Source organism: Onychostruthus taczanowskii, unplaced genomic scaffold, assembly GCF_017590055.1.
Source record: "Onychostruthus taczanowskii isolate IOZ18803 unplaced genomic scaffold, ASM1759005v1 scaffold27, whole genome shotgun sequence".
Taxonomy (NCBI): domain Eukaryota; kingdom Metazoa; phylum Chordata; class Aves; order Passeriformes; family Passeridae; genus Onychostruthus; species Onychostruthus taczanowskii.
This window is the reverse complement of record NW_024500017.1, coordinates 3,877,114-4,021,292: the sequence shown is the minus strand read 5'-3', so window position 1 is coordinate 4,021,292 and position 144,179 is coordinate 3,877,114. Positions and strand designations below refer to the sequence as shown.

General features: G+C 39.2%; 4 protein-coding genes across 7 annotated transcripts in view; 3 read left to right on the top strand and 1 right to left on the bottom strand.

Annotated features, from left to right (window-relative positions):
* The window catches only part of DEPTOR (DEP domain containing MTOR interacting protein), a 75,666-nt gene extending 18,147 nt beyond the window's left edge, over positions 1 to 57,519 (bottom strand). The window contains exons 1-9 of the mRNA XM_041407500.1: positions 57,359 to 57,519; positions 57,109 to 57,204; positions 31,811 to 31,989; positions 29,658 to 29,781; positions 23,885 to 24,063; positions 9,030 to 9,215; positions 8,266 to 8,400; positions 5,117 to 5,187; positions 4,389 to 4,493 (exon numbers count right to left, since the gene is read on the bottom strand). Of these exons, the coding sequence (XP_041263434.1) occupies positions 4,389 to 4,493; positions 5,117 to 5,187; positions 8,266 to 8,400; positions 9,030 to 9,215; positions 23,885 to 24,063; positions 29,658 to 29,781; positions 31,811 to 31,989; positions 57,109 to 57,194 (1,065 nt within the window). The 5' untranslated portion in view covers positions 57,195 to 57,204; positions 57,359 to 57,519. The remainder of the gene's footprint in view (positions 1 to 4,388; positions 4,494 to 5,116; positions 5,188 to 8,265; positions 8,401 to 9,029; positions 9,216 to 23,884; positions 24,064 to 29,657; positions 29,782 to 31,810; positions 31,990 to 57,108; positions 57,205 to 57,358) is intronic.
* On the top strand, positions 57,450 to 60,463 carry LOC121337413 (translation initiation factor IF-2-like). Its single transcript, XM_041407501.1, has 2 exons — positions 57,450 to 57,791; positions 59,184 to 60,463. The coding sequence occupies exons 1-2, from the start codon at positions 57,450 to 57,452 to the stop codon at positions 59,295 to 59,297; spliced, it is 456 nt and encodes a 151-aa protein (XP_041263435.1). The 3' UTR covers positions 59,298 to 60,463.
* A 10,081-nt stretch (positions 60,464 to 70,544) lies between these two features.
* On the top strand, positions 70,545 to 83,472 carry DSCC1 (DNA replication and sister chromatid cohesion 1). Of its 2 annotated transcripts, none has more exons than XM_041407587.1 (9): positions 70,545 to 70,767; positions 72,315 to 72,483; positions 74,908 to 75,042; positions 77,893 to 77,983; positions 78,918 to 79,056; positions 79,742 to 79,794; positions 80,832 to 80,986; positions 81,548 to 81,696; positions 82,497 to 83,472. In XM_041407587.1, exons 1-9 carry the CDS (start codon positions 70,556 to 70,558, stop codon positions 82,603 to 82,605), a joined length of 1,212 nt encoding a protein of 403 aa, XP_041263521.1. In that variant the 5' UTR covers positions 70,545 to 70,555; the 3' UTR covers positions 82,606 to 83,472. The 2 variants fall into 2 exon arrangements, with proteins under 2 accessions (XP_041263521.1, XP_041263519.1); XM_041407585.1 differs by having other exon boundaries at positions 80,829 to 80,986.
* A 1,724-nt stretch (positions 83,473 to 85,196) lies between these two features.
* TAF2 (TATA-box binding protein associated factor 2) lies at positions 85,197 to 143,834 on the top strand. Of its 3 annotated transcripts, none has more exons than XM_041407552.1 (26): positions 85,197 to 85,323; positions 86,751 to 86,805; positions 87,582 to 87,742; positions 96,574 to 96,689; positions 98,016 to 98,157; positions 98,552 to 98,783; positions 99,148 to 99,332; positions 99,901 to 100,014; positions 101,285 to 101,384; positions 103,012 to 103,097; positions 106,740 to 106,875; positions 107,910 to 108,064; positions 110,269 to 110,383; positions 110,484 to 110,593; positions 111,268 to 111,333; positions 113,257 to 113,509; positions 116,940 to 117,080; positions 118,446 to 118,556; positions 119,825 to 120,018; positions 120,582 to 120,721; positions 125,424 to 125,493; positions 127,000 to 127,109; positions 129,357 to 129,586; positions 132,177 to 132,329; positions 132,742 to 132,847; positions 142,806 to 143,834. In XM_041407552.1, exons 1-26 carry the CDS (start codon positions 85,271 to 85,273, stop codon positions 143,069 to 143,071), a joined length of 3,600 nt encoding a protein of 1,199 aa, XP_041263486.1. In that variant the 5' UTR covers positions 85,197 to 85,270; the 3' UTR covers positions 143,072 to 143,834. The 3 variants fall into 3 exon arrangements, with proteins under 3 accessions (XP_041263486.1, XP_041263485.1, XP_041263487.1); XM_041407551.1 differs by having other exon boundaries at positions 96,571 to 96,689; XM_041407553.1 differs by lacking the exon at positions 132,177 to 132,329 and having other exon boundaries at positions 96,571 to 96,689.
* The last annotated feature ends 345 nt before the right edge of the window (positions 143,835 to 144,179 follow it).

Below are 144,179 nucleotides of genomic sequence, written 5' to 3'. Positions count from 1 at the left end.
CAATTTCAATGCTTCTCTACCTTTCCCACTATCCTGTAAAAGACTGGAAATTGGACTTGGGATACTTTTTTCTGGGGGAAGGGGTTTTTTTTAAGGATTTTTTAGACTGATTTATCTTGCTTGACAAACAGTTATGCAATCCACATGTTTGAGGTCAGGTTGGCAAGGACCATCAAATAGGTTTTGTGTTTCTCTGTAGCTTGAGGTACATTCAACTTCAAGAGAATCTCACTGTTCAAATTTCTTCCAGTTGCAGGAATATAAGGCATTGGCAATTCCTCTGACATCACATGATTTTGGGTTGGTTTTTACCCTGCTGGACACTTAAAATGTGTGCCTTCTAGTCTTCCATGTTACAAGTCTGTAATATGTTGTGATTGTGGCAGTACTTGAATCCTTTGGAGTAATCAGATAGTACAGATGTTCCTTTGACTGCATGAAATGGGCTTGATGACCTTGATGAAGTGACATCCATTGGCGTCTTGACACAGTGGCATCTCAATTACACTTGAGAGTTGGCTCTTATTCTGCTAGTGAAATCATTTGAGAAACTGGACCTGAAATAATCATTTGTGAATGCAGAAGACAAACGCACAGGCAGAAAATTTACAAGGCTGATCTTTTCCAGCTTTTAGAGATCAGGAGAGCAGAACCATGCTGAAAGGGTCCTGGCTGCAATTACAGCTCCCAAGCTGAGCTCCAAACAGAAGGTGCTGGTACCAGTGACAACACGTGGTCCTTCAAACTCCCTGCTACTGACTCCCTGCTGCTGAAATGAAGAAGAACTAGGTTTGAAAAGCTTAAACAGCCACTGGCAATTTGTATGATTTGAGGACCTAAGGTGTAGCAACTATAAATACTAATTTGCTGAGAAGCAGTTTAAGGAATCAGATAGCTTTCTTTTAGCAGTTTGAGTAGGGCACAGATTTCTTCAGCCAGTGGGAAGAACAGATGATCAGGAAAATGAGTGATTAATTTGTCTCTCTCACAAGCCTCATACTTAGCCAGGTCTTCTTGTTCCATCACACTCTGTCGCAGTTATGTCACATTAAATAACAATGTGATGCATAATTTAAATCACTAGTTTGGAGTCAAGTTGTGACTTCTCAAAAAATACTTGCACCTTAAAAGCAGAAATGAACTTACAGAATAAATCACTGAAAAAGGAGAAAAATAGTTTTACTGACAACAGCTGGCAATATTTAGCAGTGCCATCTGTAGAGAACCAGATTTTTCAGCCAGTCAATAATGAATATTAAAGCAACCAGGGAACTTCGAAATCCTGCTGTTGCTGCCTGCACTGCTGATGGCAGCAGACAGCTAAACAGGGCTGCAAATAACTTAGAAGAAGGAATCACAACACTGACTCCTTTCACAGCCTCGTGTCGCCCCCAGCTCCCACTTGTTAATGCACTTGCAGCAACCACTCTTCTCACAACACTGTCACAGGCAAATACCCTTCAGCAAACCAGGTCCAAAAATATTTAATAAAGCTAATTGACTAGATATTTATTGAATTATTTTCTCAGCTTCATACCTGAAACTTCAGACTGTGAGTGGTAATCCTATTTACCAGCCCCAGAAGAGGTATCAAATCCTAAAGCTTATAGCCTCTCACACATCTCCAGCAGATCCTGCTAGTAGGGATTTTGTCAGAAATAAATTGTCTGGAAATTCCCCCAGAAGAGGATGTCACACATAAGGAGATGGCAAGTGCTGCCACGCTGAGGTGCACATGTGTGGCAGAGCCCATGTGTCCCAGCCGCTCGCCGTGCCCGGGCACAGCCACTGCAGATGGCCAGAGCTCTGTCCCCAGCTCATTGAGTTTTCCACTCAGACTCCCAACTCACAGCACTTCAGAGCAGGCCAAGAGCCCAGGCAAGCTCATACTGAAAGCAAGCCACCACTAAGTCCAGCAGGTAGGTTGAGCCTGGAAGGTTTACTGGTTTCTGTGATACGTGGTAGAATTTTAACTGCACAAACCAAGGTCCTACAATGACATTGTAGGCAGCAGTCCTCTCTCAACAGTATATCCAGCATAATGCAAAGAGAGGAAAATAGTGCTCTCCAAAGCAGGCAAGTGCAAAATCACAAGCTTTACAAATAAAGACATTCTAAAAACAATTACAGTGGATGCATCTCCTTAGGAGGAAAATCCCTGCTGCTACTGCCAAGAACTTTTCTACAAACTGCAAAGCCAAGGCTTGGCTCTTCTTCAAATTCTTGCCCTTTTCATCATAGCCAACTTTCCTTGTTAGCGCTTCTTTGGTGTAGCACTTTTTTGCAGACAAAAGCCTCTTGCACCAGCCCACCAGAAGTTACCATGCCCAGCCTGTTTTCAAAGTGCCCTTCCTGCAGCTTCCACATAGGGGAATGTTTCATTTCAAGGAGCTGTCATCTAAAGCCTGTCATTTGATTTCTTTAAATTTGACAGATTGAGGAGTTCTGTAAACAGATGGATTAAGTGACATAGATTTTTTCAAAATTTCAGATACTGCACTATGATTTACATACTTATTGCCATGGGAACACCTAACAAAAGCCCTTATTTTCAAAGAAAAACACCATCTCTTCACTAGGCCAAAGGTATTCAGAATTTCCAAAAATGGGGCAACAATTTTTGTATCTAAAGAGGAGCTCATCTCATATACAGCTATAAATTTTTATGTGCAATTCTGCTCTGAAAAACCATTTCACGTAAAGATAACAGCTTTGAAAATAATCAGATCTGTCCTTGTGTAAAATCAAGGCAATATATACCAGTTTTACAACACTGCTTGCTGGTCTCAGGACAGTGAACTATTTTGCATTCTTCAGTCTTGAATGGTTCAGACAGACCTCTGCAACCCCACGGGATTACACATATGACACCACAGTGTTGTTTTTACAAGTCAGGTTTCAGAATTGCTCCACTGTACTGCTAGCTTCTATATTCAGAGAATAAAAGCTACTGTAAAATACTAAACTCCCAAGTTCAGGATCTAGAACAAACACATGAATTAATAAATTATTTTAAAATTTAGGCCCTTTACATTTTAGGCAGAATCATTATTTGAAAATTACACTCTTCATATAATAATTGTAACTGTATTTTATATTTAGGTGTTGTATAAAACATATTAAAAAACTACCAGCTCCCTCAGAACTCAAGCTTCTTTGCCAGCAGGATGTGTCTGGGTGCTGCATGCACCAACAAGCTCTGCAGCTGCCATTCCCTGTCCCCAGGGTTTTGCCTACCTGTTCTAAAAAAAAACTTTCAAAGACAGTATGTTCTTGAAAGTTCCATTAAGAAAAGAATCAGCAGCCAGAGAGCAGAAACCCCTGTCCTGCACTTGCTAAGGAGGGTCCCATGGCAGGCCTGGCACTGTGCAGCGGGCAGGATGTGCATCCCTGGAGCCGCCAGCTTGGTGCGTGTGAATAGACAGGTGAGAGGCAACTGGGGTGAGTGTGATGGGAATGAGAGATTAATCAGAAGGCTGGACAAAATTCATGGCAAACTGGGGTACAGGTGGAACACACCCGAAACCTTCACCTGTGTTGCTGCTATAAAATAAAGCATGGCATAAATGGGTAGTTTAATCTTTCTGGCCATTGGAGCAGGTGTAGTAGCTAACTTAATTTTCTTGCTTTTATCTGTACTTAACATATTACTTTGTCTTTATTTTTCTCTTTGTACAAGGCAGAGATTAATTCACAGATATATGCAGGCTGTGTTCCAAGCCCACAGGTAAGTCAATGGGCTCTGCATTGCAGTGCAAAAGCTAAAAGTGGAATGTATTTATTGATTCTTAAATCACTTATGAAGCTATTTCAGCTCTTTATGAAAGTATCATCTGTTGATCTTTCCAAATTATCTTGAATCTTAACTGCTTTACACTGAACAATGGGCTATGGTAGCTTCACTCTCACTAGGTATGTCTGACTTGCCCTGTTCCCATAAAGGCAAAGTCCAGAGGGTGCATACCAGCAATCACATAAATTGGAAGGTAAAGAGGGATGCTAAAATTGTGCAGAGTTGGAAAAAACCAATTCAATTAAAACAAAAAATCCATCAAAAATTAAGAACACCACCACCACCACCAAAACCAGCCAACGATGTGAATAAAAACCCACCCTTCAAAAAGAGAAAAAAGGTCAAGAGAGCAACTTGGAAAGCATAATCGAATCTCATGTGAAAAAGAGACTTCAAAAATCTCAAGGACAGAAGAAAAGAAACAGGAGGGGGTTTAAAGACAACAGAACTCACCATGCACAAATGCCTGAAACTGAGACAAAGGCACTCAACACTGGAAACAAAAGCACCTCTCCCTCCCCAAAAACAGGCAGCCCAAGACGTTCACTGAGCAGCACAAATTTCCCTGGGAAACCATCCCATTTTGAGACCCCACCTTCATTCCAGCCGCGGCCGCTGGCCCACTGGGGTCCACAGCCTGGATGTGGCAGGGTTTGCTGCCCCGCACCACAAAGCCCCAGCCCACAGCATCACCAACAATCTGGAAAGAAGAAAGGATATGATCACTTTCAATCAGCCTCATGAAATTCAAGGGGGCAACTTCTAAATGGTCCAAGACATAATTTCAACATCTCTGTACTTCCAACACATAGTAGAGTACAGTCTGCTACGTCACTCATAGAAAAGGCTCTATCCAAGTGATTCCTCTTGCTTTTAATTAAGTTTCTTTGTTGAACTAGGAGGTTGTAAAAGCAATGCTTCCAATGACTAGGTTCAGGAATATTTTTAAAGAAAGGCTCTAATAATGTACGTGAGTCAAATTTTCTGTCCCATCATGTAGAAAGGCCTGCTAGAAAACTTCAGTTTGGTGATCCACTCCTGCAAAACAGGAGCACCAAATCCGGATAAGTTTGTATAATGCAAACGTTATTGGCTTTATGTAATTTTACACCCCTTTTAAGTATCACACTGGCATAAAGACAGAGTAAACAAGTGCTGAATCAGACCTGAAATTTGTGGAAGTACTGATAATGGAGTTTGGGATTTTGAAGTACAAACCTCAGCAAATACAAATAAGCTCTAATTATCCCACCAGAAAATGTCTATTTAGGTTGCCCTACGCATATAACATGCAGAAAATAAAGAAAAACACTGGAGACATACCGTAAAAGTTTTTCTAACATATGGGGCTCCAGGCATCAAGAGCTCATCAGCAGTCACAGGTCTCTTTAATACTGTGGAGGTACAGAAGTGAATATTCAATAAAAACATTCCTCTGGAGTTTCTCCTAATAAATAAGATTCAGTGTTGGGATACATCTTTTTGGCCCCACTTCCCATGCATGCTTTCAATTCTTGCAGGCTTGCTTAAAAGCAGTAAGAGAACCAAGGAAAAGCCTGCAGAATAACACTGCGTATAAATGCTGAGATCTTTGGAAAACTGGGTCATTTAGCCAACAGACTTTGTTGTCTGCAATCAAAATCCCCTAAACACTATCACAAAACTCAGAAGTGGCTTTTCCTGTGTCCAGTGTTGAAAGAAGTGACCAACCTTCCTGGCACAGTGCAGCTTTCCTTCACAGCTCACTGTATGCTCTCTGCTATTTCATCTGAGTTGGGTTTCAATCACAGAACTGAATAGCAAGAAAATCCTGCTTGGGTGAGGAATTATCTCAAGAGACTTCTGCAACTGTAGACACAGACCTACAACTCCCATCTTATCCAGGGACAGATGAGGCAACCTACAGGTGTCTGGGATTTTAAATGAAAAGAAATACCACTAAGTTTCTGCAGGTCCCCACTGCCTTCCCACGTAATGGCATAATTTTCCTCCAAACAAATTAAATTTGAAGTTCTGCCAGATCAAATCAATACCATCCTGTGTACAACTTTTTATCTGTCCATAAATTTTTCAAACACAAAGGACAGCATAAAGATATATGCTGTTCACCCCATTTGCCTGCTTCACTCTTAATATTATGGCTGCTTTCTTTTAGTGATAAATAATTTTGACGGTGTCTGTCTTTTCAGTCACAAGTGGGAGACAAAATTTCTCACAGATGGTATTTGAAGATGTTCTTGAGTTCCTTAATGACATTCATGGGAGCAGGGAGAACTCTAGCAGACAAACCAATTCCTTTTTTTTTAACTTTCCCATGCATTTTGATGAACTGTCATTTAGCCAGTGTTGTACTTTGCAGAGCATGTCTGGTCAATGTGAAAAAACTGAATGATTGTGCTCATTTGACAAGTCAGAATCAGATAAATCATCCACACAGGGCTCTCTTATTATACCTCCAGAATTTTTTTTTGTTTGGTGATTGATTTTTCTACATGATTGGTCAAGTCATAACCTGGGTGTTTTTTAAGCGCTTGCCTGCAAGCAAGCTTGTCTGACAACAAATACACCTCTGCCTTGTGTTTATCAGCACGTAGTTCAACACACTCTGGATCTGGATAGCAGGAAGCTATTTGTGAACAAAGTCTCCTTATAGTGAGCAGATTAAGAATTCCTTTAACACTTACATCTGACAGCCTTATGTTAACTTATGCAAGCTGACGTGTGGATCTGTACTTGTGCTCTGGGAGAAATAACCCTACATTGCCAGTAATTGTATAATTCTTAAAAATCAGTCTGTTTATAAGACCACTGCTGTCTTCTTTCAAATATAAGTCTGTTAAAGCTATTCACAGTTTGAAAACTAGTCCTAAGGGAAAGTTTCTTCTAAAAAATGTATGCAAGAGCAATGTCAGCCTATTTTTTTTCTTCCACTATTGTGTAATCAGCTGCATTAAAATAAACTTGTTCTCACTACTCATGGGCTGACACTTCATATAAAATCAGAACCATAAATGAACAGAATAGTTGGCATACTTTAGATAACACACACATTTATGGATAGCACATGAATGCTGTTTTATCTGTCCCAGAAAATTTTCCAGGATCTAATTAATGTACTGGGGACAAAGAGCTCCCCATACAAAAGCTATCAGAGCATTTCTGGAAAGTACACCTGAGAGATATTCTGCCAAACCATGACACTGTAGCACCCTTATCTAGTGGCAAGCCCCTTGCATGAGGGGGTGAGCACAGTGGAAGGTGGTGCTGAGCACCCAACAGTAACACACTCCAAGGATGCAGTGGCCACTAGAACTGACAGCATTCCCTCTGCTGGGCAGCAGGTCTGCTGGAGGGGTTATGGCTTCTGAGCATGTAATCCTACTGAGTCCTTCTAATTATTTGAGTTCAGAGCTTCATACTGAATTCCCAGCAGAGCTTAAGCAGAGGGAAGGAAATGTGCTAAAAGGAGAGAGAAGGAAAATATCCTTCCCTTTCTGATGGCCACTCTGCACAGCAGGAATGAAACGCACTTTAGTTCACTCATCTCCAGAGTAAATGGTCAATGTTTTGAACAGCATTCACCTAGTGCTTGAGGCACTCTCCTGTAATCACTTCAAATGCCAGCATCCCTCTGAAAGCAAAGATTACACATATCCACTGAAGCCTTACCCCGTTGTACAGTACTCCCCACACCACTGGCAGGGACTTGGTGAATTTGAAATAATGAGGAACTCAAAGGGCAGCAGGGGCCCTGTTTGATATTCAGGGCTATTTCTGAGGGAAACAGAGAGGCTGAAACAATATCTATCTTGGTCTGTTTTCCCCTTCCCAGATGTACAGTAAGAAACAATTTTAAGTGAACTGTGGAAGAATGGGTGTGTTTAACCTTCCGGCGTGGGATAGGAAATCCTTTCAAAAGGAAAATAAGTTTCAATACTACTTCCACCTTCTGAAACAGACCAGTGTAAGACTTAAAACAAATTAAAATGTTCAAATGGTCTCTGACAGACTGAAACAATGCTGCCTCCGTTTTTTTTAGAGCCTGCTGTTTTCTGAGGGGCGTTATTCCATAGCAGCTCAAGCAGCCACTGGATAGTTAAACTCTCCTCTGACTTGCAGCAAAGGAATGTCTCTAGGAGGAGATTTGAATTGGTTTAGAGTTTGGCAGTGAAAAGGCAAATCTAGGCCTCTGACTGCACGTAGTCCTAAGAGATAAACTGCAGCTCAAACCACAATTATGGACTTGACGCAGAGATTACTGGAGGCAGACGTCTGGCTTGTCTTCAACAGGACTTCAGGCTAGAAGATGATAATAGTTCCCTCTGGCCTACAAAACCTGTGACACTGTGAATTTTTAATGTATTCTTGGAAACAGAGGCTTAGGCGTGATAATAGGCATTCTTCACGTCGCCTTCTCCCATAGAGATGTCTGCACCCTGCTGCTGTGCATCGTAAGCCATGCTGGTGCTCACCAGATTTGGGGTTGCAGAGCACGGGGGGACTGCTGCTGAGAGTGGGGCTACTGCTGAAGTACCCACTGCTGCCACAGCTGCTCATGCTGCTCCTCCGCACTGCCGACACGATCTTTATCTCCTTGGTGGGACTCACTGCAAGCAGAGAGAAAACACAGAGAGAAAGGGAGATGGTACCAGTTATTAGGCCATTTCCCTGTTTCTTTAAAAAAAACCAAAACAGCAACAAGCCACGCTTTCACTAACAACACTGGGAATGGGTTAGTGTGTCCTACATTGTTAGAAGAGTCACTGCATGAGAGTAACACTGCAATTAACAGTATGGCTGAACTGTTCCCATCGCAGTGTCTTCTAAGAGGCATTCCAATACAGGGAACTACATTTTTTCAGTTCTCCTTTCCTTTCCTTCATTTCTTACTAAATATTACTGTTCACAAATGCTGCAGGGCCCCTTCCCCTCACTTTTAATCTTCATGAAAACTCCCCATAGAATGTATGACAAATTACTTTGAGTTTGGGGGACTTTAACCAGTTCAGTTTGAACACGGACACCAAATTTTGATCAGCATCTGAAATGCTGTTGATAAGATACACCCCAGGGAGCTGCAGCTTTGGTGAAATGAGGGAATGGACAATCCCTATGAACAGGGACATATAATACTCAGCCCTGCATTTTTTTCTAACACTGAAACCCTTTGTCCAAAACCAATTTTTTAATACTCCATGGAGTCACTCTACAGGCAGCAGTATAATTAATGAGTCACCTGAGAGAAAACTGGTGTGCTTCCTGTTGTCATGGTTCTGCTTGCGCAGGCAAAACGGGCTGTCATGGCTTTCTGGCACCAAGCGAGACTTCTCAGTGAGGAGCTCCATTAATCGCCGCCGCCGGCGGAAATTCATTCTGCACTGGTAGAGCAAGTTGCTGTCCATAAAATGGTGCTTGTTGGACACTAGGAAAAGAGATGGATACAAAATCTATGCCTGGTAGGCATAGAAAGAAATCCAAGCCTACCCATGTGCAACTTGTGCACTACAGACCTTGCTGTAAGGATGCAATGCTCAGAGCTCTTGTCTTCCTTGAGAAGCCTCAAAAGGAGGAGGAAGGTGGCCAGCTTCACACAGGTAGCTTCAATATACACCCTTTATAGCAGAAATAGCAAACCAGGAATTGTAGTGGCAAATGCTGAGAAGAATCTTTTACATTACTTTGATTAATGATATGCACTTTTTATTGCCCAGTGGAAATAGAAGTACTTTACCTCTCTGTGACAGGTTGCACAATGGCCCATCTCTGTGCACGATTCCTCTGTAAGCCTTGCTGCTGCTGGCCCCATGGACCAGACTTAGCTCCTTACGACAAGTTTTGTGTAAATTTATCAGTAAATTTATTTACGTCAAGTTTTGTGTAAATTCATCAGTCTAGGGCAGCCCCTGGAGCTCTGTCCAACTACCTTGTCCAGAGCTACAGGGCAGCAAAGAATCAAGACCTGTGTATTTCCTCTGTCTTGTTCACCACAGACACTGTGTCCCAGACATTTCCTGCAGGCCACTTCCCCGCTTTGCACAGATACACAAGGTTTGGGAACAGGCACCTGGCCAAAAATCATTTCTTACATAATGAGGAAAAATCTTAATTGCAACCTGTATTGACACTGAGAGCAAACCCCAGGCTGCTGGAGCACCAAGCCTACCCCCAGAGTGCATCATCACTATAACATCTACGTTCTTCACTGCCACCAACGCTGTGATGAAAAATGCAGTAGTTGGATGGAGCTCTGTGCCAGGTCCTGAAAGTGCTTTGACTCCTGCAGGTCTTGATTGCAGGAAATCTCTCTGGAGTACTCTGCGTGTAAAATAGCTGCAGTAGGTGTTTGGCAGCATTTTTCACCATTTTTACCCAGCTTCTGTGATCACATTCTGCAAAAATAATTTCCCACAGTTGACCTTTTCAATGAAGAATCCAGATTCTGGATTTTCCTAGTTTAGAAATTGTATTTCTTGCAATTCTGAATTGTAAGAACTGGTAGGCTACAGATACTTATGGTAAAGTGTAAAGAACAACACAGGTATGCACTGAGATCAGTCAAGTCTAAGGTTACATGTCTCAGTCACTTGGACTCCTACTGCAGACACAGAAGTTTTGCCTTGCTCTTTGCTCTGCCCAATAAACGGCATCCAAAAACCAGCAGAGTCCAAGGAGCCTGGAGCCCTACTGTCTGCTTTCCTTTCATTCTCATCCCTAACACAGTCTTCCTTGCTCTCATCCCTTCTGAAAACTCCCTGTGTCTCAGGTTACTTTCACAGAACTACACCACACATGACAACCTTGCAAAATAGGCTGTATTTACACATAAACTGCCAGTAAGTCATTTGATGTTTGTGAGCTGAAGAAATAACCTCAAAGAGGAAAGAGTCCAGTCCAGTCACCTCCAGGGATGTCAAGTCACCCAGACATTAAGGAAGATGTCAGTCCTAGATATGATCCTCAAGGCACCGTCTTCCATGAGGATGCAGAAACTGCCTTATGAGGTCAGACCATCTTGCAAAGAAGCATGCCCCTTGCCTGCCTGGATCACTGTCAGAGAGACCACTGCTTGTACAAATGGACTTCTACCTTTGGGAGACAAGAAATAATCAGCACACAAGAACTTTCTGAACTGCACATTCTGGTGCCCAAGCTGCCACACAGGCCATCTGCCCCAGTCGCATGGCGTAGGCTGTAAGGCATCCCTTAGATTGCCTGGCTCTGTCAAAGATCTTTGTAAGAGCCAGTGCCACTTGGCTTTTGTCTGCTTCCTTTTGATGCTGAATCTGCTGGGTCCTCAGGATGCAAAATGGATTTGTTAAGTCAAATTTAGCATCACAAGTACCTCACAAGTTACTGTGTTCTGACACATTAATTATTGCAGGCGCACACTGCTGCTGCGCTCCCCATTTTGGATACATATCATATACAATACTATTAAACAACTCTTACTAACAATCACTATTTTTGAAGAACGGAAGTAGAGGAGGAGAGATTTGGCAATCTGCCTACATCCCCCAAAGGATTTGCTATCAGAGGCAGAGTTAGTGTGTAGGTGTTTGCAGCTACCAGTTTCATTTCAAGATCACTGACATAATAAGTAAAAGTAGCAATATCTACCAACATCTTACCACATAATTTAAAAACAAAAAAAAATTTTTGAGACCATCTCAATCTTAAAAAGGCAAGCTCTATTTATTCAGCACTATTGCAATTCATAATCTTAAATGAAAGAGGATTCCACAAATGCTTCCTTGGAAATAGAGCTGCTGTGGCCAACCATTCACAATGCAAGAAATATCAGTGGGATTTCTGAGTCAAGTTAAATATTATGACGCCACCGTTTTTAACAAAAATTATTCTGTTGTTTGTGTCATTAACTGAAGTGCTCTGACAGTACTCAGAAATTATGATAATCAGACATAAACACACACTCGTGCTGCAGACATTGTAAGCACTCTGAAAGTCAAGAAGTACTGACCATGAAACTAGATAATGTAAACATTTTTATGCCATGATACTGAACACATTTTTGAATAACAATACTTGTTTTGAATTAAATATTGTAATATTTATACATTTAAACTAGCAAGGCTTAGGTTTCCACTGAAGTAATTAGTCTCTGCTGTAATTATTTCAGTCCATAGAAGAGTAAATTTTTATACAATAGATGAGTGCAAGTGGAAAAGCTAAGTCCAATGACTGTGTGTTGGAGAATATTTGTATATGATTTACACAACAAAGGATTTGCAGCCAAAATGCTTAGGACATGTACCATCAGTACAGAATTTGGCATGCTCCTTGACTTTCATATTTTGACCTCCTAATTTCTAAAGACAGTTCACATATCATGTGCTTGTAACATAATGCAATTTTTTACATATTTAAAAATAAGCTAAGCATTTAAATAGGAGCAATATAGCTCAGACTGTCTCCTTGTACATGCATAATAAAATAAAGTCTCTTACCAAAATTACTACTGTGACTTTTTTTTTTTTTTTTTTTGTTAAATCATCTGAGTTATTCATTATTTGTGATTAAATGTCCAGGCTGCAGGCTGTGACTCTGCCTAAGGATGAGTGTATCTGAAAAGGTGTGGAAAAAGGAATTTGCACACCACGGATCAGAAGGAAGAAGCTGAGGAGAGGGAGGCAGATGTGTGTGCTGGCTGCCTCTGAAAGCACTCCCCAGGTGCAGTGGCTAGCTTTAAGCAAGAGCCAGAAGTGACACATGCCCCTGTCCTTGGTAAATCACAGTTCTGGGAATGCTGGATGCAGAGCACACACACAGAAGGGTGGGTTTGTTACACTGGCAGCTGCTGGGTGAGAGGTACAGGTGCAGTCGTGGGTGCTCTGCCCAGCCACTGAGCAGCCCACACTTTGATGCCAGCAGCAGAGAAAAGTAGGAGTGAAAAGCTTTTCCAAACCAATGGCAGAATGCTGAGAGGGTTGCACAAACTTGCCCAGGAGCAGTTTCTTTAAGGGTAATTTAGAGGCTGTTACCTCTGGGTGTTGACTCAGAGGCAGTAGCAGATAAACTTGTGGCAGCTGACAAGGCTCTTTCTCCAGGTACCTCTCATGAAAGTTGCTGTTCTAGAAAGGGATTAAATTACTATTCCTGAATTAGTTCACTGTCCTTCATAGTGCAGCACATAAAAGCAAACTGGCACCCATTCCAGTTTGTCTTTAACAGCCAGGCCATGGCTGATGAGTGTCAGGACCTGCATTTTTACATTATGAGGGTGATGCAAAGAGCAAGGTGGGGTGGCTTCATGTTTCTTGCACCAATGTAATTCAGGGCTGTTCAGGTGGCAACATGTTCATGTTACAATGTGCACTTTATGCAACAGAAAGAAATGCAGCAAAGAGAGTAAAGTACAAATATAGCAACTGGAAACCTCATAAACCATCAAAGTATACAAGAGCATTTATTGTCCTGGAAGGAAAGTCACCAACACTAACATATACTCACCAATGTCAAACTTTGGAGGTAGAGTCATAACCCACCAATCTAATCTCCCACATACACAGGCCACAAAATTTCTCCCAGAAAGAGAATTTAACAATTATCTTTTAATCTTACAAAAAAATTTAGTTTACTCATACTTTAAAGCATTTATTGACCACTTTATTCTTCCTTTTACAAGCTATTCAAGCCTTCAGTCACTTGCCCTGACAGAAAATAAAGATTCAACTCAAAGCTAAGTTTGCTTAACTTTATCTACTTTATCCAACACCCTGGATTTTGTCACACCTTCATTAGAAAGTTACACACGATCTGGTCAAAAATCTTTGCAAAGAAATTTGTGAAGAGATGAAGCAACTCTCAAATGCATCTTTTATCAACTGAATAAATACCACTCCCTAAATTCTGACCTTTTTTAGCCCTCCTGGAGTCCTCTTCAGAACTTCTTTCCTAAAAATCCACTTATCAGAACTGCATGCCCACAATTACAGCCTCGCTCCCCTTTTCTTACTGGTTGTTGTCCTTTTTGTACATCCCAGATCCACCATTATTGCTGCACTGTACTGCACAAATAGCATAAAATGGGAATAATTTGTGCCCTGCACATCCTCCTTTCCCTGCACAGCACAGCTCCACACCAAGGAGTGGAGCCTGTATTCTCATTTCCTAGATGCATTGCTTTGTGTTTATACCATTAGCTATACAAAAAACCCACACTTCTTTTGGGGTAATAACCATTTAATTGAGTTCAATTATTTGTTCACTCTCTCATCTATCCCTAGAGTTTGCAAATTTCATTGGCAAGGGTTTTAGCTGTTCATTCACCATTTATGTTACTGTTAAGATGAGAAAAATCAGAACATTTATTTTGGATTTTCTCTGTTTGGGAGCACTTAATGTTTCAGCTTTGGTGCTTCTTGTTCCTGGCTGCTTCACAGTTTCTGTTCAGATACATAAAATATAAATAGTAACATCCATGCAAATCTTCTTTCAGCTTCTGATTCTGACATAAAATCCCAGGATCTGCATGGAGCTCACAACCTTTTCTTTTCCACTTTTTCAAGGAGGCTGATGCACAGCAGAGATAGAAATATTAGCTTTACACTGATTACATGGGACCAAGGAAGCTTTAGAAAGTACAAAAGCCTATTTTAATAAATGGTATGACTCATGCCTGAGAAATCAGGCCATTTTCATAACTGGCTTTTCCCCCAAATCCCTCCCACCACTTCAATTCCCCATGATTTTTAGCGCTGATAATCTGTGTGCATCTCCACCGTGGTGATTAATGCTTTCTCCCAGCTGAAAGCTGCAGTCCCCAGCAGGACACAACCAGTGAGGCACTCCAGCTGCTCTGCACATCCCCACAAACAACACTGTCACCAGGCAAGCTCCTGGCTGGAGCCAGGGAACGGCTGCTCCATGTTGAGGGAGCAGTGGGAAGGAGATCAAAGTTACAAGGAGCCAGATGAGCAGCTTTTCTCAAGAGAGCAGAGGACACATTGAAGTGTGTGCTTGTTTGTGTGAGAGTGCGCCTGTGCTAGGGTTAAGAGGAAGAGGCTACAAACATGAGCAGAGTGTATGGATTTTTCAGTGTGGATATGTCATATCTTTCTCCACTTAAACACAAAAGCAGCACCGATCTCTTTCCAGCAATGCACAACACATTTCCAAGTCTTTGCACAAGGCAGCAGCCCCAGTATATTCACGAGTACACTTTATCTTTTTAATGAGGTAGTTTCCTCTATTAAAATGATGTGAAATGCAGTTTGAAGTTGCAGGAGATCATTCTAGACCTTCACTATTACTGGTTGCAATAGTCTGTGCCTTCATACAGGCAGTCACAGATGACCATATCAGTTTTGACCTCTAGAGTGGCAGGATATTACCCCGAAAGAGCAACATCATGCCAAGAACAAATGCAGGATGATGAGACATACACTGACAGGCTGCAGGGGCCAGCTGGGGCTCGGGGCTTATCTGAAAGAGAGCACAGCTGGAGCAGCTTCCACCTGCACCCAAAGTGTGCCCAGGGAGGGTCTGGCCCTCACTCCATGTCATTTTGCTTTCTCCCTCCCCTCTCCAAAGCAGAACCAGTGTTTAAAAGGGAAGGAAACAAATCACATAAAATACGAGTTCCTTAAAAAAATGTCTCTCTCTATGGATAGCACACAGCTTGCTGAGCCAGCCTCCTCTGTGCCTCAGGCCTTTAGCCAGCACTATTTTGGTACCTTGCCAGAGAAACAGTGGAAGTGTGTGTCCACTTTGGCTTTCACAAAGCAGTGGTGAGTCCGTGGGCTTGGCAAACACTGAGGCTGCTGAGAGCTGCAGGGCGGCTGCGCAGCGTTCAGCCAGCCCCCAGCCCACAGTGCCACCTCAGCCCACAGTTCAGCCAGCCCCCAGCCCACCGTGCCCACCCCAGCCCACAGTTCAGCCAGCCCCCAGCCCACCGTGCCCACCTCTGCCACAGCACCCAGCCACTCCCATGCTGCCCCTCTCCCACTGCCCTGCACTGACACACGTGGGGCTGGAGGAGAGTAACTGGCACTTTATTCAGCATTGGACAATGCTTTTCCCACTCCTCTTAAAGCCTTCCTGTTTTTCTGCTAATCTGGCACTGCAAATGCATTTGAATAATGGCACCTATTCAGATTAGTTTCCTTTTACACATTGATGAATTCCACCTGCTTGGATCTCCCACAAATCCAGGGAGAGAGACTACAGATGTTCAGTGAGCACAGGGCCCTGGATCTTGGATTCTCTGCACTGCGTAAACACAACACTTGCATTTCCACATTTTATGAATGTTTATATGCTACACAGACCATAGATAAGCCCACCTGTGCATGTATTCAACCATCACGTTAAACTCTTGGCAGTGCAGCTGTACTAAATTGTATTTTTTTCTTATTTGGATTACAAGGAATTCACTTTGAACAGACAATGGAGCTAAGCTTGAACTGCTCTTGTTTCCACTGATCCTCTTGTATAAAACTGCAAGGCAGATTCTGGCACTGCAATACAAAATCCAGAGAGCTGTTCCAGCTCATCCTACTAAGGGTGAAGTCAGTAAGCATGTCCAGTAATAAATAGGTCCTGGAACTACAAGTAGGTCCAGAAAAAAAAAGCTGTGCTATAACTGCAGCTCTCTGAGCTATAACTAGGGAGGGTTTTCAATGAACTGTAGTAGATTCATGTAATCCAAAAAAAGTCTAGACAACTTTTATACTGTCTTTAAAACATCAGGATTACAGTAAACTGCCAAAAAGTTCATTGGGAACTGAAATTTAGAGTATCCTGTTCTTATTAACGTGGTATGTTCTGATCAGTGCATTAACATGTTATTTCTGTTGCTTTAAATTAGGTATGCAGATACGTGTTTCTAAATACATTTTGTCTTTCCAGCCAGTTTGCCATCTATTTGCAGTATATTTTCAAATACACATTACTTACTCTAGCATGAAAAGCCAGTGTTGAATCACACACATTTCAGCAGTCTTTTTGGTTTGTATATGAGGATTTATCATCTTTAATTTAGTAAGTTTACAGAACATAGCCAACTGCTTTTCTTTGCTTCCAAATAAAGTATGGAAAGTACAGTCTGTGGCAAGGGAAGCAAAAGATGAAAAGGCCCATCTGGGTATCTCTTTTTTTTTTTTTTTTTTTTGTTGCAGCTGTTAAAAACTGAAACCCATTCTCTGTCAGAAAAATAAAATTCAATAGTTAATATGAAAAGAATTTTTCATATGTTATTTACATAAAGCATGTGGCTCTTTCAAAAACCAAATCCATTCCTGCTGTAGATAAAGACAACTGCAAGAAGAGCACAATGAGAAGCTGACATACTAAGGAGCTGGGGGTTTATACAATTACATAAAAAGTTCTTATTCTTTGACTTGTTAGAGGGGCAAAATCATGAAAAATATGCAAAGTGGTCTCCAGATTTAGCATAAGCAGCTAAATTACTATGGATGAGGTTACTGTCCCTACACATGGGAACGGCCACACAAACAAGTGAGTGCTTCTCCCTGGCATCAGCATGGGGGCAACAGGACTTAAAAAACCAAAGTTGTGTTGCAGGACATCATAGACTAACTGAAGGCTTGTGTTTTAATGAGATAAATCAAGGCATCATCTGTAAAAATGTGATGTTTTATAATATTTAGCATAATGAAAGCTTGGATATATCCAAGGGCTGATGTGAATCAGGTTTTAGATCAACTAGAAAATTTGTTTTAAAAAATATATGTGTTGATTTTGGAGAAGAAAGCCTGTGATAAATTAAGTCAAGGATTTATGGTATGCTTCAATGATACTTGTAAACTCCTATCTGCAGCTGATATTTCCAAGAAAGGGGTTACAAAGAGAAATCTTGAATTAAGGAAGAGTACATTTCACATACATGGCAAGTTTTCACTCTGCAAGTGAATCATAATCAGCTAATCATAAGCAGTTGGACATCTAAATATAGCAGCACATACTTCATTATTCACAGCAATTTTAGAAGAGAAGGAAAGCTTTTCAACAAAAGCAAGAGAAATAATACTTTGTCAGATATTTAATCCACTTCCACAATTATAACAAACTTTCAGTTGCATCATGTGTCTTGATGCTTAAAACTAAATGCACTGATCAACTTCAAAAAGGAAACTCTGCTGTATAAAGGTACAGAGTCCTTGCAAAGAATAGGGACAATTAAATATAGATGTAAGACTTTGCTGCAGAGACAGGGACATAGCACATTTCAACATTTACTGTTCTCACTAAGTCACTACAAAGTGTTGGTTTTCATCTCAGAAAGTAATTTGCACAGTGGAGTTTGCAGATAAAAGATTAACTCTTGAAAGGAGATAAGCACCTGCTTCTGTGCTAAGCCAGCAGAACACATCTACCTTGAACACACAAGGTCTGATCTACTGCAATTATCTCAATAAAACTTTTTAAAATTGAAAGATATTTTAAAGGAGGGTGGAGGCCGAAGCTACTGATATCATGTCTAAGACATCTTACCACATATTTCTTACCATCTAAAAATCCTAGCACTGACAAAATCATATAATTATTTAGGTTGAAAAAGACCTCTAAGATCATAAAGCTCAACCATTAACCTGACACTGCCAAATTCACCACTAACCCATGTCCTTAAGTGTCACATCTACACATCTTTAAATTCCTGTAGGGGTGGTGACTCCATCCCTTCCCTGGGCAGTTCCAATTCAAGACAACTCTTTCAGAGAAGAAATTTTTCCTAATACCCACCCTAAACTTGCCCTGGCGCAACCTGAGGTCTTTTCCTCTCATCTTGTCACTGTTATCTGGGAGAAGAGACCGACCTCCACCTGGCTGCAGCCTCCTCTCAGGGAGCTGTAGAGAGGGACAAGGCTCCCCTGAGCCTCCTTTTCTCCAGGCTAAGCACCCCCAGCTCCCTCAGCTGCTCCTCATCAGACTCGTGCTCCAGACCCTTCCCCAGCTCTGCTGCCCTTCCCTGGACACACTGCAGCCCCTCAATGTCCTTCTTGTAGTGAGGGGCCCAGAACTGGACACAGCTCTTGAGGTGTGGCCTCACCAGGGCTGAGTACAGGGGGACAATCCCTGCCCTGGTCCTGCTGGCCACACTGTGTCTGATCCAGGCCAGGATGCCACTGGTCTTCCTGGCCACCTGGGCTCAGCTTCTTTTCCAGTGGGCACTTTTCCAGCCACTCATCTCCAAGCCTGGAGTGTTGGATGGGGCTCCTTGCATGGAGTTGTTGTGATCCAAGTGCAGGACCCAGCACTTGGCCTTGTTGAACCTCACACCACTGGCTTTAGGCCATCACTCCAGACTGTCCAGATCCCTCTGTAGAGCTCTCCTACCTTCCAGAAGATTAATACTCCCAACCAACTTGTTGTCACACACAAAGTCACATTTGCTCCCCTTGATCCCTTGATAAAGGTCTTCTTAATAAAGATAATTAACAGGGCTGGCCCCAGTAATGAGTCCTGGCCCCAGTACTGAGCCCTGGGGAATACCCCAGGCCTGGTCATCGAGCCAGTGTTTTGCCCTGTGAAGAGTGCACCCATCCACACCATGGGAATAGTTTCTACTGAACATGACAGGAAACAGTAACAAAGGCTTTACTGAAGTCCAGGCAGACCATCTGTTCCAAAGACAGCTGCTAGGCTGTCATCTCCAAAGGCACTCTTACACCCCTCAATCATTCAGCAGAGCAAAGCCTCACCAGACCTATTGTGCTGCTGGTCTGAGTCTGGGAATCTGTATCCCAACCCCCTGGAGCAGAGTGGACAGCCATTGCAAAATGCTTCATGCTGAACCGTGCTGTGGTCACTGCTCAGGGAAGATGCTGGGGGCATGTCAGGGAAGAAATCACACCAAGCACATGAACTTGAAGGTCAGTAGCAGCTTGAGAAACCATAACTACAAAAGACACAGGATGTGATGTGGCATGAGAAGATGACTTCAGCTGCTCAGGCCCCCATTTCTCGCAGGCTCAACTGGCAGCACACACAGTGCCATCTGTGGTACAAGGCAATCCCTGTGTGTTTACATCCCACAATATATTGAAAAGTATTCATAAGTAAGCTATGGTTTGGTTGCTGCCATGGAAGAATTGCAAATATTCATCTTGCAAGTTGTAGGTGCTATCCTAAGAAAAGAAAAGCATTGGTTTCTCTTAACAGTATTAACCAGCTTTAAATTGAACTTATTTATCACTGGAGATTCTTAAAACTTTAAAAGTTTCTGCAAGGCAGGCAGATGTTTCTCCATCCCTCAAGCTTTCATACCTAATGAGTCCTTGGAGGAGGACAGGAAGACTCTGCCTGTCATGTCAGCAGTGCTCTGCTGTTGTGGCTGCAGGTGCAGGGTAAGTTCTTCAGAAAGGGCTATAAGCAAGTATGAACCAAAAATTGCTCCATAAAGAGCTCTGTGTATATCCTCTTTTGGCCTTGGACATCTCAGTATCTCAGTTTGTCAGACTGAGAAAGGGCTGTGACTATGTGTGGATGCTGCCCCCAGACCATCTTTGCTTTGGCCTGATCTACCTGGGAGCTGGCATCTGGCAGAGAACTTCTTCTCCTGCTGGCCACAGTAGCTAATCTGTCCCACCATGCCCATATGAAGAATAACCAAGAAAGACCCAGCCTCCTGGAGGAAAGTTTTATCTATTAACGTTATCAAGCTCTACACACCTCACCGGACGGGCTTTTCTACAGCTGAGAAATGTGTTCTGTACACCTTTTGTCTCTGCCTTTATTTTATGTGCATCACCAAACTTATAACTCTTCCCACAGTCTTTATTTCTATATTCTGGATGAAGGCCATCAGTGTTCACAAATGCCAAGTAAGTACCGCAACTACAATCTCCACCAGCCTTCAAGAAATGCAAAATGCACAATTCCCTTCTACTTATGGGGGCTTTATTCCATATTACATAGGGTGCCAATACACAGCAAAGGAAATCTGGGTCCTATTTGTAGTAATGGTGTTTTGTGGTTATGATTTCACAGAATCACAGAATATTCTGAGTTGGAAGAGACCCACAAGAATCATTGAGTCCAACTCTTAAGTGAATGGCCCGTATGGGGATCAAACCCACAACTTTGCATTATTAGCACCACGCTCCAACCAATGGAACAAATCTTGGTGATATGTCTGGGCCAGTGAGATTTTGGCAGGAAGCAATTCAGCACTTAAGTACATTTCATCATTTTCATGCATGGCAGGGGAAATATGTATAGTTACATATGTCCAAAGAGATCAGGAAGATTATTTTAAAACTGAGAATTTGATGCTTTTGCAGCATTTATACAATTCCTCTTAAACCACTCTTTTCCTTTTTAAAATTAGCATGGGTGTTTGTTTCCTGTGTGAAACCTGGTTGGTGTCTGACCAATTAAAGTGAAGAAAAATGTGTCAGGAAGCCATTTTGAACACAGTGCCTCAGCTGCAGAATACAGCTTCTCTGAGTAATTGAAATGAAAGTCAGTATTAGCAGAAAGACATTGCGTAACTCAGTTGTGGCTGGAAAATTACTACTGAGATTGGCAACTTGATCCAACTATTTCTATTACTTTAGGTGGGGTAAGAAGTACTTCATAATAATAATACAGCAAGTTTTATTTTATTCCATATTGTGGATATCAAACAATACTGCTAGAAAAAGATTGCCTTTAGAACAGGAAATGTTTTATTCTCCACTGCTGTTCAGTCAAGAGTCTCTGCTGGTTCTGCCAACAAGGATGCCAATTAGTGTCCAGTAACATTTTGGTGTTGCTCATGAGAGACAAAACAAAGGAAGCACAGAATGGTGAAATGAATTTATAGTACTAAGACACAGAAAAATAGCTTTCTTTTGTTTTTTAATTGGTTCTTACCACTCTGTAAGATGGGTGGGAGGGTGTTGGGGAGAGAATACCTTTCCTGCTATTTTACAGTTTATATCCCTAAATCTGTACTGGAAGTTCTCATATTTCAAGCTCCCTTCTCAGAGGAAGCCAGCATTACAAGAACCTTCAATTTGCACAGATCATATCCTTCCTGCTAAGATGAACCCCAAACCAGCTCCATGTTAATTCTGCCAGTACTTTCATCAACATTCCTAACACTATCCGGACAAATTGTTGCAGTAAAATGAATGAAATCTTTCACAAAGGAGAAAGTGTTCACAAAGCATGTTCACTCATAGAAGACAAATCTCAAGGACACCACTCAGTTTAACTTTACTCCCAGCATCCCCATCGAGTCCTTGCGAAATCCCCACTCAGTTATGTTTGTTTTATTAAAAACTGGGTGAGGAAGATGACAGTACCTTGCAGCAATGACCTGGTGTGGACAAGTGAGAAGACCACTCCCTCAGCAATCAACTAATTCCCAGAACCCTGTCTTTACTTCATGAGTTTCAAATCTCTTTCTAAGGGGGTGCTTTGCACATGCTCTTGACTACAAGAAAACGATGGGCAGGGGATAAACCTGCAGAATGGCTAGGGCTATCCCTAGAGAAGCAGGGCCAGTGCCACTCAGGAATGACCCCTGAAACCTGGCTTGACAGGGGCAAAATTACTTCCCTGCAAATGTGCCCTGCTGAGCATTTGCCTTAGTTAATGAAACAATGGTTGATCTGCAAGAAAAGCCACATCCTGACTTTCTCAGCTCTGCAAAGATCTGAGCATCTAAGAAAACCAGCTTTGCACCAAATGTTAAGTCCTGACTTTATTTTCTCCGCAAAAAACCTCTGTATCATGGTTTTGTTTGTTTGTTTGTTTTGTTTTTTGGGTTTTTTTTCGTTTTAAATGTCCTGGTTTGGGACCCCAGGACAGTAAGGAAAGTTTACCACATATGTAATACACAGAAAATGTTCAGGTAAAAATAGGAATGAAATCATTGCTGCTGTAAAGAGGAGGGGTGGCATACCTTTCCTGTCCATCAAGCTCTGAGCAGTTGGCACCCTATAAATCATAGGAAGCACAGGAGTAATTATAGAACTGGAAGCTGATCACTGTAAACATTGAGAAGTAGCTCCCAGTAACTGCCAGTTAATGTGAACATGATTAGAAGCATGACAGAACTGTGCAGGCCACTTACATGCCCATTTTTCTCTATTCAGTAAAACTAGGTTTTCTCGTGAAGTAACAAGCAACCCAGTCAATCTAACACCTTGTGTACTAACAGCCTGCTGATATCATCTGTTTGCTCTCTGTCAGAATTAGGTTTGATGCAACAACATTTGGACCACCAGGCTATGATTATTTTCCCAATGTGCACTAAGTCATGTAGATAACAGCTTCTGCCATTCTGTTGTCATCTCCTGGTATCCCTTCATTGCCCCAGAGCTACTGCCACTTCTACGGTGGGAAAAGCCTGGTCACAGAAGGGCAACATGCACTGAGAACAGATAATGACAACATGTAAATGGGGCCAGGGGTGTTAATTTCTTTACCCTCATGGCAGTAGAGAGAGAAAACTCTCTCCTCTACCCTTAACAGAAAGAGCTTCTTGGTGAGGTGTATTTGCCAGACACATTATGGACCATGAAGAAATATTTGTTTCCTGCCTCAAAGAAGTTATACCATCAGGACAAATACAATAACACTTCAACCAAAAGTGACATCCTCCTTCCTACCCAAACATACTAGAACAACTCTGCTACACGCCCAAGAGAGAAAGCTGCTTTTCTTGCATCAGACTATGCTCTGCTCTGTCTACAAGTAGGGAGATACACAGACCCTGAAATTTTTATCCTGCATACAGAATTTAGCTTATTTATGGTTCTAATCCCTATTTGATCCTTACAAATCTATTTACCTCAGTAATATACATTGCAGATAGCAAGTTCCACAAGTTAATTACTACAAGTGTAGGAGTACTGATTTTCATCCACATCCTTAAGTTGTTATTACACAGTTTCAAATTCCAGCCATATTCTGCCTTTGAGGAAGCATTTTCAGAACTAATAAAATGCACTTTTGGAAAAGCCACCCTTTTACTAAATAGAGTTACTTAGACTTGTATCTGAAATTATTTAGAACCTAAACATATCATGATCAGAAAGACAAGGGCCACTCCACGTGATCTGAGCTGAAGAAAGTGCTACAGTAGGTGTGGCTTGTACTGCTTGGCAGTAGGTTTCTCACCGTGCTGGATGATGCCGTGCTCCAAAAGCCTGCGGCCGAGCTGCTCCGCTTCGCTCCGCGTCGCGGCCTCTCCCTCCTGGACCAGCCACTCAACGAACTCCGACGCTACAAAGGTCCGCTCGTACTTCACGCCTTCCTCTTCCCTGGCTTGCAGAAGGCTGTTCTCAGAACTCATCAGCCTGGTGTGGTGGGGGGGAAAATTGGTAGGGAAAATGGTTCTTCAGAAAAGCGGTTCCAGATCTATTCTGGCAAATCTCATTTATATCAAGCAAATGTATATGAAGCTTTCACTGACTTACTAAATCTTTCCTCAGGCTATCAATCTACTTAGGAAATGAATGAAAACGGCTTAGTAAAGAAATTTAGGCTTTATATCCCTGTATGAAATTAATGCTTTCTTGGTTTTTTCCCTAAAAGAAAATCAGATTTTTCGGTTTTGCATTTCCCCTATTTAGTGTTTAACATTCTCTAAAAGTTACTGTACAATCAGCTTTGAAAAAAAAATTAGCCTAGAAGCACCAGAATGTGACTAATGTGTTCAAAGATTCCTAATTAATATTAACAGTTAACAGGACTATGCCCCAAAGTCATTTAGATGACTTTGAAAATTCTCTCCATAAGCTCTAAAACAGCTGCAGAAAAATTCAAGAGAAGGAAAAAAGGTTGTTCTGTGGTTTGGGGGCGGATAAATATTGTGCATCCAACATTTGATGATGCAGCTGCAGTCAGCGAGTTGCACATGAACCTGAGCACATTTTGACATCTGAGGCTCACATTTTCTGTGCCTCAGCTGGCTCTCTATAACACCAGTCAGAGGAACATCATGAGATGTCCCAAAATCTCCTAGCAACTGACATGTGAGTAGCTGAAGGATACTAATAAAACTCTTCGCTATTCAAGATACCTATGCAAATGACACAGTCTTAAAAAAAAAAAAAAAAAAAAAAAAAAAAAAGCCTCAATATTTTGTTAATGCAAAAGACAGTTTTAAAAAAAAATGAGAATAATTTATTTCTAATACAGAATTCCACTTTTTGGGGGGAGACTGAGCCTCATAGCATCCTTACTAACTTAATTTTTTAAATAACTATATTATCTATTATGGGCTAATAATAGGACTAGCATAAGACTTTCAGAGTAATAGTTCAAGAACAGTTTTTTCCATGTAAGAGTAATAGGTCGCCTCCCTCCACCAACAATTTTGAAATAAGGGCACATCTGAACTACAACAGACATATTCTGTAAGTATTGAATCTTTGCCCTTCTGATAAAGGAATTGAAATTCAAGTAAATCCATACATGAGCCATCTGCTTCTTAAACTGACAGCATGTCCAGAGATTACAGAATATAACTTCATCTCCTTTGGGAAGCATCAGAAAAATCTGTTCCGTAGGAACACAGAGAGAAGTTTCATTTGAAGTTACAGTGAAGAGGTTTGACATGGTCCAACCTCTGTTATTTCATCTAAAAGACTCTTCTCTTGACTTTAATGAGCACTAACCTGAGGCCTGAACCTACAGGATCTGACACCAGGTAGCAGATCATGAAACCAGGCCAAGGCTGCTCAGCCACAGCTGTGTGACAGTGGTAGCACAGTGAGCTTTTAGATGGTGTGTCATTGCCAGCACCTCTGAGCTGAGAAAGCCAAATTAACTGAAGACAATGTATTGACTGCAGAATTCTTGCAGAATTCATCATGTTTTAGTATTTTCACTTGCAAGCATCTTGTCCCACATCATTTTGTCCCACACCCACCACCCCTAATACAGACCTACTATGCTCCAAGGGGCTATCTTTAAATGTGTCTCATTCACAAGACTTTTTCCCCCCAGAAAAAATATGCAAACCCAAAGCTTGTGTCTTTTCGTACCATCTGGTGCATGGCTACCCAGAACTGGTTACCCAGGCTCTGCAGGCACCAAATAAAAAATCCTTAGGATTACGTTAATTGTTCTTTGATCAGTCTATAATTAGTTGACCTCCTCATTGAAATCGCAGATAGGAAGGTCCTTGAAAAGGCAGTGCTAATGGTTAGATTTTTACAGAGACACAAAAGAAATCTGGAAAAATATCAAGTGGAAAAACACTCAGTTTGACATTTCACACCCTTCTGCATAAGCCCAGAATAGCACTGCAAAGGATTTGGACTTGTGAACAAACAGACACGACAAATTGCCAGTTTAAGAAGCCCAGACACAGCAATCCATGGACTTACGTCACTCACTGAAGTAAATCACTGTAATTCCACGGCTGTCAACAAAACTGTACCAATTTACATCAATCAAAAACCTGGCCTTTCATTAGGCAGAACTGGAAACTTCCTTTTACTCATCCATTTTTTCCTTGTTCCAAAAATGCATGAGGCTGTTAATGCTGAAATGTATTATTTGCTACGACTGGTGTTGTCCTGCATTAAAGGAATGTATTTATCCAAACACTGAAATTCAAACTCCTTTTCAAAAGAAATCTTTAACCTTGTTTTTATCAAAATAACTGCACCAGAGGATAAAAGCAACTCAACCACTGATGAGTTAAACTGAAAGTGATTCCAAGAATGCAGTCTCAAAATTATCTGAAAGATTTCCTGAAATTAAAACCATAAATCTGCACTTCTTTCACTGTGAAATCTGGTTCAAAAATCTCAGTTGATGTCAGCATCATGAAATGACTTATAGCTTCTATACATGACTGCACGAGAAACAACAGTCTTGTGTGTCTGACCAAACACTACTGAGAATTGCAAACATCATAAAAACAAGATGCCTGCAACAACTTGATTTTTTTTTTAAAGCTACAAAAGGTCTGTGCTGGATTTATAAAAGATTTGCAGGGAGAGTTTTGTTGAACAGGAAACATGTTTATCTCATTCAACCTATCTGGACAGTCCTGTAGAGCTTGAAAGCTGATACCAACCTTAGATTTTATAAACAATTCAACAATTTCAGACAAGACTGTAGGAAATCCAGTAGTTTTCATCTCTAGTTATAAACCTGAACCTCAAAGCATATTCACAGACAGGATTACCAAAGTCTGCAATGATGTGCAGGGAATCTGAACTGGTTCATGATTTTCAGTGCAAATGAAGGGAGAATACAATCAGAGACTGATTTTAAATCTCCTAATCCCACAGGTAAGGTACAGGCACTGAAGATGTCCACAGTGGGTGAAGGGGGTAATGTACAAGAAAGGAGAGTTCGGGTTATGAGGAGCTTTGTGGTCATGCAGAGGAGAGATGAGAAAGGGAGCTCCTCAGCAGAGGGACAGTCCTGATGTTCCCATGTCCCAGGGCAGAGAAGAAGGCATTTACCCAAAACAGCTGTCTGAATGTAAGGAACCTGCCTAAGACATCCATGCAACAACCTCTGGATCCTCCTAAAGCATTTTGTTCATTTTACCCACTGAGGGTACAAATTTGCTTGGACTGGTGTTGGGTAACATCTGCAACTTTGGCAAGCACAAACTACCTTGGCTTCTCAACCTAGTAGTACTCCAGCCCCAATCAGAGAGTGGAAAAGAGCAGGAAATAATTATAATGTCTATCTTAAATTAGCAAAGCCCAGTGAAGATCAGCAAATTCTACAAAATTAGACACAGATTTTCAAAATGTGTTGGATTTGGATAGATTTCCTTTGGCATAGCTGCATTTCTCTTGCAATCAGGCCCATAGCCATTTTGATAAACAAGTTGAATATGCTGGTAAATGACTTAATGTTTGTGCACAAATACTTTTCTCTGGTTGCTGCCATTTAGTAATTATTTTAATAGGACTGAATTAATATTTTCTTTCTCAAGACTATCAGCAGACTGATACAACAGATATATTACATAACCAGACATTTCATTGCAGAGCTCTTCCTGACTTTCAGCATTAGATTTTGAGTTTAAAGTGTATCCAATGAAATTGTGAAGGTGTTGCTAATAAAGGTGCACAGGAAAGGGAACTAACAAAATCTAAAATCTCTCCACAGGGGATTTGCTAAAATAAACAAAGTCAAGCCCAGGTATGCCTTTTTATCTCCCATGAATATAAAATACTTCCGATGATCCATGGAGAATTTTGACTACCTTTGGCTGTCACGTACTGGTTTTGAAATGACAGTTATTTTTAATTTATACTATATTTAGCACTCAAGGCTGTTTTTAAAAATTTCTGAACCCTTCAAATACGTTGCCTAGGAGCAAGCACCTCTCAAGGATGCAGTTATATTCAGATACAGGTGCTGCTTTTGGCATTAACTCCTTTGCCAATACAGGAATACTCTCTACAGCTATGAATGTTTTTCTGCTACTACAGAGTTAGACAAATTGGATCACAGACATTGGTTTGGGGATATTTCTCCATTCAGAGAAATGGTGATGGAAGCAGACACTATTAGAACAGAGTTCTTTCTACTGTGGCTCCTTTCATGCAGGCACTGACATCAGCCTTGCCAACAAAATTTTATTTTTCTTATGCATAATTGAAATAGAAATATAGACTTACAAATCACTGTAGACACTCTAATCTGCTTTTCTGAGTATGGGTCAGGCTTGTAGACACTGCATGTTTACTGAGTCTAAAGAGCAAATGCTGTGCTTAGTAAGGCACAGAAGAGTTTGAAGGTAACTGATTCATTTCACCTGCCCCAGTGCATAGAATGGAGGATTTTCTCCAGTGATGCATTTTCTTATGCCTTATAAAATTTATTATAATAAATAGTCACAGTCACTTTGTCTTGGGGAATTTTATATAATGGGTGTAACAAAAGGCGTGGCATTTACAAGGATTTGTTTATATTTTGGGTTCACTGCTCTTTCACCAAACTGATCTCCAGAGCTAGCTAACCTTGATAATAATATTTATTATCAGCTTTTAAATTTGTCAGTTTCCTGAGTGCCTTCTCAGAAGGAAACAAATTTCCTTCATGGAGTAAACACAGCATCTCTCCTGGCTGCTGCACGCTTCTGCTCCAAACAAGCAGGAGAGTGGGTGGTATTCAGTCTAGAGCAATACTTCAAGCTTTTTGGTAAATAACACATCACAACCTTTGCATTAATTTGTAGCATATGCCAATATGCATTTTCCTCTCTCTGCTTGAAAGTACCAAGTCAAAATCTCTACATCCTGAATAAAAATGTCTTTAATTTAATATTAGGAAGTATCATTAAGATACCTAGTTACTTGATGGAAGTAATCCAGTGGGATATTTAGTATCTCAGTATAATAATCTGTTTAAATTAGATAATCAGATACTCTTGGTTGAGTAGGTGGTTTTTTTGAAGTTGTTTTTAACATAACTTTTCTGATGTTGAAACTTTGCAGACTGGAACACTGAAGATTCATCTCACCTATGATTTAAAATTGTACCTCCCTGTGAAGCTCTTGATATGGAATCTCCACAGACATGTAGCTGCTTGTTAATAATGTTTTAGGAATTATAATTATGCTTTTACATATAAAATAATTCTGTAATTATTTGAATTATTTTGACAAATAATTCTGTAATTATTTTTACAGAATAGATTTCAAGGGCTTCAATTCACATTGAATTCTCATATAGGATGTATTTACAATCTGGGGCATCAGATTTTAAAGAAAATGCCTCAAGTGAATATGGTAGAAAAGCAAAAGAAAAATAGAAGAGGGAAGGACTCCCAGCTGAAGTAATGGAATTGCCCAGACCCATTCCTGCATAAATTGAAAGCCTCTGATGATTCAAAAATAGATTAACAGGTATCATTTTCCCCACACAGCACTATTACCAACATATTAGAATACTGAATGCAACATACTTTTCATACAGTCTTTGTCCTCTCATGAACACTTTCACCTCATTGTCCAGTGGAAATGTCCCGTCATCTTTTCTGAAGCGGTAGAACAGTTTGACATCCTTGAATTCTTTATGCTCATCACAGACTGAAACAAAAAATAATTAAACAAACAAAAAAAAAATCTTCACATACATGCTAAGTAGCTGAGGACCCATTTAGCAGGTACCAGTGTTGAGCTTCAAAGCAAGCACATATAGAGTCTAACCCTGTGCACTTCTCAGCAAACAGCTTTACTCCATTCTAATGAAGGGCTGGAGAAAACATTGAGAGGTAACCAAATTTCTTGGTGTGGAGAAGTGTCCATCAGTTTTGTGAGTATTACTGCAAACATAAAGACCAAAAAAGCATCCATTCACTACATACCCAGAAAACTTTTTGATGAAAAGCCTATTGGCTTGTTTGTTTAAAAGGACACCAGAGTAGAACGCCCAATAATTTAAGGTTTGCCATACTTCCTACAGTTATTAATATCAGTTAGCAGTGTTGTAGGAAACCTGAGAGTTCCTAAAGAAACAGTTAAAACCAAAGCCTTCTGCCTTCTTAAAACTGTCTCAATTGCTCTGCCATGCCAGCAAGTGCTAGCAAATGGTAGGTACAAAATAAGCACACCAAGAAATGGCAGATTAGGTTTGTAGAACAGCAGCTGATCATGGGCTCTTGTAAATGCAGAGCAGAGCCCCATCAACGGCATAAACTGATGGGAAAGCTATCCCAAGCAAGCTGCTCCTAGCACAGCTGTCAACCCATGTACATGGGGGATCTTCTGCACCACAGAAGCAGGAACTGGTGCTCCTTTCACTTGACGTGGCACTTGAAAGCATGTTCTAAGCATCCTGCAGAACCTGACAGGAGGACCTCTCTGAATTTACCTGCCCTAGCTCACTTCACAAAGTATTTTATTAGAGTGCAATACATTAATATTTTCAAGAAATACCTGTTCAATTTCTAATATCTACACACATATACATAAAATTTCTTCTACAGTTTTCAACTGGATGGTAGGGTAGAAAATGCTTGAAGGCTCTTAGAGCTTCAACAAGCATTCAGCAATAAAATATCTATTGCTCAATTAAATTAAGTCACTCAGGCATCCACACAACTCTTCACTGACATTTTCTCAATAGAGGATTAAGTAGACAGATTTGAATACCCTATAATTACTTTATTCTTTAACTATCTACCGTGAGTCCCAGTTTCCATAACAACCCAGAATTTTCATTTAATAGCCAAGCAGAAGCTGTAGAAGTGGCACTCATTCAATATGTGCATTTCTGACTTTAATTAAGGTGTTGTTAATGTACTGCAGACAGCAGCAGCATTGCTGCACATACAATGACCTCTGCATAAAGTCAACATTCGACTGTTCAGAGTCACTCAGTTTTCTCTTTAAAAAGAAACAAATAGCACATTTGCCGTTTTGAAATGGGTAATAGTAAAGGCTTGAAATTGAGGCCTAGGATCTTCTTTGCTAATGTGCTTCCCAGCCTCTTTGTGCCCCAAAAGGCAACTAAATGTTACCAGCGAATTGGCAGTCTTTTCATCAGCATGAATTGTTATTCAAGAAGCTGAAAGGAACAGATCTCAAATAGACAACAAGTTTAGGAGAAAATTAATCAGGGCACAGCCAGACCACTAACTTTCTTGCAGCTGTACCAGCACTAATGTTTGTGCAGCTGCTGTGAGGGCCAGGGCCAGGGAGCTAATCCACGTTAGAAAAATGATTTTTTTTTTTTTTTTTTTTGCTGGCTGATTTTTCAGATGGGTTTTTCAGCTGGAGAACTGTGCTCTTAGGAGCAGGGAAATGAGGGCAGCAGGGAGAGGGGGCACATGATCCAGCTGGGGCTGCTCTGGAGACAGGGACGCAGCATCACAGTCTCCAGAAAGTTTCCCCCCTGCCATGGGGAACATCACTCCACACCTCTACAGGCTCTCATCTCCTTCAGGACACAGGTGACCTTGCACAGCAGCACAGCTCAAGAGATGCTCCATGTCTGCCAGGGAAAGGATCCTACCTGTCCTATACTTGGCTGAAGAGCAGGAGTGGGATTTCCCTCTGTCTCACAGCAGTCAATAAATTTAGCTTAGAACTTTTTAGCAGGTGACACTGCACTTACCATGGTGGATAATGCTGTGATCCAGTAATTTCTGCACCAGTTTAATGGCTGTCTCCCTGTCAGAGGCCTCTTTGTGGTCGATCAGCCAGTCAATCAGCTCTTTGGCAACGAAGCAGTTCGGGTACGTTTTGAGGTGGTGTCGCCGATCCTTAATGACCTTTTCTTCGTGCAGTCGGAGCCTGGGGGTCAAAGCACCGTGTAAGCATCATTTGCAAAGAGCCTCTGTGACGGCAAATTGGGATGAGAGTGGAGCAGTGGCACCCACGCCCTGCTCACAGGAGGGGCTTTGCAGGTGTTGGGCAGAAAGTCACACATCCAGAGCTGGCATCTCACAACCAAGGAACCCACAGCAACCATTTGTTACAACTTTAAATCCCATAATTGGAAAAATTTGTTTTCTGCTGAGTGGAAAAGTTTAAAAAACTGAAGAACAGCACAGCATATAAAGTCCATTAAAATACTTCCCGTAGGACAATTAAACTGTCAATAATTCGGAATTAATTTTCCCACATTACCACTAACGCGTTCCATATTATTTTATAGTATTGCTGCTGTAGATTTTTTTTAATCTCATTAGTTTTTGCAGCTGTAGTTTCTCTCTTGGTTGCGCAACTGCGTTTTGCCTCCAACTGCACAACAAGGATAGCACTTATGATTTAAAATTCAGGTGTGAAGCTGCTCCAACACAGTGTAATCTATCATTAAAAAGTTGCCTCCTACTCCAAATAAAGGAAACTGATTTCTCACTTAGGCATCTGTTGACAAATTCTCTCTGCAAAATCTCCCTCATCATCCTGAAAACAAGTTGGTTGAGATGTTTGGGTCAGAATGCAAGATCCTGATTAAAGTAATACCTTGAGGTTCTAAGGTTCTGCATCGTTATGTTCAGTCACTTTTTTCCAAATAAACAAAATAAGCAACATTAGCAATAAATTAGCAGATAGAGGTTTTAAAGTTGTTTAAAGTTTTATGCTCTCTTGTTCCATTTTAATTAATCATATCAGAAAAGCTGGCTTTGTAATGTCTATACGACAGTTCTGAGGAAAGTGCAGAAAAAACAATGCTTGGGCTCCTATCAAAAACAGAAACATTGCTGCTCATTTCAAGTGGCCAGGGTCCTACCTTGTAAACACTCTCACTGACTGCACAGAGCCCTGAGTAATGCTACAATAATTGTGGTACAAGGGTAATAGCACAGAAGTGTGTTAACATGAGCCTCAAGAAGTACAGAGAATGAGTATGAGAAATTTTCCTCTCAATGAAATTCCAGTATGAAACAATAATTTCTCTTTAAAATGATAAAAAGGGAAAATATTTGGCTGGAATCAATGAAGGAAGTTTATCAGGGCATAAGACAAGACTTATGTAGGCTTCCACCTAAAAATACTAGCAAAGCAATGCTTTGTTCTGCAGCATTTAGCCTTGAAGTACACTGGAATTGCCAATCTGGGATGTGAATTCAAAGCCAGATTTGCAGACATCATAAAAAACGAGCAAGACTTTTATATAAAAAATACTGATAAATCAGATTAGTATTCTGGAAAGAAATGCTGATAAATATCCCACAGATTGTGAAATTCTCTGAGCTAAAATACTTTTGCTTAAAGCATATTTCCAGATGTGCTCTAACAGCTGTGGCTATGCTTAGAGAGAAAAGCATTCACAGTTTTAATCATAAAGCATGCAATTATCTGTATGTCTGATGGCGCTTTACAAATTAAAATACATTCCAGGTTCTGTTAATGTTCATCTGGTCTTATGTCACACAATAACCTGCAAGAACAAAACCAGAAAAAGAGCATATCATACAAAGGCAGACAGCTCAATCCAGCTTTCAGTCAGCGGTGTAAGTCTAAATGGATGGAGTTCATCTGACACAAGAGGAAAAAACCTTTCTACAAAATTCTTTGTCCACACGTTGCATGGGAGCATACCAGGACTGGTCTGACATTTCACAAACAAGCCAGTAGTCAAGAGCCCCTGAAATGAGCATTTATGCTCATTCTGACTTAAATTCCAACTGCAGGCTTTCCTGCAGTTGGTGGGCTTATAAGTATTTCAATTCCTCTGACATGTCAAAAGACACAGGTTCCAACTACAATCTTTTGCCTTACTCAGAAAAAGGGTCCCTCTGTACATCTTTCTGTCTACATTTATAAAACTCATAGGTATTTCATTATCTGAATTATTTGCACTCACTTGCTAAAGTGGATCCAAATTTGCTAAGAGGATACAAAATCATTAAGTCAAAGAAAACATGACCACATAACCCTTAACAAACCTGAATTTCCACATGAATGTGTGAATTTCTTCTGCAGTCTATGCCAATTATGTCCATACTGAATTATGTCCAGGCTTATTTATTTGGAATAACACAAAAGGAATTCAGATTTTCTCTTTGGTGCTGTATGCTGTTCTCTTTGTCAAGGCTCCCTCAGCTCTACAAATCTGCTAAAAATCAAACTCTATGGAGGAGAAGTAGCTCAATAAATTGACACTGTACATAGGTTACATTACAATTATAGAAGCCTCAGGTAAAGTTATTGAGTATATATTGCAGTGTGCTAATCAAAGGTCCAGGCAGGAATTCAAAAATGTTTCTGTGCTCAGAAGTATTTATCAGAAGCCAAGTCAAATGGAATAAAAAGGAATAAAATGTACCAGTGAATACAATTATACACTGGAACCAATTCTCAAGTGGTAAATTCTTTATCCCTTGGCACTGAGAAGCAGGCTTCTCACCCAAAGTCCTTGATGTTTTCCCTTTAAGTAATGTTAATCACTTCATGTCAGCTAATCTTCATGATGACTGGAAAACACCTAACTTAGCATCAAACACATTTTTCTCACTAGAAGAAGTTTTTCTCAAGAGCTGTTCAAGAGAATTAGCTGACTGACAAACCCTGACCAGTTTGAGAGGAGAAGGAGAAGACAGGCAAACAACAAGGGGTCATAGGGGGACACCTTGATTCAACAAGCCTTTGAAATACTGACCCACTTTCTGCAACTTAATAGCTTAACACCAGAAAACAATTTTGTGTGTACCACTATCTCACCCATATATAATTCCATGTATTATTCAAGATCACCTGCCAGATTTTGCATGTGAGGCCACAGTCTTCCCTACCTGAGGAAAACATTGTGAGTGAGATCCACAGCATCTGAGCAATTGCCTGTGAAGGTTAACAGGCATATGCAAGCCTTTAATATTTACAAATTTATATCCATGGCCCTTACTCATGCTGACAACAAATAAAGGCTGTATTTGCAAGCATGCATGCTAGAATAGTTTTCTTGGGGGTTTGTCTAAACAGGAGTTGCTCCTAATTGACAATATATAGGGACTCTTGCTCCAAACAGAAATGTCTTCCTCCTACAGAGCATGGAACAAGATAACTTGAAACACACTGCTCCTGCTTTGCAGTAAATGTGTTCAGACCTTTCTGGAATAATGTTATTTGCTGAGATGCCATTAGGCACTTTTATGATAATGGAAACATCTAATTTTTTGCCCAGAAGTGAAGAAAGAGGCACTAACTTGGGATGAAATTGCTCTTGCAGCTATATGAAACTTGCATTCTGGTTTTCACGAATGGGGGCATTTTTATTTCCACCAGGAACATTATGCATTCTGAAGTTCCTTGCCTCTTTTCTGAACCAGTGGGTAAGGATTTATGAGACAGTGCCTGCACAATAGCTTTCCTTTCCAACCCCAGAAAAGGCCAGCATGCTGGATGAATACATGCCATTAACTGAACCACAGTCCACATATCTCACCCAGCTACATTCCTCTATTAAGTCTAGTAGTTTATGCTTGGCTAACATAGATCTTACAAAGCATTATCCAATCTCGAGTTCTATGAATGAAAAAAAAAACACCACCTCATGCTCTTCCTGGTAATTTTCTGAATAATTTATCTGCCAATTCCTACATCCTATACAGTCCCTATGCTTATCCTAGCAAGGCTCAAAAAAATGGGCAAGGAACAGGTTGGTGCCTGACATTCTAAATAAACAACATGGCATGAAGACTTTTATAATGTGTTCCACCTTTTCACCTCTTTTAGCCTTCCTGAGACAATCACACATGAAATGTACATATAATAGAACCATAGAATCACAGACACACAAACAAAAGGACCCTTCAAGGTCATTTAGTCCAACATGAGCAGGGACATCTTCCATTATATCAAATTGCTCAGAGCCCCTCCACGCTGACCTTGAATGTTTTCAGGGATGGGGCATCTACCACCTCTCTGGGCAACCTGTTCCAGTATTTCACCACCCTCACTATGAAAAATGCCTTCCTTATATCTAGTCTGAATTTACCTCTTCTAATTTAAACCCTGTCCTATTGCAACAGGCCTTACTAAAAAGTGGTCCCCATCATTCTTCTAAGCCCCTTTTAAGTATTGAAAGGCCACAATGAGGTCTCTTCCCCAGGTTACACAGCCCCGACACTTAGTCTGTGGTTCTGTTTTCACAATGGGTGTTCTATCTCTCTAATCATCTTCAGGGTTCTTCTCTGGACCTGCTCCAATAGGTCCATGTCCTTCCTCTGCTGAGGAGTCCACAGCTGGACACAGCACTGCAGGTGGGGTCCCACCAGAGTGGAGTAGAGGGGCAGAACCCAATCCCTCAAACTGCTGTCCACAATGCTTTGGATGAAACAATGTGGTTTTCAATGGAAGAACAAAACACCAGTGAGATCACTTAAAATAGAAATCCCTATCAGAATTTACTAATTATTGAACAATACACACTGATGTAATTAGTCACAGCACAATACACATCCTGCCTCAGCATGCTCAACTGCTGCTGAGGAGTTCTGGCATGCTCATGGGTTACTGCTCATGTGTTACACCTTGCATAACACTTTTGGTTGCACTGACTATGCCAGACTGAGCACTGCCAGGTAGCATTCATTAAACTACTACAATTCTATCAAATTTGGGTAAACTGAACAAAACTGTATTAGATCCCTTGAAAATTAGTAGCTATATGCAGAGAGGCAAAGTCCTGCAGGTGGTTTCTGCCGTCTTAAAATTCTTTCACAAGTTTCACTTATTTACAGAACATCTATAGGAAAAGGATTTACTTATTTCCAAGGAAAACTAATAATGATGTCCTTTGTGAGAAATATACATGGACAAAAAAAGCATCTTGCCAAAGATAAGGACAATTCATGGTGGCCAAAGAGCACAGATTTTTCACACCTCTTCTCAAGGGACATCCTACGTCCTCCACTGGTAGGTAGAATTACCCCTTTCTGTTTGAAATAGAACATTTTTATATCCTCCCAGAGGTCACAAAGTTTGGTGTTTCTAACATAAACATATGACCTGTCTACAGGATGGTAGATGGGTATCTTACTAAAAGATCACATTTTCCAAAGTGTCTCAGTGACTTAGAAGCAGAAGTCCCACTGAAATTTAAAACTTACAAGTCAGGTACACACCTGATTCATTACAAAATAAATGAGTATAAGGTGGTATTTGTGTATATATACATACCCAGGATAAAACTTCTTAAAATGTCCTTTATCCTAAACTTTTGCCTTTGCACTGTCAGCAAAAAAAATAAAATAGGTCAGTGAGGATATGAACTTTGTACACAGAAGCAATCGCGAAGGTACTCTGTGAATGCAGTGTGTGTTGCTGGGACAAGCATTTCCAGCTGGGCTTGCCAAGTCTCAGCTGAAGTGTCAGCGTTTCTCTGCTGCCTGTTCCTCTTTCTATTTATGTTTCAGCTCCGCAATCACTTACTTCTGTTACTTGATATTCACAGGAGCTAAATTACCCTTTAAAACATGGGGTCGTGCTGGAAATAGGATGAAGATATTTTTGTTTTGGTAGCTGTAGCAGAGCAGGAATTCTGCCATTTTAAATACATTTAGAAAGAGTGTTTTCAAAGCAGCTCCTAATAGCAGTTCTCATCACTGTGACAATCTCCCCATTTTTGCCCACAGCCATGTATGTAGTCAAAGTGAGGAGATGCCAGAACACAGAGCCATCAACCATCTCTTGATGCACTGCAGAGGAAATCCTAAAGCTTCCAAAGAAATAACAGCTCACCAGTGTCCCTGTGGCTTTAAATAAAATATTGTGGCTGCCTCTTTATGAAGTCTTTTTTAATACATTCAGGAAGTACTAAGGCCACTAAGCTTGCAACCAAAGGTGCACAAGGACATCCCCAATGCTCATAATATCTTACTAACACTGTCAGGGATTAAAGCAAACTCTGGGGAACAGACAAAGGCATTGCTCAGGGTCTGGGATGAAATCAACAAGGTGTCTCTTAGAAACTCTCTTTCAGCCCACAAATTCAGGCCAGAAATTCAGAGCCACAGCCTCCAGAGTGCCCCAGACTGCAGAAGAAATTAAATCTGTGTGTTTGTATTGATCTGTCATAAAACTAGAGATCCCTTGTAAAACCTACAGAAGCTGTGAAGTGACTAATCTCCCTGCCTGCCAAGCCATTTCACTTCCATTTCACTTTAAAGTAAAATGTGTTCAAACACGAATAATATATCGAACTGCCTATGCACTTGCACCCTGAGAGATTCTGTCTTGCTGGAAAGCATAAAACTGGGGTTTATAAATAGGAAAACACAGAATACAGGCAAGTTTTTATTTCACTTGACCCTAGTCTTATAAGGAAAGCAGAAGACTGCCTGTCTCAGTCAGGCTGCTCACTTTTGGGGCTGAAGCTGTCAGAACTCAGCAAATCACAGCCCTCCCTCTCTAAATGGAAGTCAGACATAATTGTGCTTCTCACTCAGTTATGGATGAGCTGGGGTGTACCACAGCACAAATGGATGCAGGTAAAAGTCTATGGGATACTACTGTGTGGATCCCCAAAAGAACTGATGTACTTCTCACTCAAAAACAAGCCATCTTTGCTAATATCAACCAACTAGGTTTTGTATCCACATTGATTTTCTGTGTCTCCATTTCAGGGATATTCTTAGGCTTATTAAATCAATGTGTACTGTGAGGATTAATTTTTGCAAGGATATTTTCCCAAATCTAAACTGAAGACCACCAAAATTTTGAAGTACAGATCAGAAACCATAGCAGAACTGTTATTTCAGACATCCTATGACTGGATTAACATGGTAATAAGCTCACCAGCTCTTGTTGACTTATGCAAAAGTACCTGTCAAAAATTAATTATTTTATGGATAGTAAACTCAGGAAGATGCAGTGAGGTCTCAAGGGAGGCCAGTGAAAATCAATGAAATTTGTGCCAGGGAATGCAGGCCTGTTATCTCAGTAACATGGCTGGAATGTTCCTTTGAAATGCTAAATGGGCTAAACAGGGAAAATACCCGTCAGAGAGCCCAAATCCTATTGCTACATATATTCCTTCTAGCACTGCCATTCAGGAACCTGGTGAGACAGAGCAGCAGCTGGGAAAGAGGATGCTCAGCTACAGGCCCGCATCACTGGAGTCAAGAAGAGGGACTGCACCAAGGACACAAACAGCTGTGGGTACCAGAAAGCCCTGCTGTGCGAGAACTCCTCTCCTGGATGCACCTGGCATGCCATGGGGGCAGGGGAACCAAAAAAGTTACAGGCTGAGGTCCCTTATGCAGCAAGGCTGACACCTCTTTTACCCAGAGGGCAAAGCTGACTTTAGCCTTGGTACTTGCACTGTGTGCAGCAAGTTTCAGACCACCTTAGAAACAAGAACCACCCATCCCTCAGCATTTGGGGAAGAGCAAATCTGTAACGCCCAGAATGCAGCACAGTACTGAACCAGCCTGGAGTGCAAACAGTAAAAGGGGTTGCTATGGGCCGGAAATAACCCAAGAAATCCATGGGAAAACTGACATCAGTCAAGTGCCTAATCTTGAGTGCGGTTTGGTATTTCTCCCACCCTGTCAATAAGTGACAAATAGTTTTGCTGGGACATTATATGGGTAACTCTGAGCTCAAAGTCCTTCCAGGAATGGCTGCTCTCAGCCTGAGAACCACAGATCTGCAGGAGATTTTCTCCCTGATATTCCGCACTTCTCAGAGAAGCACCAACTGTTTGGACTTCTTTCAGTGGTTCTTGGCAACCCTGCTGAACACACGAATAAAAAACCTGCCTTCATCATTAATAAAGCATCATACTGCGGTAATATCTCAATGGCTTTCCGCAGTTGTTTTCCATCTCCACACAAAACTCTTACCCAAAGACTGTGCTGAATCATGACTGTCATTAAGCATAAATATCCAGTAATTAACAGGTAAGATAGTGAGTAATAAAATGCTTTGTGTTACCTACAATAGTTAACACTTGATTTTGTACTGGGGCTATGACTCAAAAATTTTTATGCACTTCCAACAAATACTTAGGTCCATCTTAAAAATGAATAGAGATGCAATATTATTTCAATATACAATATGTTGCATTAAAACCATCAAACTTTGTTTATCTGTTCACATTCTAGATGAATAGCTTCCTTTCTTTCATGTTTATTTTAACTGCATTTCTTTATTTTTATTTTGAAGGAAGCTGTGATAGCAGGAAGTGCAACAGTACTCACTAGAAAAGGCAATTTGCATTGAATTTCTTTAAATTAAAAAAAATATCTGCCATGTTTTCACACTGATACATGCTTTTTTACCCCCTCCAGCTCACAACACCCCAATATGCAGGATGCTACACTGATCAAAGACATGATTCAAGGGGAGTTCTTCCCCTGTCTTCCAGAAGTCTATTGAAATTCAGTGGTTGAGCACTAAACTGTAAAACAAAGCTGGAAAACTGATGCAGATTTTTAAACAGTGAAGGTAACGATCCATTTGACTGATTGCCTAGAGGCAATTAAATTGTTAGAGGATGACCTTCACAGTTCATAAACAGACATGGAGGAACAGGTAAAACTATAAAATGTAAGGCTGTGCACTAACAACAAAATGCTCTGCTGAAAACTGGACTCTCAGAAGCTAAGAGCAACAGAGTAAGAAATGGCTGAATATGTGGTAGTGATTTTACTGGGTACAGGCTGAGACCATGCAAAAACCAAGGGCAACCTCACATGCTACTAATAGAGATGTCATCAGAAATTATGGGGAATCCAGTTGCCTATGTCATTGTGTCTGTTACCACAGAACATCTCATTCAAGAATGATCAGCTCAAAGATATGCAATGTAGCTCTACTCAGTATGAGAAATGATGAGCCAGTCTCACGAGCAGAGAGAAAAAGATACTGGATTGGGAGTCTGGCCTTACCTAGACAAAAAGTGAGAAGAACAGAATTGCTGTCTATAATCTTTCAGGTGGGTTGAAAGCAGAGAGCAAGAAAAGCTATTTAAGTAATGCTAAGGGATCCTAACGTAAGAATTAGACAAAGTTTTGGAGAAAATATTTCAATTCTTACTTAAGGCAATAATAATAATAATAATAAATATATGAAAGGATTATGTATCATAATACTCTTCAGATGATCTTCCAGTCCTGTGGTTTATAATTGCATGATTTACACTGCTATCTCCAAACAACCTTGGGAATAGTGTAAGGTGGAAGAATATCAGAGGCTGACCTTAGAATGCACTATAACAGGATTCAGCCTTTTTTAAATTATGGTTCATGTCAGCAGCAAAAAAGGAAAGTTCAAATGCTGCCTATATTCAGACACTTGCTGGTTACATCAAAGCTTTTATTACAAGTGTATATGCAGATATACAGACATTCTTTGTGTGTCTGCCAAAGCTTAGGAGCTGTAAGTATCAGAGATGTCCCCATTTTGTGAACATGCTTCCTTGTTTTTGCCACAGAGTGTTCCCTGGTTTTCATTTTTACTGTGCAAGCATCCAATAGTCCTTACCTGGCTGATTGGAAGGGCGGGGATTTAACTGGCCAGCCAACATCAAATTAGTGGCATGTATTCCTCCAGCATCTGAAGGAAAACGTGCAACCTTTGTGTTGCATCCAGCTGTGTCAGGACAGAGCTGGGGATCTGCTGTGAGGAAACCCATCAGCTGGGTAGCTGCATTCACTCATCCTCTTGAGATCCAGAGCACCAGGTTTGCAGGGACCTCCAGCCTCCAACCTGGGATCTTGTAAAGTTACTGCAAAGGGCACATCTATATAGTCATAGTCAGCTTGGTCTAATCAGTTTTGTCTTCTTTGCCTGGAATTTGTCTAATTTTATATAGTGGTACATATTTATTTTATTTATTGAAATAATATAGAGTATGTAATTATTAAAGAGAATAAATCAAAATAGGTTAGAAGTCTAAATCAAATGGTGTTACAGCCTTTTAGAGTTCCCTTAAGTTGTCTTGTCTTTGAGAGTAAAATATAAGCCAGTATGACCTTTCCAGTCAGCTGGAGGCAACAAAGCAGCATAATCCTAATTAACATTCTGCTCATTTATACATTTTCTTCTTACCGAAAATCCTGTAACATTCAATAACATCTCACTGCCAAAAGAAAAAGAAAAAATAAACCACCATGTGCAGATGAAAAAATGAAAAATGTCTCAGAAATCTACTGACTGCCCCAGACTACACTGAGTTCCAAATGAATGCATGCCAATGGTAACAATGACTTTACCCAACAATTTTGCAACATAACACTACTGCATTTATTTTTTAAACACAGAAAGGATTGCTCTCTGACACAAATGTTTTAATGGCAAAAAACCATCCTATCTGCTTTAAATCTCTATCTAGGTCATGCAAACACGTAACAGCAAGAATTATGGTATGTGAATTTAAGGGGATTATTTAATGGGATGAAGTTGCTCACTGCCTAAATTCTGGTAGGCTAATGAAAAACTTCATCATTAGGGAAAATCTATTATTAAAAATCATAGTTACATACTGAATCTATCTATTTTCCTTTTGCAAAAATATAGCCTGGGGATTGTTTTGTTTGATTAGCTCAGCATTTTTCTACCTCTCATACACCATGATATGAACAGATACACAGCTGTGGCACAACCACTCTTTATGAATAGTTCCTTCTGTCAGGATGCTATCAAGGATCTTGTCTTGTTTGATTAGGCCTTGTCAAAAGCTCACAAGTATATAAGCTTTGAAAAGATTAATATTACAGAGGCATTCTTCCTCTACTCTTAAGATTAAATGGAAGTTTTCCTTCAAAGTAATAAATAAATCCCTAAGGAGTCCAGAGAAGTTCTGCTGCTCTACTGAACAGATTGCTTCCACTGCTGGGCCATGTGTTTGCCATTTCTCCTTGTAAGCAATATTCTCTCTCCACACATGCAGAAAGCTCAGTGAACAGGTATTTATGTGATCTGACAATAAATTCAAAATCGACTTCTTACTGCTTTAATAACTCAGACCATGCATCCTGACCCTTATTCACCAAGTAACAGCATCAGCTTTACACACTCATCAGCCCCCGTAGAATACTGCTGGATTTAGATTATAACAACATGGTTATGTTTACAGCATACGCCAAACTTAGTCTTGGACCTCAACTAGAATCCAAAACACATGTTTCACAGATGGTTAGAGATAGACTTTAGATGGGCAACAGGACAAGAGGAGCTGAGTGGTTCAGGCCGGCACACTGCCTTTACACAAACTCAGATATTCACCTATCATCGGTCTAAATGGCCCAACACTGTGTGTTAATCCAATTCATCACCTCGAGACCAGCCCTGACATCACCTGTCTGAAGAAAGGAAGATCTGTTGGAGCTTGGCTATGGTTGCTCCTCAGATGGTTTGAACAAGCACATTTGGGCAGACAGACCACAGGCACTTCTTGTTGCAGCTACCCAGGCACGTGGAGCATGGCTAGAGCACGTGCCAGGGCTTAGTCCCTTATTCCTGCTGGCTATCAAAGCACACTACAGCGTTCATTAGGTCTTAATTTGAATGTAACCAAAACCAGTTGAATGAGAAACTCACAGAATCATAGAAATGTTTATGCTGGAAAATACTTTTAAGATCATCAAGTCCAACCCTTAAGCCTGGCAAGTCCACCACTAAACCAGGTCCCTAAGTGCCATATCTTTTAAATTCCTCCAGGGATGATGACTCCAGCAATTCCCTGGGCAGGCTGTTAGAGTGCTTGACAATCCCTTCAGTGAAGAAATTTTGCATAATGTTCATTCTAAACCTCCTCTGGTTCAACCTGAGGCCATTACTTGTCTAATTGCTTGTTACCTGGGAGAAGAGACCAACCCACCTCAGCTACAGCCTTCTTTCAGGGAGTTGTAAGGATTGATAAGATCTCCCCAGAGCCTCCTTTTCTCCAGGCTAAACACCCCCAGCTCCCTCAGCTGCTCCTCATCAGACACACACAGCTGGCTCATGTTCAGCAGCTGTTGACCAGCACCCCCAGGTCCTTTTCCAAGGGGCTCCTTTCCAGCCACTCAACTCCAGCTGGAGCATTGTGTGGGGTTATGAACAGAATGCAGGACCTGACAATTGGCCTTGATGTATCTCATTAAATTGGCCTCAGCCCACTGATCCATCCAGACCAAACACCTCTGTAAAGCCCTCCTGCCCTCCAGCAGATCAACACTCCCACACAACTTGGTATCATCTGCAAAGCTGCTGAGGGTGCCCGTGATACCCTCATCCAGATTGTGAAGATATACAACATTTCAGTCCATATGTAAGTAGGCTGTGCAGATATGAACTGCTGAAATTGCAAAAGGTTTGTGGCCACTGAAGACATTAAACCATTGATCAAGTGGCCAACACCTTTCTGTGCCTTTTCCTATAGGTTTTTCTTTTTCTTAGAGGGAATACTGATATTCACGTAAAAAGATGTGCTGTGTAATTTTCAGTCTGCAAGCAAAATTTCACAATTTCCACTCCACTGGAACTTTTCCTTAGCCACTATATGTTTAAATAAATTCTTCTTTCCATTTTTATTGTGCTTGTCCTGAACAGTTTATGCAATCCTTGCTTTCTTCCTCCTTTGGCCCTAAAATATCTTTCCCAAGAGTACTGTTGTTACTGGCCCCATCTAAACTCAGATGTTCCATATTTATCAGAAAAGCAAGCAACACAGGGTACAAACATATTTTGTGTGAAATTATGTAGGAAACACTGTTTCAGCTGGTGTTGATTTACAGATTCAACAAAAAAAGTAATATGAAGTTATTAATACATTAGTTTGGAGCAGTTCTAGTCCCTCTGTAGCCCAACAAAGTGAATGCAAGCAATTATCTTTGAACCACTGGTGTTTGATTCATTACAGTAGGCCCAAAACATAGCACCTGGAAAAACCACCACTTCATAGAAAACTAAGGAGATTGGATTTTCCCCCATGAGGAAATATTTTTAAAGGACCCAGGCCTTGCAACATTGTGATAAAGCACAATGGCATATAGAAAAAGCAAAAATCTCATTGTTTTGTGTGTGTTGAAAGAAATACTGTTATTTTTAAATAGGTGGGATAATGGTAGGACACATGCTTGATATAAGCATGTCTTTGATTGCAGGACAGACTACCAGATGAGATGTGCCCCTACAAGGGAAGAAAATTTTAATAGTTCAAATACCTTCCCACCTCAATATGTGAATGAAAATCCTCTTTCTACAAGCAAAGTTGGAGCTGCAGGACTATGCTCAGGAACCTGTGCACACAGCGGGCACACAAATGAACTCCCAAACTGGTCCCTCCTTTGTGCACAGCGTGAGGGGATCTGAGAGCGTCACGCAGGCAGCGAGAAAGAGGAGCAGGTGGCTGGTCCTGAGATTACTGCTCCTCCTGCAATGCCAACATGGCACAGCCAGCAGCATTTCTGGCACCGTGACCTACTGGCCTTACAGCACATATTACTCTCTACACTGTCTCCAGTCTTTTCCCTATTCTCACACTTCAAGGATTGCTATAAAACCAGCATGTCCCAAATATGTGTGTTTTGGTTTCTGTGCCCCAAGTTCTTGAGACATGAATCTACAGATCACAAACATCTTGGAAAGAAATCTTGGTGGTAGGAAGAGTTGTGATGTTGGCATTTGGTGAATCTCATGTGATCTGAGGTAAAATCCTAGCCTAACTTAAGGCATTGAGGTCAAGGGAGTCAGACTCTCACCTTCACATTTTCCTAAAAATCCTAGTTGAAACACAGAGATTTCAAAAGTTCTTGGGATTCATTTGGAAATTGATACATTTCTCAAATTTGCTTGAAAAGCTGGACAATGAGAGAGCAGTGGTACAAACTACCACGGCTGATTTTGCACTGGAGTAGGTTAGGAGGCATTCTTAGAAGCCTTCCCACCAGTGTCACTGAGTGGATAATTATCTCTGGTTACCAGCTAATAACAAAAAGCTGATAATATCAGCCACCACATCTTAAAGAAGACAACACACTATGCCTTCATAAAATATTCAGTTGGAAGGGATCTCTGGAGGTCATCTGGTCCAGCCTATACTGAAAGCATAACCAGTTATTACCAGTTGCTCAGGGTCATGTCCAGGCAAGATTTTAATATTTCAGAGCTTCTCTGGACTCCTATTCCAGTTTTTTACTTAGCCTCACAGACAATAATTCTTTCTAAATATCTGATTAGAAAGTCCCTTGCAAATTTTGACTACTGTCTCTTGTACCATCCGTGTGCACTTTGGAAAATTCTCTTCACCTTTCCCTACATTGTCCCATTTTAGTAGTTGCAACCAGAAGAATCCCCCACGCCTTTTCTTCTCTAAGCTGAGCAGACACAGCCCTCAGCACCTCCTTGTATATCACATGCACTGGCCCAACCCCAACCTGAGAACCAGCCCTCCTTGGGGCTTGAGTCTTGTAGAAAGACAACATTTTGCAGTCTATTTTACAGTTGCGTAATTTTGCATAAATTAAAGATAAATAAATAAATCTTATTAAAATAAAATAAAGCTTTTAATAAACTTTGTTTTATTTCTTCTGTCCAATGTGTTTTTAAGAGACCATTTTCATCCTTTGTCTAATTAGACATGTAGTAACATGATACCAATGGCTCCTATTATGGACTCATTTTTCTTGTCACAGAGATCTACTTATTAACTCATCTAATCTCACCTATTTCTATCATTTCCCAAAAGACTTGAAAGGTGTGAGTTTGTCTAACATGCTAAGAGTTTTGAAAATAACTGTCCAAGGCAAGTCTTTAAGCTTCTAGACATTCTCAAAATGGCATTTGTACAATCTTTTTTGGGATTTTTACATGATAACGCTACTTTGAGCTTCTTCCTGTGACAATCTCCCTCTATTTGCACTGAACAACCAGCAAAATAGCAGTTTAAGCTAAGAGTTACTTTTTCTACATCTTAGTAAAAAAAATTCATTTCAACTAGAGGAAAGTGTAAGTTAATTATATCCTGAGCATCAGGAAACAATTAACAGCTTTCTATTATATTGCCCTAATTTCTAAGCTATACAATTATATGCTGCTGCAGAAAAGGATGTATGATTATCAAGACAAGGATCTTTTCAGAAAAAAAATCAAAGGAAATTGTTCCACTGCTGACAATCAGTGCTATAAATAATGCCTAGCTAATATCTTTTCAGAAGTAATTTCCATTATTTGCAATCCTAACTTTGAGTGATGTGTTGGCTGTGTGTTGTCAGATTCTCCTTCCAGAGAGGATGAGCATAAATGTTGGACTGATTCCTCAGATAAACCTTCAAAAATTCAGCTTCCTGTGAATATTTTGCAATACTCATTGGAATTAAATCACAAATCATTGTTTTTACTAACCATATTGTAATTATTTCTTGCATTCGTTTTGCCTCTTAATCAGGGCCAAGTCTGGCTTGTACAAACACAAAAGGACAGGCAGGCCTGCTTTAAGCAGCCACAATGCCTTGAAGACACAAGTCACAACGCAAAGAGCAACAGACACGACATACAAACACTCCTTTTTAAGTGCAAATAAACGCATTTGGCCCAATATGTGGGTAAGGGGTGCAGACACAGAGCCAGTGGGTTGTACAGCTGTTCAGCTGGACACGAACAGAAACACTACAGAAAAAGGCTCCAAGAACTTAATGTGAGAAGCAAGGAAGCAAACCCACACAAACCTCTGTAACACAAAGTCAAAGGCTACTGTGCTGGATGGCCACTGTACTGCTGGTTGTGGGAGAATCTTCCCAAACCAGGTACAGCATATCAGATTCATACAGGATAAATGTCATAGTGCTGCACCAGCAGAACTTTGGTCTCTGCAGATTCCTTGCACAGATTCCTTGTGACCCTTTCAGGACAGCTACACCACTCCCCCGAGAAAGTTTAAGCTCTGTTTCAAGCTCTCCTTCCCTATTATTGTCCACCTCAAGTCTTCTGTGCACTGTCCTCCACAAACATCATCTTGTTTGAAATTATCTAGCATTACAGCTTGGAAGTATAGCTGCCACAGATCTTGAGAAGAATAACAGTGTCCATCTCCCAGATTCCTTCCACTGCCTTCTCCTCTTCTGTCACACCAAACAGTATTGCCATACTTGGCTTTCAAGCTCCCATCTTTGCTATCACCATCTCTTAGGTGTGTTGGCTTTTGCTCTGATCAGCATTTAGTAACAGTTTGTCATTTGATTTTTTACCTTCAAGTGAACATCTCTGTGCTTGCTGCCTTAATACAGAATCAACCCCATCCAAACAGCTACAAACCCATTAGGATGGAGTCACCCAAATCTTGTCTAGCATTGCTATGATCTCTGCCAAAAACCTGACATGTAAACAAGGGCTGAGCAGGTCAAGAACGGGGGTGAGAAGGGGCTCCTGGACTGGCAGGACTGTACTTTTAACTTCAAGAACTGATTCCCTGAGAAAACAATCTCACTGTAGGGTCCCCATCCCCTGACCTCAGGCCAGCTGATCTTACCCCTTACACCGTCATTGGCACTAGTTTGACACGATGACACCCTGACTGAGCCCCCCAGACTGTTCACCATGGGCTCAGACCCACCAATGCAGTGCACCAGCCATGCAGCAGAAGCCCCAGTCCAAGGGAATTGGGCTGCTCCTTTCTGCAGCAGTAGCCAGACACATTGAACCAACAGTTCTGTAAAACCCACAGCATGACCTTGCCCTTGTTCCTCACAGAAACCAGAAAACTCTCATCTGCCTGCAAATCCCTGTGACACTGCTATGGTAGCCCATGACCCAACCACACAATTGCAAGGAAATGGAGAATTACAGCCTTGTGATGTGAAAACATGCTTCTATATTCACTCTGAATTAGCAAGTGCAATCAGAAACAATTTTAATTATTCGCAACTGCACCTTCGAGGTCTGAATGCATTTACTGGATTGAGGCACTGCTAAGATGAAAACTATGAAAACTGTAAAAGGCTGATAATTAAGGTCAAGGTTGCCTTCTGAAGTAGTGCTGTCACACTGGTGATAAGCTGGTCATACAAATTGCACAATACAAATTCCAAAACACATGAAATGTCAGTATTTGAATGTCCATTCACACACAATACTGACAAGAGCGCAAAAGTAAAGGTAAAAGCCTTGAAAGAAAAAAAACATTGTCAAACTTAGTCTATGTTTCTGTCCAATAACAGCATCTACACTGGGCATTTTAAACTCAACACCATTTTTACAATGTCTTCTACCATAGTCTGAATTTTTTTTAATGGGAATCCAGCAAATTAAATCCTGAGGGGGTGGTCAAGCAAACCCAGCAGTGGCTGCTGCCACCATTCCCTCTCCCTGTACTTGACCATGTGTTTCCACTGTCTCCTCCACTCCAGTGTTGGCACTGGTCTGACTTCATGCTGAACCTGTTTAGAAAGTTAAATTTTTCTTATTTGGCTTCAGCTGCTTCAGTTCCCCGAACTTCTGATCCCGCACAAACAGCAGTACGAAGTGCAAGGGAAGTGATAAGAGTGGGGCAGTAGCAGCCTGCAGCTGGATCCGCTCTATCAGTAAACCACAGCCTCAAACCGTGCGTATTCCAGTGACATGGGGGAAGCCAGCACCCATTTCTCCCCCTGAACTTCTTCAGAGAAAGCTTTTTTGTGGTCGTGTGGTAAACTGGTTTGTAAAACTGACCCAACTGAAATACCAACCTTCCAAAAGCTCTGCTGATCACTCCCCCAGTGCAGGTCACCATATGGTGATGGTCCAGAGGTGCTAAAGCCAGTCCAAAAGAGGGGAAACACAGAGCAGTGAACCAGAAGGCAAGAACACCCATTTAATATCAGCAGTTTATGTATTAAAATTGTTTAAAATATATGGTTACATGTTCTGATCTCGTTTAAGAATAAAACCAACAATCCATTATAAACACAAGAAATGCATCCTTCCCTCAACAAATGCCAGCAGTTCTGCTGAGACTTCAAGCTTTACACTTTCTGTCTTTATTAACCTTCAGAGCCTCAACACAGTTCTTCTTCAAAGACCAGATACACAAACCAAACCTGATTAGCTCTTGCTTCTTCCTCAGCCTTTGATCCGCTTTGCCACCTCTTTATCAGTTTAACCTCTTCCCACTTAAATTTATTCTGAGGAGATGACTGGCCTTGAACACAGGAAAAAAGTATCTTTGAGTAAGCAAAAGGATTTAGACAAGTCTGCTCTGCCAGGATGGTAGAAGCAAGAGAATTAACAGAATAACAATACCAGGGTTATGAAAATAAAAAGCAGAATAAATAGCATGAGAGTTAGAAGGGCCCTGAGCCTCGGAAGGTGATGTCTGTTTCTGAGAGCAGACCCCAAGCCCAGAACTACTACCAAGCTGGCACACAGTGCATGGACACAATGACAGGGACAAAGAAGTCTATGTCAGAAACTGAGCTGGACTGCAAAGAGGCTGATATATTCTGCTGTGACACTATCCTTCACTTTCTTAAGCTCTACATCATAAAAAGCACTGAAATTCTGTGAGTTTTACACTTCAAAAAGTACTGGAGTTTACAGATACCTCAATTAAAACGAGATGCACTGATTTCCAATAGTAAAAGCTGGCTAACCTCCCTCCTGGCTCCAGTCTGGTCTCTACTGGTGTGACTCTAGGGGGTGAAAAGAGCAGATCCTTTCCTGAAGAGAGTACCCAGAGACCCCTACCTATTTCGGTATACACTGTCTGCATCTCCACACTTGGGAGTTATTTTTCTCTGTGCTTTCAGGATGCCACTCTTGGGCTCAAGGTCTGACCTCCCAAACCAGAAATCCCAGTCCTGAAACAATCCCACCTTGGTGGCTTCACACAGACCATCCCACACTGCCCAGAACCACCACTGCTGCAAGACACTACAACCAACCACAGCCAAGATTTGAGTTGCAAGGGCTTTATTTTTCTTCAGGGCATACAGCAGCTACCCCTGTTGGGACCTGATAAACAGCTCAAATTCCTAAGCACTACCACTACACAAATAGTAAATTATAATGACAAGTGATAGGAGGACTTCTCTGTCATGGTGCCAACCTATGGCCACTGCTCCCACAGAAGCAGGGTTCATGTAATAAATGCAAACCTAGATTGATTTTGGCACATTCATTCTGCCTTCCCTGCATGACCATCAACATTGAAAGAAATTTCTTTCACTTCTTCATAGGCAGCTCCTCTAACATAAAATAAATAAAAAATATTCTTGCACATGCTATACACATCAAGTCGCCTGCCAATCTCTGCTAACCTGAGACAAAAGTTAATGATTCACTCCACCTGGAATGGAATACATAAAATATACAGCACAAACCACTCATACAACATTTGCCTTCTTATGTACACAGTGAAAGAACGATCACTATTTGCACATGCATTGTTAACTACTTGATCTCTGGAGCTGCACTTGAGGAAAGCTACTGAGGGCAACAACTGAATTGCTAAAAGGCATAGCTAAAAGGAAAGAAATAAGGAAACAAAGCCTTACATCTTCATTTCTAGAAATGTTGAATAGCCCAGATTTTACTGAAGGACATGAGTAATTGAAATTCCTGGCCCAGGAATCCCATACATACATACATATATATATATATATATATATATTTATATATATATATACAGATGGAGTTTGTCATTAGAATTAGTACCAACAGGCAAGACTGAAACACATTAAACGATGAAGAATAAAAGACTCTAGGAAAAATGAACATATAAATGTGAGAATCACTTTTTTTAAAAAAATTTTAAATAATTTATAGTAAAACAAAATATGTAATTTCAATTGTTGTGATAGAGTAGAGTTAGTGGGAAACCTGATTTCAGAACACTTCATTTTGCAGCTTTACCAACCTTCACTTTGACATCTTTTCTTTCAATGTATCACTCTAGTGAAACCTCACAGAGAAAAATGATAATTTTTTGGTTGCTTGATTCTGGAAAACAAATTGATGGAAGTGAAATTATTTGTACAGAGAGTTCTGGAGGAGTCTGTTCCACAGAGATCTCATGATATAATCTCTCTGTTCTATCCACACTGAGGAAGTAAGCATCTCAAGTGAGACAACTGAAAACTACTTTTTTCAAGATTAGTTTTGAACCCAATCAGCACTTGGGAAATGCAACCACTGGTTAAAAACTAAGGAAGTTGCAAGAAAAGTGTTCAAAGGGTAGAAAAGCAATCATTCCCTGAAGAGGAATTAAAAAATTGGATTGTTTTAGGCAGATTGCAAAATCTCATTTTAGGAAAATCTGTCAGTTCTTCAAATGGCACACACGTTAGTTTAACATGTAGGGATGTGACTTGAGAACAACTGACCTCTAGACAATTATGTATCTCAAATCCTTTTAGAGTCTTACACCAGAGTCTTAACACACTTTCAAACACAGCAATAGCATTTAATCAATTCTGTAACTCTACAGTTTATATAATCCTGTATCACAGCAATACATTAACACTAAGGGTCTTTTGACACCATTGCTCTAGAAACTATCACTGTTTTGTGCCATAGGCTTTCTGCACCTTAGAGTGCCTAATGAATTTTTCAGTCCTACAACCATGAAAAAAATGTTGACTGTTTATTGCTTAGAATAAGAAAACAGTTACGGACCTGTAGGTGCTGCCATCCTTCACAAGTTAATGACTCTGAAAGTTATGCACTCAAATGTGGCTTCTGAAAGTGATAAGGCTCCTGAAGTAAAACTTTTGGAAGATGAGTGAAACTGTTTTTGTCTTACAGCTTCAAAATGTACAGCTGTTTATCATGTAAAACCTTTAACTCTGTGAATCAAAATTCATACACCAACTCTGACAAAAAGGGAAATAAATTTCTATTGAAACTTTTGTCTCTTCCAAAAGAAAGAAAAATCTCTAACAAACATGCTTCATATTTCTCTAAGTAGAAAGAAAGACAATGCTGATTATAAAAACTCTTCTATCAAAATCACTTCCTCATCTAGAGAAGTGTGTATAAATAAAACATATTTATTTACCCAACTATTTAACAGAAATGTGGATAGGGAAAGATGTAGTTTCTTGTGAAAGCTGGTGATAAAGAGGGATCCAAAATCTGCAGAGACATTAAATGTCATTGAAGTTACACCTACTACAGAGAACTGCACACCATATACAATGGCAATAATAGGTGTTTAAATATTGCTGCTCAGTCAACTGAAGTCTGAGGATTCCTGAATTATTAGGCACATTTTCTGCAAGAAATGAGGGACTCTTGGGAGATACACAATATTTTGGTGACAATCTGACATCAAGAAACAATTAGCAGATGAGGAGATTTCAGACACCCTTACCTTGGAAGACAGGCAACCAGAATGTATATCAAAACATGCCCACTGAAAATGGTTGCCAGAGGGCAAGATCAGCTCTATCCAAGTCAGTGCTCAAACCCAGACATAATACTTTAATCCTTCTGCCAAATAGTGCTGAAATGGGCACAACCTGTTGCCTTCAACCGTGAGAGAAATGAGCTTGGAATTGCTCTGCTTCCGAAAAAAATTCTTAACAACTTCAGTAGTGCTGTTATTAAGCTTCCATCAATGACTATGGATGTGACACCTTCCTTCAGGCACTCCCAGCAAGGCCAAGGAGGCTCAGGGACATTCACTTCCCCAGGGCTGTACCAGGCATGGATTTGCAGGCAGAGATGTAGTAGGGTGGAGGCTCCAAGGGCTCTCCCAGTCCTGAGGAATCTGAAGGCCCCATGATCCTCTCAAATATTTTAAGGGCAGTGCTGTTGCAACCTCCTGAGAAGAGAGAGCTCACCACTGAACAGCTGTAGGATGTCAAAGGGAAGAGCTGAGATTTTGGTTGGCTGGAGCTGTCAGGCAGCCAGAGCCTGCAGTTTGTCCCTGCAGGACCATCGGTGCCAAAGCTCACAGCCGGGTCATGCCCAGCCCAGCTTCTCTCTTGTGAATCTCTTGCATGGCAACAGAAGCTGCCAAAGGGTCTGTGCTGGTGTGTCACACTGCTGAAATCTTCAGCTTTCCTTCACACCTGTCAGCTTAATAATTTAAAGGTTTGCCAAGACCCAAACTTCAAAGTCCTCACTTTAAAAGATATGTTTCTATTAACCAAAAGTAAGAGTTAGGCATTTGCTCAGACAGCTAATGGGTATAGAGGCAAAGGACACTACTGGATGTAAAAATTTACCATGTTGTCTAACATACAGCTCAACATACAGCTGTCATTTCTTTTTCCATAAATCACCCCACCCATGGGCCAGGATTTACATCACAGCCTGTGCCAGCAGCCAAGTTCCTGGGTGCCAGCTGACATTGCACACATCAGGGCAGAGGCTCCTGACCTTGCAAAGGCAAAACACATATCACAGGCAACCAAGAGACAGGAACAAGAAGGAAATAACTCTTTGTCCTACTCCTTTCCCTCCCCCAGCCACTGTGCACTTGTCTAGGGAGTGGAAGAGGGCACAGGGCTTCCATTCCCACCACAGGCACTGCCAGTGTGCAAAGCCAGGCTTGCCAAGGTGCTGCTCAGACAACTTTGACCCTCACTGCATCAGATCCCTGCCAGAGAAGGACGGACATGCAACAGCCGATGGGAATGAGAGCTGTGAGGCAATGCATGAGGCAGAGTGAGACAGGCACTAGGAACTTTGCAAGGAATTTAAATCAAGCAGCTCTGGTAAGTATTTGAGTTTAAACACACGTGCTGTTTGGTCTAGTACAAGAGTGCTTTAAATACCTCCACTTGGTTGGGTTTGTGTAAGTAACACCATGCTCACAGTTTCATTTTACACTTTTACTCCCCAGTTATGTGCTCATCTTGCATGCACTTTCACCCAAATACACACATAATCACCTGTCTGGCTACATCAATCCCACTGGGGAATCTTGCAGTTGTAAGCATCACTAAGAATAGAGTACAGTATGCTGCCTTGAGTGCACGTGTGTGCTGGTTTTCTATCATCTGTTTGCCTGCCCCAAAGGCTGCTGATATAAACTGTCTTTGATCCTGAAAACACTCCACATTTTCATTTCACATTAACAATTATATGCTTATCTTGGACAGGAAAAGGGAAACTTTAAATGCAGGGTTGGCTACAACTTGTCTGCCAGCCAGTCTTCTATCACTTATTTGTGGCTTTCACTGCCTGGAAAACTGAAGAATACAAATCCTTTGCACAGAATATCCTAACACAGAAACAGAACTAAGTTAAGAAAAAATTGGGGGGAAGCAGACAATTTTCACAATACAGTTCCAGCTGACCCAATAGCTCACCACTATCCAAATGGAAGTCAGCAGGTCAGAAAATCAACCTACACACCAAATCACCACACTAGATGTGTTTTCAAGAAGTCCAAGAAGTTACCTGAGCAGGCACAAAGAGGAGGTGGGACTACACTGCTGGGTAGTAGGAAAAGGGCCAGAAGAAGAGTGGATCTCCCTGCTCAGCAGCAGCCAGACATTATGCACACTGACTTGTTCATGAACTCCCAGTCCAAGCAGATCTAAGCCACTTCTTATAGATTCATGAAGGAATGACCACAGGTAACTTCACACGATGGACAATAATTATTTTGTATCTGCAAATCATCTTGCCCAAAAAAGATGACTGTATTTCAATACCTTAATAAATAAAATGACAAATGTAATTCTTGATAACAACACAGATGAGCTGATTCTAGGAGCCTGATTTGATAACATTTCCTCAGTTTCTCCTTTGGGAAAGATTGCAAAACTTTTGCTTTTATATTTAACTATGAGGTATACAGAAAGATTAATGTGATCTTTATAGAAATTTTGTATTAGCCTGAAATCTTCAACTTCTAGTAAAATAAGTTAGGAACAACAGAATTCTTATCTGACACTTGGGTGCTCAATTCTGCACCAAATCCACTATGCAGGACCTATGCCAGTGTACTCTGTCACCCTAAAGGCTACTGTGAAGCAAAATCTCAACTTGGAGGAGGCACTCGTGTGTACTGCAGCCAGACCACCAAAATAACATTTACTTCACAAACAGGAGTATCACTGCTGTGCATCACAAAGTGGCACTTCTCCTTACTTCGTGGAGGCAAACAGTAACAGTGTCTGTACTAGCAGCAATGATGGTATCTGCCAAAGCAGGGAACATTTCTAACACTTTTCAGTGTTGTCTGACATCTGAGAAAAAAGTTTTTAAAAATTCAAGAAAAACTACTGGTAAAATATTTTTACTATCCCCTTCTAGTTACTTATGTAACACATTATAGCGAGATTTTTCTTCCTGAATCACAAGATGGTCCACCACCAAACCGACATTATTAAAATTACTTTTTCTCCTCTGTACTGCATAGGTAGAGCTGGCACACATAGCCAGCATACACCACAGAATTAAAAATTAACTGAGTCAAGCATTTTTGTTCAAGGCTCCTGGGCTGCTCACAACTCCAGTCACACAGCACTGTTAATTGCTGCTGGCACTGACAGTAGGGATCCCCTTCCATCTGCTGGGACCAGCTGATGCAAAATAAAAACAGTCCCTTGGAGCGAGGCGCAGCTCTGCGGGGTCAGTGCCCGGCGCCGCTGCCAGTGCCGGCCGGGCTGCGGGGAGCGCTGCCCTGCGCTCGCCTTGGCTCTCCGTGGGGTGCTCAGACACTTTATCTCTGGTTTCTTTGGGGTTTTTATCTTTAAAGACGCCGCTCTCCTGCAGCGTTTGATGCCTTTAGTGACGCAGCAGCCTCTCCGCAGCCGCCTCGCGTTGCCCGCAGGGCAGCAGAGGTGCCCGCGGCACAAGCCCCCGTGCGGGGCTTCACCTCCCCGGGCTCGCAGCGCGCCGCGGCCCCTCGTCCTCGTCGCTGCTGAAAGCGGGGCCGGAGCCCGGGGCCGCGATGGAAGCAGGGCAGGTGCTCCGGTGCAAAGAAAGTCCGCGGGGACAGACCCTCGCCCTCCGCCTCCCAAACCTCCCCCTCCCGCCGTCAGCGGGGCTGCTGCTGACCGCGGGTACGCGTCCCCGGCAAAGCGGGAGGAAGGCACCGCTTACCGGAGCTGCTCGCCGGTGAGCAGGACCTCGGCCATGTGCTCCAGCTCCGCCGCTTTCTGCTGCATGCTGCTCATGCCCTCCTCCATCGCCGCCGGCCTGCGGGCACAGCACCTCCGGGTGAGGGGGGACCGGGACTCGCCGCCCCCCGGCCGCGCTGCCCCCGCCGGCAGCTCCGGGGCGGCCCCCGAGCTCCGGAGCTCTGCGCGGGGGAGGCGGGCAGCGACAGCCACCTCCTGCCGCTCCGGCTCACCTGAGCGCCTCAGGTCACTTTTCCCCTCGGCAGGCTCGGATCCCTCCCGCCGCTTCCCGTGTTATTGTGTCACTGGCAGGCGGAGAAACACATGGCTGCAGCCGCCGCGCCGCAGCCGGGCTCGCCGAGGCAGCAGCGGCCCCCCCCGGCTGTCACACGGCAGGATCGGCGCTGCCCCCGCGGGAAGGGGCCGCTCCCCGGCGGGGGCTGCGAGCCGAGCGGCTGCTGCGCTGCCCTCCCCGCCTGCCCCGGCCCGGGAGGCGGAAAGCGGCGGCGCACGGGGGAGCGCAGCGCTCCCCGCCCGTGGCTCCTTCCCGCGGGTGCAAAGTCCCGCGTCCGTCCGCCCTTCAGCGCGGGGCTGCCGGGAGGAGCGGTGAGCTCGGGAGAAGGCGATCCGACTGCGCGGGAGGAGATGCGACTGCTGCCCGCTCAGGTAGTGCGGGCTGCGCCTTGGCAGCGATCCTTGGAGATGCAGCGCGGGGCAGGTAGCAGAAAGGAAGCTGGTGATCTGGGGTTTCAACCTCAAAAACTGTTACTGCCCTCCTGCTGTCCACATTTCCGCTTATCTGCCACCCAGGGGTTATTTTCAAACCCTGGTCCCCTGCTTACATCAACTCTTTGTCTCCAGGCGACAGAGGATGCAGAATTCTTGAGGGCAGAGGAATATTTTGTCTTGGAGACGGGAAATAAATTGCAAGGTCATGAACACTGTCAACATTTTTATGGGGGAAAAAATCGCCCTTTTCTTTAAAAAAAGTCCAGGAGGAGGCATCTTCTGCAGAGGTCCAACCATGGTTTTCATTTGCAAACACATGCAATACCTTGATTGCCTACTCATTGCCTTTATATCTGTCTGCACATACTCTGCGTGCATGGAAATTGTGTCTGCTAAAGTACTTGCAATACTGTCATTGATCCAGTACCAAAATTATAGAATCACAAGAAAAACTAAGAAGGAATCAAGTGAACCTAGTAGTAACGAGACTGCAGACAATGGGAAGAAGGTGTTGTTTGCATTGTCCATAGTAGAATTGTGGCATTTTTTACCAAAGGTGGCTCTGGATGTAAAAGAATGGACTTGGAACTAAGGAGAAAAACACTTGGAAAAGAAATCTACATGGGGTTACTAAGCAGACAGAAGTCACATCCAGCTCAGGAAATTCTCTGTTCTAAAAATAATGGTCTCAAAAGGCAAGCACTTGTGTGACATTTCATATGTGCTTTCACTGCTGCTCCCTATGCATCTGTTTATAGCCCCTGAGATGAACACAGGACTAGATGGACCTTTGGTTCAACCCATTAGAGTCCTTTTAATGAGCACCTTTGTGGGTCTCAAAGAGCACTAGAAGTCCGTGAATGGCAAAGGGAGAAAAACCACAATCTGCCTTTGTTTCATTTGGGCCAGAGAGAGGGACACCTTAAGACTATAAGCACTACCGTTTGAGATTATTTTCTGTAAATTTGGAAGACACACATTTAATCTTAATACTTGCAAACAGCCTCTAATTCCACTCATACTGAAAACATACAAAGTACAGATTCACAGAGGTGGAAACAAAAAGAGAATTGAAACAACCATCTCATCTGACCTTATCTTTAAGACAAAGAACGTACACAGCAATTTTTATCAAGCGCTTTATCACATGACTGAAGGAAAGACAATTTCAAGAGAATGTACATTGCAGATCATTTCTGGGTAAATCCTTGGCTCTACCACCTGGGTTTTGGTGATTTCATCCATTCACTGCTGCTAAAAGGAGATACACTGTTCCTCCAGGCCCTGGCAACACAATCTGCAATGTGTCTTGTGTTATCTCACTTCTAGGTCCTCTGCTTGTTGCAATTCAATTCAGTAAACAGACAGAAGAGTAACAGAAAGTGGGGAACTTTCTGTTCAGCGAGTAAGCAGAGCTGTGCAGACGTCTGCAGGGTGCAATGAGCGCCAGAGCTGACAGCAAGGTAGAACGGGCCCTGGCAGCTGGAAACAGGAACAAAAGCAGAGGAAGAGGGAGAAGAAGCTGTCCTCATGCAGTGACAAAGTGTAGTGACAGGGCGCTGGTGGAACTGCAGCCTGAAATCCATATCCTTCCCTGTGCAGTTTTGTAACCTGCAAAATGCGGGCCAGTACAAATTCCTGTAGTGGATTATTTAATGATTATAGAATTTCATGTTGGCCTTTGCACACTGATATCCCATTTGTAATTTGTTCCACATGTTCACACTGAAATTTCTTACAGTTACAGTTATCTTCAGAGGAGGGAATTGCCTATCAGTCACTCCAAGCCTGCTGTCCCCCAGAAAAGGGTAATGACATAACCTTGAAGGGTCATGTTGCAGGCAAGAGCCAGTAAAAAGCCACACAAAATAACCAGGTGGGATGTTTGCAACTTGTTTTTAATCTACAGACTGCTATAGAACATAAGGTCTAAGAAAAAAGTAGGTTGTGTTGACCCTTCCTCCCAAGGGAGAGGTCATGAAGACTAAAATGCTCCTCTAAGAGGTGGAAACTCTACAGCATGTGTAGAGTTTGAAATCCTAACAGCACGAGAGAGAGGCATCCCTCTGAGACAATCTCTGGCAAGTAGTAAAAATTTTTTTTTTTCAGATATGGGATCGGTTTTAGAAGTTGGTGCCTATTTCAGATATGAATACCTGAGTTTTACTTTAGCATGGCTGAATTTAAATGAGATGGAGATAGCTAGCCACCAATAAGGCATTCCTCAGCCAAAAGCAGGACAGATCTTTGAGCTGGAGCCCTGGGACACTTCAAAACTCATCCTCCATGACATCAAGAGAGTCCCAAAGGCTGCATAGGTCTGCTAGAGGGTTGGTATCACAGGTGTGAGGGGTAGCCCAAGGGACTTTTGATGACATTAGAGGCTCTCTGGCATGCAGGGAGGTATAAGGCAGTACACTTGAACCACCAAGGTCACAACGCTCTGTGGAAGCTCATGCATGAATAGGCACATTGTATTAGAGTACTGGGTTTAGAAAACATGTTAGTAGTTGTATAAACTTTCTTATCTCATTTAGTAAATGCCCAAGTGGGGAAACACTAGATGTTTACATAATGAAATATGAATATTGCTTTCACTGTTTTGAAGACTGTTGTATCTGTGGCCTCCATTCTGACTTGATAAATTAATCTGATAGTTTGATAATTAATTCTTTAGTCTCACTAGTCAATTTTCTGCAAGCTTATTTTAACACAAGACATCCTCATGAAAGAATTACAAGTATTCATGTCTATATTTCTCATTTCTCCTATAGCATTGTTCTTGAGTCCCATATAAAGATGGGCTTTCCCTTGCTGGGATGATAAGATTTTTAAACAGGAAAATGACATGGATGCAAAAGATGGTGAAGCACTTCAGGGACAAAAGGCATTAGTAGGTAACCTGTTGTATGGTTGTGGGGTTTTTTTCCCCTAACATCTTTTGTATAAGAGACATCATTATGTAAACATGAAATTTAAAATTTCCTTTATAAAGGAATTTTATAAAGGTCACTCTCTTTGCTGAGAAAGACAAGTACAAAATGTTTTTTGGCTTTTAAGTTGACCTTTTATCTAAGTAGCTCTTGCAACACTCATGGAAAATGAGTGTGAAGGTTTTTTCCTATATTCCCATGCTTATTTGCAAAGAGAGCTCCCTTGTCTTTGTGTTTCAACTGGTTGACTTCCTTAGCACTAGAAGGGGCACCATAGGAACTACCAGGTATTGTCCAGTCTCCCCTCCTCTTTTCAAGCTATGTACAATAGTGTTTCCCACACATGGAAGTGCACAGATTGCATTCATTGCTGCTGTAAGTTTGAACCATATAAGTTGTCTGCTAGGGATTGGTAGTAAGAATCAGTGCTTGTGTGATTCAAAGAATACATCTGGCCAAGCTAATTTTAGTCCTGTGATAAATCACAGGAAAGTTAGTAAGTAGTGAGACAAACAAACAAAAACCCCAAAAAACAAGGATATGTGTTGAACTTCTCTTTTTCTATTATTGCATCCAAGTTCCTGCAAGAGCCTCCATGGTGAGATAACAGAAGGAATTTTTCATAGTCTGTCCAGCTTTTCAGCATTAGAGTGAAAATCATATCTGTTTATATTCTTATATTTCATGTGTTACTGACCTGGTAGCTGTTGTAATAGTGAGCTGAAGTGCAGAGAAAAAGGCATTTTGATCCTTAGATATACAGAGACAATCTGAAAGGGGTTTTCTAAGCCTGTCCCTACACAGCTTTTCCATTTTGCATTAAATATTCAAACACTCACTAGGCCAGACAGAGGTAGTGAGATTTCTGTGCAGGCTGACAGCTAAGGCATGACCAAGAGATGGGTACCTGCTTTAGTGCTTGCTCTAGTGAGCAGGTAAATATTTTATAGAAACAAGCAGCTTCAATAAGACAAAAGATCAGAAATTCGCATCCGACCTGTAACCCAAATAATTCCAGTTGACAGTATGCTCTGTTAAACCAGCATTTTGCACTACCCAATGTATGCTGCCCCCTATTTCATTATACCTGGAATATTTTCTAATTCCGCTTATTTCATATATTCATTTTCCAATTATTTCAAATTTTGATCATCACAAAAATGATGTGATGATCAAGCCTAAAAGCAATGACAAGCCTAAAAGCATCTATAAACCTCAGGTTTATCTTTGAAGAAGTTCTTATGTATTTCAGTAGTTAATTTTGTTTGTTTGTTTGGTCTTTATTTTATTCTGCATTTTAACCAACGACAATTATGAACTTGTACAACTCAAGTTTCATCTATATCATGTTTAGTCCGGATCATAGTCCTAGACTTGTGTAATATCCAGCCTAATGCATGGACTGGGAGGCGTGAGTCAGCTGGGAAGTGTGACTAAGGGGTGAAATGGAACGCTTTCTAAACCACTTCCCACATGTGAAGACAACACCTTCTAGCTCTGTGGTAAAAGCCAGCTTCTTAAGCCATCCCCCAGCTGCCTCTGCGTTACAGCACTCTGGCCACAAGATTGAAAATGTTTGCTTAAAGCACTGTGGCTCGAACTGGCGGTTTGACACTGAGTTGTGATCAGCCCTGAACACTCAGGCATGGGTTGGTTTTCTTGTTCTCTGGGAGACAACACCTAAGAGTAGAGATTCAGTCTAAGACACCTAGCATCACCGCCAGGGCTCGGGGTGGGTGCTGGGTGCGAGCGTGCAGGTCTCAGGGGACATGTGGCTCTGGGGGCAGCCACAAGAGGCAAAAGGTTTGACAGAGCCCGAACAGCTGCGCCTGCGAGGCACAGAATCACAGGCCTCCTCACGGGCTGGGGAGGCTTCACACCGTCTCTGTCCTCCACCACATCCCAGCCTGTAGTTGCTCAGGTGAGGCTGCGGGGCACACAGACACCCCGTGCCGGAGGATCGCCTGCGGGGCGCTCCTGTGCTCACAGAGCTCGCTGGGGCACAGGGCACATCACGGCACATGGACAAAGTGCCACCGCTGCCGTGGGACACCGGCAACGCGACACCGATGGGATGGCACGGCTCGCTCCACTGGGATAATCTCCACAGCCCGCCTGGCTCGGGTCCATGGCCGCAGAAAGAACTGTTGTCAGTGTTTAATCGCTCTGCCACCCTGTGGCCTTTTCAAGAATTTAAATATGAAAATGCCAATTAGAAAATTGTAGTGAATCGATACTCCACAAAAGAAAAAGACTGTTAAATTAGGCTAATTTTAAAAAGGAATCATCTTTAGACAAGACAATCTTTGCACACAATTAAAAACACAAACATATTTGACTCCATCATTAATTTCTCTCCCCAATGAACACCAAAAATAACTGCCCAATCTAGTAAAAATGAAAAAGTCAGTAAAACACTGGATAATTCAATATTCATTTTCAGGAAGGCACTCTGCAAGTATTTGTCTGGGACTTCCTGGGTTGAGATGGAAGGAATAAATTTTCTTTGTGAAGTCCCTCAGAGTTTTCTCCCTGTATTACAGTCGCTTCACAGCAACTGTCAAAGAGACAAGACCTTCCCTCCCTATCTGCACCGACTGCTCTCTCTGGAGAGGAGCCCTCCAAATTGCCACTGTTAAAGATGTCAATACAGAAAACTCACCCAGAAGCATCTCAGGAGGCCCACTTACTGCACATCCCCACTGCGGAATAGGATCAGCTACACCTGTATTTTTTCTGTAACACAATTTGGCAGACTCCAGTGTGCACTCCCCTAGGAATGGAACCTGCATAGAATTTTTAGTTAAAGCATTTGAAGATTTTAATTGCCTTTGATGTTCCTCTCATTCAAATCATAAAATTTTGGAGGAAAGCTCATTTCCCTCTCTGAAGATGGGCTTAAAGGGAAGTATTTTGCCTCATGCCTCACACAGGATCTCTTCTGAAGCAGTTCATGATGACAGCAGTCTCATCATCCACTTACCAAGCAATTTCCAAGGTTGAGGCAATTCTGTTAGGTTAGGTCTGTGTCAGAACTGATGACCCAGTCTCCAGCACATAGGCAGGAGAAGGTGAAAGGACAAGAATCTCTTCTAAGTGTACAGGCAGTGAACTTTTCTGAGTCAACAGTGACTGGGGATCTGACAGGCCAAAACATCCAGTGAATGAAAATTTATTTGTGCTATCCTGGTTGCAGCCTACCACGTTATGGCAAATTGTTCAACATCTCAAGACACTGACAGCCCTTTTGATATACTCACTATTATTCATTACTCACAGAGTTGTAAAAAAAAAAATCGAGATACTCATTTAGACAATGATTACAATGGAAAAATGTTTGTCCTCTTAACAAAACAAAGTATTCAGCAGCAGGAGAAAAAAAATAAAGATGGTTAGCATCTTCACAGAAAAATATCAAAAAATATAATAGACATGGGATGCTTTAGGAATAGGCCCTAGTACCTGGTGAGGGGGGTAGATGGAAGTCTTCAGAACAAAACGTTTCCTGCAGAGATGTCTGCAGAGTTTTTCCATTTTCATGTCAGGTTGATGGTTTGGGGCTAAAAAGGGCATGGGATTAGAAGGGCTTCTAAGTATCTTGGGGAGGAGGATGGGAAGGGTATAGCCTGCTCATCTAACATGTCAGCATCGGGAAGAAAGTTGAGAATGACAAAATTGAGTGAAATGGTAATTCTTCAACAGTTACAGCCCAAGACTGCATTATTCATCATGACTGAGAGTGAAACTAGAAGGTCCTACAAGCAGAAGCATGAGAAACACCTAGAATCTAACAGAATCAGATATCTGTTCTGCAGATCATTCCAGCATTAGATTGGTTGGACATAATTTTTGTGAGGTATTATTTGTATTACATTTTATTCTTTCTCATGTAAGGCTTCTGCTCCCTTTGTTACATGAGCTTTTCCCATATTGGCTTCTTCTCATTTAAGTTTTCATCTTGCCATTTTTCACTGTCATTTTCCTGTGCCACTCTATTCCTCCACTGTATTCTTTCTACAAATAAAATACTTGATGCATTTTCCTGCTTGGGTTTTTAAAAACATTTTGCATAAAATGGCTATGGTTTTCACACTAATTTGATTAATTAATTTATTTATTTTAGATTCATACAGAAAGTGTAAGTATATAGTTTGCTGGGATATATTTGTAGTATATATCCCCAGCAATGCCTTAAAAATTAATAATAAACTAAAAACCACCCACTTTCTGAGGCTACTGCTATGCAGATAGCATCTAGTTAAGAAGTGAGATGATGGGATAACTTGCCAGATGACACATACTGGTATTTAGGTTGTCAGTATTAATAAGGTCTGCAGACTGAAAATAGCCACAAAATCCTCTACACAGTATTAAAAAAAACCCTACATTTGTTTGCATTTATCTCATGTAACTCCTCAATATTAATAATAACAACATTTTAAATATCTCTAGCAGGAAGTGGTTTATCTGATTAAATTTTAGGGCCTGCAGTAAAGTATTGCTGCTAATTTTCCCAACTAGCAAAATCATCTGGGTCCGAATTACAGGCTTTGCTGTGGTAGAAGCACTCTGGAGATCTATCCAGAAAATGATGTGCAGAGAGCAAAAGATTTTAATGATGTACTCATGCATGAAAAAACATGGCTGCCTGACATATATTCTAAATTTTAAAGGGTCCCTGTAATTATTACATTATTGAAAAAAACAGCTTGCTCTTTCATGCCAATGTGAACAAAGATCACAGCACCTTCCCCCACCCATGGCACCATTTTTACCCTGTGAGGACATGCTGTGCAGCAATGAATGTCCCGGCTGACTGGCTGAGACTGGGAGAAGCTCTGAATGTAGGCTGGGTACCAGCTTGCTCAGGTTCACCCCACCTTATCTTCAAATCAGTGTTGCATGACTGATCCTCTGCCTTTGTTTGCAATTACACATGCCATCCCTGCAAAGAAATAACATAGCAAATAAACAGGCCTCTAATTGCTGGTTGTCTCATAAGCATTGAGCATTTGGGTTCTTACTTGTCACAACAGTGTGCAGTGACATTCTCAAAGTCATTTCCAAATTGTCTTGACCATGTTTGAGCTCTGACTATTTGGTGTATGCTTTCCAGCTTTGTGGTTGAATGTTTCTAATCCAGTATTTGCAGGCCAGAACCAATTGTATGTCACCAAAACATTCCAAGCTATTGTATGGTTTACATGAATATTTAGGTTTGGTTACAGCTGTTTGTTTCCTCCTAATTTGAATATATGTGTTTTGCATCTCCCTGGTGGCCTATTAAGACTGACAAGACATCCTTGGCTGAGGTAGCAATGAGCTATCTGGTTATTCTGCTAATTGGCTGAAATTTTCTCTGTTTGAGTCTTTGACTCATTAGCTCCTGCTTTGTGGTGCTTTTCTGGCTGACATCATCAGGTATGACGGTTTTACTGGGGTACAGTAATACAAATGAACCAAGGTCTGCAACAGAGAATATGCAAGCCACTGTTCTGCTATTTTACATTTCACTACAAAAAAAAGTTTAAAAAATCAAAGTATGTCTCAATAACCAACCCCAATGGAGAGCAGAAGAGTGTGTGCTCTGGTGGCTTAGGGGGTCTGAGTTTATTTAGGATCCTGAGTTATGACTAAAACCTGAATATTGTGATTAACAGAGACAAGAACATCTTTATGAACTTGTATAACTCTTCTGTGAATCACAGTAATTTTGACTTTCACCACATCTCCCAAGTTTCTCAATGTGTTGCATAGAAATTCATTCTCTCATGTTATCCATTACTTTCTGTTCTTTTCATCATTATGTATTTCATCATTCATGTTCATTTTCATCATTATATATCCCCAGTTCTTATATTTAAGACAGACTAGACAATCATTATTTGGGATATGTGCACCATGGATTTATTCAATAGCATAATGATATTTTCTGTTTGGACTTTTCTCTTTCTTGTTTTCCTAGGAAGGAAATGTAACACAGTCGTTGTAGACAGTCATTCTCCCAGTGTCTCACAGGAGTCTGTGATGTGCTGAAAGAGCGTTCAGAGCTCTAACCCCAGTCACACCTAGAGCTTCAGTGGTCACCTTCACACACAATGAGCACATCCGATGGCAGGCATTTCTAGACAATGAGAAACTGTCATTTAATGAGTGAAAACATAACACACATACTAATTTTACATATTGCAGATGGCATTTCCAGCTGAAAAAAGAAATCCTTGAACTAGGGTTTATGAGGCTTTATCAAAATGAGCCTCTCTTGTGGAATAATTTCCAAGAACTGTAACTGTAAATTGTGTAATTATCACTGAGCTGATAATGTGTTGCTATATTCAACTTTGGCACTGTGTCAGTTTTTCCAGTGTGGCTTTATTTATTTTTTTTCCTCAGCTACCTCTGTTGTACTTTAAAGGACATCTGTAAATTTCTAGTGTGTACATCTTTGTCACTTGAACACCCCATTTCATGTAGCCCTATTTTCTAACTACATTTTACTGTAGAGCTCCAAGCACTTAAATTGCAATCACACTGGGAAGTCATCCCCCTAACACGCTACCTAATGACTAGAGCCTGACAGTGCTACGGTGCTCTGTTATCTCCTGCTTCATCATTCTGTGTTTCAGTGTGGAGTTTTGGAGTTATTTCTTTGATTTGATTTGTCACAGATGCCCTTCATTCATTCAATGGCTCACATCCCTGATGTTTGAGTTCTGGGAAAGATTAAACAGGGCCAAGGACTTCAAAGGCAAGACTATAACAATCGTCAACGATCCCTTTTTTGTTTGCTAACTTCACTCAAACACATTCCATTAACAGGAATTTCCATTAACACTTGTCAGTTGAAAAACTATGTCAAAGCTCATCTTGCTTGAGGCTTGACTTCATTCCTGCCTTGTCCCCAGCCCAGCTGAGGATGCAAAGGCTATTTGGCAGTTCAGTCTACATGTCCCTTATGCTGACAGGTGTACACCTTCTACCTCACACTCATAGCTGAATTTACTGCTTCCTCAAGTCAGGATGGCTGAATTTACTCTTGCTTCCATTCTCCTGCAGGTGAGTTTCACCCCTGCTTGTACCACGATGTTACACGCTCCTGCTCCCTGACAGTTTTCAGTCCACCAGACCAGCTCAAACTGAAAACAGAACTCATTTATGCTATAGCAACTCCAAAGCAAATAAATAAAAATAAATAACCCCACAGCATCAATATAAAATTTCAGGATCTTACCAAGCTCTCTTGCCATAGCATGCATTTATAAGCTTGCCATGCTTATAAATTGACAGCAACATTGATAGTTCATGATCTCATTTTCTCTGCAATTCAAATTCATTGAATGATTCATCCATGTTTCAAGAAACCAACTTCATGAGTTCCTAGACAAACCTGTTTTTGTCAGGTCACAGCTCTAAAGCAATCTCAGTGAAAACAGATGCATAATACCAGCTGTTTCCTGAGAAATGAGACATCTCTATAGATTTATGTCCATGTGTTTGGTGATAGGCCAGTTGGCTTCTGCCTCTTAGAATGGATCAGAGCTGCATTCCCCCAAGCAGGGGTTTTAATATATCATCCAGCCACTGATTTCTACCAAAATTCCAGGAAATTTACATGCCAAATCTGCTTGACCTTAAACAGCAACTTCCAAGGGTAAATGAGGGACAGACAGAGAAAGATGGCAGACGGCACAAGCACTTACATTTCAGTTCCAACATATATATAATTTATATATATATATATATATATATAATATATGTAGCTTCCACTCATTTGTGTCATGGCTTTAGCTCAAGCACTTCCTCACGGCTTCCTCTGGCAGATGTAGCCACATCAGGCCACAGCAAGAGCCTGAGCTGAGCCCTGAGTCACAGGGAGACAAACCTCTGTGTGGAGGCTGTGCAAGCCCTTTCCTAAGGGGTCATGCATGGATGAGAGCCTGCAAGTAGCTGCCCTCGGTCAGAGTGTCCCCAGAGGGACAGAAGGACCTGGGGTGAGTGACACTAGTGCACGGCAGCCACCTCAGCAGTGCTTTCCCACCCACTGTCAGGCTCCACTGTGGTGGCTTGCACACTCAACCTCCCTCTCTCTACACTTGCTGTCATGCTTTGGTGTCAAGGAAAAACTTTGAGAGTGGCACACCTCCAGGCTTGGGACAGCGAGGTTGGAAAGCTGTCAGGTGGAAAAGGGATGCTGGTCAAGAGGGACTGAACAAGAGCCAGTGTGTGCCCAGGTGGCCAGGAAGGCCAATGGCATCCTGGCCTGGATCAGACACAGTGTGGCCAGCAGGACCAGGGCAGGGATTGCCCCCTGTACTCAGCACTGGTGAGGCCACACCTCGAGAGCTGTGTCCAGTTCTGGGCCCCTCACTACAAGAAGGACATTGAGGGGCTGCAGTGTGTCCAGGGAAGGGCAACAGAGCTGGGGAAGGGTCTGGAGCACGAGTCTGATGAGGAGCAGCTGAGGGAGCTGGGGGTGTTTAGCCTGGAGAAAAGGAGGCTCAGGGGAGACCTTATTGCTCGCGACCATTCCCTGAAAGGAGGCTGCAGCCAGCCAGGAATTATCCCAGCTGAAAAGTAACAGGATGAGTGTGGGGGTCTTAGCCGTTGGCTTCTTTGGGTTTGGATTGAAGGCACTTGAGACGGTAGTTCATGTTCGGACTCAAGTGTTTATTATTTGTTATTAGCAAAACAGTCTCAGTAGTGTGAGTTCGGCAGCTTTTCATTAGAAGGCACAAAATGGCTAACAATCTCTTGTTACAAGGTCTAAGCTATCTAATTAAGAACTGACACCTAGATTATTTTTCTTTTAATTTAATAACTGATTTTAAAGAGTCTGCAATGTGGACTTTTTTACCTAATTACAAAATGCTACTTAAACCTATGAAGAAGAAGCATGAAGAAGAAACTCAGGACACCACCTTGTGTTCTCTATCTTGCTTCTATCCACAACTAAAAATCCCAAAACTTAAATTTCTCACTGAATGATACACTACTCTCTATAATCTATTTCACACTTTTGTGGATTTTAGTCTATCTTGAAGTCTAGGAAACTTTCTCCATGAATGAGGGTCAAAGTCAGTGCTCCCTGGGGGTCAGGACACCCCAGAGCAGACAGAGAAATACTCTCGGTGCCCTGGGTTTCCACAGATGAGAGGAAGTGGGCTCAGGTTGCACCAGCAGAGATTTAGGTTGGATAGTGGGAAAAATGTCTTCCCAGGAAAGGTGGTCAGGCACCGGAACAGGCTTGCCCAGGGAAGCGGCGGAGTCACCATCCCTGGAGGGGTTTTAGACAGGCAGGTGTGGCACTCAGGGACATGGCTTAGTGCTGGACTTGCCAGTACTGGATAAAGGATTGGATTTTAGATCTCGGAAGCCCTTTCCATCCTAAACGCGTCTATGATTTTATGTTGCCTCAGAGCTGGGCAGTGACTTCCATATTGGGCCCGTTTTTGCAATGTTTTTTCATTTTACTTAGTTTAGCGCACTTTGTATATTTTTACTGCATTTTTGGCAGAACGAGAGATTTCACTGCAGCACAGCCCGGCTCCTGTGCAGCCAGACAGAAATCGGGAGGTTTGTCCAAGATTAGACCCGGCAGAGGAGCAGAAGGAAGCGAGTCCTTCCCCTCGGTACCACCGCGAGGCGTTCCCGCGCGCCCCGCTGTCCGTCCCTCCGTCCGTCCGCCCGCCAACCGCGCAACCAACGCAGGCTGCGCGCGCCGCCGCCGCGCGCTCCCCGCAGGCCCGGCCCCGCCTGGGCGGGCGGGGCATGGAGGCCGTGGCGCGCAGTTCGGAGCGGGCCGGGGCCGCCATGAGGAGCCGCGCCGAGGTGGACGCCACGCTGCAGACGGCCAAGCTGAACCCGGCGGAGCTGCTGCCGGCCGTGCACTGCCTCAGCTTCGGCCCGCAGGCCGGCGGCGGCGAGTGCTGCCTGCTGCAGCTGGAGCCGGGGCTGTGCGCCGAGCTGGAGGCGGGGCGCAGGTACGGCGGGCGGGCCGGGCTGTCCCGGGCACGGGGCTGTGCCCGCGCTCGTGTTCTTCTGATGCGCTGTGCGTGTCTGCCCCTTAAATCCCTCAAACCTGTCTCAGTTACACTGGAAACTAAAAACTGTTTACGCTTATAAGAAGCGTATTTGGTTTGTTTTTGTTGGTTTATTTTCTGTCTGTGTGTAATTTTTAGGTGGTTTTTTGTTGGTTTGGTTTTTTTTTCATGGAAAACGTCCTGCTGTGGAGAGTTCTAAACAAAACTCAGAAGATGCTGGAATAGGCTCCCCAAAAAGTGGTCAGAGCACCAAGCCTGCCACAGCACTCTCGGGCACACGGTGTGATTCTTTGGGCAGTCCTGTGCCAGCCCAGGAGCTGGACTCAGTGATCCTTGTGGGTCACATCCAGCTCGGGATAGTCTGTGATTCTGTGATCAGAAATACAGGTTTAGAAAAGATATCATGTCTCTGAAAGAATCCTTCTGGCTTTGAGATTTTCCTATTAGAACTCCCGTGGCCTGATGCATGGCAGGTTGCCTACAAGTTAGACAGATTGGCGAGGAAGGATGTGCGGTATTAGCATGGGCATAAGATTATGGATGGTTATGTGCCACCAAACTCTGAACCAAGAGCAGGTTCTAGATAAGGTTTTGATACTGTTTTAAATTTCTTCCTTTACTGCAATGCCAGTGACATAAGGAAAACTGATAAAAAATGAGAAGTCTCTCTAAAGAAGGTAGTTATCTGACATGCATGTTAGTAAGCCCATTCCTATTTAGTGCAATACTGATGCAGTATTATCAATTAGAGGCCTGCATCATGTTGATCCCTTGGGGCACAGCTGAGCATTGTTCATGCATGCAGGCTTTGGGAAACGAGAGGAGCATTTAATTGAATTGAATCTGAGCACTCAGGTCAGTGTATGTAGCCTGGGAGGAACTGAATGTTCCCCTTCGTGGCCCTGCTTTGGTATTATCACATCCTAATGGAGAATCTTTACTTCATCAAGTATGTGAGCTGAAGAGGGTGCTTTACAAGGTCTCTTTGTCCAGAGTTGTTCTAGAAGATTTTTTTTTTCTTGCTTGGAATTACTTGCAAGAAAATAGGTATTAATTATCTGAAGGGCTCTGCACAATAAACACAGTTTCTGTTTGCTTTCTTGTTTCACAGTGGGCCAGCCTGAGTCCTCATTAAAGAACAACTCTGAGTTTCTGAGATTGGTGAACTAGTTCACACATTAAGCATCACTTCATCCCTGTTTTAGGAGTGTTGAGAGTATTGGTGTATGACTATAGGCATTCAACTGTGTTCTTCATGAAAACTTGGAATGCTTGTCTTTTGAGTTTTCCCACTAAAAGGAGAGGGGAAAACATAGTCAATTTGATTAATTGACATTTGCATCTTTATATTTTGTTGAACTGTGACTGCTGCTACCAAACAGAGCTGCAGTTTGTAATTCTTTACAAATGTATGAATGTGAGAAAATATTATCCTGAAACAGAGGTAAAAATAAATCATTATTTCCATGTTGGGTTTTTTTTTCCAGCCTAATAATTCGTGGTGAGAAGGATGAACACGCAGTGTTGTGCAGCAAAGATAAAACTTATGACATGAAAATAGCAGATACCTCAAATATGCTGCTGTTTGTTCCTGGCTGCAAAACTCCAGAGGAGCTGAATGCTGATCAGGCATCTTGTAATATTATTCATTCACAGGTATGTCTTTCAGGGTTTTTATTTGTTTCCTTTAATTCTCTGCTTTCTTTTTCTCTGTAATTTCTTGAACTTTGTCCAAGCTGTCCAAGATGTGAATCCCAGCTGGGATTCAGCTGCCTAAGCATAGGCTTCTAATGCCATTTTAGAGGCCCTGTGGTATTGCTTAGCCACTATTGCAGGCTGCCACTGGAGAAAGGACGAGTCTGCTGTAGCTTCTCTGTGTATTGACCAGTTCCTTGAGGCTGTCTTTACAAAGATGCTTTTTATACAGGGCCATGCTATGCCTTAGGGCATCCAAAATTGCTTTATAGCTTTTCTTTAGGCAGCTGAACTTTCTCTGTAATGTATAGTTATTATTGTTTCAGAGAAGTTAAAACTGTGGTTTATTTTCATTGCATAGTAATTACTTGTGGTAGGTATTAAAAGCTTGCAAAGAAAATAAAATTTCTCAAAGTGTTAGCAACTGTTTTTAAAGTAAGCTATTTACATGTTGATTTTTAGGAGTGCTTTCCCCAAAAGGGAGATTTTACCATCTGAATACTATTTTTTAAATACAGAGATGTATTCAAAGGTGGCTCTTTCAATTAGCATATCAAAACATTTGTCAAAGTGAATGATTTTAGAGTTCTCAGTTTAAGAATTCATTGTTCTCTGCTCTCCTGAAGCATAGTTAATAAAATTATATTAAAAATAGTTGGGCAAATACTATTAGTTAATTATTTTCTGTAATGGACATAATGGCATCATTGAGGAATAATCCTACTTCAACATCAGTTCTTCCATGAAGTCTAATGAGCTAGTGTAAAAAGTTAATTCAAGCTGAAGTAGATTAATGAGAAAGTCATATTCTTCCATATACTTTTGTTTTGCTACATTTAATAATTTCGCTATTCCTGTGACGTTACACATCACAGAAATGTGATTTGCTTAGGAACTATTTAAAAAGTTTTATTTCTAAGAGCTCTCAAAATGATATAAAAAATGTAAGGTGGTTCATTAAGACTGCAAATTGTGAAACATAGCAAAAGATACTATATGTCCTCAGTACTCTGGGGCTTCACTGCCCTTCACTTGCAGTCTTGGTGCTGATCTTTGTATCACTTGCACGGCTGATACAGCCAAAGCATCTGCCATTTTATTCACCTCACACAGCTTATCTCAGTTTATGAGCTTTGGAATATTAATTAGAATTATTTATTTTCTTTTCTCTGCAGAGTATCTTCTTATTACCAAAATGATCAGAAAACAACTTGGCAGGAAAAAAGCCTAGCCCTTAAGCAAATACTAATTGACATGAAGCTTGGAAGTTTGTCAGGAAGTTGGTGTTTAGCTGAATTTTTTACCAAGCCAGTTACGTAATAGATTAAAATTGAGAGATTTCTGTGTATTAGAATTTGTATACAGTTTCTTCTATGTATAGGTGGTTTTGCTTATAGTTGATTTAAATAGAATATTATTTTAAAGTTTTAGGGGTTTTTTTGTTTTCTTTTTTTTTTTTAATTGAGGGCTTCTAAAATACCTCAAGTACTCCAGTAAAGCACTTAGGGTATTTTAAAGCACTGCCTAGAGGCTTTTTCGTGGAAGCTGTTTTAACATGGGACCATTGATTGGGTCAAGAGTCACTAAGCTGGAGCCTGTTCTCCTCTGTGATTCTGTTCCAATTTCTGTCAGTTTGGTAAATAATAGAAATGATGCTGAAAGGCCTCCAATAGTCTGGCCTCTTCAAAGACTCTTGTAGTAAGTCAAAGCTGTACCCCATGAAACACCTCAGGATTACTCTGAAGGTAAAGCTTTGGTAAGTCAGTGTTGTTGAATCAAGAACAGCCAGACTTCCTGTTGCATGCTTTTCATTTGTGTGTTGGCTCAGGGCAAGGAACAGAGGTGTCTTGTCAGTTGTGTGCCAGTGTAGCTTTCTGTCCTTGTTAATATCGGCTTTGCTTGAGCTTAGGACTATGATGATTCATTAAAAAGACCATGAAGTAGATCCCAAGCATGGGAAGAAGTGGGGAAGATAGACACAGGTTAGTACAGGAGGGCTTTCATGGCAATAATACAATTTACTGTTAAGACAAAAAGCAGTTATGAGGATAATTGTGCAGAAATACATCCCGTGGTGGTCTCTTGTCATTTGCATGTAGAGTTGAGTTATTACCTTTGTCTTATGCACTACAAACATATTTTTTATCAATCAACACTGGATATTAATTCTTCATTGTCTGTAGTAATTTTTTTTAATTGCAAACATTGAAATTGAAAACATTGAAAACACTGAAATGATTGTTTTATCTCTAAAGTAATTACCCTATTAATAGTTACTTGTTTTCAGTGACAGGGTTAACACTGCTTGCTGATAGTTTTTGGTAAGCAGCTTTGAATCCAGATGCTATATTAAAAAGTTTAAAGAGTTGCTGTTTTCTCTTGTAGATTGCTGGTTTCTCCAAGAACTATTGGGAATTAAGGAGATGTCGACCAAAGCTGAAGAAACTGAGGAAGCTTTTAATGGAAGATCCATATGAAGGGCCTGATAGTCAGAAAGATCAGGCTTCAACATTTTCAAAGGTAAATCAGCTGGGTAAATTGCTTTCTTCTAATTGGTAATGAGAAAATTAAAGTGAGGAAGCATCTTGAAGTAGAAAAATCCCTTTCCCCACATGATTCACAGTGCTTCTTACAGTTAATTTTTTAACCCTTCTATTTTAAATAAGTTGGTTGTTGTTAGCACTTCCAGTGTGTACAGGTAAGCAATCTTTTTGTTAGTTAAAAGAGGAAAATGAAGGACATGGAAGGAGACTGGGCATTTCTCTTTTCCTATGGGAAGTTTCTTGGAGCACAACCTTCAGGATCTTTTCTAAATTCCTTGAGAGTTACATGTTGACTACGGTATAATGCAGCCTTTCCTTCTTCTTCGGGTCTGCCATGTATGAGGTTAGAGCCAGTCAAGGAGAAGTAGGGGGTTGAAGAGAGTAGCAGGGATTATACAAGGCATGGAATAAGACATGCTAAAAAGAAGGGAAAACACAAATGAAATCCTGTCCTGCTGTCTTAAGGTGTTTCCAAATTTAATTTGGGACCTAAAGAGTAATAGGGAGACCTGGACTGTGCAGTATATGATCTCAGCTGAAAGGCTGATAAAAATTCTGGGGTTTTGTTAGCTTGGTTGGTTTTCCTTTTGACTTTAAAACCAAAAAGTAGTTGCTCCCACATATTTTATGCTGAGGCTTGATTGAAGCTGACACTACCAAACCATCTGCATGTGCTTGGATATGCAAACACAGATGTTACTTTTCTCTGGAGAGACATGATGCTTCTCTCTTCTTGGATGATTAACAGGCTGATTTCTGATTAGTTACAGAATCTTGCCCCCAGAATTGCCTACCTGTGCTGATCTAGGCATAGAAGGACATAGAGCAAAATAAGGGATGGCAAAGGTTAAAGGGCTTAAATTATCTGAAAATCATAAGCATTGTCAAAGGCTAGCAACATGAAAAAGTCATATGAAATAGTGTTTATTCATAGTATTGGGTATTATTAAAAAGATGTCAGTGTCTCCCAAACATTAATGACTGGTTTGAGGATTGATCACCATTTATTTTTGAAGGAGAATGCATTTCCTCTATGAGCTCACTGGATAACAATTAGATATATCTGATAAATGTAGACAAGTCTTAACCTTGCCTCTGGTGGAACTCGTAAATGAATCTGAAAGGTCTCCAGGGGAAAACTCTTTCCTATAGGGCTAATTTTCACTGAAATACCAAACAGTGTATGTAGTAATGATTTCCACTGTTTTGTTTGCTTACACTTAACATTTATCGTGTGCTGGAAATTAATGGGCCACCTTTAATCTGTTTGAAAACAAATTACTCTTTTGGTTGTTTACTGTAAGCTGAGTCTCGTGATTTTTGGGACTGTATCATATACAGAGAGCCCTATCAAAAGAGCCATAAAAGATCTATGGCACTGTAGGGAACCTGTTGCATAGTGTTTTGATTTAGCAAAGTAGAGGAAAGCTTATAAATGTATAGGCTAGTACTGAATTTTACTGTGAAATGACAGGGCATACTCAGATGATCATAGACATCTGATAAGAAAAACGACAAGAAACATATTAAATACATTATCTGGAAGTTGCTGGTGTGGACACGATGCAAGGTCAGCCCATTCCATTTTATATTTGCAAGGGCAATGCAGCTGATAAAAGCATCAGAGCTGAGAGCAGTGATGTATTGAAAAAAGCTGTTGGGATTGCTGGACTTGCCTCAAAGCAGAAACATATCCCAAGGAGTTCTGTTCAAGACATCTGAATGGCAGCAATAAGCTTCAAACACACATACTGATTTGGGGATATTTTTGCTCTCAATTGCTAGCAGTGTTTTTTTTTAAGTGCTGTATAATAGGGTCATCCCTCATTGACATACTGATGGGAGCTTGGCCTGATGATAGGAATAGCATATTGCTATCATCTGACAGGAACAGTATAGCAGGAAGTGGAGGCCTTTCTTATTTATTAAATGTTTTTTTAACATATGGATGTTGCAGATTTAGTGTTGGTATGTTCCATTTGTGTTCTCATAGATAGATCTCAATCCAATGTTTTTCTTTCTGATAGAAAATATTTTTGAGCTATAATCAACAGAACTTTAATATTAGAGTTGATTAAAAAGACTCTACTGTGAATAAAGGAATTGGTGTCCTATTTCCAGTGCATTAAAGTCTGGTATTTCTTCCATTTACTTCACTCCTCATGATAACTTCTGATCCACCCACACCTTTATAAACCCATCACCACAGCACCTTCCCATCTCAGCACATAACTGTTCTGCAGGGAGGTGTTTGTGTTCTGGCTGGGTCTGTGCTGTGTGTGTGTGCCAGCTGATTAGCAGACACCAAAACACAACATGTAGCTGTTGAGGTGATGGTGGAGGAGGCTTTCCCTCAGTGGAGGTGCTAAGTGCAGGTTCTGACTTCTGTCCAAAAGTGATAAGTGATTTTTGCTTTGCCTTTTCTTTGAATCTCACTGATTAAAGTATGTGATTTCAGAAAAGCCAGAACACATTGACTTTTTATTCTTGTTGGGATACTTCACTTACAAGGTCTGCTTGTGCTAGTTTGACATTCTGGAAATATAGGTATTTTGCATATACAGACTTTGGTCTTGTACTTGCTTGGTACAGACTTCGCTGTGGTTAGACTGACTTTTATATTGAATAACCCTTTGAGAAAATGTTTTAAGTTACAAGAAGAGTTCCAGAGAGTGTGGCAAACCTTAGAAAATTCAGTCAGGGGGAAAAAACATCTATCTTCAGTCTTTCCTTCATTATAGCTTGTAATGCTTTTAGTATAGTTGCTGAAGCAAAGAAGGAGTAAGAATAACCTCTTTTATTTCCTTTTTTTCCCCCCTTGTTGCAGTATACAACAGAAGATTTGTTAAGTCTCATTCAAGCAAGTGAAGAAGAAATACTCCACCAATTGCAGGTTATAGATGCCTGCAAAATCGAAGGTATTTGTATCTAAAAAATATTATTACCTATGAGGAAATAACTCTCTATTTTCCCCAAAATGTAAGTTTCTTTTTTCTAAGGCCTATTCCATGTCCTTATCTTTCAAGGTGCAAGTTACTTCAAAGTTCTAAGACTTGTTTCCATAGATCCATGTCCTCTGCTGCTACAAATCTGATCAGAAGGATGAAGCTGAGCAGGCACTGCCAGTCTCTCTCTTTCCAGGATAACCCCTTCTTTGCTGCTACAAACACTGGTATCAGAGTATCCCACCCACAGCATGAATATTTTTTAACGCTCTTCATTAATGAATGGGTGCTGCTTTCTGTAGTTCTAGAGGCAAAAATAGCTGATTCTTGGGTAACCCCATCCTTTTCATAGTCCTTTCTTCCTCCTGGACTTGGTTTATCTTAGTGTCTTCCTGTCACGTGAAGAAAGGAAAGGCTTGAACAGTGCCTCACCTTGGACAGGTCCTATTCCCTATTGGCCTTGCCCATACCCTCACTGGGACACAAGGTGATGGCAGTCCTAGAGTCATCTGGGTTTCTGGATTTTCGTGAACTTCTCTGGACCTGAGCTGTTGTTTTGTAGGGCCAATGCAGCCAGTCCTGTTCATGCAGTTCTGTTCCTGAACTAAGCATTAGTTATTCCACATCTGATTCATCTTGGAGTGATATTTTTCGTGTCTTTATGGCAGTTAAAGAATTACAAAAGAATTCCCAACAATTGAGATAATTAAGTTTCATTCTCCTTTACATAGGCTCTTATTATTTAGCTCCTATTCTCAGCTTTTAATCCTGAAAACAACACGATGCTGCTGCATATTGTAAAGGTGTGACCTGGATGTCCAGACTCTAGTAATGTATCTTAGTGGCAATAGAATTAAGGTGTTAATGTTTTCCTTCTGACAGTGTTTTGTGGTGCTCTGTTTGGCAGGATATTGGAGAATTCTAGACTTTGACTATGAGATGAAACTCTTGAATCATGTGACTCAGCTAATAGACTCAGAGTCCTGGCCTTTGAGTAAGGTTCCTCTCTGTGCCTGCCTTGAAGAACTTGGATCTCTAGAACCCAGGTAAACAATTATTTTTAGTACTTACAATTGCCTACATTCATTATTAACTATGAGTAATTGCAGTACTTGTTAACTGTCTATTAAAATTATAGTCTTGCAAATCTGGCTACAGCCTCCTTTCAGGGAGTTGTAGGGAGTGACAAGGTCTCCCCTGAGCCTCCTTTTCTCCAGGCTAAACATCCCCAGCTCCCTCAGCTGCTCCTTATCTGATTTGTGCTCCAGACCCTTCCCCAGCTCTGTTGCTCTCCTTTGACCCCACTCAGCCCCTCAATGTCCTTCTTGTAGTGAGGGGCCCAGAACTGGACCCAGGATTTGAGGTGTGGCCTCACCAGTGCTGAGGGGGACAATCCCTGCCCTGGTCCTGCTGGCCACACTGTTGCTGATACAATTTTTTCTCATTGGAAAAAAAGTGATATTGCAAGAGTCTATTCCTTATTTCCCTTATGCATTTTAGTCTTTGCTAGTTATAAGTAGACAGTGGAAGAGACCTTTGGGGGAGATCCTTCTCTCTTTTACTTCTTTTACTTTTTTACAAGCTTCTTCATTTCACCCACAAAAATGTGTCTCTTCAGCTATTCTCTTCAGTTTATTTTTTTTCTCCATACCTGTTTCTTAATCTTCTTGGTAACTGTTTCAGTAGTGTCCTAGTAGTGTTAGAACATGTTTTCTGATTTTTTTTTTCCAGAGAGATGATAGAACACATTCTTTTAAGCTACGGCAGGAAATACGTTGATGATGGTAAGTTTGGGAAAGCTTGCATGGTTTAACTTTGCATAAAATAAATAGTTATTAGTGAGCAAATGTAGGTTTTGTGAAGAATGGCCCAAACAAATGACTCTGCTACACTGCCAGTATAAGGAGGGAGCAAACTGGGCTAAAAATCAGTACAATTGTTAAAGGAAGTTTCATAGGAAAAAAAGGCTATTAAACTGTACAAGACAATTGTGAACAGAGGTACTGGAACTGATTTTTTAGGTGTGTACAAGCCATAATTTCATGACCAAAGAGATCTCGCTAGTAAAATTTAAATGACATCTCTCTTTAGATACCCTAGAAGATCTCAGATATTTAAGTAATTAATTGTGCTATTATGAGTACTCAATGGCATGAATTCAGCTTGCCTGAAGTAGGCATCTGCCTTTGATCTCTTGAAAAGCATCACAAGATCTGCTGGTTGTAGTGATTAGATTTCCATTGTCCGTCTCACAGATACAATACTGCACTGCCCTAATTCAGTCTGAATTCTTCCCCACAGTGGCTTTCATCTCACCTTTGGCTAAAGTAGGAGTTTCACTCAACCTTAAAGAACATAAGAAAGTCATTGGAGTGACAACAGACTCTTGTCTTAATATATTTAGGCAGTTTGCACAAGGAACAAGTCTGAATTACAGACAGGTGGCTGAAACAATAAAAGTGTTTATACCTGATTTGATTCAGAAAATTTTAGCCAAGTCAGTGTGAGAGAAAATGAAGTCTCATCCCTTTGTAATCTCATAAGGGTGATTAAAGAAGAGAAAGTTTTGTTTACAAGCTATTCAGAAATAGGAATGAGAGCTGTAGTTGGGACAGTGCTGCTGTATTCTGCATAATTTGTTCTTGAGAATGAGAAGATACCATAATTTATCCAAATTAATACCAAGTCAAATAACTTCCCAAGGAAAAGAAAAGAAAGGATGCTTGGTGTATAGAAGACTGTAGAACAGAATGGAAGTACAAGGCTGTTGTTTTATCAGAAGGGAAGAACCCAAGATAACCTAGTTTTTGCTTCTCAGCAGGGGAGGTTTTCTTTGAAATGCATGAAGATAAAGTATGCAGAGCTATAGCACAAATGCTTTTGCAGAATGCAGTTAAATTCAACCTGTCAGAGTTTGAAGAAGTCTGGCAACAGAGTGTCCCTGAGGGGATGACCACAAGGCTTGATCAGCTTCAGGTAAACACGTAAAGAAATATGGATTATTTTATGACTAGGCTGTAACTGACTTGTGTCATATATAGATTTTATCCATTATTGGGTATTGTGTTTCTGTCAGCTTTTGAGTTCAAGTATGCTTTATGATGTCCTCTATGAGCACCAGTAGTCTGGAATCATGATAATTCAGGTTTCTGTAACTCAGGCATGTTTCACTGTTTGAAGAAAGGTTGCAGCTGTAATTTACTACTTGTGAATGTGACTGGAACAGAAGCTGAAGCTGTTGTTGAACAGATGGTAGTGACAGCCAGTAGAGTAGCAAAAACTACTGGAATCCTTTTGCCCAAAGCAGGCAGAGAGATGTTGAAACCCAATGGATTCTCACTTCCTTCTTATCATAAAGGAAATTTTAAATACTGCCTGTAAAACAGTGCCCTTATGATACTTCACTTTGCCTCTGGTAGGGCAGTTCTGGAAAGCTTTGGATCTGCAAAGAGCAACTTCTATGGAATATTGTCAGAAAGAAGGAAGTTTAATTGTTCTGTTGGTACTTAACATTTCCTTTCTGATGCTGTTCTGCAGGGCTTGGCTCTTGTGGATAAAAGTTCCAGACCAGAGACCATCTTTCTGCTAAAAGTGGAAGACTTACCTGAAGACAATCAGGAAAGATTCAACAGCTTATTTGGCATACGGGAAAAGTGGACAGAAGTGGATATTACCCCTTATATACAGTAAGGATGTATTTATTTTTATTAAAACATAATTAGTACTATATTCTTCCCTTTTTGTATAGCTGGCTTCTGATGAGCTATCACTGCCTTAGTGATACTATTATACTTTGCATTTTAAATTAAATGGATTCTATATGAATAGAATACCCACCTCTGGGATCTGTAATTCTCTTTTTTGGATTTAAATGTGTGTAAAAAGCTGATCCTATTGGGTTTAAATGGATGATAATTCTCATTTGATTAAGGCAGGCAATTCAAAGGCTAAACTTGCTGACATTTACAATGAGTCTCTATATTTACAACACTAGAACTATAAAGAAGTAGTCCTTCCTGTACTGCATCCTTTGTTCCTTTGGTAGTTAAGACTTACTTAAGACTACTACATTATCTGGAATGTCCAGCTGTGAGATATGTGAGCAGATGTTGATGCTAACCAAGAAGTAACTGCATCAACCCTTTTTGAGTGGCTCTAAATTTACTGTAATATAACTGAATAGTTCAGAGCTAGCTCTTTTGCTAGATTAAAAACTCTGTTAGAGAACAGTAATAATAAAACTCTGCCTAAAACCCAAAATTCTTTTTTCTGAAGTAAATAGTGTAGTTTTGCCTAGTCTGTAAATATCAAGGTAAGTTCTAAACTTTAGGTAATTTAAAGCATTATGTGACAGTTACAGTAGTTCTGGGGTTTTTTTCCTAACATCCAAATCCATTTTATTGCTGTAGTTACAAATATTTTACAGATTGATTTTGTGGGAGAGTATCTCTAAATGCCAATGTCATGTGCTTTATTTCCTCTGTAGAGACTTGTGTGCAGAGAAGCAGACTGTTGGTGCTCTTCTGACAAAATATGCTCGCTCCTCAATGCTGGATGGTGTAAAAGTTTATAATTCCAGAAGACCTATCTCATAACAAGTATTGTTTGAAGAACTGAGGATACTGAATGTAGTAACAGTGAATGTTGCTTGCTGCTGCCTTCTGGGGAGAAGAGTGGCCAACCACCATTGTACAGTGTACTTGAGTTTAAGCTAGGCTGCTTGAACATGTGTCTTCTGCTCAGCTAAGGAGAGTGTGAGGACACTTGTGCCCTCTAAGGAATGATATTCAGCTCACCTTCCTTTGCCAGACTTCTTTGCCAATCTTCCTTTGCCCAACTTCTACTTCTTGAATACACATAATCTGTTTATCTCTAAGTCTGAAATGAAAATTTCAAACCTCCTTGATAATAATTCAATCAATTGAATTGAATAGCAAAATGGAAATTTTAGTCTTCTGCCCATTATTGGCCATTCTTAAAGATTAAAGTTTCAATGCAGTGTTCCCATTTTGAATAGCACAGAGCTCATCAAGCTCATGAACAAATCATTCCTCACTGAGACTACATCACTCTTGATTTTGAAAAGTGGGTCTTTTTAAGGTAATGTCTATGAAAAACATCAGTACAAGCACCTGACATTTTAATACTTGGCAGAATGGCCTTATATATATTACAAAAAATCCTAATTGCAGTGAAGTGTGAATATAAGCGAGTAGTTGGATACATTGTGTTACAAATTTCCTATAAACTGTCATTAAAATGTGGCTGAGGTAAAACTAATGCTTTGCAGAAGACTACTTGTGCTTTTTTAAAAATAACCTACAAAACTTTGTAATACAATTATTTTTTTAAAACTTCTTTAGGGCAAATGACAGCACATAGAAATTGTGCCTTGAAACCTTACAGTTTTGTAATGATAATATTGTTCTATGTAGATCAATGAAACAGAGTGTTTTTGTGATACTGCCATGAAATGGTGTGCCTGAGATAGTAATTTTGTAATCATTAAAAATGATTGTTTGCATGTCAGTAAACCAGAGTTTAATATTAGCTAGTTTTCAGATTTATATTTTAAGCTTAACAGATGCTGGTCATTTGATACAAAAACAATTTTTTCTATCACACTCAAATGTGAGGTAGGAAATACCTTGGAATTGCCAGCATTCCAGCTGTAGAGTGAGTGGGGAGAGTAGAGAAGCTCCTCCTAAATCAAATGTAACTCTTAAGATGCACACTGTGTGCGTACTTGGAATTTGGTACAGATAAAAAGCTGCATAAAAGCTACTGCCTGAGCTCTGTTTATTGCTGCCCTGTGCTGCGCGTTGCTGGTGCAGGGGTGTGCTGTTTGACCAGCTGTGTGCAGATGCAGAATGGCTCTGCTGGGAGGGACTGCCTCGTTTGCTGTCTGGTTCCAGCAGCTCCGCTCCCCCAGCAGCACCAGAAGGTTCACTGCCAGAGATCAATGGTTATACGGATGGAAAAGCCTTGGAAACTCCCTGGAAATTCCTTCCATTGTATCACAGAAGGCCCCTTAGTTCAAATACACAGCACAATTGATACTTTTATATTTGTGCTCCAAATTTGTATTTACATAGGTGTTTCTTTGTAAAACAAATAAGAAATTAAGTATTTAATGAATAGAGCTTTATTGCAGCCGTCAGAAGAGTTTGTTTAAATTAATTTTGTGTGTGTTATCATTCCAAGTGTGTAGTGCTCCTGATTGGTTTTGCCACACATTGAAAATGAAATGACGCTTTCAAACTCCCCATCAGTTTCTTTGATGCAACCATTTATTTTCACCTAAGATAGACGAATCTGAAGTTACTTATAACAATCTTGGTTATGAAGGAGCTTTATCTCGTGCCCTGCTGCTCCCACAGGAGGCTGGCGATCCCTGTGGGGTGGCAGGCGGATCCCGGCGCTCCCGACCCGCCTTCGCTTCCCGGGCGCGCGCTGCTCCCGCCGCCCCTTCCCGCCTTCCGCACGCGCGCGCCTGCGCGAGCTCCGGCGCCTGCGCACGGGGATACAGCGGGGCCCCGCTCGGCTTTTAGGTTATTCTGTAGGGTTATTTTATTCTTCCTTTTTTTTTTTTTTTTTTTCTTTTTTTAATTCTCTCCGGCTGGCGCTGCTGATCTGCCTTTCTGTAAAAAGCAAAGCTCCAACAGCCCTTCCCGCTGAAGTGATAGAGCTCAGTCAATCGGGCCGTGACCTCTCACCCGCGGGGTCGGGGGTGACTGCCAAGATGGCGGCGGCTGCGGAAGGGCCGCGGCGGGCGCGCTGCTGAGGGAGACCCGCGGCCACCGCCCGGCCCGCTCGAGCCTGTGCGCCTTTCCCGGCTCTCAGCGGACGGCGCCGCCCCAGCCGGCGCTCCCAGGAGCGCGGACCCCGGTGCCTGCCCGGCCGTCCTGGCCGCGGTCCTCCTGATTCCGTCGCTGCCCCCGGCGCTGCCCGCTGAGCCGGTTGCTTTCCGTAGTTCCCGTGGGGAGGAAGCGCCTCTGGACTGGTTCCGTAACCCCAGCAGACAGAGGGGCTGCGTGTGCACCCACAGGAGGGTTTGTACGAACACTGCTTGCTGGTGGTGCTGTAGCGATGGCGCTCGCTCCAGCTGAGGATTCCTGACTGCGGGGGTCACACATCCGCTGAGGAGATGAGAGATCCAGTACGGCGTGACACGGGGGAAAATGGAAGGACGCGCTGAGTGAGGATGATGTTGATGCCAGTCTGACGGTCAGCAGAGTGTGTTTAGTGCTACGGTTCAGGATGAATAGGAAGAAAGGAGACAAAGGATTTGAAAGCCCAAGACCCTATAAATTATAAGTATCCATTTTTTTAAATTGCTATACTTGAAACCAGTGCACGCTGAATCAGGCCAAAGGCTGCTTAATAGTGATGTATTTAAGAAGGAACTGTTGCTTGTGGTGTAGCCTGCATTCAGAAAATGTGTGTTGCAGATGTGTGTTTGAATGTGTAAATGGGCTTACTCATGGGCAGCAAGTCTGTCAACCATGCAGTCTCACGAAGATATTTACATTACGCTCTGCACACTTTGGACATTGCTTCACAGTGTCCGTCCTAAACACCATACTACGATGTTCCATATGCTGTGTCAAAAAGCTCTTTTGACTTAAGGGCTTTTTATGTATAAAAAAATGTTTGCCTTTGCATCAAGCCACTTTGTTAAGCAAATTGTCGTTTTCACACATTAACTATTTGGGTTGTAACCAAGCTGCAAAGCAGTTGAGGGTGTATTTTAATAGATTGCTTGTTATACGTCTTTGATTCCTTTATAAATCTGTTACATGAATGTATTTCTGAGTAGAATCAGTCTTCTCATATACACTTAACGTAAGTAAGATCTGAATCTAATTTTAGATGTAATTCTCTTGTAAGAATTTTTTATCTCACCTGAAGCAATATCACTTCTTAATCCACAGGATATGTGCAGATAAAGCATAATGTGCCATAGAAGTTGAATTATTTTAAGGTTTTGTCTTGAGTCATGAAATGCACTACTGTAAAGATGACACCCACTACAGAAAATTACATAGAAATAACTTACAGGATTTTTAAAAAGTTGGAATTATATTATCTCCTACCTTTTAAATCAGTTTTATTTACCAGGAGTTCTAATATGTCATTCAAAATTTAAGCAAATGCATTTGACTAGTATAAAATACCTATCTTGTTTAATGGATTAGCATTATTTTAAATTACAAATTCTTAGGGCATGCTAATTGTAAAAGCACATACTGTGTCTTTTAATGTGTAATACCTGCTTACATAAATTATGTGTAAGTGTCAGCTCTCCTGGTGGTAAACTTTCCACAGGTCTCTGGTTGCAGGTGTTATGGCTTATGCCACTACTGATACTGCTCATCACTACAGTGTTAGACCTGGACACTGCCATTTGTAGTTCTTTATTTTTACATGAAGATAATTGTTGTTCAAACATTATGTTATCTTCCTGTATTACCAGCAGTGTTCATCCTGGTATGATACTGTGTTTGATTTCTTGGGGGATTTTCCTGTCATTGTGGGTAATTTCTACTCATTATTTGGTTTAGACCACATCAAAGATTGAAACAAATCATTAATGATTTTTATAAAAGTATATTCTATTTGCAGTATTTATCTTTATGTACATATATGCTGTGTGGCTCTGTGTTAAACTGGGTTAAAATATTATTTTAAATGCTGGCATTTGTGCAAAACCTTACTTTATTTTTTTTTCTTTCAGCACAACTCATCAGGTAGTTTGTATCAACAACATAAATTTTCAGAGAAAGTCTGTTGTAGTAAGTATTTCTTAATAAAGTGTGAAGTAGAAATTAAGTGTCTGAGTTTTCTTCATGCTTTTGGAGGAAAAAGCTGCTCTCACAAGCTAATTATGCTGTTCAGCTACTTCATATGTTATACTTTCTAATCTGATGCTTCTCATAAGTCTGTCATTGCATGAGATAAAATTCCTTCTAATTGTGAGCACTTCTCGAAAAAGATTTCTAAATGAAGGCTGCTGCACTGTAAATATTAGAAAGCAATTTGCAGTTCCAAATTCATGCTCACATAGAGTTAGCTGATGTTTGGGATAGGCTTACAGAGTTTCTACCTTGTATGTGAGTTCACTTGGGCTTTGAAGAGACTTTCATCATTTCAGGCCTAAAGCCTTCAAGGATCTTTGTCAATTTACTTATCTGTTTTAAAAGATTCTGCTTAGGTTTTAAGAATTCTTGTCTCAAGTTCAGGTACCAAAACATACAACATAATGCTGCTAATAACTTGAAATCTAGTCAATAGAGGTAGATTTTTTCCAGTAAAACAGGCATGATTGTCAGTCACATTGAATTTTTTGTTTTGTCTTATTATTATGTTTCATTTACAGCTGCAAAAGTTCACCTGTTAAATGGTATGAAAGAAAATGTAAAGGGCAATTAATTTTCCTTTTTAAACATGAAAATATCGTCTTTATACTAGTGATTTTTTAAAAAAATTATATTAGTAATAGTTTTTTATATCTCTATAGTTTTTGAGTTGCTAAAGATTTTACAGAAGATTTTGATTTGTGTTTTCGTAGGGTTATGTGGAACTCACAATATTTCCCACAGTGGCAAACCTGAACAGAATCAAGCTGAACAGTAAGCAGTGCCGGATTTACAGAGTGAGAGTCAATGATTTAGAAGCAGCTTTCATCTATAACGATCCCACACTGGAGGTCTGTCACCATGAGTCAAAGCAGTAAGTGGTGTGTTTAAGACTCTGCACATGTAGTGATTTCTGTTGCTCTTAAGTATAACCTGTTCTCTTTTACTGTCAGGTTTTACCTGGTAATTTCCTAATGGTAACTTTTGGTCTGGGCTGATTTTTGGGAAGTATTTTGGTAATAATTTTGACTCTTACACTAGTCTTCTTTAGAATTTCTTGTGTTATTATATCTTTGTATTGTTTTGTGAAAGTATCAAAAAATTTTCTAAAGTACTTCATGGGGAAAAAGGCCTTGGATTTGGTCTGTGTGCTCAAGACAGACACTGCATTCCTTTATTCATCAGTTATGCAAGAGCTTCAATAATTCAGTTTGCAAATACGGTGTTCATTTATATAGGACACAGAATTCATTATCAGAGTTATGGAATTTTCTTTGAGTCTTGATGCTGAACCACTTGAGTGTATTAATTCTGTAATTCTGTTTTGCTTTGACATTTTTGTTGCTGACACTATTGCTCATTATGTCAAAAATTCAGAATCCTTATTGCAGGGATTCTAGATCATTGTGAAGAGCTAGAAAGTAAAACTGTGTGTTCTAGGGAACTGAGATGGGAAGGGGCTTTAGTGAAATATCTTGTAGCCATTTCATTTTTGGTAAGAGCATCATGGGCACGTTTTCCCTAGGTATTCTCTTTTGATTTGCTGGAACATTCATATTCTCACACCTTCTTTTGACTGGCTTGGTTGAATTTACAATTTGCTGAATTGTTAAAAAACTTCTAGTGAAAGTGTTGTTTAACTGCAGCTGATAAAAAATCAGTCCTTTAGGCTGCTAAAGACTGGCTGAAATCATCTAGTGAATGTCCCCTCACATGGGGTCGGGTAGAGTAGGTTGCACAGAGCTGTGTCCCTTTGGATTTTGAGTATCTTTGGGGATGGAATATCTGCAGTCTCTCCAGGCAACCTTCTCCGGTGTTGATGATCCTCACAGTAAAAAGAATTTTCTCATATTCTGATAGAATTTCATGTATTTTAACTTATGTCCACTGGCAGGAGCAGTGGGCACAAACTGAGACATAGGAAGTTGCCTCTGAACATCAAGAAACAGTTTTTACTGTGAGGGTGACTGATCACTGGGACAATTTATTCAGAGAGACTGTGGAGTCTCTATCCTTGGAAATATTCGAGTCATCTGGACATACTCCTGAGCAAGTGGTTGTAGGTGACCCTGTTGGAGCTGAGGGGTTGGACTAGAGGACCTTCAGAAATTGTTCCCAACCTCAGCGATTCTGTGATTGTGTAATAACTGGAATCCTGTGTAACTCCTGGAAGATGTGAGAAAGGAGCAGCATTTCAAATGATCAGAGTGAGCACTCCCATTATGTTAAAAAGGAGTTAGGAGAGAGAATTCTGTCATTTTGTGGAGGTGAGGGTTTTTTTTGTTCCAACTATTCAAACTTAATGGAAAATCTCTCTATTTCTTAACTCCTATGTTATTCATAGTTTTGAAAGACAGAGGTCACTAAATATTCATAACCAAAACCTAGTATGCCTCTTTCTGTATCTCAGAAGTTAAAGGCAATGTGAGTTACAAAATGTTGGATGAAGTTAGCTGTATTTTTCCCTTGAAAAACCTGGTCATAATTGGGTAGTTAAATACAGCATCTCTGCTCTTTAGGCAGGATTGCAAGCAGAATTACTAGAAATCTAAAAACTCTAGAATTAGTACCTCAAAAAAATCATCAGTGTGTTTTCTCTGCCCTTCTTTACAAAGAACTGCTTCTAGAAACAGTGGTTTGTGACAGTAGTCTTCAGTCTTCATATCTAATCATACTACTGTAACATCTGGTCATCTCTTCCAAGTTCTCATTTGCTATGGCAAGTTTAGTGATGATGTCCTTTGTACCCTTGCAGCTGAACTAGCTGCAGCAATTATTTTGAGCAGGACACAGATTAGACATGATGGTTTGTTTCTGATCTTACAGAGGTCATCACCTTTTGCACAGTTTTCTTAAGTAGTCTGTTGAAGTAGTAAATGGGGAATTAAGATGGTTCTTGGCAACCTATATAAATATTTTGTTTTCAATCTTTAGTTTTCCCTGTGGTGTGTAACAAGTATAAGTTCAGGTTGTAAGATTGTATATACAAACATTTTCTTTTGTTTTAATAATGCTTTTAGTTTCTTAGATGTTGTTTACTAAAAGAAGACTTAAAATCATAGAAGCATTGAAATTGGATAAGACCCATAAGGTCATCATCTTAAGTCCAAGTCACCATCATAAGTCAACCCAGCACCACCATGACCATTAAATTGGGTCTTCAGGTGCCATGTCCACAATTTTTTTGAACACTTTCAGTAACTCCACCACTTCCCTGGGCAGTCTGTTCCAACCTTTACAGTCTTTTTTGCAAAGAAATTTTTCTAAGTAGCTTATCTGGGGCATAAGTTAGAAAAGTTGTTAATTTAATGGACGCTTTCCTACCTTTTTATCAAAGTTCAAGTAATCTGAAGACTTACTCTCTTGTTAGCAACAGAATTCTGTTTAAAATTGAAAACTGTATGGAGTAAAGATTAGAAAACTTGCTGCAGCATCTCTGACTTGAAAGGTTATGTTTGCTGATGGGAGGTTAAGAGCAGTGGTTCACTGTTATGTTGTACGAATTTTGGCGTGCAAGAAAACAGTTAAAAGAGGGTTGAGAAATTCAGCTTTATGTGTGACACAATTCTGTCTGCTTCACTATGATGTTCTTTGCTACTTCTTGGTGAGATCTGTGAGATCACCTCTTTGTATTCTGAATTGAAATATTCAACTTGTTTTCAGTTGCAATAGTACTATTGGGTTTTAGCATCTTTGAGGGAAAATATCATTGACACGTGGTCTCTGTCATTTCACATTTTCAGTGTTGAAGAAGGTGAAACATTTTTTTTTCAGTCATGTATTTTTTCAGTTCCCCTGAATATCAGAATAACTCTTACTAAAAAGGTAATTAAAATACATGAAATTTGTAGGAAAGGTTAGATTATTTAATTAGCACATTAAATATATTTTCAGCTTTGATGCCATTTTCATATCACAATAGATGGATGAACTTAGATAAAGCAGTCACTTCCTTCCTGACTGAGCAAACACCTGAACAGGGGTGTAAGATATGAAATAATTCACAGTGCTTTACTCCGTGTACACAAGGTGGCAGAGAATCCCATTTTGCTCGTGCTTTTGAGAAGAATTTCAAACCTTGTGGAGACTGCATATAGTGTTGGAGAGTGTCTATTTTGGGTCATGTTTTGGGGCTGCTGTTTTTGGGTGTTACAGTTGTCTATGCTCCTCATCTTTCTTTTTCTTGTAAATTGTTGTTTTTCAATTCTGTCAGTATAAGAGAAATGAGCTTGCTTTTTCTGGACTATACATCTATATTCTCTGTAGAGATCTCAGTGCATATTCTGAGTACTGAGACAACTGCTTGTATCTCAGCCCTATTTATTTAAAACTGGCAAAGAAGATTTTTTTTTTCTTAATCTTATGGTTGAGATTGTAAACTGTTAAATAGGTGCAGCAAAAGTTTGGGTGCTGTGGTTTGATCTGTGATAAGTGAAGTTTGTGATGATCCTGTTGTGCTTCACATTTGTGGTATAATTAGGATGCCAGGCTGAGAAGCTGTTGCATTTTACTGTTACTATTGTGTAAAGGAAGCTATGTTTTTGTGTAGCTAGCTAATGGGAACATAATGCTTTCCTGTGTAGAGCTGCTTCATTTGTGGTTTTTTTTAGCTTGAAGCCTGTAGTATTTAAATATTACAAATATGGAGATGTTCTGATATCCTCTGACTTCACTGTTGCTTTAGTTACAAGCAGCAGTAAGCTGTGAGAGAGAGCAATGTGGTAGCCTTCAGGGCATGTCTATCTTGCAGTATTTTTTGTTCTGGGAAGTCAAAGATCAAGCCTTTAGACTTAGTACAAAATAGGAAAAATTCTGGTGGACTGAGCATGTGTTGCCTTGCTGCAATAAATAGCCTTTATTTACACTGATACAATGCTTGTCTAATTGAAATTTCATTACAGACATTGTTAGAAATAAACAAAATGTCCTGGCCAGGACGGGGTTCATTTTTGCAGTAGTCAAGAGCAGGGAAAGGCTAAGACCTGGAGATTATTCTATTCTATTCTTGACTCATTTTCCAGGGATGGGAAAAAGGCTTGCTTCCAGATCCCATAGCATGACAGAGGGGTCAGGTATTTTCATGAGTTATCTGGGGTGAGCAATACCACATGAATCATTCACCTCTTTTCTCATACACGTTGTCATTGGTATTGTTGCTGTTACTGTTTGTTGTCTTGTTTCATTGCTGTCTGGTGAATTGTTCTTATGTCAGTCCATAATCTTTACCTTTTGTGGCCCCAGTTCTCCTCTGCAGCCCACCGCAGGGGCAGGGTGGAGAGACAGAGTGGCATGTGGTTTGAAGTAGTTTCAGTGGAAACACTAAATAGGAGAATTCCTAGACCACAACACAAAGGTGCAGAGTACTTTTGAAAAGATATGACAAAGCCCTTAAATTTGACCAGGAATGAAAATTTTGGTTTTTCAGCTTGACAAAGGTTCAAATCATTACCCTATTAATAAATCACCTATATTTGAATGTATTAAATGGTATATCATGTATGTACTCCAATATCAAGTGCTTATTCTATATGGAAAGCAAAGTAAAATGGTAATTGAATTACTGGTTATGAAGAGTAATGAATTACAGGCAGAGCAAATAACTTACTGTGCCAAGTTGATGTTAAGTACTGTAGGAAAACAGTGGTTTATAGACTATATGTTTGGCACATACATTTGTAGCACTGGTGCAGCTGCTAATGTGAAATGCTATGGAAAGTTTGAAATCAATTAGTAATATTAAAAAATAAATCTCTGTAGTATTGCTTCTTTGCAGTCACTCAAGCTGCATGTACTTGGGCTGTAATTAACAGTGTTTGGGGTGAATGCTGATAGCAGAATGTATCTCTGCTGAGAAAAGACCATGGATACATATTTGTTTCTCATTGTCAATCTGCACTTAGCATTAGGAAAATTTATCATTGTTCCTTGGACTGTAACTTCTGGCACGTGCTCTGCTTTTCTGAAAATGGCCATATGCAGTTTATTGAGAATAGTTCAATCTATGAAAAGATTAATCTGTGTACTACGCCTTTTATGGGTTCCTTTTACAATGAATCACCCATTTGAACTGGAACACTTCATAAAAATAGAAATATAAGGAATAGATGTGTTTTTCATAAAATGTTAAGCTCTGGAGTCTCCCTACTTTGCTGTAAAATCATAACCTTTTCCTGTCTGTGAACCCAGTGACGTTTAAAGTGTAGCCACAAGCTCATCACAAGCCTCAAAGTTTGAACAAAATCTCACTGTGTAGGAAAGGGATCCCTGTCAATAATAGTCAATTTTCCAAATCAGTTTGGAGTAAAGTTAAAAGCAGTCTAACAGAATGTTACTGTGATTTTCTTTTGCTAGCTTTTTTTTTTATTTATTACTAATAGTTCTTTGTTATGCAGACTCTTTTTAAACTGAGTTTTCCCACTGGTATTTGTTTGCCTTTCTAGGGTGCCATTTGAAGGACAGCTTAAAGCAACTTTGCTTAGGGAGGTTCTTTGACCCCTCAATATGACAGATCAAGGAAGTAAACCAACTAAAAGCTGCCTGATTAATAAAAAAAGGACTTACTTTCCCATTTGACACTTTCAGCTGTGTCCCTACAGGTTCAGATGAACAGTAATCTCCTTAGTGGGTGAGCTAGCAGTGGTGCGTGAGTGAGACTAGGAGACAGCACATCAGCTGGAGTTTAAGTGGGTTGGAATTGTTCTGGAGCCATACCTGAAGTTATACTGTATTCCAGGGTACAAACTCAACCTTTTCCTTTTAAAACTTGTTGGCATTCCATCCTACCTTTAGGTACAGTTAAGGGTGAAAAAGGAAAAGAAATATGTTTAAACTCAGGGTTTGTGAGTTTCTCTGCTGAAATGGTCCCATTTACTACTCAGAAGCTTTCAAGCAAAGTAGAAAAGTTTACTGCTCCTGGCATTCTCAGCCTTGGTAGTGGTGCCAGGGAATTTGTGTTATTGCCAAAGATGGAGAACTACATGAAAATATGTTCTCAAATATATTTCAGTGTTTTAGCAAAATTTTTTATAGTTGTGGAGGACTTGGAATATTAAGCAGGGTGTTTGACATACCTAGACTTACAGAATGCTGCAGGTGGCAAGGTTAATTACACTTTGTTCTTCCAAGTAAGGTACTGTAATTTGGATTGTTTTCTCCGGGGATGGTGACTAGAGAATGATTAGATGAGAGCAAAATCCTGAAATGAGATCATGTCTGCTTTGTGTAGACTTCAGATTCCATGGAAGATGGAGTCCCCAGCCAAAAGTTAATTCACTCCATTGTGGTGCAGTAATCCTGCACCTGGGTCAGGACAACCCCCTGTATCAGTACAGGCTGGGGAATGAAGGGATTGCAGGCAGCCCTGCAGAGAAAGACTTCAGGGTGCTGGTGGATGAGAGGCTCATCATGAGCTGGCAGTGTGCATTTGCACCCCAAAAAGCCAGCAGTGTCCTGGGCTACATCACCAGCTGGGCAAGGGAGGGGATTCTGCCCCTCTGCTCCACTCTGGTGAGACCAGTGCAGCTCCCAGCTCTGAGGCCCTCAGCACAGAAGATCATGGAGCTGTTGGAGCAGATCCAGAGGAGGCCACCAGGATGGTAAGAGGGATGGAACACCTGTCTATGGGGAAAGGTTGAGAGAGTTGGGGTTGTTCAGCCTGGAGAAGATAATGGTTCCATGGAGATCTTACTGCAACCTTTCAATACTTAGAGGGGACTTTATAAGAAGGATGGGGCAGACTTTTTAGTAGGGCTTGTTACAGTAGGACAAAGGGTAATGGTTTTAAACTAAAAGAAGGCAGGTTTAGACCAGGTACAAGAAAGAACTCTCTTACTGTCAGGGCAGTGAAACCCTGGGACTGGTTTCCCAGGGAGGTGGTACATGCCCCATCCCTGGAAACATTGAAGGTCTGGTTGGACAGGACTCTGAGCTACCTCATCTAGTGCAAGATGTCCCTGTCCTCCCCTAGGAAAGTTGGACTAGATACCTTGGGAGGTCCCTTCCAACCCAGAGTGTTCTGTGGCTCTGTGATTCCATGACTGCTTTATGCTTGATTGTGTCCTGCTTGTGCTTGGATTCATCAGCAGTACCTAAATTCTGTGGAGAAGGTGATAAGTTAGTCAAACACTTTCTCTTCAGTTGTGCAAGCTTTTGAAAAACTGCTTGTACTGGAGAATTAGAATTAAGAAAGATTTTGCTCCCATGCTTAAACATGTTTAGAAATCCATTTTGAAAAAAGTGTAAAAACTATTGCATAAAGCTGTAAATTCTGGGTTATTTTTGAACTTGACTGGTCGTACTCCAGTAAATATAATCACATTAAGTAAGAAGGTAACGTCCTGCTCATAAGTTCTTTAACAGAAGACATATGCTTGTTCCTGCTCATTTCAGTGGAAAGCAATTAATCTAAGTCATAACTGAAGTAATGATCTGACTTTGTATTGAAGTGAGCAGTTAATGAGCAAGCTGATATGTAGCAGTGTGGGGTTTAGATGGTGGATGCTGCTACCTATTTCCCAGTAAGCATCTCCTGTGGAAAAGCAGCTTGGGTAAGCATTCAGGCAAAGCAGTCAAGTCCACACACCACACTCACCACAGCTAGCTCAGTGAACAGAGGCAGAAGGGCCTTTTGTATCCTAAATTACAGACAAGTTTTATTCCAGCACACCAGAGGGGAAATCAGGGAAAAAAGACCAAGCCACGTGCTGTGCGCAAGGCGGTAAGTAGGGATCAGTGGCCAATGGTCTGAGGGCACAGGGGTGGTACAAAGGGTAGGACAAAGGATATTGCCCTACAGGAAGACAGGGCTGGCCACTAGGGATACCACAACCAATAAGGAAACAGGGAAAGGAGAAATCAAAATAATTAGGAAGGTATGGGGAATGAAAATTGGGGTAGATCAGTGCTGTGAGGCTCTGCGGGGAAGTTTTCTCTTTCAGCCTAGGTGGGGACTCTAAGGTGTATTCTTCCAGGGTGAGGCCCCGGGGATTTCCCCGGGGGGTTCAAAGGAATCCACACTGATACATAGTTGCTCAAACATGGTTACAAAAACTGTGTTTGCATCTTAAATAAATAACGGTAGGCTTTAAAAAAGAAGAATGTTTCAAATATAAGTAGAAACTAAAAAGTATAGCACATGTTTCTGTGTTTGTGTATTAAGCCCAAAACTCTTAACATATACTATTTTATGTGTTATATACAAATGCATTGAAAAATCCCTATTTCTATCCATCAAGCTAAAGGGGAAAGATTCCATTGCCAAGCTAAAATTTTACATTTAGAAAAGCAAAATAAGAGTAAAACTGCAATATATGAGGAAGCAGGTCTTCAAAATAGAACTTTAGAATAAAGATACAAACTTCATCCAAAATAAAACCCAGAATTTTTAATTTCTATTCCAATAAATGTAGTTATTACTCTTACTGGCAAGAAAAGAACACTGAGCATTTCTCAATTTATTGGGAGTTATTACTGTTTAAGTCTTTTTGATCATAGATCACTTCTGCAAGAGCCATGTTTTAAGTTCTGGCTGTTGAAATCTAATCTTTACTGCTTTTCTCTTCCACTCCTTTAAAAACAAAACAAAACTTGGACTTGGTTGTCCATGCACCTTGAAATTCAATTTAGAAATTGTCTTAACTCCAAAGCTGTTTTTTGTGGTTCAGCACAACTGTTCTTTAAGAATTAACTGGCTATTTCTGACAGGAGGAATCTCAACTATTTCTCCAATGCCTATGCTGCCGCTGTCAGTGCTGTGGACCCAGATGCTGGAAACGGAGAGCTCTGCATTAAGGTTCCCTCGGAGCTGTGGAAACATGTTGATGGTAAAGAGACCATACTGAAGAATTCATTTAAGATGTCACAGTTGTCAGCTATCAGTTTGTTTAGGAAGATAGTAGCTTTGAAGAAATAGAAGTAGTGTTACATTATGTTATGAATTTATGATTACCGTTTCCTTTTTCCTCTTCACTTGAATTCTGAAAAATTCTTGCACTTTTTGGTAATAGGGAGGAGTGTTGCAAGGCTTCTTGACACTATATACAAACATACTCTTGGGTGGTCATGACCCCAGGAGATTACTTGGGGAAGTGGGAATAAAAAAGTATATTGGGGATAAATTGTAATTTTGAAGCTGCTTACAATATATATATGATCCAACAAAAAATAATTTACAAGGATATAGTTATTTACATCTTTTTACAAAGCTCTACTAATTTTATTCCTCACTTTGAGGAATGGTCATTTTAAAATTGATTTGGTAGTGAAAGTAGACTCCTTTATAAGCTGGCATCCTGGAATAAGTAACTGTTTTAATAAGTTAGTCTCCAGTGTTGATTATTTTCTTACAGAGATCTTACTAGTTTCTTTTATTATATCTTGCATGGTTGTATTGGTTTTTCCCATGGATTTATGAGACCTCTGAGAGAATAATAACAACTGTATCATGAGGCTGACTCATGCAATATTGACAGATGCACCTTAATGGGAAAGACACTTTTGTTTATTTTAATTTTTGTGTAAGTTCCTGTTGCCTTACATGCAAGTCTAGAAGGGAAAATACCCTAACATGTATAATTTCACTTTTCAACGTTTGAATGCAAAAATGTGGTGAGACTTGAGGATTAAATATCAGCACATGCTTGAATTTATTTTCTTGCCAATCTATTCATAGGTGAGATTTCTGTGAAACATAACCAAAGTGAAGACACTTAAGTGACAGGAAAAGTATTAACTATAGTAAGAGATTTTAAGCAACTGCAAATATCAATAATATGTCTTTTAAGAATGTGCCTGCTTCATAGAGTTTTTGGAGAAAATTTTTTCAGCAAGGTGCTAAGGAGATCATGTTTAGGATACAGTCTATATAAATATGTTTTACTGTTGGGGAATTAGAAGATGAAATGTGACTCCAATTGCAGTTTTTATTAATTAATAAAGGTTCTTGTAAATTCATCTCCTGTAAGTTGTGCTTAGGGAGGCCTCAGTTTTGTAAGCTTTGAGATGTACTTTGTAAATGGACTGGGAAGTCCATGAGACTGAAGTTACCACATAGTGTTCAAAGACCTAGAGTCCAGAACTGAGTTACTATTCTACAATAACTTTCATGTAAGTTGTATATATTTACTCCAGTTTCGGTCTTTGTGTGGCAGAGTTAAAAGTCCTGAAGGTGCATATAAACTTTTCTCTGGACCAGCCAAAAGGAGGCCTTCATTTTGTGGTACCCAACATGGAGGGCAACATGGCAGAAAGAGGGGCTCATGTCTTTTCATGTGGTTATCAAAATTCTACAAGGTAAGAAAACTGTCTGTTAGATCTAACTGAATGTTAGATTTGTATTTCTTATTTAGTCTCAAAGGGTAGGAAATACAAATCATTTATTTGAATTATTTCAAGTTTAAAAAATTGTAAAACTTAATTTGTGCTTGAGCTTACCAATGTGAAGTAGCATCTAATGACTAGTAATTAGAATGTCTAGTTTTTATAGCTTAGCAGGAGGTAAAGACAAAAAAAGCTTGTAAAGCATTATAAAGTTAATGTATTGTAGAAGTCAGTATATCAACATTCACATATTATTAAAGTATTTAGGGATATAGTTTGAAACTTGAAAGAAAAATCACCTGTGAAAAGGAGTATAATTATTAAGTATAATTGTTAACTATTTTCCCCCTAATCCTAACTTTTCTAGATTTTGGTTTCCTTGTGTGGATTCATATTCTGAGTTGTGTACCTGGAAACTTGAGTATACTGTAGATGCTGCAATGGTTGCTGTTTCAAATGGAGATTTGGTGGAAACTGTTTACACCCATGATATGAGAAAGAAGACTTTTCATTACATGTTGACTATTCCAACTGCAGCTTCTAACATCTCCTTGGCAATTGGACCTTTTGAAATTCTTGTTGATCCATACATGCATGAGGTAATAATCTTCATCATAGAAGTTTCCTTTTTTTTCTAAAGAATTACTGGTGTTTCATGTTGCAGTCAGTATATATTAGTCCAATAATGGGTATTTCTAGATCAATCTTCATCAGTATATGATAAAGCTTGTCTACTAATGCCTGTATTTAAATTTATCTCCAAAAACAAATGCCTTTAAATAAGCAGCAATTCCTTTTATGTCTTAGTTTATGGGGCAGATTTAGTTGAAATTGGGTTTCTTCCCTGAGATATATAATATACTTGATATTTATATATTTAAATATATTTGTAGGTCTTGTTTTTTAATAAAAAAAATAATAAAATTTTTAAAATAATAAAAATTACTTTTCCTTTGTTTGTAGGTGACTCACTTTTGCTTACCACAACTTCTCCCACTGCTCAAACATACCACGTCATACCTTCATGAGGTGTTTGAATTTTATGAGGAGATTCTTACCTGCCGCTATCCTTACTCCTGTTTCAAAACTGTTTTTATAGATGAAGCTTATGTTGAAGTAGCTGCTTATGCATCCATGAGTATTTTCAGGTTAGTATTTGAGAAAATTGCTCCTTCTAAATCCACAGGCCTAGAAGCTCTAGATCCAAGACTGTTAAGAAATGTGTGAAACTCTAGTTATTTTTGTAGCCTGAGTGTTGGGCTTTCTAGTTTGAAAAGGCTTGTTTTTATTGACATTACAGGCTTTTAACACCATTTCCAGTTTTATCTGTTATAAAGATCTTAGATTTACTTTAAGAAAAAAATGGCAGTGATTTTCCTTCTGAATTAGAAATGCCATGCATGAAGTATTTAATCTCAAATTAAGTGCAGAAGTTTGATTATATTTTATTTTCCTCCAGCTGGAATAAGGTATCAGGAATCCAGGAGAGTGTCACCAGTTAAACTACTTAAACTCTGTACAGAGAGTTGTGTATGGATGACAATAGCAGGAGATCTACCTGCATTAAGATTATTAAAAATTAAAAAAGATGTTACTACCTCACTGAAAAAACAGTGAAGAAATTATTTTACTTGTTTTGGATTTTAAGGCAGGGTCTCTTTTGTTTCTTTGGAGCCAGTGGTCATGTTGTGTTCTTTTCTTTCTTTGGGGGTCCAGCACAAATCTCTTGCACAGTGCAATGATTATAGATGAAACTCCACTGACAAGGAGATGCTTGGCACAGGCCCTGGCCCAGCAATTCTTTGGATGTTTCATATCCAGAATGTCCTGGTAAGTATTTTACCATAAATTGGGAGGATCTAGGAAGCTCAAATTTTAATTTGCAGAATTGCATTTTATAGGAAAAATAAGTAAAACAGTAATTGTAGAAGAAAGCAAAAATGGGAAAAAATGTAAGAATAATAAGCTCAATAAATTAAAATCCATTAGTATTTTTTGTTGTTTTGAAAGGAGAATGTGAGAGATAAAAGTTCCAAAGATTGTATAGTTTGAATATATCTTCCTGAATGTTATAGTGTGCTTTGGCATCTGAAAATTTTAGAAAGCTAATTCTTTTGCATTATCAGTCAATTTCTGTTAGATATTTTGGATGATGAAGTATAGAGTGCATGCAAAGTACTTGTAGAGCACAGAACTGAAAAATTAAGTTTTTCAGGGGGGAGAATGCAGAAATTAGTGTCAAATAGGAAAATTACTGCTAAGGTGGCTATAACTCCATGTCTCAGAAAACACCTCCCCAAATGGCTCCTGCAGTTCTGATCAATATTTTTCTTAAATTCTTTTGCATACACTTTATTTACTGGGGACAAGTTACCCATTACTTTTTAATGGCAAAAGTATATGTCCCAGGGCATACTTGTCTTAAAAACAAGGAAAATCAACATGTTCCTAAATTGATGTTTGTACTGTTGTAATTTCTGTGGCTTTATTCTTTATTTCTAGCCTACTTCTGTGATGAAGGCAGTTTTTTGCACTCTTCATAATGACTCCATGTTCGTGTGTTCTTGATATTTACTTCATCATATTCTGTGTACAATGTCATTTTTCTGTTTAAGGTTCTAGTTCATGATCATGTTTTAGTTTTTGTCTGTTTTTTCTCTCTTAGAACATAACTTACAGAAGGTGTGTTTAAAAGGGTGTCCACCAAATTGTGAAATAGGTATTTCATCTACTTGCTGTCCAGGTCTTCTGCACTTCATTGTGTTGTGTATCAAGAAATTAAGATCATGTCAATTAGCAGTTGCTTTAACTTTAGTGTCCATTTTCACCTGTTTATTATTATTGTTTCAGCTAAAATAGTTTTTATATTTTAATCTGAATTTCTGTGGTAAAAGTTCAGTTTTCACTGACTTTTCAGTTTCATTGGTTCTGTCCAGGTGCCAAGTTCCATAAATTGGTTCACAGCTCATCAGACTTCTGTTGACTTAGAGAAGTTATACAAGCTCTTGAAATTTGTGGCTATTTTTGAGCTGGTCAAAAATACTATCCCTTACAAAATTTCCTCTGAAGTGATTTAATTCATGTTTCTTTCTTATAATAGGTCAGATGAATGGGTGCTAAAGGGAATCTCTGGTTACATTTATGGGCTTTGGATGAAAAAGACCTTTGGTGTTAATGAGTATCGCCACTGGATTAAACAGGTAACATTGTAGCATTTTTTATACCTTTCAGACATTTTGCATCAAAGAAAATACAATATAAAACCTGAATATAATATACCTTTGCATTGCAACCTAAAGACCTTTTTAGTAGTGACAAACCTCAGAGCTAAAATATTTTTACCACTTGCTGCAAGGAAGAACACCAAGCATACAAACCAAAAGAGATTTTTGTGAGTGCCATATGAATAATGAATAATAATTGTTGTTGTCTCTCCATGCAATTAGTTTTCCTCTTTTTGTTTGGGCTCCTGAACCAAAAAACAAGTCCAAAAATTATACTGCTTTTGGAATACTTAGAATAGAGTATAGGATTCATAAGAATTTGTATTTGGTGATTTTCTTATGCTGTGATGGTTATCCATATAGCTCAGAAAGGCTCCAGTATTAGCTTGGATCAGTGGTGGTTCAGGTATCTTTTAGTATCATTGTAGTACTAAATGAAATAATGAAACAGTAAAAAAATCCCTGTTTGAAGTGATTTCTTTTCTTGGAAAACAAATTTCTGTCTATAGCTTACGTTTCCAAATGTAATCTTTGAGACAGGTACTTTGTAGTGGTAGCAGCAATGACTACTCGTTCTTGCAAGTAATATTTATTCACAAAAAGATATGTATCTTCTCATACGTATATTTCTTTCATCATGTTCTCTTACTCCCCCTATTCCAAAAAGTAAATCCTAACTTCATTTGCTCCATTTACATCCCTCACTCACCTGGGGACCCAGTACCACTTCCTTCTCTGCCTAATGCTCATTCATTTCACCAGTCTGGTGTTGTCTGTGCTGAAGGTGTGGATGCTGCAGAGAACAGCAGAACTGGATGGCAGTCTGTTGGAAGAGTTCACTGCTGTCTGCAGCAGAAGTTGCTCATGTTGTTCCCCATCTGTCCACACTAAACTAAAGGTGTCCACATAGAATTGAGAGGTGCTACTATCACAGGCTCCAGTTCTGTCCTTTTTCTAGTGTATTACCAACATATGAAAGTGTGCAAGTTGATATGTATCAACAAATCTCAATACATATAAACATTTGAAAATTCTGTAACAATGCGTTGCAGACAGGCATCAGTTTCCATTTCCTGTGCTTAAGCTGACACAATTTGATTCATGTTGACTTTTGGGTGACAGTGAGCCCTTACAAACATCCTGCCTTAGAGTGTGCTTTTTAACCTGGCATCACACAAGTTCAGACCCAGTGCAGAGCTTGGGCTAGACATAAATATTTATTTATATCTATATTTAATATTTTATATTTATTTGTATGTGTGTGTGCCTGTAGTTGTTTTCCATTGCATTAAATGCTGATCACATTTATTTCTTTTGGTCAAAGACAATTTATTTATTGAATAATAATACTCTGGTTATAATGTAGTTCAGCACTGTTGGGCATTAGCCCCTTGTTCAGCCCCTGAACAAGTATGAACTACTAATTTCTACTGTTTTATTACTGTTTGTCATTTGAGGAAAATCCCTGATTTTAAAATATTTCTCTCTTTGTAAACAAGCTTATTAGGAGGTATGACTTGAACAATATTGAAAACTTTTCTGTGTTCTTTAAATAATTTCTCTGCTCTTCAAAATTATGCTTACTTATGTATTTTGTTCTTAGGAGTTAGATCAAATCGTGGCATACGAACTGAAGACTGGAGGAGTTTTACTGCATCCAATATTCGGAGGAGGAAAAGAGAAAGACAAGTATGTTTGTTTAAGCTGCAAGTCATTGCAGGGTATGTTTTTATGGGGCCATTAATATATGCCTTGGGTGTGTTGTGTAGCACAAGGCCAAAGACTGAAGATGTCGAGCTGCCCAAGGCATGTATTACCAGTCACATAAAGTACATCTTGAGTATATTGTAATACCTGTTGTTTTTTTTTTTTTCTTTCAATTTGAATCTCAAAGGAAATGAAGTATAATGAATGTTTTTAATGCTGTTACGAAACTGCTTTTTAGTAAGAGGATAGGAGAGAACATAGAGCCAGAATTTTGATGTGAGCTGTTTCTGGAGTGGTTAGTGATTTTCAGGCTTTTTAATTGTATCATCAGCTTTGTTTCTTTGCTCTTCTTTCTTTCTGCTCTCAGATACCACCTTGTAGTCTTAGACTGAGATTTCTTAGTATAATGAGGGTAGAAAATTATAAGATCAGGCATCTGAGAAGTACTGTTAGTTACTGGTGTGAACTGGCTGGGTTTTTATTTTCCCAATAATTGTAGCTTCAGTCTGTCTAGCTTCGAATTATTCCCCTTCCCTGTCTTGTAATACACCAGTATTACCCACTGAGAAGTACTAAACACTGGAGGTGGAAAAATACTGCTGCATGTCAGATCAGTAAGTTGATGTGGGTTTCAGTGACTGGGTTTTTTTTTTTCCTGCATAAATTGATCTCCATATAACACAGCCGGAAAAATACTGCTGCATCAGTAAGTTGATGTGGGTTTCAGTGACAAGCTTTTGCTGGTTTTTTTTTTTCTTGCATAAATTGATCTCCATATAACGCAGCATCACAAGGGGTTGCTTTTTGGAAACACACAAGCAGCATGTGGACAACTGCAAGGTTGAGCTTGTGCAGGTAGACTACTACATCAACTTCTGTTCTTTACTGCAGCAGAAGCCCCTGTCTTATGAAAATACAACCAAAATTGCCTATAACAGTGGTTCTTTTGCATTTGATTGTATGTAAATCCAGATTTTGTTCATTTAAAGTTAAAACTCAGGATTTAGAACTGAATGAATTATGAAAATCACTAAATTCACAGTAATAACATCAGATTAAACTAGAGATCAGCACATTTTTAAAGAAGGAAATTCACTAAAATCAAAATCTCTTTTTAACTGATAATTTTACTAGTTTCACTATATTTATTCTAGAATTGGACACAAATAATTGACAAAATTGTGTCCTAATGCTCTTAAAGGTGTGTTTTCTTGCTGTGATATATTGTTGGAAACTGTTTCTACAGTTATTTTACTACTTCATTGTATTACAGCTTGTTAATAATAACCACAGCACCACTTAAGTATAAATTACAACTTGCTGTTCTTTGTAGATTGCAGAGTTCCCTGGTATGTAAATTATGGATATGTTCCTGACTCTGAGAGATAATTTGTATTGAAGAAAAGTATTTTCATAATGGGGCCTAGAACATTTTTCTCCAGTATATTCTATGCATTTAATTTCTTTGTTCTGCTTGTTATGATGCAGTTTCCTGGCAAATGTATTTGCAGCACAGCAGTTCCAATTAATAATATGAAGAAAATTTGTGTTAAGTAATAATCTCATTTTTCAGCTAAATTAGAAGTAAAATATCATAATAAGTCATCTAGGGAAAACAAAAAAAAAAAAAAAAAAAACAAAGACCCAGCTTCCTTCAGACACACAAATTAATTTGTGTGCAAAACAGAGGTCTCAGATTCTTCCTGTTTATGTCTGGTGTAGCACAAACACTGCACTCCAGAGTGCTTATTCTAAAAGACAAAATCCCAGAGCCTGGGAAAATGAAGGAAAGAAAACTGCAGATTAACTGCCATGTGGATGAAAGCTTCAGAACAAAGCCTTGTGTGTAACCTTTTCATTTCATGTCCTCCTCTCTCAGACTGTGGTTCTCTTCAGCCTTTGATTGTGCTGGTACCACCCTACTGTAAAAATGTAAAACTTGTAGAAATATATATAGTTATATTTGGTATGGAAGAAACTTACTAACCAGGTTATAATGAATGGCTGGACTGTGTTCAGGAGCACGAGCATTATAAAGTTCTGTGGAAAATCTGCTTCACTATCTACTTCGACAGAGGCTCTAGGTCCATACTAGTAATTTTAACACTGTTTTGGTGGCAGTTCAAGAAAATCTGTGCAATTATAGTGATTGAAGGAAAATATAATCTGAAGAAATCTATTAATATTGAGTGAACTACAAGATGTAACTGTCAAATGCAAACTTGTCTAAGTTTGTTTTGCAGTTAAATAATGCAACCAGTACCAAAATCAATCAACACTTAGTAAATTTAAAAAGGGATCTTGGGATTGTGGGTACTGGCTTGGTTGTAATTTGCAAGAAAATAATTTTACAAAAGTCAATCAACTGTATAATTTGAAGCTGGATAAATAGTTCTTATTCTGAGACCAAACTATTATATAACGTCTGAGCCACAACCTCAGTTTCCTCCTTGAATTTCAGTTCTTTCATGGTTGCTAATCCTTCCCTAACTCAGAACAGAGAAATATCCAGAATAACAGGAGAATTGTGATAAGGGGAACTTCAGCAACTGCTTATCAACTATAAACAAGGAGTTAACCTACATACTTCTTTTTTCACAAAATTACTGTACCTAAGAAGGGTAATACTTGCTTAAATTTAGAAACACTTCTCTTTTTGTATCTTCTTAAGATGTTTGAACAGATACTCATGAGCAAAATCGAGGGGCTCTCCCAGTAAATAGAATGATGGAAAAGTTATTAAGGTATTGCAGCTACCTTGGTTCTTGCCATCTGAAATATTAAGGGCTGCAGACAAGGAGCTAAGTGCTGGTACTGTATTTCTAGAGCACTTGCTAGTGAACCTCAGCAAACCTGGTTTCTTCAGATGTGTGTTACTCAGTCATGAAAAACTCAGATGTCCTGTGAAAAATACTAAAAGAAGAAACATAGCAAAGCAACATACAGTTGCCACAGACTTGGTTCATCAAGAAAATGAAGTCAGACTATTAATGATTTCTTCTTCTCAAATAAGAGTCTCCTTAAAAGGAGGCAAAAAAGTCTTATTCTTCTCAAAGATTAAATATTAACTGCCTAGTCTTCTTTGACATGTTATCTGGTTTAGAAGATACCAAGTTTGCCAAAATATTGAAAGATAAAGTTGCTAACTAAAATAAAAGGAAACGAATTTCTTAGGCCCATCACATGAAAGTGTTCTGTGAATTGTAAATCTCCTACTTTTCTTGAACTGCAACAATTATTTATTTAAATACAAAAGTTTTACTATATACAGTGACACTTAAATGGAAGTGGAACAGGAAAACTGCAGATTGATGAGTAATTTCCAGACTCAGTCACTGGTTCCCTGCTCAACGTGCTGGTGCTTCCACTGTCTCTACAGCACTACACAGCAGCTATCATATGCCTTTAATCTCTCTACAGTATATGCTGTATGCTAGGTGCATACACCCTTGTCACCTCTCTGGACAAGTGAGTGGTCATTTTAAGTGTGCCATGGTTTGTAACTATGGCAGCACAAGAAAACCTAAATAATTGTTGGTGCAGCTCTGAGCTTGGTTGCTGGGGTACATTTTAAGTTTCAATAAAATGCTAAATAGATGGTTTTTTTGATTTTTTTTTTTTCAGCCCTGCTTCACATTTACATTTTTCTATCAAACACCCTCATACACTGTCCTGGGAATATTACACTATGTTCCAATGTAAAGCACATCTTGTTATGAGACTGATTGAGAACAGAATTAGCATGGAGTTCATGTTACAGGTAGGTATTTGGATGATTATGTGGAATATAAAAACTCCTTGTCTTCAGTTGCATTTCTGTTCATGAAATAGAGTTCAGAGAAGAAGAGAACAGCTCATCATAGGATTCCATTTGTAGTTTCAATTTTAGCAGGGCTGCACAAACATTTGGTCATTTGTGTTAGGATGAGGTTAACTGTTATTCTCATGCATAACTTAGAATACTTTTTATATGCTGCATATTCTCTTTAATCTTAAGGTGTTTAATTGGTTTGGGTTACTTTGATTTGTTGTTAACACTGAGAGCGTGTTTTCCTGTCCCTGACTGGTGTTGCTGTAGCTAATATAATGAAATTCTAAATAATGAGGATCCAGCTCTCTCATTATATAAAGTTTTCAGTGCTAGATGAAACTTAGATGCTTGTATTAGAAGAAGCATTTGAATAGAAGATTGTAATTTTATTTTGAAATACTGAACTTCTGCAGAACTGCAGTTTCTCTTCTTCACTAATTATCTTTTGTGACATACCTTAGAAAGAATAGGGTGCTACAAATAAACAGTTAAAAAATGAGTGATGTTTTCATATCAGCTTCAGGTTTTTGGGGGATTGGGGGTTTTTGCCTTGGTTTGAGGTTATTTTTAAGGAAAATATATGTTATTTTAAGGAAAATATATATTGTACTAGAGCAATTTTAGGTGGTGGTCAGGTTGAAAATACTGCAGAGAATCTCATGAATGTTTAATTTCTGAAAAAGAAGATAGAGTCAGTGATTTCTTTTACTGTAGATAATTTTTGAAAGTTGATGATCTTTTAATGGATTTTGTATGTGCATATGTATGTGTAACTTGGAAGATCATGCATTTGGACTGAAAATTTCTGATATGGTCAAGCAAATAATTTCCCATAAAATCTTTATTTTGAAAACTTTTTTTTTAAAGCCAGTTATCACAAGGTGGGTTTATTGGTCTTTAGTTGCAATTCAACAGAAACTAAACAGAAAAGCTTATTTCATATATAAATATTTAGGGAAAGTAATAACTTTTTATCATTTTAGGTTTTCAACAAGTTGTTGAGTCTGGCCAGTACTGCTTCATCTCAGAAGTTCCAGTCGCACATGTGGAGTCAGATGTTGGTTTCCACATCTGGGTTTTTGAAATCTATCTCAAATGTCTCAGGCAAAGACATCCAACCTTTAATAAAGCAGTGGGTGTATCCTTTATATTCTTGGTCTGGATTATTAATATGGAAAATGAATTTGGTTTTTTAATTGGCACTATAAAAAGAATGTCAAGAAGGCTACGAAATATCATTGCATAAAACAATTAAGTACTTTATTCTGTGAATTAGATAGATATGTGAGCCACAAGTTCACAATCTTTTCATAGTCCTTTGAACTATACTGGCTTTTTTGCATGTTCTTTACTAAAAGGGATTTCATTATTTTAAGTTTTCCTTTGAAAGAAGCACAGGAACTCTGCTGCAATTTAAGGCCAAATTATACTAAAAGGATTCCAGAGGACACTGCCCATAGAAATATGCTGAACTGGGACATGGAAAATGCTATAGTCTGGTGCATTTTAGTATGTGATTTCCAGTAAACCACCATTAAATAAGTAACCTAAAGCACAGATTATTAGTTTACAATATACTTTAGTAGCTTGGTAGGTTGTGTTAATAGCACAGTTTCAGGTAAAATATACCTCTGTGTGCTGATTCTTCAAATTTAAGTGATATTAGTCAAGAAACAGGGTTTCTTGTTTTGAATTGATACGGAGGGAAATTTGAAGTGGCTCCATTTAGCATGTTTCATTGTTAGTTTTATTTAATGTGACTCCAGGCTAGAATTGTACGTGACTGCAGCAAAAACATACCTTACTGTTGTAACAGACAACACAAGAAGGTATTTGTTTGAGCTGCCTTAACAATGTTCATGCATCTCAATATCTTAACTAAAAAGCACTGTATAAATAGTATTTGTAGAGTAATTTGAGAGATTAGTATTTTATTTGCATCAGAAGTGTTCATAAAGTATAAATACACATTATTCTAATTTACATACCTTGCTGTGCCAAGCACTTAAGAAAAATAGGAGTTCTGTATTCACACTGCAGTGACACCTAAATGTCAGCATTACTGTCTGAGCTGGGTGAATCTTAACTACATCTGTTCCATAAGGAAGAAAGAATTGTACTTCACACATTTGGGGATTATTTTCACCTTCTCCATACTTTGGCCCCAAGGTTGATCCTGGTAACTGTAACTTGTATTTAATCCTATGATTGCAACCTCCCTACCATGCTTCAAACACTGCTATTCCTGTGACAATGGATTTCCCACTTTGTAACATCACAGAAGGTCTTTATGTTGTTTGGGAGGAAATCTTACTGCTGCTAACTAGTGCTGTCTTATGCCATTAGCAAGGGCTGTGTTGATGCTGAGTGTAAACCTTGTGCTGGAAAACCACTAAAAATGTCTTAAACTGTACCTGATGACAAAGTCCCAGAGCTTCATGAAGGCAGCATCCGTGAACAGAACCAGTCTGAGGTACTTAGCCTAATGGCCAAATTTTGGGAGGAAAGTTAATAACCCCTGTACAAGAAGTGTTTTTGAATATGCAAGATCTTCCCTGAAATGCTGGGACAGGAAAGAACAGATTTTCCTCCTTTGCTTTTGTCTCATATTGTCAGAGACTTGTGAGAGTGTGCATTGAACTAAAATGCTTCAGTTTAGTGTTTTAGTTTACTACAAGTCAGGTGTAGTAATGGCTGTGATACAGAAATGAATGATGAAATTATTCACAAGAAAAGTTGTCTTGAAGAAATCATTGCCTGGGCAAAATTTTACAGTGAGATTGTTACTTTTTATCATTCGTATTGTATACTTTCCTGTGTGTGTGAACTCATGTACACACACATGTGAATGCTCACATGACCCAGTTTGGAAAACTTCAATAAAATAATGAGTTAAATGTAGTGTGGGTAGAAAACAGAAACTAATGTCTACATTTTCCCCTTAGTTTTATTTAACTAAAATACACAGTAAAACCATATTGAAATTACTGAAGTCTTACACAATTACTTTTTCTGAGAGCATGCCAAGGACATTGGATGTGGTGGAGTCCAGAATAGTTTTTCATTTCAAATGAATTTCTTCGTACTAGGTAGTTTTCATTTCATTTTGGTTTTTCTCCGTAAGAGACACGACTGGACATTAAAGAGCTATTTAAAGAAAAAAAATTTGAAGAATGTAAATCCCCAGAATTTCGTGAATGAACATGAGTGATTTCATTTCCAAATTTTCTTGGAATGGGAAATTCTAGGAATAAAGGAGGATAGAGCAAGCATTAAGTATTGAGAATTATGGGTTTTTATAACTATTGCATTGTGCACTAGAATTCCTATACTGCTTATTAGGGATCAGAGTGGAGTGGTAAAATTTTATGGTAGCTTTGCATTTAATAGAAAACGGAATGTATTGGAATTGGAAATAAAACAAGATTACACATCTCCTGGGACTCAGAAATATGTGGTAAGGTCCATTTTCCATATTTTACCTACATGTACAAGTGTGGTGTATACATTAATAAGCCTAAGTTTAATGTTAATAACAAAATCTTGTGAACTTGAAGGGTCCTCTTAAAGTGACAGTGCAAGAACTTGATGGCTCATTCAACCATACATTGCAGATTGAAGAAAACAGTCTTAAGCATGATATACCTTGCCATTCTAAAAGCAGAAGGTAAGAGCTAAAACACAAACTACAGGTATTTTTTGTGTGGATTTATGAAAACATGCAGGGCATTTGATGATAAATATATGCTGCTTCTTAATTCTACTAAATAAGATTAACCTGTGATGTAAGAGTGGAGAATTTCATACTGTTTAAGGACAGCAAGAAGCCTTACACAGCTCTTAATTATAAGTAATTTTGTGGAAGTTTTATGAAGACCTAATTTATGTAGAATAAGTTGAATGACGACTCTAATTAATCAAATTATTCAAAATGCTTTTGAATGGGAATCACAAATTAGAGGGAAGACAAATGTAGGCCGGAGGAGTGCCTCAAGTGAAGAGAGTGCTGGGGCTGTTAGGTAAACCTAAGGAATAAGAAAAGTGACATACTTCCCACATAGAGTCTCTCCATCTTCTAATGCATTTTAATAGTTACTTTGAATTCTACTTCTCAAACTTCTATGTTTATGTATAATTGTAAAAATAGTGGGAGTAAAATTATAGAAATGGATACATAGCTCAAATTTGTGAATATTTTTTGCTGGAGAGAGCATTATGCTTTTGTGTGGTGAAATGCACAGAGCACTTTTGCAGTTTTAAATTCATTTATAGGCATTTATTTGCCAGTCTGGTAAGTAATACTTTTTATACTTCTTTTTTTTTTTTTTTTTCTCTCAATAGAAATAAGAAGAAAAAGATTCCACTGATGAATGGAGAAGAGGTGGACATGGATCTTTCTGCTATGGAGTAAGTTGGCTTGTTGGAGTTTTTCAGTGTGAGTCTGAGCCATCTTCCCCTTGTCTAAAGCATGCTGTTTTGAAGATTGGATAATAAAGTTGTACTTTATTATATGACTGACAGCTTTCAAGACTATCCCACATTTCTCTGTCTTTGCTGAAACTTTTCTGCTGTAGCTGGGGAAATGCTGGTGAAGTGTAAAAAGGATGTGTTAACCAATATAATCAGATTTTATAAGAAATCTTGGGCATGATATGGTGATAATAAATTGCTTGATTCTAACACATTTCTGATGATGCCTTTCAGCTGACTTCATAGGTAAAATGTAAACAAGAATTTGTTTGAAACAAAGTGAGAGCAATTTTTCTTGGATCTTGATGCAGACCATTTAACTGCCAGTAATACAGACAGGTTCCCGAAATCTGTAATTATGAAAGAATTCCTCTAGATTAAAATAATTATGAAGTGCTTCCTACTGAAATCCACACTGACATTAATTTCAGTTGGAACTGTTAAGCTCTTTGGAAGCAAATTGTTGCTCATTGTAAATACCTGCCTTACCCTCCTTGACTTGGAGCCAGCAGTACCCTCAGAGACAGGGGAGGTGTTGGCACCTGGTTTTCTGGCTGAGGGAAGTAAATAATCTGCTCCTGAAAGCCAGTGGTGTCTCTCTGAGGAAGGGTAGTTTGCTTGTCATCTTAAAAGTGTTGCAGATTCTCATAAATTTAACCTCATCTAATACATGATGAGAAAAAAATTTGTAAGACCTATTTACATTGAGCAAGTCATTGCTGTAATTTCCATATGACAGTAGATATATAAATAGTTTAATTGTATTGGAGATAAGTACCCTAAATATTTGTGACTGTTTTTTGATCATTTATGGAGGAGTCCCTGCTGCGTTACCCTGAGCTGAGACTTCAGTGATCTTAGAATGGCCTTTGAACTGGGATAGGATTTTATATGAGACACTTGCATTTTACCTGATAACCTGATCTGTGGCGTGGTCATTCTGCTGTCCAGTTTGGGCTCCTCTGCTCCAAGCATGTATGATGGATAATACACATTCTATTTTCTAAATCTTGTGTATACACTCTTTTACTGTTGTTTCTTCTCTAGCTACTAACTTGGAAGGAATTCTGGATTTTCTACAAACATATACAGAAATATACATCATATTTACAATTATGCTTTTTTCAGCAGTCCAGACTCTCTCCTAATACCTTGTTGGTATTTTGATTTTGTGATTTTTATATGGAAAAATGAGTAAGAAAATGTATTGCATAATTTGTGCTGGTTGCTCCTATAAATCACTTCTGCAGTCATGGTGCCATGTGAATAATAACATATAAAATGTGTGTTTGGATGAAATACAACTGAGTCATTTTATCTGGGGGATAACTTTAATCCTGATTTTTATAAAAATTTTCTTGGTTACCCTTGTCAACTTTCAACATCATAGTGTATGAGGGGTTGTAAAGGAGTTTCACATCTATTGATTTTACAAAAGTGTATTTACCATCAGATATTCTTTCTTGGATTATTTGGTTTTGGTAGTCTTAACCTTTAGAAGGTAATAAAGTGCTTATCAGTTATGAAAATTGTAGCATCCAAGCAAATAGAATTAAATATACTGGGATCATACAGTAGTTTACCATATACAAAGATCTGTAGGTTAAAAATACTAAACCACTGTATTCATTTTGATGTATTAGAGCTTTGGACAGATTGCTCTGGGAAGCTATCAAATTGCCATCCTAGAAGCAGGAGATTGGAGCAGGAGACTTTCAAAAGTTCTCTCTAACCTGTGTTTTGTTATGGTTCTCTGAATTTAAATAGTTTACAAATAACTCATGACAAGTTAGACTATCTTTAGAATTTCTATAGTCTTGAAGTTTTGTAAGCTGTTAATGTTTTTTATGTCTGTCTTAGTGCTGATTCCCCCTTGCTCTGGATAAGAATAGATCCTGATATGTCAGTACTGAGGAAGGTGGAATTTGAACAGTCTGATTTCATGTGGCAGTATCAGCTGAGATATGAGAGAGATGTGGTGGCACAAGAAGAAGCCATTCTGGCACTGGAGAAGTTCCCTACTCCGGCATCCCGGCTTGCGCTGACTGACATCCTGGAGCAGGAGCAATGCTTCTACCGGGTCAGAATGCTGGCCTGCTTCTGCCTTGCAAAGGTGAGGTTCTGTGCATGGGAGTAAGGGAGGAAATCCACTAGAGTTTATAAATGGCTGGAAATGGGTCAAAACTCATCACAGTTACTAAACTGGCTTGAGATTTAGCTTCTTAAATGGATTTGCCAAGTATTTTTAACATGACTGATTTGAAAGGAAAGTTGTATTATTTTAGTCTGTAAATGGAGACTGCAGAAGGCTTTCATAATTGTCAAAATTGAGATGTCAGACATGAAAACCACAAGGGATTTTTCCAGATTTCATTAAGTAGCAGAAATAAAAGACTTTTGTTTCATTTTTTATTTTCAGAACCAAAGTATATTTTTTATTATTTTAGTGGGAAGTTCCTTGGCCAGTCTGTTGAGAATTCTGAAGTGCTGAAATTCATCTTTTCCTAATTGACCTTCAGATTGCTGCTCTATGTCATTTCAGATTGAATAGGGTCACAAAATAAACATAAAGTTGGTATACAATTAAATATTAAAAAGCCAAATAATTGCCTTGAAAATGGAGAAAATTTTTTTCTTGCACATTAAATTAGCATTAAGAATGAAAATTAGTAAACCCCTAATTTTATAACAAGTGAGTGGAGACACAGAAAAACAAGCATTTTTAAAATGGTGTATTGGGGACTTTTATGCACATGCAGACATATTTATTGACAATTTATAGAGTTCAGATTATTGACATATAGCTTGTTTTCTGCTGTGTACCTGTTGGGAATAATTTGGTTCCTGTACAGAAATAAAGCCTTCAGCCATATTTTGAAAATCAAAATTGCAGTGTTTTTGACAAAGCATTTTAATATTATGAAACACTGATATGAAACTGCCAGTGTATGTTCTAGTATTGGTGCTGCCAGTATCTGACTTAAAATATGCACTTTATATAACAAATCCACTTGGAATATTTAATAGTATATATCCCACAGGTAAATATTAAAAGAGCAGTTGTTGCAACATTTAAATGCTATAGTTTTTTCTATCTTTAACTTCTTAGGCAGTTGGGCTGCAGACAATCATTGCTGGTTTTGTTTAGTTGTAATTGTATGGAAAATCTTGGGTCTCTGCATAAGGTGGTTGACTTGCAGAAAAGAAGATAGGGCAAGCAAAAACTATGGCTGTGACATTAAATCAAGGTGAAGGAGCATGGCAGAACAAAGTTGTAGATATATTTATGTAAGTTACCTGGGAGGAAAGTGTAATACATCCTTTTACTGATTCCAACATCAGGACATTAATAAGAATGACTTCCTGTTTTTGTTGAGTTTAATTTTCTCAGGTTGTAAATATTCAGGATTTGTATTCTTTGTTGAAAAAATCGAAATCCCTCTTGATTATTCAGGATGAGGGTTCTTTTTTGTTTATTTACAATTTCTAGCTGGGTTGCAGTTACTTTTGCCAAATATTCTCAGTGTACTCATGTTGATACAGAGAAATTATATGTAACAATGCAATTGTCAAACTGAATTTGCTGTACTTTCTTGGTATATACCTCATTGTAAAAAAGGACTTCAGTCTCTCAGCAGTGAAGTATCCAGGTGACATATTAAATCCCCATTGATAAATTAAGGATATGTGTCAACATGTGTGTGCACACACACAGAGTCTCATTCCTGAGTCCTTCAGGACAAATAACAAATAGAGACAGGAGAAGATAATGTCACAATCTTAATTCCTGAGGGTACATAGGCTGATTTCCCAGTTCAGATCCATTGCAAAGTAGGTGGTGTGTTATAAACTTTGCAACAGGAACACTGCCATCACAAACTTCTCCCTCCCAAGCATTGAGGAGTTTCATAGATGCACATGAGAGTTAAACTGAGTCAACATTTTTATGCTGTACTGAATTGAATGATGCAGAAATGGAGTGTACCTCCTGCCTTTTTAAGTAGAAATAATGCAACAAGGTAATTTGTGCCACTGTATGGGGAATGTGCAGTTACATTTAGTTCAGAATGTGTAATGTCTCAGTAGACTAAGTAGAAAAATCAGGTTCTGTCAGTAAAGAGAAAATCAAACGGGTCACAACACATGATAAGACAAAAAAAATACTGAAAATATGATGGTTTAACTACTATTGATTTTAATTGAAAATAGTTGTTCGTCTACAGACTTTGTGAAATTAAATGCTTACAATATGAAATTAATATTTAAAAATTTACACCCTGATATTAATGGAATAGTGACTATCTTGTACACATAATACACTTGGATATTTTGGGGATTGAGTTTTACTGGACACTGCTACATAAATTTAATATTTATAGTTTTAAATTCTTTATTGTGGTTTCTAAGCAATCTTTGGGATTAATCTTCCTCTGCAGGAAGAGTACTGTAGCTTTTAGAAAAAGCTGTACCTGCATCTTTATTTTAAACACTTCAGTTATTGCAAGGGGAAGATCAATTGCAGTATTTTCTCTCTTTAACTTTCCTTTGAAGCCTGACTTAGGTGGAAACATGGTTTTTAGTGATAAAGCAAGCACTACACTTCTCCAAAAGCAGTGGTAAAGTGGATTCCTGTACGTGTTCAGATAGCCTCTTGCTTTTTCTTCACTTATTGCATATGTAATAGCCTTTGAAACAAGCTACCTAATTTAGAAGGAAATCATCAAATTCAGATTTTCCTTTGTAAGAACAGATTTTTCCTTAGTTTGTGGTGGGTCTGTAACAATGGGAATCCCTGCTACATTGTAGGGTGCATTGGTCCCATTTGTTTGTGTGCACACACACATCAGGCAGATTAACCATCAGCAGGCACAGCTGTTCTTGTCTGCAGGCTTTCAGTGCTTCTTACAGCAAATATATGAAACCCAGGATGCTGGGAAGGCACAAAAAGCAGTTTTGTCTTTGTGGAACCTTAACTGTCTTACACCAAAGCAGACTATAGCAGTAAATTGTTCTCAGTGCATAGTCTTCAATAAATGACAATTAAAGTTAGAGGGAGCTGCCTTGTCTTTAACTTTAGGGGTGGTCTTTTATTCTTAGGGTGGCTGAGGCCTGTTTATAGTCTAGGCTGAGGTTACTGGCAGGGTAAATTTGGGAAGTTGGTATTGCAAAATCCCCTTCCATCACTGGCTTCCGTAGAGTCAGAGAACTTGGCTTAGTAAACACAGAATATTCATCTAAGATATATAAAAGAGAAAATAATTAAGAACAGAAGTTTATCATGGAAGGATAGTTAGTTGCAGATGTCTTCCAAATGGAATAATTTCCATAAAACTTACCTTTAATGTAGATAAGATATATTGGGAATGACAGTGAAAACTTAGCTAATATAAGATAATACACTCATGAAAGTAAGTATCTATTTAAAGGAGAGAATGTTCTTGGCAATTACCCTTTTTGATGATGGGAAATGTGTATTTTTCTACAGCCAAACTAAACTTGCAGTGGTCATGTTAATATGATTTCCCTTCCCCCTGCTTATTCAGATTGCAAATTCCATGGTAAGTACGTGGACAGGACCACCAGCCATGAAGTCACTCTTTACCCGAATGTTTTGTTGTAAGACTTGTCCAAACATTGTGAAGACCAACAACTTCATGAACTTTCAGAGCTACTTTCTTCAAAAGGTAAAATTTATTTTTCTCAATGAATGTTTTAAAAGAATTGTCAAAAATACAAAAATGTTCCTACAATTGGGGGTTACAGTAATGTGGATAGCACAAATCTGATTTCCTCTTTAATAAAAATCAAAGTAACTGATTCTTTCCCATATGGCTTCCGTTTGTTCAATCTTATTAAAATTAATTAACAAATTCTTAGCTATTTTTTTCTGATTACCTGAAGTTAAATTAGCAGTTTCTTCAGAAGAATGGAGAATTATATATTATTATATAATTACTTGCAATTATTTGTGAGCTCATGCTTAGATAGGACTGTAAGGAGGATACTAATTTTATCTTTTAGGTGAATTCAGCAACTGCCTTTATTCTTTAATAGCTCTTATACCATACTGCAAGTGAAATCTTATAACTCTTAAATTGGTGGACATTTGTAGTTCAAGACATTGCATAATCCTTCTTATCCTCTTCTTTCTATTGTCAACATCACATATTGCCACTGTTTATTTTGGTGTTAGCACAGGTTTTTTTACTGTAACCTATGGTTGTTCATTGGATAACAAGGTTAATGACAATGTTTTTTTCTCAAGAATCACTTGACTGGGTGATTGAGTTCTTATTTCATAGATTTCATATTACTGATTTTATAGAATCAATTTTGTTTTTTGTAAATTTTGTTTTTTGTAAATTTTGATTTTTTCACTCTGTCCAAAACTGTTTCATTCTTCATATTATTCTTGGACCTTCTTTTTGTATTTTTCTGCTTTTTTTGTCATTGTTCATTCTTTGCCACTAAATGTTACATTTTTCTCCCTTTTTAATCCTGTGTGCCATGTTTGTAGCTCTAGAATAAAATTCTTAAATCTATGTTGAGTGGAGCCTAGAGATCTGGTTAGCTCATTCTAAAATAAATACCTAATCAGAATAACAGCTGTCTGGCTAATAATTCTTCAGGCTTCACTGACCCTGTTGGGTCTGTATGTCTCAATGAAAGTTGAAGCTTAGACATTGTGTTCACACAAAAACACTCAAATTCAGTGTCTATCTCAAAATAAGTTCCATCATCATTTTCTGTGTCTCATTATTTTTCATTTGATACCTTTTTGATAGTGTCTTGACTTGAGAATCTGTTTTTTGGATATACTTTTTTTTTAAATGTCTGTATTGTGACTAATTACTGAGCAATAACTACATATTTTATCTCAAAATTATACAGTACATGGTCTGACTTTCAAAAAAAGATGTAAATACATCTTTTCAGACACTTGCTATTGTAAATCTGTTGATTGCTGATTTTCAGGATGTACCTCTTTTCAGAATGTAACTATCATTTTAAAAATGTAAAGAGTGATATTAGTTAATTTTATTACACAGACTATGCCTGTTGCCATGGCCCTTCTGAGAGATGTTCACAACCTTTGTCCTAAGGAGGTTTTAATGTTTATTTTGGATTTGATCAAGTATAACGATAACAGGAAGAATAAGGTAAAGACAATGTTTATTTTAATCTCTTACTGATTTTTTTTTTGGTGAAAAAAGTTTTAGTTAGTACACTGCATGATGTTTGATGCCACTACTTCAAATACCTAGCTCAGAGTTGATAAAAAGGTGATGTGGTAAATGTTAGAGAATATTCTGTAGCTGACATTTCTATGGCAGCACTTTTTGGATGTTTCAAAGCTCTGTGTGCTTGTTTTTAATACTTGTCTTCATTTGCACACATACTTTTCTTGCTTTACTCTTTTTCTTTCAAAAGACCAAAGTGTTAGGAGAAAATGTAGCATGAGAAGTTCAGCACTGTTTTTTTGCTGTTTATTTCACCTTGAGAGGAGTATTTGAAAGAGCAAGGAAAGGAAATAATCTTTTTTAACACTATACAGGACTCTAGAATTCTGTGTTCTCAGTATCAGTTCTAGCTCACAGAACTGGATTGTCTTCATCTGGTTAAATAACAGGTGAACCATGGGTTTATGTTGTTCCATCACTAAACTGAACCATCTGAGTTGGAAATGTTGTCACCCCAAGTTCCTTCCCAAACAGACCACTTCTGAAAGATCATTAAATGACCTTTAAGATCCTGAAGTGATACAGAATTCCATCTCTGTAGCTAGGAGCCTAGCATAATCTTCCCAATTAAGTATCCAAAGTGAAGTGGAACCAGTCTAATGTGTCTAAAACTTAATTTTTTCTTGTGTGTAGAGCATATCCAGTAACAGACATGTGTGGCTTGTTACTGAAATAAGTTTGATTAATGGGGAGAGGTAGAGAGTTGGACACATGCATGCAAGTATCTGTAGTTACTGAAAGGGGTGACATGTGCTGACATCTCAGCCTCACGTTTCCACGTGTCCCTTCTTGAGTGACTAATACTCAAATCCAGTGCTTCTTTCTGCTTTTTGTAAATTTTATTTTTGTATGTTTTGCTGCTTACTAACACAATCAACAGATGCAAAAGACAGCATAATGGAAGGGGTGAAACTATGGCCCAGGTAAGAGGGGTGGATGAAGAAGTACGATTTTTTTTCACTAAGCAGAAGTGAGCTTATTAGTTCACTTCAGAAGTTCATGAAGTTGCTGGCTGGGTTACTGGTATGAATTTCAGAACCTTTTTTTTTTCCTGTTTTCCTTTCTTATGCAGTTTTACCCATGATCTTAATTTTAAGATCTGTTCTGTAACAGGGCTTAAGCATTTCTTAGCTTTGAAAGGATGTATATTGTTATATTTTCTTGTGTTAAATACTGGTTTTATGTAGTTTTCAGACAACTACTACCGTGCTGAGCTGATTGATGCCCTAGCCAACTCTGTGACTCCTGCAGTCAGTGTGAACAATGAAGTTCGAACACTGGATAACTTAAATCCTGATGTACGACTTATTCTTGAGGAAATTACACGTTTTCTGAATATGGAGAAGCTTCTTCCCAGTTACAGACATACTATCACAGTCAGGTGTGGTTTGATGACACTGCTTTTCTTGGGTTTTATGTACATTTCTGTAGTTAGCTTTTTCTGTAGTTAGCTTTTTTAGCTTGTATGTCTTAATCTTAAATGTCAAATTTCTTTCAAGTTTCAAAAGCTGATAATGCAAGTTTGTCTTGATTGCTTTACTTTTCAGCATTAATTTTTGTAAATGTAGACCTTTAGTAGCAGTCAGAATTTGATCATCCCGTGCCTCTTTAAGAAGAGCATTTATGAAAGTTTTGCCTTGTAACAGTAAGTGTAGGGCATGCAACCATCATCTGAGCTGTGATTTCTCTAAGTTATCATGGCTGTACTGAAACCAAGCAATGGATTTGACAGGGTGGAAAATTTTGTTTGTGTTTCTCCCTAATTCAGAGATAATAAGAGCTGTATGTTAATGCTGCGAAAGAAATTGTAACATATTAGACATGTTAATGCGGATAACATAATTCAGAAGATTTGCAGTGCTTGATTTGGAAGAAAGTAATTTTATTTTTCTTGGCTGGTATTCCATAAAGCTGATGTGTATTTTATTCTTCTACTGTTTCTAGCTGTTTAAAAGCTATTCGAGTGCTTCAGAAGAATGGTCATGTCCCAAGTGATCCTTCTCTCTTCAAGTCCTACGCAGAGTACGGGCACTTCGTGGATGTCCGGATAGCAGCGCTGGAGGCTGTTGTTGATTATACCAAAGGTACTTTTTCCCAAGTATTTTGACATTTTGTAACAATTCTCATACAACTGTAATGCTTACCTCATTAGTATTTCGTTCAAATAGTATCCACCAGAAGAGCTTATATGGTGACAGGTGTATTAATAAGAAATGGAGATTTCTATTATTGTTTTGTCCCAGCAAGTACAAGTGTTACAGAAGATGTACTGAGAATTGTTTCTCAGTGCTTTGCAGGTTGAATGTGATACCAATGTTTTGAAATAATGAGTGGCAGTAAGGGGATGTGGTAATTTGTCTTTAACACTTCAGTGACTTTGATTTAGTTGATTTCAGCCATAATTGCTAGTCAAAGTCATTGATTTTGCTTTACTTTCTTCCTAATATCTTAATTGTGCTTTTTGCATGCATCTTGTGGTTATAAACTTTGGAAACCTAGACTGTTCTAGAGATATTTTGGCTGATTCTGTTTTGCCATTCCTTATGCATAGCTTATGTTTGTGAGATGTTTAGTTTCTTTTAATATTACCTTTATCCTAGTTGACTGTTGCAGGTCCATGAAAAAAAAAATCCCGGAACAATTTCTTAGATGCTCTGTAGGTGATACTCAATCCTGACAGATTATTCATGGCAGTTAGAAATTGCAGCATCAGTGATTTGCATTACATAAAGTTAATTTAGTATTATAGTAATTTAGTATTATATTGTCCTGTTCATTTATTTGGGTTAGTCTTTCTTTCTTCAGCAGATTTGTAGTACTTTTGTGTTTGGAGGTTTATACCTTTCAAAGTGGCCAAATCCTTCAGTTCTTCCTCTGTAGCAGATGGGTGGATCTGGATTTCTAATTATTCTGTCTCAGATTTCATGGGTTTGTTTTGTTTCCAGGGTAAAGGAGAGTTTCCTTTGCTTATTACACAAATAATTGTTTTCTCCATTTTTTTAAGGGCTGTATTATTTTGACATTACTTCTGTCTCTGTATCCCGAGACTTCTCAAACTAGATAAGCAGTGGGAGGTTTAAAGGCAATTGGAATCTTTGAGTGGATACATTTGGTGAAACTCAGACATCCAGTAACAGACTGAAAGCAGGCTGTCATTCCAAACAGCTGATAACTGTGAGGGAAGCTGTGCACCCAGCAGGCTCCTTCCTGTAATCCACCAGACACTCTGTATCCTTAATCCACTGCACACAGAACACTTGGTGATCCTGTGAGTGATACACTGCTAGAATTCAGAACTGTGCTAGTGCTGTGTGTATCTCTCTCTGGTGGGCTAATTGCTTTTTTCCACCCTTCACAGAATGTTAGTGGAAATATTTGCTGGAAAATAGAAAGCTTACTCATCAGCTCTTTTCCTTTAGAACAATCTCCTCACTAATTCATCCCACCCTGTGGAAAGAAAAACTGATAGAAATAATATTTTCTCATTAAATTCTTGATGTTTTATGGATAGTATTTATGGTTAATAACTGGCTCAAATAAGAAAGAGTTTGTATTACAAAGTAATAAAATACATCTTTAAAACAGCTGATCACAAAAAGCAAGATAATAGAGTAAGTTGCTTGAAACCTACAGGAAGCTAAAACTTGAATGGTGAAAAGTAGTAGATTACTTGAAATCAGTGGCTGAGCTTAACAGTTTTTGACTGAGCTCACTGTGAGATCTGATAATGACAGACTAGAATACTGCTGTACCTAACTGCCTTGCCCCTTGCTAACAGCTTTCTTCTCTGATGCAGAGGTAGCAGATGCAAATAGCCATCTTCTATAAAGTCCCTACAGTTCACCACACAGCCTACTATCTAGCTGGTCATCAGTCATTTCTCAAATACAAGCTTCCAGCCCTCAGCACAGGAGCTCCTGCTCCTGCTGTAAGACTGGTGGGTTTTTGGTGGAGGAATGATCCAGAAACTCAGTGTGCCAACTGACTTCTTCCTCTAGCCATAGAGAAGTTAGCAGTGCTTGTCTTGCAGAGCCCTAAACCTGGCTTTGGAAGGAGAAACGATTGGCCATCTATTGCCAAGAGATCTGATTCTCGTTGTTCCCAGTTACCTGGTTTCCAGTTCACACTGGATGCAAACCAGCAGCTATCAAGTGCCTGTTGCTTGTGCCAAAGCTGGCTTTTAACAGTTCTTGTAAAGGAAGCTGACAGATTTTGTAATTTCCATAAAAAGGAAAGTCTCTGTTTTCTGGGTGGAACTTTCAGAGTAGGAATAACACTACTTTTTTTTTAGTTACTTGAAAAGAAATAATTTCTCCATGGAACTGAGTAACTTGTTTTCTTTGCCATTAATAGCAAGGGGTTTTTTGAGAAATGGTAACTTTTTAAAATGCTTGAGGCAGTATACAAGGGCTTGGACAGTTTATCTAAAGTGGATTGAAGTGAACAGAGTTTATTAACTTATTAAAGTTAACTTGTGAGAGCTATATTACTGTTAACAGTTACTTGCATGGAACAAGGCAGTTGCATACTTAGAAGAGATAACAAACAATTCTAAATAAATAACCATTATCAAATTTGATGAATGTTAATGTTCAGTGTCAAAGATGCTCTGCTGCAACTGAGAACTGAGACAACACTCCTTGCAATTTGAAAAAAAAATTGCAAGGGGATTTTGTTTCAGAAAGCAATCACATGCCTTTATATCTACCAGAAGTATGAAAATCTACACGTTGCTTTTTCCACAGCCTTCTCATAGACAAACTGGCAACCTACAGACAGGATGGGTGGTCAGTGCAGTGGGTAAGAATTCAGGTCATGGGCCACACTCATAGGGTGGTGATCAGTGGTTTTTACTCAGGCTGGCAGTCTGTCACAAATGGGTCCCCCAGGGAACATCTTCAGAAGTTATGTGGAGAGCAGCATTGAAAGCAGCCTCACCAGGTTTATTGATGAGAATGCTTGTGGCAAGGTGGACACATCAGAAAGGAGAGACATCTCACAGAGAGACTTGGGCAGGCTGGGAGAGCAGGAGAGCAAGAGCTGGATGAAGATAAACAAATGCGAGGTCCTGCATCTGGGACAACACACCCTTTGCTTGGCTTTATTTTCCAGTACAATCAGCCTAAAGGATTAATCTCCCAGACTTTTCATTTTCTAATTAAAAAGCATTTTAAAATCCCTTTTGTTAGTCAAAATAATTACAGTTTGTTAATGATTGTGACTTCGTGTTTGCAGTGTTGCAATTCTTTGCTGTGTGGTAATAAAGTACTATTTTTGTTACATGCAAAACAATTTTTGTTTGCAGTGTTCTAGCTGCCTTCTGTCACAAGCCAGGAAGAGCAGCTGTGCATTGAGCTGAGCACAGGAAGTCACTAATCCCTTGAAAGTATGTTCCTGCATAGTTTTTCAAAGATTTCTGGTTTTTAAGGCAAATATGAGATTGTAATTCTGATCTGTATGGATACAAATTTGCTCTGGCATCATCCAGAACTGTGTAGCCATGTTCTGAGCAGTGCACTGTGGGAGCTAATACATTCTGCTTCTAAACAGGGCTTAGTGGAGCCTCACAGTGTAACCAGCTTTGTTTTGGCTGGATTTGGGAAGAGCAGGGCTGACTTGCAAGTGGCCTGCAAAAGACTGTCCAGCCATCCTCTAAGCAGCATTTCAATCTAGTTGCCTTCTCCTAGCCTAGAAAGGGTCTTATGTTCTAGTTGTCCAAAGCATTTTTAAAACTTGTAATAGAATGAAGTGCTGGTTCTTATATTATAAATAAATGCCTCTTCTGTCAAAAGCAACTTACTCTAGTGAAATAACAAAAAAAATAATAGATTGGACTAAAGAAGTTATATTTTTAAATTGTTTACTGAAAACAAACCAAAATAAGGAAGAAAAGTTGAACTGAGGTATTTAGAGCTAAAAATACAATTGGCTAGGGGAAGAAAGAAATCCATTGCTGGGACCACAAGATGGAAAGCAACAGAAATGTTTTTTGACCTTTGTTCAGTAATGATTAATACACTGTCTTCATTGTTTTGAAGAAATGAGAAGATAATACTGCTGTAAAAATCTTACAGTTGTGCACCTGACAAAAAGATCACAATAAAAATTCTTTCATGTTTTGTGTAATGAGTGATGATGATTTCCCGTGTAGTTTCCTAATTTGCAATACTACTCTGATAATCAAAGGAATTTTATAATGTAAGTTACATTTCCAACTAATAAGCTGACTTTGTTTCCAGTTTTCTACAAGCATGTGCTGATAGGTTTCAAAATCCATTTTAGCTGCAAAGTATAATGATTTGTAAAACTAATGGAGGCTAATGAGGGGAGCATGATTGCAGTTTTATATGAGCCCTGTAGTAGTCCTCTTTCTGTCCTATGTAAACATAGTAATCTTTCACAGATTCCTGTGTATGAGAATTCTGTCTTCTCTACAGAAGATGTTATGCTTCTGATTGTTGAAAGGATATTTGATAGTGTTCATTTTAGGAAGCACACAATATCAAGATGAGCCTTTACTCTGATTTTCCCAGTGAATGCTCATGCTTATAGTCAAATTGGTTGTTATTGAACAATTGAAGCATGTAAGGGTTTTGTAAATGTTTCTATTTCCATGTGAAGTAAGACACTTTTTACTTTGAATTTGTTACATAGTTAGTGGAATTCCTCTTTAGTTGCAGTGCTTCATGCTCTTTATGTCCTTATTCAAGAGCTCATGATTGTCTTCATCAAAGTCCTTCCAGTTTATATATATTAATAGGCATTTTGTTTTATTTTGATTTGTAGTTGATAGGAGCTATGAAGAACTACAGTGGCTACTCTCTATGGTTCAAAGTGATCCTGTACCCTACATAAGGTAAGTGAGTTAATACAGAGACAGGTTTTTTACTAATGCTGAAGCTATTAAGTAAATTCTTCACCTGGGATTGATAGAATAGATCAGATCCTTTACTGCTTCTTCACAAAACTGGTTTCCTTCTTGTTATTTTACATTAATTGAAACATGTTTAGATGTTTCAACAGTTCACATCTCAAAAATTAGGATATTCTATTCTTATTCTGCATTATGTTATTTTTGTCTTCAACATTCTACCTTGCAGCAGAAGTCTGAAGTTAGAGATTATTTCCTGATCATAAATAAAGTGTCTAAATATGATGTTGCATATGGCAAAAAAAGACTTTGTCATATTTAGAAAAGACAGAGGCTGAGACATAGTACACACAATATTTGGACACCAAAGGGTGTAAAGCAATTGTCAGACTGTAGATGGGGTGAAAGGATCATGTGAAAATATGGTGAAATTTCTAGTATTTCTTGTTTCAACTTCATTTTCACACGAATGGTTGGGTGTTTTAGAATGTTCGTTACAAACCTGTGAACACCAAGGTTCATAATAATTGTTTTTTCCCAACACCTTATTGTTATGACCACCATTGAAGTACTGAGGTTCAAAGTTGAATAATACTACTTTTACTCTCTATATAGGTGATTTCTTACCAATACCAAGGTTGTTCTGTTTCATTTCTCTCATTCTTGTTAATAGAAATAAATACAGGTTTAGCTTCAGTTTAAGAAGGAGATTTAATTTTATTTGTATTCTTTTAAAGAGGAATTTAAATTTTGAATTGAGTGATATGTTAGCCTCTTCTAAAAGAAGAATGGGGAAAAAAAAGAAGTATCTGCAAGAGTCTTCTTGTTCCAAATGTGTAAGACAGCAAGGTGAAAGCTGGCTGTACAGAGAAAAAATGTTAAAATAATAAGTAATGAAACAAAGAATTCATTAAGTGTTTTCAAGGCCAAGTTTGAAGAAACAAAAATGTATCTTCTTCCAGCTCAATCTGTAAATACTGTAAGCAGCATGGTAAGTGCAGGAACTTCAGAAACCAATGTAACATAAGAGGTGATAGTGTTTGTTTCCAGGAAAATGTGCAAGTCACTGGTTTTGGGCCTGCCATTTTGTATCAGTCATAAACATTTACAGTTATTTAAAAATTCTTTGGTATCAGTATGTAAGGAGTTTATTTGCCAGTGTTACATCTTAGTAAATTTCCAAGTCAGTGTGCAAAAAAAGATAATGACCAAACAGAAGAGCTTAATGTAGTCTACAACTGTTGACAACTGTGTCTAAAAACATCCTACTGCTTTGCACCTTACTTTTTATCTCTAAGTTATACTGCTGATGGTAAATGTGTGTCTAATGCATATTGTGGAGAGAAGGAAGAAGAAAGAAGGCATAAAACGTTGGTTAAAAATTGGGACGTAATCCTGTAAGTTTGTAAGAATATTGCAAACTGAACAGACTTTGTATCCTTATGGTTTTTCTTTTGCATTTAATAAAGATTATTTTTGTGTTTATTTCAGGCATAAGATTTTGGATATGCTGACTAAGAATCCACCTTTCACCAAAAATATGGAGTCCCCCTTATGTAATGAAGCTTTGGTAGATCAGCTTTGGAAACTGATGAATTCGGGTTAAGTTTTTTTATTTGTTTGTTGTTTTGTTGTGTTAGAGTTTTATTGTGAGGTTTTTTGAAATAAGTATTAAAAACTTGCTTCAGAATATGCCAAGAGCTCTCTTAGTTTCAGTAGTTAGAAATTGAAAATCCAGTCTCAGAAGCTGAATATCATCTCTGTGCTTCCAGAACACTCTTAGTGACATAGGCTGCCAAACCTAGTTTTTAATTCTTCTGGTTACTGATGTAGTGTGCTTTGATGTTCTTCTGCACAGAATCATACTTTGAATGTTCAAAATTGTTCAAAGCAAGTGTTTCCCCAAATAATGGTGTCTGTGTTACACTTAGATGTTGCTTTACTTTAGATGGTCTCTTTTTGTCCGCTTTTTCTAAACTCTCTGGGAATATGAGAGGACAGCATTGATATAGATAATTTAAATGAGATTTTTAGAGGTGCATTATAGGCCTAAAACTCAGTTTGCCTTGTGAGATTAGGAAAGATCCTAGTGAGAGAAGGGCTTGCATCTTTACCATTGACCTGTTCTTCATTGCTGAAGCTGTTTTATCCAGTCCTGACAAAGTGCCCTTTAACATCTGGCACATTACCACATAGATTACATATAAACATTTATATAGCATTTTTAGGTCATTGCAGGCTTTCTGTTCTCTGTGTGTCATTATATTCAGTGTTTAAAAGTTTACAGCTACACTCCAGGGGTTGAAGTGGGGAGACTACTAGTAGTTCAGTTTCATAGGAATTGCCAGGGGTCAGACACAGAAAATAAACAATTTTGATGTTCCCATCAGAGAATTTGTTTTTGCTTTTTCATGAGAGAAGAGTGTGTGCAGTGTTACAAGCATTACTTCTTTTTGCAAGTAACAAATAGGGTATACATGCTTATTAAGGTTCATGGGTCTTTAAGCACCTAAATTTCTATGCCTCAAGATGACATAATGTTTCACTTAATTTTCTGTAAGGGATAACTGTGGCATTCCAGAGTGCCTTGAAAAAAATTGTTCATGTGTGACAAGCTAGTAGCCAGGTTTAAAGGTGCATGATTCTAGAATCATGATTTGCTTTCATTTAACATAAGCACATGTAATAGAGAACAGACTCTGATTGGTATATGTAATGGGTTTTTTTTCTGTGTACATCTGAATTAAATTGATAATATCATAGTAGTTCTAAAATTAATATTTTTGAATGTGTCATTCCCTGAGGGGTATTTTAATGTTAGAAATGTCCAGATTAATATTCATGTTGCTTTCATTTGTAACTGGGTATGTGTAGCTGGTAGTTTGTAACTGGTAAGGGCAAGCTAAGCTTACTCCAAACACTATTTTGGCCCCATAAAACTACTATTTACAGGGATAGTTCTTGTAATTTTATTTTGTGCTAAGTCTTGCACAGCCACATTAATATGGCAGTTGGCACATCTGTGTCTTGTTTACCAGATATAGTTCAATTCCTGCTGGGGAACAATATGTTCAATAAACTTGCAATCAGTCAAGAGCTGGGCTGAGTTAACACCAGAACTGCTGTACTTGCAGCACTGCACCAGATGTTAAATGTCTGTCTGTTGTGATTGGTGCCAAACGTGCTTAGACCATTTGTGTGTAAAGATATAAAGCAGTACACAGTTTGTAGTGAAAAATAATAAAGAAAAATAAAGCATTGCTTTGTGCAGTAAGAATACGTACTTTATAAATACAAATTAAAGTATTGAGTATTCAGTGAAGTTCATGATGTTGTAATGATGTTAAAAAGCATGCTTGTGCATTTCTCTTTATCAGTGCAGTTTCCAGAGAGTAAAAATCTTAGTCATGCTTAAAGCTCTTACAATATTTTTTGGAATACATAGGCAAATGCAACAAGTCCATTGATACAGGAAGCCAGTTTGGTAATAAAGTCTTCTATTTACTTGTCCAATAGAAAAACTTAAGAGTGCAGCTTGAAAAAGAAAGGCATATGGGTGTGGTTATTTTTCTTCTATTTTTCATTATGTTATTACAGCATTTACTTTTCCAGTCCTGTTCTACTAAACATGTCTAACTTACAACCCACGAAACTTAAAGCCTTCCTTTTAAACAGGAAAGTTTAAAAAGAAAGTGAGTAAGAGCTAATAAGAGGCAGAAATATTGAAAGAAGTGTATCTTAAGCACAGAAAATGTCATACTCTGGTGGGCCTAGATTACTTAAGCTGTCATATTTGTGGGAGAGGAGAAGATTTTATCTCTGTATTAACAATCTCTCTTGTATTTTAGGGACTTCACATGACTGGAGATTACGATGTGGTGCTGTGGACCTCTATTTCACACTCTTTGGCCTCAGCAGACCTTCCTGTTTACCATTACCAGAGCTTGGACTTGTTCTTAACCTGAAAGAAAAGAAGGCTGTACTCAATCCAACGATTATCCCTGAATCAGTTGCAAATAATCAGGAACCTGTGAACAGTTCTAACAATCATGGGCAGCCAGTGGGATTTCAGAACACCGTAAGCACAAACCATCTGCATCCATCCTATTCGGCTGGCTCAGAGTTCTTGCATGGGTTGCTGATTTAATTTTGTATTGTGTTCAAGCCTCTCATGCTTTGCCTAAGCTACCTTCTGACCTCATTGCTCTTTATTCTGTCCACTTGAAAAGCTGGTGTATACCATGACTTTTTGGACATTTTTTAACTGTTTTGCATCGCATATGTAAGCTTTTTACTTGGTTTTTTTTCTAGTCTCATCATTTCTGTTCTTTATGAAACTTTATATATTGCTTATGAGATATGAAGTGATTCACAGAAATGTTTGATGCTGTGGTGAAAGCTTTTTTCATGAGACTGTTTCTTATAGGCAAGTTATCCACTTTTCCAAAACAAAATCTTTTATCAGTAAATCTATTCCATCTTAAAATACATAGATACTCCTCATTTTAAACAACTTAAAGTGATGTGAAAGTTGAAATTTTAACACATCTGCATTGAACATTTGAATCTGACATTTTGGTGTTGTGCTCTGAAGGACTTGTAACAACTTCTGAAGAATGGCATACATTCAGTTTGGTATCTTTCTGGATTTGAAGGCTTCAGTCCTAACACACATTCCATTGCATAGTTAGAAAATAAATTTTTATAAACTATTAAGGTCATACTTTCCTCAAGAATAACTGCCACTGCTGCAAGACCAAGTATTTTTGTTGGACAAATTTAATTGTGAGAGGGGGAAATAAATCAACAGACATGGAAATAAGAAGTGATTTTTTCTTAACGATTCCAAAACCAGTGTGTGATTAGCATGTTTGAAACTCTTTCCACCCTTTTGAATAAGATGGTTTACTCTTACTTTATCAGTCCCATAGTCAATGTCTAAATAGTTTGTATTGAAAAGTATGCTGAGAGTACTAATTAACAGTACCCTGCAGGCCCTTTCCAGCAGGGGGAGAAAATGCTGGTAGAGTCAGATATTGTTAGACCTGTCCTGCATATTTACAGAGCATGTAATGAGTCCTAATTTGCTGCACCTAATCACTAGAATTAAATAGCAGGGCGCATTTTGTTGCCAGATTTTTAGGCTGCGGTTCAGTGAACACCCAAATGTTTATTGCAGCCAGACTACCAAAAGATTTCCTCTTAACTCTTCTTTTCCTAAACTTTCCTCTACCTTGTGCTAGCATAGTAGTGTTTGCTGCAAGAGTGAGCTGAATCAGGGAGGATCTGGTTGAACAGATTTTTATGAACATATATTTCAGTTTCCTGAGCCAGTTTGTCACGTAGTTGTAAAAATGTTTGTGGCACCCCAGGACAGAACCGTGCGTGGGTGAGGCTGCTTCATTTAGCAGCAGACTGGCTTGCACTGGTGTGGAAATACAGCACTGGTATAAGCCTCAGTTTGTACTTCATCCCTTGTATCTTCTCCTATTCCTCATCTTAATTCTCCTACCCCTTACCTTAAGGTTACCATTTTCACTGTAACTTCCCCAAAACTTGGGGAACTGATTTTCCAGTAGTATAAAACAAAGACTGCCTCTTATGTCAGACGAAGTTAATCCAGAAGTGTTTCACAATAGCAGTGCCTTGGACAAAGTAATAGAGATGAAAAAGGGAACTGCATATTTGAGGGGAAAAAAGAGTAAACAGGTGATAGAATTTATCAGATTAACTAGATTCTTTAAAGTAGACATATATTGAGAGCATAAACATGTTAAAATCAGTACTGATACAGCAGTGCCACTGAAGCTGCTGAGGATGATTGAAGTTACTCACTTCAAGTTACTCACGGATCTTGAATTGTTCAGGGCAAGAGTTTGTGGGGCTAAAGTGCCCTTTGTAGGATGGAAGAAGAGCACTTCAGGGGAACAGTATATGCCCTTGAGAGTATATGGTATATATGCCTTTTATAGTTTTTAGTGAGCTTTGAATTATGTTTGCTTCTGTGGATGCTTTATTTTCCCTTCTAAATTTTGTCTGTTGGACTTGTTGAAACACCTACCTCCTGTTTTTATTACTATAATGTGTAACTTAGGAGACTCTCCTATTTTTCTATTTATTTGACCTTGTTCTTTTTATAATCTAAGCAGTAATTTACAAAACAGATTTATTATTTTTTAATAAATATTGTTGTAAAATAAAGAAAAATTATAAGTACTCATTATGATTTGTACTAAGTAAACTTTAGCCTTTAAAACAAACTAAAAGAAGATTTAGCTAAATCCCTTGTGTAGATCAGAGGCTATCACAGTTTTTCAACCGAGATTTGTCCTGAGGAGAGTCTACAAGGCACAGATTTATAGACAGGCTATTCAGAGGCAGCAAATGTTGTTGCACACCAACAGTACCATGATTGTGAGAAGTGACAGAAAAGATGCCAATGCTAGATATGCAGAGGGAGCAGGGATAGAAGTAAAGAGAAACTATGTTTGTAGGAGTGGTTGGCACAAATCCATGCAGGGTTTTAGAAAATGCTTCTTGCCAGAACTACAGAGAAAACTTTGTTCAAATCACCCACTTTACTCAGAAGATTTTTCAGGTATCAGGTCGCTTTCTCTGAAACATGGATCTTGCTATCTTCTAATTTTGGTCTTTTAATGCTGCTTCAGGAGGATGATCATCTTATTAAGGAAACAGCATCCAGCATTTCTGGTCTTCAGCAGGGGGTGAAGAGGAAGGCTGATATGCCACTCGGGTCTCCATTGGAGCCAGGGCAAATACTAGAGAAGAATGAAGACAGTAAAGTCAAACTCAAAATCAGAGTAAGAAATGGAAATTCAACTTGCACAATGTGTAGGGTGTTCAGAATAACAGCAGTGGCGTCTGCTGGCTTCCCTTGAAGCTGTGTTGAAACAAAAGGCATGCTGTGTATACATGTACAGCAGTTGTTGTGCTTACTTTGGCAAAATCATTTCCTATCAGATTCTTTATTGGCTGGCAAGGGCTAAAGTTGACAGATAATGCTCTTGTTCACACAGCTTCACAGTAAATTAGAAAGAAGGAAAGACACTGACCCTTTTTAATTTTATTGAATTTTTATTCATTTGCAGTGGTAGATATCACTTCCTTTCCCTCTCACCCCCAGTTTACCTCAAAAAGAAAATATTTTAAATTTTGTTTAGTAATGTTTTTATGAGTTATTAGCATCTGCTTATTTTTTTCCCAATATCTTAGTTCTCAAACTCTCAAGAGGAAGAGGAAATTGATATGGACACAGTTCATGACAGCCAAGCCTTCATTTACCATCATTTGAATATGCTGGAGAGACCATCCACACCAGGTATGAGTAACTTTACAGGCAAGGTGGTTGTATTTTTTTTAAACTACTTGAGCTGTGAGGTGTGTTTTTGCTACTGCTTATTTCCATACATGAAGTGTTGGTACGTGTTAAATGTTACTAGAATTCCAGGAGCTGCAGAAGGGGGGTGCATAAGAACATTTCTTTAGATTTAAATAGATGCATAGATAAATGTATACATGTGTATTTTTACACATATCTAAGTAAGACAAGTAAAATCATGCTTATGAAATTGAAAAGCTAAGGAATGAATAGAAGAGCACGAAGTTTAAGCAGAATCCCATAAACAATTAGGTAAACTTGTTTTGCCATTGGTGTCATTTAAAAATTACAATTTTGAAAGTTAAAAAATAGCAAGACTCCTCAGGTAAAAAAAAAAAAAACCTCAAATATTAATGATTTGTAACTTAACATTAGCAAATGTTAAAGCCTCAGAGATATTTAGAAGGACTTCCTAAAGTTGAAAGGATTGCATCTGTGAGTAAAATTGTTTCATTTCAAGCACTTCCTTTCTTTTACTACTTCTCTTAGTATCTTTTTTTATACAATACGTGACAAAATTATTCTCAAGGCATAGTGTGTCTTAGAAACTTTAAAACAGGTTGAACTTCCACCTTCTTTGTTTTTCTGTCACTAGCCAATAAATTTGGCAGTTTGTCTCATTTTCTCAAAATGTTTTAATAACGTGTTCAGTTCCAGAATGTGCCAGTGGAACAAAGCTGAGGTCATGTGACAATGTAGCAAGCATTTTGAGGGATCTTCCATACAGATTCAGAACAAGATTTTAAGGTTGCAGTACTGTGTTGTGTAAAAGTGAAGTTTTTGGCTTTAGATTTCAGGGTAATTACCCTCTTGCTTGTTTTTCTGTTTTTATCCAGTGACTGCCTAGTGTAAAGCAGAAATTGACCTTAGCAGCACAATCTGGAATGCTGGTTCCATCTTGAGTTGCCCTAGATCCTGAGCTATGCTGACAGGTGACCGTATGTGCTTTCTCTGTGACCAGGCAGTTTAGTGGCCCCTTTTAAGAGAAGGGCTGGTGGATGCTGCTGCCCTGAGGATCCTGCTGAGGCTGGTGCCTTGGTGCCAGTAGTGCTGAAGCTGGAGGCTCATACTCCTTTATGAGCCTTGGGTGTAACATTTTTCCTTCCTTGCCAGATGCTCTAGCAAGCAAACTAAGGCAGTTTATTCTTTTTTTTTTCTTTTTTTTTTAATAAAAGGTAACTGCTGTCTCTTCTCAGCTAAGAAATTAAGGTCATATGGGGACATTAAAACACAGGGAGGTCTAGTTTCTTGATTCCAGATGGCCTTCCGTTAATGATGTGTGTCTACAGCTAACTCTACCAGGACAGCTTTGCTGTTAGGTATCTAGAGTAGCAAAACCCACAGCTTTTTGACTTAATTGAACAGGGTAAAGGAACAGGCTGCATATAGGTTACTCTCATGAACTTAGGAGCCTGTATCTGCAAAGCTTCAGTTTAAACTTCTCAGAGCTGCTTTGAATTTTGTTCTCGATGTTATGGTCAACCATCACATTTTCTGTATGGCAAAGAGTGATGCATCCAGTGCATGCAAGTGCAAAGCTGATCTGCTGAGGATTAGTATTTATAACTCTTACATGATATTTTGCAACACTTTTTCACTAGATTTGCACACTCTATGGAATAAAAAGTCATAAACAGAACTCTGCCAAGTACGTCACAGATAGGACTATGGGGACCCTCTGTGCGCCAGCTCTGTGCTCCGGGACTGTTGTGGATGAAGTTTGTGCTGGGGGTCAGGAAGGGTAAAGTCTGACCAAGAGTGGAGCAGTGGCCACTTAACTGCTGCTTTTATAGACCCACAGCAGACACAAGCTGCTTCAAGACTCACTTGTGTCCTGAATGACCTTCTCATCTCTGTTGTTTAGACATTCAGCACACTGTAATACTTTTTTTTTCCTAGGTAATAAATGAGACAAATGCCAGGTTTTGCACCAGAATTCATTTTAAATAGTAAGCCTTTGAAAAGCATTATTTTGAAACACTTCAGATTATTTTATTCTTTTTTTGTTTGTGTGGTTAGAAACAGTTCCACTTCACATATTTTTTGCTTCTAAAATTTCACCTGTTTCTTATTCATGGCATTTTTCTTAGAAGCAGAGATGTATGAATTACAGACTGAGTAAATAAAGATAGTTCAATCTTTAGGAAATGGTATACTGCTGAGAAGAAACAGACCAGGAAAGATAAAAGCATACTTAAATAAAATTGTTCACACATAGGAGTGCTCTGTTTTACAAAGGAATGCCAGGGCCTGTGAGGTTTTACAACAGTGATGGAGGATGAGTGCATTTCAGGGAGTGATTATTGTGAAATAGATTGACTGGAGGTTCTGAAATGGCCTCAGTGTCTTGTTAGTAAATCTGCCTCAGTTCTGGCTCCTACTTGGAAGGAGTGAGCTCCTAGTCCACCCGCAGTTTTCCTTCCCCAGCTGTGGGCTCTGTCCCTATGTGTCACATGAAGTGTTAGGTCATCAGCTGAACACAGCATGTGAAAAGCAGCTGCCAGGAATAAGTTCACGTTGGGTCCTGTAGTATCTGTGGTTTTTTTCTGGATTGTTGGGTTGTTGTTTTTTTTCCATTTCCCAGACCACCCCAAATGATCATTTGGATTTGGTCAAGTTGATGTAACCCCCCTAATACTGGGAAAATATTATTTTCCTTTAGAAGCTGGGAGTGGGGGAGTGAGGGTGAGAATATTTTTGCATGGTTCTGCCCATGAATGTGAAAAGTTATGGCTGAGACAATAACAAAAAGTTTTCTAATGCAACACATGCTGGATTGCAGGTTTCAGTGTTATAATTATAGCACCTGTCCCAGTTCATACACAAAATCATTTGTTTAAATCCTGCTAAAGCATCCTGACTATGATAGTAAAACTGTGGACTCTGGCAGTTGTAGGGGAATCTAATAATTTTATCAAGAAATTACAAAACATTAGTTGTGCATTGTCTAAAGAATGCTGTTGTGATGATTACTCATCTGCCCTTAGGGCTAGAATCTTGGTAGCCTCCTTTGAACCTCCAAGGCTGTGCAAGGTTACATTTCTAATGTGAGAACAGATTTTATTTGCTATTAATCATCAAGAATGTTAGGAGCACTCCCTTCACTTCAATCTTAAGATAAAAGACTTTCAAGATGAGATTTTCTGTAAGCAACAGATTTGATCTCTCGGGCTGCAAGGTGACTCGTCTTGCTTTGTTGACTTCAGTGAAATCAGATAAAGGTACACTTCTTTAATATTTCACTCAGCTGAAAGTACAGTATGTCAGAAGTAACCTTTAAAAGGTTCTGCTGTATCTGTCAGTGGTTCTTGATGGGCCTGGTCTCTTCCGCTTCCAAAATAAATGCCTGGTGTAGGCTGGATGATCTGCCAGTGAAGTTACATGTCATTATAGCTCATCACTGATGAACACTTCATTGAACTTTTTCCTGCTTTTTGATGGTTTGAAAGTTGATAAAAAGCAGCGTCCAATTCTCTCTTTATTTCTGCAAAGGAAAGAAAAATAAAATACTGTGAAGTTGTCTTAGTGCACTGGCAGTTCTTTTTCTGATGGTATTCAGGGTCATTGGGCTTTGAGGACATCCTGAGCATTCAGACTCAGATATAACAGATTCCTTGGCCATTCTGTTAATTCTTTTGCAGTTTTCCAGGATAGTCAAATTGGAAATTGCCGCTGCTGACTTTGTGGTTGCTCTGTTTACAGTGTAGATGAAACTTTGGAGGTCTAGACCACAGTCATAATGTTGATCAGATTGTGGTCTTGTTTATCACAGTTACTGCACTTTCAGGAAATTATGGTTTATCTGGATTGACTTTTTGCTGAAACATTTTGAAACTGGACATACTGCATACGCTACAGTAAAGTGTAGAGGTAAACTACTGTAGTTATTATGTTTAAACAGTACATTTACAGCAGCAGATCCAAGCCTGAGGTGCAAATCACTGCATGTGGAGTTTGGATGCAGAAGTAAATAGGAATTCAGTCCAAACTGTGTGAGAAACCCAGTCCTCTGCAGTTAGCTGAAAGTGCACCAGTACCTCAAAGTCCACCCTTTAGTGGCTCTCTGCCAAAAAGTGCTATGAAAACAGCAGCATACAGACAAATATATGAATGAACACTTCTTGGATTTGAGGACACCACTGACACTGATGGCTTTTTTGCTTTACTTTCTAAGGAGGTAAAAGTTGTTACAACTGTTCTGATAGAATGCCTTTTAATTACATTTAATATTAGTACAGTATCTGTTACACTTTATTACTCAAGATATAACTGTTTCCAAAGTGGTAGCTCATAGGCTTTGAGGTTGGTAGATAAATTTGCCTCACTGAAATAGTATGTGGTTAATAGTACACTTCACAAGGAATGGTGTTTTCCAGTTCTTTACTCTAAAAAAAGCAGCTTCAATAAAAACACAAACCCTGCAGACAGTAACAACAGAAATGAGAATTGCATCAGTGTATGGCTGCAGTGTGTCAACTCCATGATTTAATAAAAACACTGTAATATTGTAGCTGTGACTGTCTCTGAGAAAACAACTAATCACTTTCAAATCTAGAGAACGAATAAGGCCAGCAAGTTTTCAAGTGAACTGTCTGAAACTGATGAAGGCACACAAAGTATTCTGAATTGGCTTCCTGATTTAGATGTTCTTTCTTTCAAAAACAGGGAGTTCACTAGAATGTTCCAGAATGCTAAAATAAATACAGTAAAAATAACACTACAGTTAAGATATTATTTTAGTGTAAGTATAAGGCAATATAGTTGTTAAATGAAAGTCAGATCAGGAAATCAAACTTTTTACCAGTAAAAACTGTATTTTAGTTAAAACACCAACTTGTCTGTACAATACTTTAGTTTTACCTTCGGTATAGGTATAAGAAATTGTCTATCTGGTTTTAAATCCCACTAAAAATTGAAGTCAAATGAATCTGTAAATTTGAACTAATTCAAATGTTTATGTTGGTTCCAAATTAACTTGATTTGCTTAGCATATCTTCAGAAAACTTTTGGCTGGTTTTATTTTTTTAACTAGACCTTTGTTTTTCACCCTCAAACTTTAGTGTTTGTCCCATGGACCTTAAAAGAGCCCTCTTCTAGAGAGAAAATTGATAACCTTTTTCAGAGATGTATAATTTGAAAATTCTGGTTCTTTAGGCTAATTACAGGACACTGCATTCTGGAAACCTGAAATCATTTATGCATGGTAACGTTTTCTATGTACTTTGTTGGTGGTTCAACAGATGCATAAACACAGCATTAAATTAAAAAATAGCGTGTCTTGGACATTTCCAGACTAACACTAGAAAGAAAAGAAAAAATTAAGGAAAAACAGGGTAATTTTGAAAATGTTTTTATGGTATTTTCCATTTTCTGAATGTTTTCTCCTTAGAGAAAATGCTAGCCAGAGATGCAGGTCAACTGCTCTGCAAAGAGAGTGCATTAACTTTCTCATTGGTGAGCTTTCTTTGGGTTCTGGAGAGACACGTGAAGTGCTTGTGTGCTTGTATCGACGTCCCCCTCTTCCCAGAGCCTGTTCCTGTCTGGTGCTGCAGCACCAGCCTGTCCTCAGGACCCATGGGCTTCAGACTTTGCTATCATCTGTGAACTTGTCTTCTCCCTCCCTCTCTGATGTTTCAGTAAATTAGGGTGCAAATGGAGCGGTTTCAAACAAGTGTCAGTTTGTAAAAATCCTGTATCAGCCGACTGTTTTGCATTCATTGGCCATGTGAAGAAATAGAGCCTGTAAATTTGTGGCATCCCACTCTCTTCACAAAATCAGAAGCATAGGAGGGACCATATGAAAGGTCTCACAAAAGCCTGTTGGCATGTTAAAGTCTCAAGGTACAGGTTTTCAAACTGTAAAAGTTCAAAAACAAAACAGGAGAAAAATAGGTGAAACACTGCCCAACAATATAGTTCAATATTAATGCACCAGTGAGCACCAAAACTTAAGTGAACAGGGTGTTAGAATTATCTGACAGCAATTTCTGTTACGACAGCAAATGTTACTTTAAAGTTTATCAGGATCCAAATCCCTTTAATTTTGAAACTAAGCTACAAGATCAATGTTTTGATATTTTATTCTCTCTCACAACACCTACAGCATTTTTATTTGTCCCTGGGGCAAATGGTACACAAATATTCTGATCTTTCCCCCGTGGGACCATAATCCTGTCTAATTTTAAGCACCTACCCAGCTAGCTGGAACACCACAAAGCCAACAATTACATTGGAATCTCCACATCCTAAACAGGAGGAGATCCATGTGGATAGACACATGTATGCACATTTTCTTCCAAGGAATGCTACTAACCACTTCAGAAGCAGCTCCTGGGTTGGCCCTCCACTTATTGTGTGTTTCTGTGTTTTGTGAAACCCGAGTTTCAGTCCTGCTCTCTGTGCCAGGAAGAAGTGGGTTCCTTGCAGGAAGAGGGAGTGCTCTGTGCCTCTTTGCATCAGTCTTGCTTCCCCTGTTGATAAAAGGATGATTATACTGCCCTGTGAGGCAATTTCTATTTAGCCTTATTTTCCTTAACTACACTTGCCAGGTTCCTGGCATAGGCTTACTTAAATTAAAAGGAAGAAGAAAAAGGTTCTGTAGGTTCAACACTGAATTTTATGCATCTGTAACATTTTTGATAAAGCTTTTGTAGCTCTGTCCATTTTGGCACACAACTGAGTTCAGTAGTTTGTGATCAATCTTTTGGAGTCATCATCCAGGATCAATATATTTGATTCTTGATTTCAAAGCGCTCTTTAACAGTAGGAGGAAATTTTCTGGATAGCTTTTATTTTTGCATTCAAAAACCCAAGAGCCTAGAGTCACTGTTGTGACTCTATGAAGAAATGGTGTGTGTACTCCTATTGCTGGCTCAGTAGAAGCAGATTTTTTGTAATGTCATTCTTTCATTTCTTACTGAGGTCTTCTCCATATTGCCAATGTTTACTGCCTCCTTAAGTGTCAGTAACTCTTGAGTTGCAGTTGGATCCCATTTCTTCCTTTCCTGAAGACCTTTCTGCCTCTCTAGGTGGTCACCACCACCCCTTTGGTCCTGTTGGTTTCAACTACTGTTGTATTTGCTCCCTAACTTACCCCAGTCAATGGTGTTTAAGTGCTTTAACAAACAGATTTTTTCAATAACACAGCTGAAATAAGCAATGAGGTGATAATACAGACTGTTGCCTTAGCAGAGCTGGTAGTTCAGTAAACTGCAGGAAATTAGCCCAAGTGGCAGGTCATGTAACAGAGTCAGCAGAGTCTGTTTGGTTGCATCCTCCATCTTCACTTGACACTACTGCTACATCATCCCTGCTGACTTTAACCAGTCTTTTTTACCAGTTCTGGTTAATTTTTTTTTTAAGTTCAGAGGCTTAGTTTCAGTTTGAGGTTGTTACAAATGTAGTGTCTAGACTTACAGGTTTAGTTTCCATATAAAAATAACTCCACAGTTTGGGATTAATGGAGCTTAGAAGTTTTAAGAGTTTGTGTCATGTTGTGTGGGTGTTTTCTTCTATTTTAAGTTGACTTGAGTTTGCTATATGTATTTTAATGTATCATGTGTCTGTAGCTTGAGAACACATGAGAGTGTCTTCAGTACTTTAGGTCATCTTTTGTACAGTTTCTGTACAACCAACCAGGTGGTCTTCAGCCTTTTTGCCAAGACCATTATTTTTCTGTGTTTCTAGGAGCTCTGTTTATGTCACTGCCACAGTTCACCTGTAACTACTGCAGCCTATTTTAACAGCATCAAATACTGCCTGCTTTGATTTTCTGAGATACAGCCTCCACCCTTTCCTTTTCTAATGGCCTGAGCCAGATATGCTCCTTTTTTCACGATTGTGTCATCTGTTTAATGCCTGGTTTTGTATCCTTGCAGCTGCTAAATAAAGTGGTCAAACAGTGAACGCTTTAGAGGAGGGAGCTCAGGTTATGGGGATAGATTTAGATATGGTAAGAATTCCTTTTAAAAATATAACTGGAAATAGTTACATAGTAAAGCATTTTGCATCAAATGCAATATACTTGCACACTGTCTTTATTGTTGAGAATAGCTCCAGACAACAATGTAAAAAAAATGGTAGTAGGTACACATTGAAGTCAGCAAGTGAAAATTGGAATTGGTGTGCATCTCCTACCTGCCATAAGATACATAAAAAAGTAAAGTTGTGAGTTCTAACAATAAATTTTTCCATTGGTAACATGAGCTTACTGCTGCTTAGTTCTGATTAAATAAAAATTAAAGCCTTTTAAAATAGTTTTATATTAGAGATATATATTTCAAGTTTATAGGAAACTATTGTACTTCAGACTAGCTTCCTTCATGACCTCAACAGAATTTTATATTGCACCATATTCCTGTCTTGTGGTTAAGACCAAACATATTTCTAGAAAGACATCATTTTGCTGCATTTCAAGCAGTAGAAATTCCACCATGTCCCATATCAAGTTATTGACTATCCTCACTAAAAAAAAACAACTCTGTTTCTATTCTGACTTCTGAACACTTGATACAGATGTAGATTTTGGTTTTTTACAGACATATTTATAAACAAACAAACCCCAGCTGTAGGTGTATGTGTGCATGTATATAGGAAAATCTAGAAATTTTCCTATATATATGCATGATTGAATCAGTCCTTAGTCTTTCAGGTGTGGCTGAAAAGATTGCATGGAAATTGTTCTCAATACTTGCTTGTCATACTCATAGTACAGGGAGCTGTCTCTTTAGACTTCCAGGAATCATTACCAGAGACAAAGCATTCTTGCCTTTAGAGTTACACAAGCAACCAACAAAAAGATGTACTGGGAAATAAATGTGTTTTCAAATATACAGAAAAAGATAATTGCACAGGAACAAATAATATCATTTTTGTTAATTAATTGGGATATTTTCACCAAAAACTGAATGGGCGAAACCTCCATATTTAAAGTAGCAATGAAGAAACTCCATTTTAAGTAATACTTACAGGATTTGTTGCCTTCAAAAATCTGCTGGTGGTTTTCTACATTTATGTAATTGTTAAAGCATCCTTGCAGTGTGAGTGATTTGATTCAATTTCTGCCTAAAAGAATCTGAGTGTTCCTACCTTCCAAGTGTTTCCACTCTTCAACAAAGGTATCCCTAGAATAATGCCTGTTAATCTCTACTATTGAAGCTATTGCAGTCTGTCTGAAATAAAGAAATATTAAATTAGCCAAAGAGGGAATGAGAGAGTCATTCCTGAATTGAGATGTCATGGATCATATCTCCTTCTTCAGGTTCAGATACCAGGCTTGCTCAATATGTAACTCGTTCTAGTGTACTTGTGAAATACATCCTGATAAAGATGGTATAATTGTCTTTATTGGGATTTGGTTTTGTTTAAGAAAAAAAACCTTGTATAATCTTTCAAATAGGCTAAATTGGTTGCAAGAGGTAATTTTTAGAAAAATCAGTTTAGTTTTCCACTATCAAAAGGTTTGTATGTTCTTGCGGGGAGCTTTACCTGCCAACTCAAAGGAGTTGACATCCCAAAAATGCACCTTATTATGCCAGTCTTGCTCTTTATATCAGAATTTTCACAAGCAGTTATATTTGTATTATTCAGGGTACAGTGGCCTTCCTACTCTATTTAAAAATTAATTTCATGAAGCTAGAATGACTTAAAGTTTCTCAGGGCTCTTTACAGTTCCTGATTGTCTGGGCCACTTCTGTGCTGTTGAGGAAGGAAGGACCATCTCTAAAAATTGTCAGCAGTGTGGGAACTTTATTGGCATGTTCAAAGCCTTCTCTGAAGCTGAATGGTACAAGCATTGTAACAGGTTCCAGGTTTTATCTGATATTTCAGAATTCCTTATTATTGTTTGGAAACAATGCAAGTTAAACATTTGCTAATCCCACCGTATCCCTTCTTTCAGGTAAGGAACAATCTTCAGGAGAGATAAACATGCACCCTGTCTCAGCAGCTCCGCTCTCTGTGTTTAGCAAAGAATCAAACTCCTCAAAACACAGTGATCACCATCACCATCACCACCATGAGCACAAGAAAAAGAAGAAGAAACACAAGCATAAGCATAAGCATAAACATAAACATGATACTAAAGAAAAGGAAAAGGATCCCTTTGTTTTCTCTAACAGTCCAGCCAGTGCACGATCAATCCGTTCCCCATCACTTTCAGACTGATACTGATGACTTCTCTGGAGTTCAACTTGGACTACTCTTGGAGTGCTTAGAAGGATGTACATAACTATAGCTTCTATCTTTTTTTATGGAACTAAGAATATGTGAATTGTCATAGCAATTCAGAAGCTCTGCCACCTTTGAAGCCTTCTTTTTGCATGTGTGGTTGTTGAAATCTGATTCAAAAAATATGGTTTATGATTCTGATTCATTTTGTATTTCACTGTTCTCCACACCTCCCACTCTTTTTTCCATTTTAAACAAAGAAAACAGCCCTTTATGTAAGGGCCCCATGTCCACTGGCAGCCCCCTGCACATCACGCTTACCATGTGTATTGCCAGAATCAGTTATGGTTTAATCCTTTGAAGAACATTAGAGGCAGAGTATGTTTTAAGCAGAAGCCAATTGCCGAGCCTTTGGTGACAGACTGTTTCCAGAGTAGTGTTGTATAACTAAGTGTAGATCTCCTCAAAAGACAAGGATTTTCTTTAGTCTTCAGCTGACCTGTTTCTTGCTTTAACCATTGCAACATAATGTCAGACTTCTAAAAGAACAACAGTATGTAGAGCATTTGCATTTTTCAGATACTAAAACTCTTGAAAAATTCCAGCCTGCTTTTAAGCTGGTGGTATTTATTATGGATATGAACCTTTTAATATGAATAAATTCTGCAATTGTTTTTGGAATTTTAGCAAAACGCGTAATGCATGTTTTGTCCTGTAATCAGGCTTTTAAAAATCCAATAAAGTTTGCGAATTATTTTGACAGAGGCAGAATTTTTTCTTCAAGCTTGCATTGGAATATGCTTTTGAAAGATGCGTGCTAAAATTTTAAAAAATTCTGAAAAGTTTAAAAATTAAAATACTGAAAAATTCATATTTCTTCCTCCTGACGGATGGTTTATTTGAAAGCAAGATCAGCTCATGAATCCGCAGGAGAAATATATCAGTAGATTAAACTAGGTCTGGGACTTGAAATGATGGATGCATTTAAATTTCTTTAGCTGTGTTTTATGCAGTGTAATATTTACACTTAGGAAGTGTTTTATTTAAAAACATAATTTTAAAAAAGTTTTAATAATAGAGATAAATAATCTCTGCCACTTTTTAT

Coding starts and splice junctions, on each gene's coding strand:
- LOC121337413 (XM_041407501.1), top strand. CDS start 57,450: ATGGCTGCAGCCGCCGCGCCGCAGCCGGGCTCGCCGAGGCAGCAGCGG. Junction 57,792..59,183: donor TGCGACTGCTGCCCGCTCAG/GTAGTGCGGGCT, acceptor TCTCACTTCTAG/GTCCTCTGCTTGTTGCAATT.
- DSCC1 (XM_041407585.1), top strand. CDS start 70,556: ATGGAGGCCGTGGCGCGCAGTTCGGAGCGGGCCGGGGCCGCCATGAGG. Junction 79,057..79,741: donor CTTGGATCTCTAGAACCCAG/GTAAACAATTAT, acceptor TTTTTTTTCCAG/AGAGATGATAGAACACATTC. Junction 81,697..82,496: donor GATATTACCCCTTATATACA/GTAAGGATGTAT, acceptor TTTCCTCTGTAG/AGACTTGTGTGCAGAGAAGC.
- TAF2 (XM_041407551.1), top strand. CDS start 85,271: ATGAATAGGAAGAAAGGAGACAAAGGATTTGAAAGCCCAAGACCCTAT. Junction 87,743..96,570: donor TGTCACCATGAGTCAAAGCA/GTAAGTGGTGTG, acceptor TATTTCTGACAG/GAGGAATCTCAACTATTTCT. Junction 129,587..132,176: donor CAGTGGGATTTCAGAACACC/GTAAGCACAAAC, acceptor ATGCTGCTTCAG/GAGGATGATCATCTTATTAA.